This window comes from Xyrauchen texanus, chromosome 43 (genome assembly GCF_025860055.1).
Source record: "Xyrauchen texanus isolate HMW12.3.18 chromosome 43, RBS_HiC_50CHRs, whole genome shotgun sequence".
In the NCBI taxonomy this organism is placed as follows: domain Eukaryota; kingdom Metazoa; phylum Chordata; class Actinopteri; order Cypriniformes; family Catostomidae; genus Xyrauchen; species Xyrauchen texanus.
In genome coordinates, this window is record NC_068318.1 from 27,731,894 (window position 1) to 27,876,072 (window position 144,179).

Consider the following 144,179-nt stretch of genomic DNA (forward strand, 5'->3'; position numbering starts at 1 on the left):
AATCGTTCTTAATCAACTGATGGTCCAGGTTAATCGAAGAATGATGGCTGTACTGAAGAGGATGGCAGGAAGGGTAGCTGTCACCCCATGCATATGGATCTAAAAGGTAAAATGTGGTCTCTTTGGTTACCATTAAAGTTGTCATTGAAATACTATGACAAAAATGGTTGGTGTTGTCATTATGAATAAATACTAAAAAACTTGCTAAAACCCCCATAAAAGAAAGATAGCACAAGCATATTTAAGCAAAATGATACATGAAAATACATTTGTTCGATATTATAAAACAACCTATATATTATTTTTTCTACTTTAAAGTAACAGATAACAATTTTTAAGCTTAACCTAAGAGTCCAAATACTTTTTGGGTCACTTTATATAAGAACGTAATTCTTCCAAAACAATATACATTATCTCATCACAACTGTGACAAGTGAAACAATAAATCCTTTATTATGTCACAAACACAGAGGCACTGGTGCCTAATCGCTCAGGGAGAGAGAATTCCCAGGAGGCTTGAGCGATGACTTTTCCATTGGGGAACTGAGTGCTTCCTTCCATTTGGGATTCCCCCGTTGGCCCAAATGACATTTCAGAGAGATTGATCATCAGAATTGACAGGAAAATCTGTGAGTGAGAAGGCACTGAAAAGTTTGAGAGAGTATTCAAAAGAGCCACTCCGGATCAGCATCCTGACACATAATGGAATCAAATAACTCCCAAATCAGCATTAAGACTTCATGCAAATGCATCTTGGCTTCACATAAGGAATCCAAACATATTCGTCCTTCATGGTACAATTTATTTGGCATTTGATTAGATGTACATCTACTTAAGAGTGAAACCAAAAATCCCTGACAAAAAAGCAGTATATGACATAAAAAAAAAGTCAAGAAATTTGACAATAAAATCCATCAACCGTTGCATTCTAAATAAAATATAATGCTTTTTTTCCCTTGTTCCACCAAAGTCTATCTAGAAGAAATTATCTACTTCAAAAACAATTATGCAAATGTAGCAATTGCAAGGAATAGGATGTGTACCGTCCTCATTTTGTAGACAAGCAAAGCAGAAATGAAGAGTCCAACAGCAGAGGAGTACAACTCTCTCTGCATGCTCAAAAAGAGTAAAACATGCAACCACAGGTCTGCAAACCTTCAACCAATCCACACACTTACATTTCACACACACACACTAGAAAATAAAAACTTATGTTCACAGGACTGTCTGTGCTGATGAGACTTAAAGGGATATTTTCACCCCCAGATTTAAAAAGTCTATCATCACATACTCATGTGATGTTTCAAACATGTATGAATTTCTTCAGTGAACATAAAAGGAGTGTTTAGGCAGAATGTTATCCTCAGTCACCATTCAATTTCACTCTATGGGAAAAAGGCAACGAAAGTACATGGTGACTGAGCCTGTTAGTGCTTAAAGGGACAGTTCACCCACAAATTAAAATTCTCTCATGATTTTCTCACCCCATGCCATCCCACATGTGTATGGCTTTCTTCTGCTGAACACAAAAAGAGGTATTTAGAAGAATATCTCAGCTTTGTAGGTCCATAAAATGCAAGTAAATGGAGACCAAAACTTTAAAGCTCCAAAAAGCACATTATGGCAGCATAAAAGTAACCCATAATTCTCCAGTGGTTACATCTACATCTTCTGAAGTCATATGTTAGATGTGGGTGAAATACAGATCAATATTTATGTCCTTTAACATTCTGCCAAACATCTCCTTTGTGTTCTGCAGATGAAAGTCATACAGGTTTGGAACAGCATGAGGGTGAGTAAATGACAGAATTAACTTATTGGGTGAACTAAATGCTAGATAAAATAATAATAAAGACTGTACAGTGAAATGTACATGATCCTAGCTGCTCGGAATTATCTCTAGTGTCAGATCCTCAATAATGTTGGTGCTGGACACAGTGTCAAATGGCTAATAAATCTTTAGCAAAGTAAAAGGGATCTATCAGGAAAATTCACATTAATTTGTCTTTGTACTTTGAGCCCAATAGAGTTGAATTGTGTGCCTTTTAATGTGCCACAACGACTTCAGCTTTATCAGAAACACCTGATTGTCTTTAGTATGGGCTTTTTGTATAAAATTTGGCATGTTCCAGAAACGATGCACATAGGTACATATTTTTAAAACAAACTATCCCGCAGGTTCATACATAGCTTATGCATTTCATTAATAACATGTTTCATTAACTGGAAAATTTTAGGAAATGAACAGTCTGTTTTGAAAATTATTTAAAGATGAAAACGGAACAGTTTTGCTCTTACATAGTATGCATTTCTAAGTTCATATGTGCAAATATACCCTCACATTTACTTAGTGTCAAGTAACAATTGGTGAACGTGTTTGTAACTTGCATCGGAACAATATTCAGATCAGAGTACTTGACTTAAGGTTACTGAAAATTAAAAAGGGAACCATACGCACACAACAGTCACACCAACAGACCAACCATGAATGCAAACCTCATAATTAATCTTAGCAAAATCTAGACACTTAAATACTATAAACTCAGGAACAAGATGAAATTGATATTTCAAACACCGTATTTGCTTCAACATACCTTTTAGATCGGATTAAGAGGCAAAAATGTGTGGAGAATATTACAAAATCATCATCAGATTTCTAACTGAGCGGATACATTCTGAATTCAAAAATGTAAATAAATGTAACTAGTGCCTCACTTTTTGGGTAAATCTCATAGAGGAGCTATCAGGTCATATTTCATTACAAAATTCTTCCTTGAAGAAAATGAAGCCTGTTTTTAGGACAATTAACATTTTTGCATTGTGACATTATGACAATATCATAAGTATTTCCCCCAAATTTCTTATTACAGTACGGTAATACAAAATTAAATGTCGTACTCATTTTTGTTATACAGTAATTAAAATCATCCCATCAGGAATTTGGACACTATTTATTATTAAAATTATTAGATTAAGGACAACATGTACTACAATTACACATTTAGCAGATGCTTTATTCCGAAACGACTGAAGTGGCGTTCACACCAAACACATTTTTGCGTCCGTCTGTGCTGATTTTCAATAGTTTTTCTGTTAACGTCCACACATTTTACAGTTCTCAGCACACTTTTTTTAAGACGCCATGTCAAGTTAAAAATTACTTCAACTTTTAAAAACACGACTCGAGACACCAGTGTTCTAATTGTTGTGCTGTCTTGCTTTTATCTATTTTCATGTAAGAATGCATTTGGTCTGAACAGCCCTTGTAGTGCATTTAAGGTATATATTTAATCGGAATGCATGTTCCCTGGGAATCAAACCTGTGATCTTGACATTACTAGCACTTTGCTCTTCATTGTTTGCTTAATTGCCATCAGGGCTGGACTGGGAAGAGAAATCCGCTCGGGATTTTACATGGCATCTGGCCCAAAACTTGTGGGGTTCTGCATATCGCGGCGCCCTTTTGTGGTCTGTTCTGCATAAAGCAGCGGCTCATATTAGCTTATCACGGCCCATTCCACGGTCGACCCAAAGGCCCGCTCGGTTCTCCCAATGGCCAGTCCACCCCTGATCAGCCCCAAAGCGTGCCAGCCCACCAGGAAAATGCCCGGTATGCCAGATTACCAGTCCAGCCCTGATTGCCACAGAAATAATGTCACAATTCAATAAATCTTAATGGTTCTAAAAATCAGCTTCAATTACTTTATGCAAAATATAATTTCTCACTTTTTTCCTTTTTATTTTGGGCAAAATTATGACCCGTGGGATTCATGAGATTCACCCCTTTTTTGAGGTGAGCAAATATAACATCAATCACTGTGACAATACAACAAAGTCTGTTTTAAAGAAGCACGCCTCCCAAAAGAATAGCAAATGCTTCAAGGTTAATGGTGACATTCCAAAAATTTCCGCAATGGATTTGCATTGCCACGTCACAGCAGGATATTTAAAAGTCGTAGCAGAATGCTGACCGAAAAAAATTTGTACCGCAAAGTTTCTTCATTTTTCAAGTTTGAGCTACTGATCCAACAGACAAAAATGTAAAAACCAGACATCACAAAATCCAGATAAGGACACAATATTGCTCACATCCAAACGGATCCATCCTTTAAAGGGGCGTTCACATTGACAGTGATTAAAACACTGGATGTCTTTGTGTGGTTGGTTTCTAGTATCGAAATTTATCCGGCGGCAGATCACTGTCTGAACTCCAACTAGTAGTTGGCGCTTTGCGTCGATGCTAATTCGCACAAAGTTGAGTTCCGTTTCAACTTTGCTGCTTTGCCATGGTCTCTGTTGCTCATCGCGCTGGAAATTGCTCACTGGAAATTGCTGTTCATGTATACGCCCCTTTACACTTCTCAGAGACATATGGACAGGGCAGGTGTTAGGAATACAGGAGGGCAGGCGAAAACCACCCAAAATAGCCTGAGAAAGGGTTTGGTGGGGTCAGTTTGGACAGAGCAGATTAAGTCAAGGAAAAATAGCTTCTTCGTGCCAGGAAAACAGACACTCTGTGTGCAATTTCTGTGAGAATGTTAGGTCTGTGTCACTACATCACTAAGGCCTAAATGTCTTTTCATCAAGCAGTTCATTCTCTCAAAGTGAGGTGATTGACACATGCCAGTGTAAACCTCAGAGAGAGAGAGAGAGACAGAAAGAGTGAGAGAGTCGAATGTGTATCAGAGTAAGCTTATATCAAGTTCAAGGAATAGCTCACCCAACAACACATTTTGTCATAATTTATGTTGTTATGAACATGTATGACTTTTGAACACAAAAGATATTTAGCAGAATGTTAATGGTGCTCTTTTCCATACAATGAAAGTGGGTGGTAACCAGGAGATGTCAAGCTCTTAAAAGGGCAAAAAGCACCATAAAAATTTCATAAAAATAGTCCATACAACTTGTGAATTGTACTGTATTCCCAGTCTTCTTAAGATATAAGAGCATTCACTTTGTGTCAGGAACAGACTGAAATTTAAGTCTTTATTCACTTGAAACCATTCCTAACCTCAGTCTCAGTCACCATTCACTTTAGTGTTTGGAAAAGAGCAGCGTGGACATTTTGCTATTAATAACTTATTTTGTGTTCCATGGAAGTTATATGGGTTTCCAAAGACATGAGATTGAGTAAATGATGACCGCATTTTCTTTTTAGGTGAACTATCCTTTTAAGTGACGAAATGGAGAACTCAATCAAGGGCCGAAGGAAGTATTTACACAATGTGATGCTCACACTGAAAAAACAGAGGGTTACCCGATGAAAACAAACTTGAATAGTCTTTCTTTAGAGTTTAAAGTCTCCACTCTGAACCTCCAAAGTGTTATTGAGTCCTATAGCCTCCAATGCCTTAATTCCTAGTGAAGTGACCAGTCTCGGCATGTGCGGCTTTCTGATCTCTGTATTTCTCCTTCTCTATACCACGGTGCTCAGTGACGGGCCACTGGTGCAGTCTGCGGTGGAGCTCTGTGTGATACTGTTCTCTGATTCGCTTGGAGAGTCTGGAGACACCAGTAGGGTGCTGCTGTCGATGGAGTCCTCGCGCTCTTCCAGGAGCTGTGGTGGGGCGGGCGTCTGCTCGGAAAAATCCCTCTGGAGACAGTCGGCCGCGGTGCTCATATGCCCGGTCGCTAGAGGAACTCTGGTCCGCCCTGCAGAGAAAAGGAATGAATGAAAACATTCACAAATTGGAGCTGCCTTGCTGTCTACAATAATTTCTTGCATTCTAAATAGCTATCTGCGCAATTGAATGCATGTGCTTTTTTTCTTCTTCGATTTTCTCCCCAATTTGGAATGCCCACTTCCCAATGCACCCCAAGTCCTCATGGTGGAGTAGTGACTCGCCTCAATCCAAGTGGCAGAGGATGAATCTCAGTTGCCTCCGCGTCTGAAACCGTCAATCTGCGCATCTTATCACGTGGCTTGTTGAGCGCGTTACCGCGGAGACATAGTGTGTGTGGAGGCTTCACGCTATTCTCTGCAGCATCCACGCACAACTCACCACACGCCCCACCGAGAGTGTAGCACATCATAGCGACCACAAGGTTACCCCATGTGACTATAAAATATGTGTATAAACAATATTTACATTAAATAAAGTAGGGCTGTCAATCGATCATTAAAAACAAAAAAAAAATCTAATTAATTCCATGATTATGGAATGGCGATTAATTAAATTACTCGCATATAAAAATACTTGCTAAAGAAAGCCCCTCAAATATTTATTAAATATATAATAATCAAATTATCTTGAATAGTTATATTGAAATAATAAAAAATATAATATATATTATAATAATTCAGATAATTAAAATGCATTACCATTAAATGGTAAATGGTCTGCATTTATATAGCGCCTTTTTAACCTTAACGGTATTCAAACCGCTTTACACTGTGAAACATTCACCCATTCATACACATTCATACACCAATGGCGGCAGAGATGCCATGTAAGGTGCTAGCCTGCCATTGGGAGTAACTTGGGGTTCAGTGTCTTGCCCAAGGACACTTCGGCATGAGGAGTCATGTGGGCCGGGATTCGAACCACCAACCCTGTGTTTAGTGGCCGACCCGCTCTACCAACAGAGCCACAGCCGCCCCGTTACCATTAATGTGGTATGTCACATGCTGTCATGGGTGTCAACCAAGCCCAAGTGCGTTTTGTTCTTTGTACAGCTGCATGTTGCCTATGGAGCTGGAGTTTTGCTTACTGCCCCCTACTGAAAACAGGTGGTACTTCAAGCTTGAATATTAGGAATATTCACGATCTGGGGACATAATTGCGTTAATTTGTTTAACGCGTTATTTTTTTATACAATTAATCAGACCGAATTAACACGTTAAACGGACAGCCCTAAAATAAAGATCAAGGTGGTACTTCAAGCTTGATTTGTTCAGATGGTAAGAGAATACCTTATTCTTTTATTATTTGCATATTTTTATGCATTATTTTACATATGATTAATCACACTAAATAAGCATGTTAAATTGACAGCCCTAATTTTTGCAATACATTCTAATATTATTAAAATCCATCTTTGGCCATTCTTAAAAATCATCTTTGGGTAAAATTGGTAATTTGTAAACGCATACCGAGGTCCATATAGAGGATGCTGTCTGGGTTGATGGAGGCCTCATACGAAGGTGGAGGATCATCAGGGTGGTGAATATCTGGGTATTTGTAAGCAGCATAAGGGGGTGGTGGCTCCTGGAAGTGAAATGCACCCCCCTCACCATCATCGGAGAGGTGTAGAGGCGTCAGGCCTGTTCCAAAGGCATCCGGCCCGTAGTCAAATCCAGGAACCCTCCGACCCAGATTAAAATGATGCACTGTGAAAAATTACAAAAATTAATTCAGAATTTTTTTTTGCATGCAACTGTACAAAGAGGAGGTCATGTCTGAAGTTTGATGAATTCTATCACACTTGCATAACTTACGGTTGCCTCCGATTAGGGTTTCGATGCGTTCTCGCCGCCGCTGCCTCAGTCTGTGCACCATGAAGAGCAACAGAGAGAGGATGAGGAAAGACGAGATGCAGCTCACGATGAGACGCATGCCACTGGCCATAGAGTCAAACAAACTGCTGCCATCTGAAAACAAAAAACACCACAACTGAGATTTGTCTGTTTCTATCAGAGCATCAGAGATATTACAATTCCTCCATTTTCAGATTCCTAACATCATCGCTTTCCAAAGTATGCAGTCCTGAAAAGCATTTTTGAAAGTCTCAGTTTTAGGTGGAGGAAAACGCTGTTCTAGCATGGATAAGAGGCATGAACATAGCAAAATATATGCATTTTCAAACAAAAACTCTGTTGTGACTATTTTGGAATGGAATACCAGCATCCTACACAGTATATACTGCATTCTGCCTACTATTTACTGTATTTTCTTTATCCCCTTTTCTCCCAATTTGGAATGCCCAATTCCCATTACTTAGTAGGTCCTCATTGTGGTGCGGTTACTCGCCTCAATCCGGGTGGCGGAGGACAAGTCTCAGTTGCCTCTGCTTCTGAGACAGTCAATCCGCGCATCTCATCACGTGGCTCACTGTGCATGACACCGCAGCGACTCGCAGCATGTGGAGGGTCATGCTACTCTCTGCAATCCACGCACAACTCCCCACACACCCCATTGAGAGAAAAACGAATTGCGACCACAAGGAGGTTACCCCATGTGACTCTACCCTTCCTAGCAACTGGGCAAATTTGGTAGATAAGGAGACCTGGCTGGAGTCACTCAGCATGCCCTGGATTCAAACTCACGACTCCAGAGGTGGTAATCAGCGTCAATACTCGCTGAGCTACCCAGGTCCCCCTGCCTACTATTTACTGTTAAAAAAAAGTATCTTAAATAAGCAGTATGTGCAACAATATATGCTTTAAATATTATGCTTCATTTTCATCATATGACCAGTCAACACTGCATGTTTAATTCAGTGAGTGGAGTTCAATTACTGTAGTTAATCCAATTTTCCATGAAATGTCTTAAAGAGATGAAAGTTCCCCAAAATGAAAGTTATGTCACTATTATTCACCCGTATGTCATTCCAAATTTGTATTGCTTCCTTTCTTATGTTCGAGAAAAGATATTGGGCAGAATGTTAATGAATGACGACTTTGAAACAACATGGGTGAGTTTTGGGTGAACTATATATCCTTTGCAAATCCAATCAAATATTCTGTAAAGAAGTTGATGTTTGGTTAATAAAGCTTCTGGTTTATTCATCACAATGGAAATGGTCAAGTCAAGCTCATTGTCTTCTGGGATACATTATCCTATGCATTGTGATCTGCTACTGAACATTTAAGGCAAATGTAGTAGGTCAACTGTGTATTCCGGGCATATAGGAACTTTGCATACTGTGCACAGAATCCACACTGAAACAAAAAGTAGCATGTCTTTTCAAAGATACCCCGCCATTCTACATCTACAATGTGAGCGTGAGCAGCTCCACCTAGTGTTGAGGTCTGAACACTTGTGGGTAAAAACTGTACCAGGATCCAAGCAGGTGAACTTGCAACACTCTTTGGGGTCCTTGCGGAAATGCTGACAGCCCTGTGGGCGTTCACACAGGGCAGCCACACACATCTCTGGCTCGCCGTCGTGGCAAGTGCAGCTCAGACAGGGGTCGTCCCCTTTAGGTGTGAAATAATAGCCTTCATTCACTACATTGTCTTTGATGTCTACACATGTTTGCCCTGTTAAAGAAACAGAGGGATTGGAGATTAGTACTTAGAACAAATATCACCTGTCTGCATTTATATACCAAGTGTACACACCAAGTATACTATATAGTCAGTTAATTGTAGCATGTTGCTAATACTGTCTTATAGTCTTTTACTTTCGAACTGTAATTTTCTGAAAATATTAAACATCCTGTGCACAAATGTGTTAAATGTCTGCACTGTAGATTTCTGAAGTCTTTCATATTTTATCCATGGCCCTGCAATGTGTAAAAAAACAACAATAAACCTGACTTTAACTATTAGTACTAGAGGCTAATTGTGGAATCGACACCTCTAATACAAATATGAATCAATATTGTCGATAATGAAAGATTTAGATACAGCATAGTCCCATGTAATTGTTTTTTTCCACCACTAGAGGCCACTGTTACAATGTGTTAGAACCAAACCGTTCTCCCTCGCAAGCCAACAGTTTTTGCAGATAACGTATAGTTCTATAAAAGCAACTATCAGCACCGATTAATTGTAAAACTGATATATCGGACTCTCTCTAATTTGCAGTAGCATAATTAAGTCTGCCTGATTTAAACTGGGCTATCAGCAGCTATACAATCACAAATACAGCATTAAAAACATGAATGCATTTTAAGTTTTTATTCTATCAAACAATGTTTTTATGTTGACATGGCACAGAACGTACTTCTTTTGCAGAGGAAAGGGAATTTTTTGTAGCAGTTTTCAGCATGCCAGCTGTGCAAGCCTCGCTCGTTCATGCTCTTGATCTGAAAGCGTTGCAACTGAGCACAGAACACGTTGTCCTGGGTGGGATTTGCCTCACCGAAGTTAGCCAGCCCCTCCGGAGGCAAAAACACCTGCATGGATCCTAAAAGGAACAGTCAGATAAAAGAGCTACAGTTTTAGGTTCTATGTCATAAAATCCACATGACAGCTGGAGATTACAATTCCTAAGTAAATACAGTATATGAATGCAAATGGAGCTTAAAACCCTTCAAAAATCAAAATGAAAGTTGTGTGTCTTTTAGACCATTTCTGTTAGCTATGAAGCCATCTAGAGTATATGCTAGTGCGCTGCTAATTTACAGTCAATTTACGAACCAAAAATTATTGGAAATTATTGGAAAAACTTCCCATTTCAATATAAAACACATCAACACAGGAAAGAACACTGCACTCTTCATTTAATGGGTCTTAAACTAAATAGTTATTTGTAAGAACATGCATCTGTGACAAAACCAACCTTTGTACGCCACTTCCCAACGGCCTTCCAGAGAATGATTCTGGCTAGTAATCACATACTGATATCCCACCCAGAACCTGCAATGACAATGTACATCCACAGTGTGAGAATACAAAACATTCAACTGCAAAGTACAATCTTTTCCTCAGAAGACAGACTCACTTGCACTGGTCCTTTCGTTCGCACACTTTCTCGTCAAAATCCACCTCGATTTTGAGGATGAACTGCAACTCCTCGTTGGTGCCGAACGTAGCGAGGGAGCCGTTGACTTTCTGGCAGGTTTCCACCGCCTGCCAGTAGTTTTCGCTCCTCAGGTACACTTTATAACAGCTTGCTGTTTTTTCATAATGGTGCCAGCCGCTCGGACACTTCACTGTGTGTGGAAGGGGGAATTTTATTAAATACAAAAATAAGATTTAGAGTGAGCAAGATGTTTTCATAGAATTATTTTTCCTCCCAGGGATTTGGGAAAGAGTTTGAATCAGCATTGCCTTAGTACAAACTGCAACAATAACAGCACACTTTTTCAGTGGCGTTGGGCTTTCCAAAAAATATTTTTTTTTCAATTATGCATGCAAAACTGTTGATATTAGGTGAACGTTGGCTTGCTTATTGTTGGAGCCAAATAGACATTTCTATTGATTTAAGGAATTATGTATTATTTGCTGAGTGATGATGCTGATTATAATTTAATGCGACAATGGTTGAACTGTAATATGTATACTGATTTATATTGTTTATTTAAAACTTTAATTTAAATTGTATTGTTATTGAAAGGAACATGGTGGTTATTTTGGACATATCTCCTTTTGTTGTCAGGTGAGCAGGTAGCCACCTCCTACCTTGCACGGTAACCAGCCAGGTGTGCAGCCATACGGTTTTTGACCGCATTTCATTTGAATTTAAATAAAATATGTTTCCTTTGGATCGTATCATATTACCACATGTCTACAGGAACGCTGATAAGATAAACAGAACTTAATTTGATTTTGTTGCTTGAAGAATTAAATAAACTACAAAGAATGGAATAAATTTGGATTGTTGGAGTGTTGGAGTGGACGTGGAAATGAAAGAGTCAACCATAGAACACCTCAAACCTACACGAGTGAATTGTTGGTTGCTCTTACACTAATTAAATGTGAATGTATAACACTTATAAAATGGGAAATTCAAAACTTAACTTTATACAGTATACGCTATATGTTTTAGGCCATGTCCACATTAAAGTTGCGTTCACACTGCCGGCGAAACGCAGCGACAAAACAACCTCATCTCATTCATTTTCAATGAGAGCTGGCGAAATACGGCGACATGAGCGATGGCGACCAGATGTGGGCGTGTCCAGTGACGCAACAAAGTTGAGAAATACGAGAGAAGATGGTGGAGTTCACATGATCCTTCTCTCTCTCAGCTCCTACAGTGACGGAATGATGGAGGAAAGGCTACTTTTCATACACACCACTAGCGACCTAACCGCCAGCCACTAGCGACAAGCAGCTACAAAATTGCTGGCTGTGTGAACGCAGCTTAATACTTTTTCGCTTAAAAAGCATTGATTTTGGTATGTTTGCACCTCTCATCCTCACTGGTATGGTGTTTCCCTCCACTGAAAACAAAAAAAAATGTAAACGCTCTCTAGTGCCACATAATTTGAACACTTTGGATGGCATTAAAAAATTAAAACAGAGTTTTCAATCTCTACTTAAAGTGAAATAATGTGGATGCAGCCTTAAGTGGATATTTATACTTGGTCCATTTTTTTTTCCACTCTTTTACTAGGGCTGTCAATTGATTACATTTATTATTTTAATTAATTACATGACATGCCGATTAATTAATCGAGTTAATCGCATAGAGTATTTGCTAAGAAAGGTATTAAGGCCTAAGGTAATTCATATAAATAATGCATAATAATTCAAATATTTATAAATATAATATGTCGGGCCTTTAATAAATACGTTTTAAATAAATTGCATTATTGTGGCAGATGAATAAAGAATTGATTAGACCATACAAAAAGTGGCTTAAGAACTCAAAATATTTTTATAGTTTTATTCTCATATCAGCTGACAGTCACATGTTTTGCAATGAGTTCATCATTGTGTCCTGAGGCCTGTACCATGAAGCCGGTTTTAGTGGCTAGCCAGGTAAGTTTTCGATTAGTTTGCCTCAACCCAAGATTTTAGGTACCACGAAAGTTGACCGGCTTTTAGTGGTGTTCATCTCCATAGCAATTTACGCTGCACGGCTAACCTGCTACGTAGCAGGTTTTGTTCTGGATTACAGATCGCTAACAGATGCTGAACCAATCAGCTGTGAGTAAAAAGACATCTCTGACGCAATCATGTCACGCCCATGTGTCTCTTAAAGCACACTTTACAAATAAAATCGACTCTTCATGATAAACTATTTAAGAATCTAAATGTAGATTTTCAGCAGATAGTGTGTTGTATTTTATTTAAAATTGAACTGCTTTTCTTTTACCCTCTTTAGCCATAGCCTAATATATTGTTTATATTTAAAAATATATTTTTTGCTATCTATAAAACAGCCAGTCAGATGGATTAATATGATGCCTGCAAAAAAAATTCAATTTTAAAATATTAAAAGCTCAAGATTGCTATGAAATGGGGTGAATGCCACCCAAACCCCTTCTTTCCTTCATGGGCTTGAGATGAACATACAGTATTTTACTTGAAGTTATAATAATATACACAATAAGCAATATAACAGTACAAAAAATAAGTATTTTATAAAAAGAACAAATATGTCTTATTATTGCACACCAATTTTTGGCATACAGTATTCCAGGTGCTCACTTTTTAATTAATAAATAGTAGCCTTTTCTATTTTTGCTATTTATTTTGTATTTTTTTTAACTAAAGACAATGTACAAATTTTACATCAAGAAAGTGAAATAAAGAACAAAAAAAAAAAAAAAAAACACATTATTTTGAATAACCATTCACAACATATTCTATAAATAACATTTACATGTTATATTTTATTTCAAATAAAGTGGAAAGTTAAGGCATCACCTCTTCTTTTTTTTTATATATATATATTAAATGAGATATGGCATCATACTTCGTATTTTAACAATTTTGCTATTCTCGTGATATACTAACCTGGCCCCTTATCAGGCTAATCAAGACTCCGAGAGGGATAAAGGCCGACTGCGGACGGTGGTGTGACAGAGAGAGAACATTTACGGGCAGCTGTCCGCCCTATGTGTGTGTTTGTGTCTTTTTTCTTCATTGAACTATTATTTACATTGTCAAGCCGGTTCTTGCCGCCTCCTTTCCCTTGGTCCCTTTACAAGTACCTAATCTATTTGGCATGAAATCAGGATCTTTAGCAATTTCTTGTAAATTAACTTTTAATTAATTAATCTTTATTTTTTTCAAACTAACTTCTAAAAATCCTATTAATACAAATATTGAGTTAAATTTGTTGCTTGGTTTGGGTAGGAACAGGGATATACTAGTAGGTTCCCCCATTTGATAAATGTCCATCTTCCTCCATTTCACTTTATATTCTTCATTCATCCAAATCAATATAGGTTTATAATAATTTGTTAAATTTGGGAATTCAGGAGGGAGTTTGAGGCACATTCCAGATGAAACTCGGTCAAGCGTAATTGTAAATTTACTCCACCCAAACAGCGCTACGTTAGCACAGGGAAAATGCGAAACATAACAGCAGATTTGCATAGGCCTTGCGCCGTGCAATAAATAGTATCACATTAAGAAATGCAAGCACGTTGTAGGACAGACAGAACTTTTTGCTTCATTTATTTGATGCAGATTGCAACTAAACACTGACAATAAGTGAAGCTCACGCACCTACGACAAGCACAGAGGGGAAAAATGCACAAAGGTGCACTGGGCAAAGTCACTTGGAATCAAATAATAAATAGCCTTGAAATTCACTGCCCGGCATTAGCATTATCACACAAGAAAACGAACTATTTTTTAGCATATAATGCGGGAATTGAAGATTGATTTATTTCTGTTTGGTGGAGACACTTTTATATGGCCAAGTGTGAATGGAATCTCTTTTTTCAATCAAATAGCAATCCGATCAGTAAAAATGCATAAAGTGACAAAGTATAAATACCCCCAAAGAGATATATATGGAACTTACTGTTGAAGCGCACTGGCTGAGCGACACCCATAACATCCTCCACCGGCTCAAACCCATTACTGAAACGATACCTCTCCTCTTTAATTGCTGCAAGAGAGCAAAAAAATAAAAATAAAATAAAAATAATAATACTTGCACAATGCCCATCAACAAGATACTACAGTGCAGGCTGTGTAAGTTAGACAATGTGATTCCAAGGAAATCCTTTATTTTTATAGGACAGTTAAGAGGGACATATGGTTAAATGAAAGAGGGGTTTGATTGGGACATGTCCCAGACTGGACTCGAACCTGGGTCCCTGTGAGCCAATGGCTCTTACACATGTCATCACTACATACTGAGTTTTGAAAAGTGTTAATTAAGTGTTTAAGTTTATCTTCTATTAAAAGAGACATATGAAGCTCATTTATCTGATAAAAACAAAGAAATTCACACAGGTTAAATAAAGGCCGAAATATCCCAGTCTAACAAATTCAGAACAACAGCCTCTATCTTTATCTTTCAAAAAACATGATTTAGAACAAGTTATTTTCTATGCGGTTCATGGGCTTTGTGTGAGGCAGATCACACTGTGCTTATAGGTGCAAGACAGAGGTCACATGCTCAGTAAATCCGCTCTGTAATTCCAGTTATCCTGTCCAGGATTCAGAGTCAGACACTGAGCACTTCGTCTCATTACGGGTTAAGACATGGAATTAACAGCACACCCTCCACAGGCAAAACAAACAAAAATCTTGAAAGCCAAGTAGGACTGAGCGGTATGATGGTCGAAATATGTCAAGCGGTAGACAGTTTATAATGTGGTTGGAATATCTGCAGATATAAGAACAATTTTTAAATAGGGCTGGTACTGATATAGACTTCCTGATTCGATTCTGATTCACAAGCTCTCAATATGATTCTGAATCAGATTTAGATTCAATATCGATTCATATGGGTATATTTCAGTTAGAATATCCCATTTGCTTATATATGAAATATATACATATTTTTTTTTTTATTTCAGATAATAATGATAATAAAATATGAATTTTACCAATTTTCATAATTTCGGTCAAATTTTAGCTTTATAAATATGAACAAATCCATGCATTCAATCAATAAATCAATCCATCCATCTTCAACTGCTTATCCGAAGTCGGGTCGCGGGGGCAGCAGCTCCAGCAGGGGGCCCCAAACTTCCCTATCCCGAGCCACATTAACCAGCTCTGATTGGGGGACCCTGAGGCGTTCCCAGGCCAGTGTGGAGATGTAATCTCTCCACCTAGTACTGGGTCTTCCCCGAGGCCTCCTCCCAGCTGGACGTGCCTGAAACACCTCCCTAGGGACGCTCCCAGGGGACATCCTTACCAGATGCCCAAACCACCTCAACTGTCAATCAATAAATACCATATGATATTTCATATATTACTTTTTGTTAAATTTGTATTGTTTCATTGCATAATTGGTACTATTTACAAGTATCTATATTGATTTGTTGAACACATGCTAAAACAGGTACTGTGTCTTCAACAAAACATGCATTTCTGTAAAGAGCGCCTTTAAATGAGTGTATGTTAACAAGAGAGACTTGAACGGCTTATTATCACCTGTGCTATGCATGATTAGAATTAAATGTTTATTTTTTTTGTTTTCGATCAACAATTGACTGTAGAGAACAGAGTGTATTAAAAGAGACATAATTCAATGACAAATGGGTTATGTGGATCTTGTCTTTGGACACACGGAACAACTTTTACTCTCAACAGGCAGTGATGGGATCCCACTGCGGAATACTCCACCACTATACTACACAATTACTGGTGAGTGAAATCTAAACATTTACCAGCCAGCTGCCAAATATTTACATTTTAGTCGTGTAGTGCGAAATTTGGTTGCAAAAGCGAGTGATTTCCTCACATTGTAGTGGAGCGTTGCGCATAGATTTATAGATCGATCTTGGAATTTAAGAATAGAGATCATTCAAATGAAGACTGCGATGCATTGGAAAATCGATGTTTTTACTAACCCCTATTTGTAACATTAAAAAAAAAAATCCACAAGTCAGCTTTAAAGGGGTCATGACATGAGAAACCAAATTTGCCTTGATCTTTTGGTATATAAGACTTCTTTGTATCATTAAAACGTCCTGCAAGTTTAATATTTTAAGACGTCCTCCCCATTCTAAACGAATCATTTATTTAATCAAGCTCAAAATACAGCTCGTTCTGAATTCATGGTTAGAAGTGACGTGTCGGTTAGAAGTGACGTAACAGCGTTTGCATATGACCGCCTCCAGCGCAAGACAACTACGCTCATTTCGTATCGCCGTGCGCCTCACAAGTGTTCAGTCGATGGACAGCGAGCTCTGACAGAGACTACTTGTGCACAGGAAAATTACGATGCCACACAGATGTGCTGTTCCTGGCTGTGGTCAAACAAAACCTCTGAATAAGCTGCCGAAAGATCCAGACGTCAGGGAAAAATGGATGCAGTTTATTTTTTGCGGATCGACCCAGTCACGGCAGTGTTAACTTAAGCGTTTGTTCTGTACATTTTAAGGATGACTGTTTTGAGAACAAATCTCAATATGATGCTGGCTTTGCCAGAAAACTGTTGCTCAAAGATAAGTCCCTGCCGACTATTCTGGGAACAACGACGACGCAAACTGTAAGTAATCTATTTTAAACTTTAAACTACTTTTTAAAGCGCAATTTCATTCATTATGAATAATCACAGTGTTTTTACTTAGTTTACTTGCATATTGTTCTGGCTGGGGCGTCAATAATTGATACATAGGCACTGACGGTAGCCAATCATAACACTGGGCGTTAACACTGAAGTCTTAAATGGAAAACGCCCCCAAAACAGACTGTTTGAATCAGAGGATGAGAAACAGGGTGGGAAAAGGTCATAAATCACTAGATTTTAAAAGTTTTTCTTAAAAAAAAATATATTAATACTATAATTGCACCTAAGGGAACATAATAATACAATAAAAAAAACCCATGTCATGACCCCTTTAATGTATGAAACCATTTTTTTTTATTGTAGCAAAAATAACTATTATCTTTATATATACTCTTACCATGTTATATATTTATTTTATTCATTGCACCTACCCTAGAGCCAGGATTGAACATGCTTGTCGAGCACATTTGCAATATGACAAAACAAAACTGAGGCTGAAAGTCAAACTGTTCCCCTTGTGGATAGAAGCATAAGTGTGCTGATTTAAAATGGCTATTGCACTAGAATGTTGTGGAAACAAGCCAGGAAGAGGGCTCTCTCGGTGTGTGTGTACTTACTAGGGCAATCTATCTCATCGCTTTTGTCCTCACAGGCCGTCCAACCATCACACTGCCAGGACAGAGGGATGCACTGCATTTTTCCACTCCGGCAAGCAAACTGGCTTGGACTGCAGCGCAGCTCTAATATACAACATTAAAAACAAAATGTATCTAAGAGACAACCTGCTTCGTCAGAACCCCCATTAGCCTATGTGTGATTACAAGTAAACATTATTTATTATGCAACAGGAAAAGTGTCTTTAGTGCAGTTTGCAAGAGGCAATGACAAATTTAAATGGAACACCAAGTTCCAAAGATGTGTCAAAAACTGGGCAGGTGCAAAGTCTCAAACCAAAACTGTACAAAACAATCTCTATGGCCTTAAAGGTGATGTGTGTAATTTTTTCTCCACTAGCGCCCCAAAACAAAAACGCTCAAATAATGATTTTCAAAAACAATTCCCAAAAACTACTGCCATTAGTCATAAAACAGATAGTCCTGCCCCAATTTGGTTGAGCCAGTATTGCTCGGGCCAGTTGGGAAACGTTGCTCAGACAGAGAAATTATGTGCTATTGCCACAAGAACATATTGTATCATAAAAAACAACATTTCTCCTTTGAGATAGTGACAATTCTAATGCAGGAATGCCGCTTACCTGACAACAGTCTGGCCAGAGCAAGCCGTGGACCTGCGGGGGGCAAGACAACTTTAGTGATTTGAATGGGCTGATTTCAGCAATATCAAGCAAAACACAACCTAGTAGAGAAACTTCTGCAATAACAAACCAAGACCAGCAAGATCTTAAGCATTTATATATATTTTTTTCCAATCTATTAAAGCTTTCTTAAAAAAACAATGCATATTAACAATTGTACATCAACAATGTAGTTTAACATTTTTCTATTTTAGAAGGCTCCAAAGAATTCATGATATATGCATGGTTAAAAAAAAAGGTTCTCTTAACAACAACTGTGAGACAACCATCTAATTTGATCTCATAAATAAAAATTATTTATGTTTTCTGTTAGCAAACACCCTCGTTGCAACACAACCTAATCCCTAAAGCCAATAAACATTATCTTGAGAATAAGCATCTTACAAAGTGATTACATTTTTTTCAAAGGCCTTTTTGGGAGGTGCAGACATTCAGATCAATTACTTACAATTATCAGCCAGGACCTCTCTGACCCATGAGTCTAAAGTTATACCTACACACAAACACCTGAACAATTCAAATGTTTTGAGAAGAGCAGTTTGTTCTCTTCTGTGGATTACCAAGGCCAGATGAGCAGCACATTAACTGCTAAAGCCAGTAAGACCCTTTTGACATGTGAACACCTGTTCAGATGGTAAAACCCCTCTTGTCCATGAGTCTGTGTTCCACTTATCACCTATGACCAAACAGTGGCCATATACACCGATCAGCCACAACATTAAAACCACCTACCTAATATTGTGTAGGTCCCTCTCGTGCTGAAAAAACAGCGCCAACCCGCATCTCAGAATAGCATGATATTCTTCTCACCAGAACTGTACAGAGCGGTTATCTGAGTTACAGTAGACTTTGTCAGTTTGAACCAGTCTGGCCATTCTCTGTTGACCTCTCTCATCAACAACACATTTCTGTCCACAGAACTGCCGCTCACTAGATGTTTTTTGGCACCATTCTGAGTAAATTCTAGAGATTGTTGTGTGTGAAAATTCCAGAAGATCAGCAGTTATAGAAATATTCAAACCAGCCCATCTGGCACCAACAATCATGCCACGGTCCAAATCACGGAGATCAAATTTTCCCACATTCTGATGGTTGATGTGAACATTAACTGAAGCTCCTGATCCATATCTGCAGGATTTTATGTACTACACTGCTGCCACACGATTGGCTGATTAGATAAATCGCATGGATGATTGTTGGTGCCAGACAGGCTGGTTTGAGTATTTCTGTAACTGCTATTCTCCTGGGATTTTTACACTGAATGGTGCCAAAAAACATTCAGTGAGCGGCAGTTCTGGAAATGCCTTGTTGATGAGAGAGGTCGACAGAGAATGGCCAGACTGGTTCAAAATAAATTGCTAATTTGGTACTAGAAAATAATTTGCCATTATATCAAACACAGTTGAAAGTTAAGTTGAAGCATAACATTGTCTTTGTGTTTGTTTTTGAGTTGCCACAGTATGCAATAGACTGGCACGTCTTAAGGTCATTATTACATTTACATTTATGCATTTGGCAGGCGCTTTTATCAAAAGTGATTTACAGAGCCCTTATTACAGGGACAATCCCCCCGGAATAACCTGGAGTTAAGTGCCTTGCTCAAGGACACAATGGTGGTGGTTGTGGGGATCGAACTAGCAACCTTCTGATTACCAGATTACCAGTTATGTGCTTTAGACCACTACACCACCACCACTCCTATAAGGTAAATCATAGGTAATTATTAGGTAAAAAATTGCAAAAAAGAAACAGCTTTCTCTAGGAACTCATCAGTCAATCATTGTTTTGAGAAATTAAGGCTATGCAATGTTTGAAATTGCCAAAAAAAGTGCTACAGGAAGTGTGGGGTGAAATGTCACATGAGTATCTAGACACACTGACAGCTAGAATGCTGTCAGTACACTTTAGTTTAAAAAGTTCTAAAAAAATTTTTTTCAAATTATAATAGTACATTTTCACGTTATTAGTGTCCTGACTACATTCTTGAATGCCAATTTGGTGAATATAAATACCAATTTCTATCAATAAGATCAAAATCTGTACATTATTCCAAACTTTTGGCCAACAGTGTGCATATATAGACACACACAAAACCCTTAATCTGGTGAATATATAGGCTGTAAAAAGTGTAATTTGGTAAATACTTAACTTGAGTGTATTTCAAAATAAGAGTCAATTGTGTGTTTTGGACTAGTTTTTATTTAGAAGTCACACATTATGCACAAAATCTTCTTTATTATTCATATTATTTTTTTAAAAGAAGCTTTTTCAAATGGGTTATTGGCCATTTCCACCAACTTAGTTATCGGTATCGGCACAATCTGCTATCGGTCGACCTATAATTCAAATTCAATTTTAAAAATGCCATTTAAATCGGGGGTCTGCGTAGCTCAGGTTGTAAAGACGCCGAGTCTCAAGTTAGAATCCAGGGCGTGCTAAGTGACTCCAGTCAGGCTTCCTAAGCAACCAATTGGCCTGGTTGCTAGGGTGGGTAGTCACATTGGGTTAACCTCCTCATGGTCACTATAATGGGGTTCGCTCTTGGTGGGGCACATGGTGAGTTGTGCATGGATGCCACAGAGAATAGCGTGAGCCTCCACATGTGCTAGGTCTCCACAGTAACACGCTCAACAAGCCACATGTGCGGATTGACTGTCTCAGACACAGAGGCAACTGAGATTAATCCTCCACCACCCCAACTGAGGCAAGTCACTACGCCACCACAAGGTTTTAGAGCACATTGTGAAATAAAGCCATTTAAAACAAGGAGTTTGACATGTCAGACTGCAATATTCTGCTGCCACACTGACAGATACTTAAAGGTATTACTATTATGACAGGTTATTTCCAACAATTAGACTGTCATGTGCTCAAAAATATATATAAAAAACATTTTGGCAAATTTAATTTATGCATATTAATCCTGAAAAATCTCTCTTTCTGTCAGTCATAATGGATACTGTGTTGCATTCTATGCAAATGCAACGTGGAGACCACCAGAACGGGCCCCCAAACCACATCAGCAAATACAGCACATAACCCAAGCTTGCACTGTAAAATTAAAGACAGAAAGAACATAGGGCCAGCCGCTAATTTAAATAATGTGATCCACTTGGTCGCCTTATATCAATGTGATTAATAAACCTCTCATCAAACCAAACGGAGAGACGTCAGAGCAGACAACAACAGACAATCCCCTCGTCACCTAGATGAGATTTCCCATTCGTATCATTTAGATTCGATCTGTTTGCTCCAGTATCGAGCTGTGGCTTACGAAAAACACTCACGGTGCAATGCAATATCTCATGGAAACGTGTGGCATGCCATTAAAATGCATAAAAGCTTAAAAATGTAATGCACAGTTCAACTGGAGGATAAATCATAACATCGAAGTGGTTATTATAGGCCCAAACGGCCTGCGCGAGCTCCGCAGTTCGTGCATCGCGTGCCATTTCTCTAAGTCAAGCGATAAAAAATGATACAATTGTATCAATCATCCGCCCAGATCAAAGACATTCGCCGCAGGATCAGACAGAAATGCCGCCTGATTATTCTACCTTTATAACCCCATTTGCAAGCCTTAAACCATTCCAGTAAACCATACTTTCTACATAGAAAATCGATGTATTAATGCAATACCCTTTTACCTGTTAATGTCAGAAAAAAGAGGAGAAGCACAAAACCACCGCTGTCAGCTTTCGGCAACATTTATCCTCCATTCATGTTAGCTTACACCGGAGAAAATGTACACAGAGAAAACGCATTTATGGCACCAGCCACAATGTTACAAAAATAAATCCAACCGCGCACTGTTTTGGGTGGCGTGTATATTCCGTCGATGATAAATATGTTTTAATATTCAGATGTGTTTATTTCAGGTTGATAGGGTGTACATATAGTGTCATCTGTGGTTGTTTCCTCTGGCTCGGTCAACGGGTTTAGGACGGATAAAAAAAACAAGATGGCTGCTCCGCCGTCCCATCAAAACAATCCCATGTTCAGATGAGGGGAGGGAGGAGACAGGAGGCGCTTCAATAAACTCCCCCGTTCTAATCTACATAGTTACAACATCCCAACTAAAAATGTGGGTTCCCAAAACGTTCTAGGAACGTTAGTCTTTGGTTCACAAGACTTTGCCTGAACAGAGCTTTAAAGGACTGTTCCGGGTTATAAATGAAAAGCTCGATTGTCAGAAATTGTGGCATAATGCTGATCACCACAAAAAAAAATGTTTGCTCGTTAAAAAAAAAAGAGCATACCGTACATTTTGGTTAATGAGTCACTTATAATGTAAGTGAATGGGGCCATTATCGCTAAAATACACGGTTTCAAAAGTAGGCTAGCTATAGCCACAGGTCAGGGTTGCCACCCGTCCCATATCGAATCAATACGGGACGCGATGGTCAGATGGCGTCACGGTGAACTCGTTCCAGATCGCTAATTTAACAATGATATAAGTTGGTATAAATGATATAAATGTTCAATAAGATCAAACAATGTATGAATACAATCACTGAGTCATAAAGACAAATACAGGTGAAGGAAGAAAAAAAAAACGTATAAACCAACCAAAATATATGCATAAGATAAAGGAGATAATCTAAAAGATAAAAATATATTTAATATAAAAAAAAAATGTATAAGTCAGGGGCCAGGAAAGTTCTAATTTCAGCATTTAAGAAAGGGTATAACATTTTTATTAATAACGCATATTAACTCTTATTGCTAAAACTGCCAAGGATGTGGTTAGTGTTTACAGACTGGCCCCATTCACTTAAAGTTAATTACTCAAACTGTAATTTTTTTTTTTTACCAACATAATGCAACAAATGCTGTCGATTCAGTTCACTTGTACTGAACCTGCACTGTAAAAACCATTTTGTTGTTTCAACTTAAAAGTAAGTATTCATGCTGCCTTAAAATTTAAAGTTGTGTCAATTTAAGAGGGAAAGTTGTTTAAACAGAACAGAAAGTTGTCTTAAATCAATAGGATATATGTTGTTGAATGAGCTTAATGTCTTTATGAGTAAACTTGACTTTCTTAGTTCACATAACTTAATTCTAATTCAATTCTAAAATGAATTTAGAAGATCAACAACTAATCTAATCATTTGGAATTAGTGTTAACCATAGAAGCTGAAATGGCTATCCCATTGTCAGAAGTAAAATAAACTGATCTATATATATAAACTGCCAATTCATGATCAGAGACTAACATCTGATCCTTCCATCTTTTTCAAACATTATAAAGATACATGCATGTGTCACAATGGTGACAAACATTGAGTAAAAAGAACAGTTGAAATATTGCTACATGACAAATAACTGAAAGCAACAACAACCAACAGCATAAATAAAAGCCGCAAACAGTAAATAAAATTAGAAGACAGTAATACTGCAATTTGCATAATCTATTCATGCCCCAGTGCATGCTGGGAATCCATATACATGAGCATGATGTGCGTAGGTCTCTTGAATTAAGTTAAGCTGAAATCAAAAATGTATCACAATTTCAGGCAATAAAATCTTGGATAATTGAGGTAATTTCAACAAGATCAATCCATGGCAGTTATTCATATATAAGTCTACATTTTAAGTTATGATAACTAAAACGATATATATATATATATATATTTCTTTCTTTTTTTTTTTTTACAGTGTGGAAGGTTCTTTTTGGGTTATCCAGAATTTTTTATTTGTTTCATGTTTTACAGAAATATAGCGTTTGTTTAAGTTTTGCATAGTGGTTCCTGTATTTTTCTCCTTAGATTCCCATAACCTTGAAATTCCAAGAACCTCACTGAAGCCTTACTGCAACATTAAATCATAACATCAGTTCAATGCTATGAATTCATGTTCCATTTTTGAGAATTACCTGGTAAAAGCGCTTTATGGTCATGAACCTTGTAAGTCAGGGTAACCTGCTAGAAAATATATCAGTGCTCTGCCTCAAGACTTTAGCAAGACACACATTTGTCAGCTGTTCCAAACCATAAAATCCATGCATGACCAGAACACTGCCTAGAGAAACATAACAAAATATGACAACTTGCTTCTGGACTTTAGATGATTTAAGATTTATAAGTTGCATTATTAAAATGTTCAGGATTCAGAAAGAGCAAAGAATCACTAATTAATCAACAATATAATTAATAAATATCTGTGACATTCTGGGGTACTCTTGGCTGCGATTAAAATTTGAATCACCTGATGGGGTAGAAAGGAACACGATAGACCATTTAAGTTCAGAATGTGATTCACATACGGAGGTCAAATGGAGGTTGCTTTTAAGATCATTGACTGGATAGACACACCCAGGTCTGATTACTGCCAGCCCTGTTCAATCAAATCAACCCCCAAATATGACTTTTTCAGTATCATGAAGTTGACTAAGAGGTCTCACCCTGTACACTAAGCCAAGGTCGAAAGAAATTCCAGAAATGATGAGCAAAAAGGTGATTGAAATACATCAGTCTGGGAAGAGTTACAAAGCTATTTCAAAGGCTGTGGGACTCCAAAGAACCACAGGGAGCGCCATTATCTCCAAATGGAGAACACTTGGAACAGTAACGAACCTTCCCAGAAGTGTCCGACCTTCCAAAATTCCTCCAAGAGCACAGTGACGACTCCAGGAAAACACAAAAAAGGCAAGGACAACATCCAAGGAACTGCAGGCCTCTCTCGCATCAATAAAGGTCACTGTTCATGACTCCACTATCAGAAAGACTCTGACCAAAAATGGCATCCATGAAAAAGTAGCGAGGCGAAAACCACTGCTAACCCAGAAGAACATTAAGGCTCGTCTGAATTTCGCCAAAACACACCTTGATTATCCTCAAACCTTTTGGGAGAATGTTTTGTAATGGACAGAGTCGAAAGTGGAACTGCCGTGAATCAAACACAGAATTCCACAAAAAGAACATCATACCTACGGTCAATCATGGTGGTGGTTGTGTGATGGTGTAGGGATACTTTGCTGCTTCAGCACCAGCACAAATTGCAATAATTGAGGGAAACATGAATTCTGCCCTTTACCAGAAAATCCTAAAGGAGAACATCCGGTCAGGTTGCCTTTGTTTTACGTTCTATCTTGTTTGAAGATCTAAAATTATTTAGTATGGAAAATACACACAAATGGAAGAAATCAGAAAGTGGGCAAATACTTCTTCACATCACTGTAGTTTTTTTTGTTTGTTTGTTTAAAGGATTGTACCAGCCTTGATTACCCTCCATTTGTGATTGGTCCATCTATACTAACCGCTGCTGTCAGTACAATTGAGTTGGTGTTAAGATTGGTCCAATGAGACAATTAATCATCAAAGAAGAGGGATCATTTGCTAAGATTATGTCTTTTAACTCAGAGCGCTTCCAAATTCATTTTAAATCCACCACCTGATTCTTCTGTTTTTGCCAAATTGAAATAGCTAGGTAACTGAATTGTGAAAAAATTGGAAGTTTTTGAAACTTGGAGAGAAAAACATTCAAGAGGCATGCAATTCCAGGTCACCTGCTAGAATCTATCAATGTACACTTGAAAAGTTCTCCAAAAAAACTCTTACCAGCTGCCCTAGGCCATAAAATTCTTCCATTGCAAGAACTCTGCCTTCGTCTTTCTAAGCGAAGACTTCCACCCAAAAGCTACATACTTTCGTATCTGCCAACAAAGCATGTAAAATAAGGATGGAAAACAGCATTCTGTAGTAGAACATCTCTTTAATGTGCTCCTAAGATCTTGTAATGTGTCCCTTATGATGACTTCAGTAATAAGATGCTCAAATTTCAGGAGGAGCACAGAATCAACCTCTCTCTAAAATGGTTCCTGATCTTCAGATTTCTCATTCTCAATATGTTTAAACAAAGTATGACAGGTGAAATACTGGAGCACTCTTGGCTGCAAGTATAATTCACCTTATCAAATCACCGATGTGGAACATCCACATCAAATGAATACTTTGCAAATAATAAAATAAATAAAAACAGAAGATTGTGTTTGTGGTGCTTCAGAAGTAATCTGAGGCTTTCCTCCTTTTTGGGAGTGGTAAAAGGTTGTCTGTGATGGAGGCTGGGTCCTGAGTTGCTGGTGTTAGGGCTTTCCCAGGTGTTGGTGTGCTGGAGGAGGGAGTGGACAGGCCTCCGAGTGGAGTCTTGCAGCCGGTACTTCTGTGTGCAGGAGATGGAGTATAGCTGGCCCTCAAGGATTTATCTGTGAATTTGCTGGACGATCTGTTTACTAGACACTGAAGGGTGGCAGACAGTGCTGCAGGGCTCAGTCCCTTTGGAGTGAGGCTGTAAACAAGTAATATAGTCACATTTTTATTTATTAAATAACACTGCAGTAAGACTTTGCATATGACTCTTACCATGGTTTGTAGATGTAAAAACAAATTCAGAATTTTCAACTAGAGCTTCAAAGTTTTGGTCACGATTCACATGCATTGTATGGACCTACAGAGCTGAGATATTCTTCTAAAAATCTTAATTTGTGTTCTGCAGAAGATAGAAAGTCATACACATCAGGGATGAAGAAGAATTTCCATTTTTGGGTGAACTATTCATTAGGTTACGCAGATCTGTTTGAAACGGCTTTTACAAATTAAAGCAAATAAAAACGTCAACACTTTTTTTTTGCTTCCCTTGCAAGATTTTCTGTGACTTTGTGCAGTGCCTCCTGTTTCTTTGCTCTGTTTTTTGCTGCAGCTTAATTTGCCATTTTTAGTCCCAGCCTCTCTCTTCTCCCAGGCTCTGGAATCTGGAAATGAATAATGTATTTAAACATCAATAAATATGTATCCATATTTTACTGAATAATCTGAAAAAAGATTATATGCAAAGAACACTGCCATCTAATGAACATTCACAGGGTTGTCCGATTTTATAAAATTGGATTTCAATAAAACACTCAAATATCACACACACACACACACGCACGCACACGCACGCACATGCACACACACACACACGTCATTTATTTATTTTGTAAATACACACTCATATCAACAACTTTGCTAAAAGTGAAAAACAATTAAAATCAGAACATTTATGAACACTAAAAGTGATCATGACCTTGAATATTGGGCCGTGACTACTTTCCACAAGCGGCGTTTCTCAACCATCCAGATGAAAGTAGGTGCTTTCAATCTCACCGCAGATCATCAAGGGAGACTCTGTAACACCTTAATGACAAAAACAGATCACTCAATTTAACAAGAATCATTGTTTTTTTTTTCCTTCAAAACTTTAACAATATATTTGACTTTGAGCCACGTTTATGTAGATTACACAAGGATATTTAAAATACAATGTCACTACAGTACAACATGCCCCTTGTTGAGATAGTTCAGTATAGTTCAGTATAGCCCGAATAAAGTCTAAATGAAATGAACAAGAAATGAATATTTAAAAAAATACGTTTATTCCATTCTAATTGACCTGGAGCTGGAGAGGGTGCTCCTTCAAATCCATATCCGTTAACATTGGGAGATTCGTGAGGTAGGAGCTCTTTCCCATCTGGACCAACCTTTCCTTTTTTGAACTAGACAGAGGGCAGAAAGGAGAAATAGGCAATTAGTTTAATCATATTTTATACAAGTGGGATATGATCAAAGGCTGATTGTTGTGATTATTGAGTATTCAGTGTTACCTGTGCATTGAGTGCAGCAGCTTGTTGGATTTGAGATTTATTCAGGGCTTTACAGAAGGGGTCAACATCAAACTGTGTGTAGTTGTACAGTACTTCCTGCGACTTCTTGAACAGTGTGTCATCTTTTACACCTTTTTGGGGACAACAGAAATGCATGCAGTATGGCCCTTTGCCATCATAAATAAGGCAGCATGATATAGCTTAAAAATGAACATCTACATAAATTATCAGCCTATTGCTGTTTTTCAATATATATGATAATTGATTTCATTTATGATCACCTTTATAACAATGCATAGTAATAAACAGCAATGTTTACCTACATACAGTTAAACTAAAACATTGAAATATATAAAAAAATGCCAGGAGATTTACATTAATACTTTTTAGTGATGACACAAATGAATCACTAAATTCAGAGTTTTGATTCAGTTAATTAAAACAGTTTACAGAAGTGGTTTGTTTAACTGATGCGCAGAAAAGAATCATACTGACAAACCCGAATGCCATTTTTGCTGCTGAAGATTATATCAGAGAAACTACTAAAACAAGTTCTAAAACAAGAAATAAAGAAGGATCACAAGACTAATCTAAAGACTTTGAAGCTCCAAAATCACATACAGGCAGCATAAAAGTAATCCATATGACTCCAGTGGTTATACTGTATCCATGTCTTTAGAAGTGATATGATAGGTGTGTGAGAAACAGATCAATATTTAAATAGGGATTGAAAAATGTTATTTTCTTCTCCCCAATTTGGAATGCCCAATAAGCAGTACTCATGGTGGTGTAGTGACTTGCCTCAATCCAGGTGGCAGAGGACGAATCTCAATTGCCTCCGCGTCTGAGACCGTCAATACACAAATTTTATCACATGGTCTGTTGAGCCAGTTACCAAGGAAGACATAGCATGTGTGGAGGCTTCACGCCATCCACCGTGGCATCCACGCAAAACTCACCATGCGCCCCACCAAGAGAGAACCACATTATAGCAATGACAAAGAGGATACCCCATGTGACTCTACCCTCCCTAGCAACCAGGCCAATCTGGTTGCTTAGGAGACCTGGCTGGAGTCACTCAGCATGCCCTGGATTCGAACTTGTGAACTCCAGGGGTGGTAGTCAGCGTCTTTACTCGCTGATCTCCCAAGGTATACATTTTTGTGGCAATTCTCATTATTTGTTCATATCGCCACCTACTGAGCAGGGAGGATCATTTTGTTCAATAAAAAGGATGTATATATTTATCTGTTTCTCATCCACACCTCTCATGTCACTTCTGAAGATATGGATTTAACCACTGTAGTCGTAGGGATTACATTTATGATGCCTTAATGTACTTTTTGAAGCTTTTGTTGGTACCCATTCACTTGCATTGGGAGAACCTACAGAGCTGAGATATTCTCCTAAAAATCATTGTTTGTATTCAGCAAAAGAAAAGAAAGTCATACATCTGGAACAGCATGAGGGAAATGATCATTTTTGGGTGAATTAGCCCTTTACATTACATTCACAAGCCTTAGAAAGCATCATATGCTGATACACTGACGGATATCCTTGTAGAGGACCTTTATCTTCAGGGTAATAAATGAGTGCATTTTTGGCTTTATACTGCCCCCGTTTCCAATCCCACCTTTGTGCATTCAAGTGCCTGCTTCTCTGTGGATGGCAAAGCCAAATTCTGCTCATGCCTCTTTAAACACCACAACAATACATATTGGTCATTAGGCAAAATACCCAAGATTACTCATTGGCATTGCCAATAATCAGGGTGCATTTTTGCATTTGTTTTCTACCCCTTTGTATTCATTTTCCACCTCATACAGCCATGCATGCCTCAATTTGTCCTTGTCATCTGCAAGCTCCATTATCTGCTCAAAGGATGCATTGTCCTCACTTGTGTTTTTAGCAAGAAAGCAGTCCAGGGATGGAAGATCCTTTTCCACGTCTTTTTCCTCAACTTTTCCTGAAACATCAGACGAGACTCAAACTCACGTAAAACGCCTCATTTTGCTTTAAAGTCAATATGGAACACCATTTGCGACCCAATTTACTTCTGTAATTTATACATTAAAAGAAAAGTGGTCTTTATGTGACAGCTGGTTGGCGAGAAGGGGTTGAAAAATAATGGTCTTGGTGATATCAGCCAAGAAGTAGTTTCCTGATTTAAAGACTTTATAAACATATTTTCAGTTGCAGTCACTCACCATCCTCTTTTGCTGCTCTGTGAACATGAAGGTGATTCACTCCGACCATCTGGGGTCTCAAATGTCAAAGGGGTAGCATCTGGGTGGGAACAAATTGATTTACAACATACCAAAAAGTGGCCATCGTTAATTAAACAGAATATTACTACCACTTACATAAATAAAAATGGTCACTTACAGGGCAAATAGGTGCGCGGGGTGTATTTAGCTTTCGCAGACCCGTACTTGATGGCTATCTCCCTCATCTGTTCCAGATCTCCATTCCCCCCTGCTTCCAGATAATCCTTCTGGGCATGTAGTTTGGAGACATCTGGGGAAAAGTCTCTCTGGATGATCTTCTCCAAACTCTTTAGAAGAAATGGTGACAGATGTTATTACAATCATGTGCTGTTAGCAGGTGAAGAGAGCAGAAATCAAATCAGATATCAGGTGTGTTTATAGAAGACACATAGAACCTAAACTGCTGAGAACCACATTTGTACTATGTGTTATTTTGATAGGACATTAGTATTTTGTGTAAACTGTAGTGTTTTGATGATCAGGGTAGTGAAGGGCAACTTTTTTCTATAAAAACAGCTGTCAAGCTAAATCAATTTTATTTATGGAGCACATTTTAAAACACTGACATTGAAATAGGGTAGCTGAAATGAAAACCATATCAGAAAGCGGTCATCATGTGGTGTGGCATGCTATACTCAATCTAAAACTATTTTAATTTAAGATTTAATTATCTTTTTTTTAATTATCATGCATGCAACTTTTGATACTTAATATGATTTTATACATGGTATATTTGTACTATGTCACGGAGCAGAACCATTTAAAATGAACCAGTGAAGACAAATAGGGGATTGAATTTATTTTATGGAAATGATGACCAGCTACAGGACCTATCTCCCTTTAATTAATATACATTTTAAGTTAAAAGGACATTTCTCAACGGCCAACCCATTATACAATGACTGTAACACAATAAATACAATGAAACACTATAATCCAATGAGCTCTGTAAGGAAAACTAGTAATAATATACTGTATAAGATCTACAATTGTCTTTTCCTTTTTAGTTTCTTAGGCTCTTCAACAGACTGCCTAACAGCGACTGTACTGGCTTCAGACACAAAGCTTTCCCTTTGTCCGTCATATTTGACAAAGTTTAATTGAAAGATCAGTTACAAAATATGTTGTTTACGTTAGCCACTCAGCTAAGTGTTCGATCCCTTATTAAATCCCATTTAAAACAACATTACTTATTTAACCACCTATTTTAACAAAAGTTATTCGTTTCATACAGATAAATGTTAATGTTAACGCTTAGTCGAGAATAATTAACGAAATATACATTTTAATCAATAACAACAGCTAATTCTGAACATCCGCTTCTTCATCGTCTCTTTTCCGCTGAACAATAGATCAGAACGACTCCGCCACCTACTATTTACCAAAGTTGCAAGTTGTTTTTCTTCAACTATAAAATGGACAAATTGCCCTGTACATGAACTCTACGATCCTATCATACACGGGCGTATAATCAAAGCAAGAAAGCTCAATGGGGTTAAGATACATAACACTCTTTTCCAATTATTTGTTGTCCAAATGACTGTTTATCTTTGCCCACTCTAACCTTTTCTTTTTGTTTCAAAAGTGGCTTTTTCTTTGCAATTCCTCCCAAAAGACCTGCACCCGAGTCTTCTCTTTACTGTTGTACATGAAACTGGTGTTGAGCAGGTAGAATTCAATGAAGCTGTCAGCGGAGGACATGTGAGGCGTCTATTTCTCAAACTAGAGACTGATGTACTTATTCTCTTGTTTAGTTGTACATCTTGGCCTTCCACATCTCTTTCTTTCCTTGTTAGAGCCAGTTATCCTTCATCTTTGAAGACTTCAGTGTACACCTTTGTATGAAATCTTCAGTTTTTTGGGCAATTATAAGCACTGTGTAGCCTTCAATCCTCAAAACAATGATTGACTGATGAGTTAGAGAAGGCTTTTTCATTTTTCTTTACCAGATATTGACCTTAAGACATGCTAGTCTATTGCATACTGCGGCTTCTCAAAACATACAAACACAAAGACAATGTTAAGCTTAATTTAATGAAACAAATAGCTTTCAGCTGTGTTTGATTTAATGACAAGCGATTTTCTAGTACCAAATTGGCAATTTAGCACGATTAATCAAGGATATGGTGTTGGATTGATGGCTGCTGGAAATGGGGTCTGTCTAGATCTGATCAAAAATTACTATTTTCAAATAGTAATGGTGCTGTTTTTTACATCAGTAATGTCCTGACTGTACTTTGTGATCAGTTGAATGCCACTTTGGTGAATTCAAGTACCAATTTCCTTCAGAAACAGCAAAATCTGTACATTATTCCAAACTTCTGGCTGCCAGTGTAAGCGCCAAAAATTTAGTTTTCAAAGCCATTAATACAGTTTAACAGATAACATATCAAGATGTGAAGATATGTTTGCATTCAACTTTGTACATTTATGACTTTAATAATGAAAACAGAAGAATGAAAACCTTGTGACTACAGAAACGTAATAATAATATAAGTTAACGTCTAACAAAACATTCAATGTTATGAATATACCCTGAAAGAGCAAAAGAGAAAAGTTTGGCTGAAAAAGAAATGTACTTAAATATGTTCTGTCACTTTAAAGCAGTCTTGGCTGTTTATTAAATACAGTATATCAGTGAAATATAACAGTCTACGAGAGCTACTTTTTCAAGAGATAGATGTGTGCGCCCTGTGCATTTGAAATACAATGCTAATTAAAATGTTGTTACATGAAACACAAAATGTAACCATAAATTGTGAAGTGACCTAAACTGTTAATAATTACGGCCTGGTATATAATAATAAAAGTGCAAAGCAACTAAAGCAAAATATAATCATAGTGATTGATGAAATTATAAGATGCAATAAGAGTTTCATTGTTATTTGTTAAGCTAAGCACAGAAGCAAGTTGCATTGGCATAAAAAAGCATTTCCATTACAGAGAGATGCAGAACTAAACACAACTGCATTTACAATACCATAAAATATTGGGTGGCTTACATGATCCTGCACATGAGACATTTTATTACTATGGAATGGCAAAAAAAAAAAAGGTCAAGCGTCTGCAACACCAAACTGCAACTCATTCTTAACAAATGCTAGCTGTAATTTTTCTCTTCTGTTTGATGCCTCTAGTGTCACAAAAATGTACTTCACCTTTAAGCGTTTATTTGTCACATTCAGATATATAATGTATGTTTTTCTGAATTAAACCAAATAAATGTGTGCATAGTGCTACGAAGACGTGATAATAGAGGCCAATTGTCTGCATAGCACTGTTCAGCGCAGTGATTTTTTGGCCCATTGGGAGCTTCTTGGCAACTTTGTGTTACAGTGAGGTCAGAAGCAAAGGCACGTGTTTTGAAGCATCAACGATGACATCACCGTAAATCCAGCACTGTCGTACTTCCGTCAGTGATAGTGACATGTCTGCTAGCCTGAGAGACAAGAGCACAAGACACTGATATTTACATGTACATAGAACCAGATTTTATATCAAACATAATGTAAACAGACACAAGATACATTACGGCATATTGGAAACACATTTCAATGTTTTAAATAAGATTTTTGTGAATAACAACATAAATTTCAGTCTAATTTAGATTTTTTTGTTTTTGTTAAAGTAGAAAATCTCTTCTATTGTGTTCCATGAAAGAAAGAGAAGTCATACGCATAAATTATGACTAAATTGTCATTTTTGTGTGGACCATTCCTTCAAAAAACTACCACTTACAGAGAAGAGGGGTGGCTCCTTTGGATGCGGGTGGAATCCTCTTTGTTTGCAGGAACAGATCTCGTCCATCCCGTTGTCAGTCAACCGGAAGTAGCCCGTCCTGGAACATGTGTTGTCACATTCAAAAATGTTCTGGCTAATTATCACCCAAAAGCCATAATGAATATAATGACTTAATCATGTACAGCTGATAACTTACTCCTTAAATTTAGGTGAGCACACAATGGCTATGGACTCAGGAAGCATCATTTGATAAGAACAGTGTGTGTGCAGGTCCACACTGGACAAAAAGGCCGTCTGGGTGGGATGGGTCTAATGGAAAATAATAAGGAATTAAATACTGTATATTGTCAGCAAATCTGTCAGACTTTATACTGGGTTTTCACACTTTTTGACCAATTAATCTTCCAGTCGTTTATGAATACTGGATATAGATTTTATTTTTAAATAATTCAAAATCAGACCAATTCGCTAAAGAATCATTCAAAATGCTTTTTGAATTGACTGGGCAATTTAATAAAAATAACTGACACAAAAGAATAATTAGCTCACAAACCACACAATTCTATGGCTTGTGAGCAAGTTTTCCTCTGTGCAAGAGCAATGTTAAGCTGATTATATATTTTAGAGAAGTATATACTATAACTAAGTATATACTTAACTATAAAAATTTACATTTACTATAGAAATGTCCAAGACTTCAATATTGTATTAATTTGCATGTCTTTGCACGTTTGTGGATGGAAACGCTTTGTTGATGAGAGAGGTCAACAGAAAATGGCCAGACTGGTTTGAACTGACAAAGTCTTCGGTAACACAGATAACCAGTCTGTACAATTGTGGTGAAAAGAATAGCACTTCAAAATGCTATTCTGAGAGGTGGGTTGGCGCTGTTTTGGCGGCAGGAGGGGGACCTACACAATATTTGGCAGGTTTTTTTTTTCTCCCCAATTTGGAATGCCCAATTAGTGCGTGTGGAGGCTTCGCGCTATTCTCCGTGGTATCCACGCACAACTCATCAAGTGCCCCATTGAGGAGATTACCCCATGTGACTCTACCCACCCTAGCAACTGGGACAATTTGGTTGCTTAGGAGATCTGTCTGAAATCACTCAGCATGCAATGGATTCGAACTCGTGACTCCAGGGGTGGTAGTCTGCGTCTTTACTCGCTGAGATACCCAGGCCCCCAGGCAGGTGGTTTTAATGTTGTGGCTGATCGGTGTATAAAAAAATGTATTGTGATCGAAGGGACATGGAAATCATCATACATGTATCCAGCCCAGTGTAATGAGGTCATTCTGATCTTGAATCAGGAAAAGTTCTTCCTCGTTTTCTGTGTTGCAGTAGTCCGGTCCTCCAGACTGCTTGGGTACAATCACATGCGTCACCGTGAAGGCGTTCTTCATCTGTAAAGACAAACTCACAGTACTAATCATACGCTCTCTTTACAGGAAACATTTCAAAAGATAAAGCAGTGAGATTTTGTTCTTCCTGGGAAAGCTACAAGTCATCGGAAATTCATGTGGCCCATCTATAGACATTTTCCACTACATTAATGATAATGGGAAATAGATTTACAGATCTATGGCAAATCCAAGTCATTGCTTTGTTAATTCGTTACTTTGGTATCCAAGTTTAAAATGGGCCATTACACTGTGTATGACTTTATTTTTCAGAACACAAACAACAATTTTTAGAAGAATATTTAAACTCTGTAGGTTCATACAATGCAAGTGAATGTTGACCAAAACTTTGAAGCTCCAAAAAGCACATAAGGGCAGCATGAAAGTAATCCATAAAACTCCAGTGGCTTAATCCATGTATTCTAAAGTGATGCAGTTGGTTTTGGGTGAGAACAGACCAAAATATAACTCTTAACTATAAATCATCAGCAGTCTCCTTTGCGACCATGATTTCAAGCTCAATTACACTTCCTAATGCCATCTAGCGCTCTGCGCATGCGTGAAACACTAGGAAGTTTAATGCCTAGATATGGGCATTAAATGAATGCCTACATATTGCATTGGCAATATGTACACTGAAAAATGAGTTCCATTTTGGTCTGTTCTCATCCAAAACTGATTGGATCACTTCAGAATACATGGATTAAACCATGGAGTTTTATGGATTACTTTTATGCTGCCTTTATGTGCTTTTTAGAGTTCTGGGCACCATTTACTTGCATTGTATGGACTTACAGAACTGAGATATTCTTCTAAAAGAATCTTCACTTGTGTTCTGCAGAAGACAGTCATACACATCTGGGATGTCATGAGGGTAAATGTTGAGATAATTTTAATTTTTTAAGTGAAGGATTCCTTTAATCACAAAAACAAAAGAAAGAAATAATGTAGGGGAAATGTGAATAATTGTTATTAAAATAATACCACAATGCCAAAAAAAAAGTCCCAAAAGTGGCCTTTATTTTCTTTTCGCTAAACATAATTTCATATTTTTTTCTTTAGATTTTGGGGTGAAATATGACCATTTTATCTTGTAAAATCTGCCTTTGAAAGCAAATCTGCTTGTGTGTGGAAATGGTTTGGACATACCAGCTTGCCACAAAGAATCCCACAGGTCTCCACTGCCCGCGCTGTGTTGGCATCTGCAAGTTTTAAGAATTTCTGGCACAGCTCAGCGGGTACAAACAGCTGCCGCAAGCCATTTACCAAAGCACCTACAAAAGACACACAATATGATCTTAAAAACCCCATAACACAAAAAAAAGACACTATATTAATTCCTCATAGCCAGTCCTGGCTTCAAACGGCTACTTCTAAACATCAATGTTGAACATAGTGTCCTGCACATAGCTCACTGTGTCCTGCACTGACTGGAACGCTTGGCTTCAGAGAGCGGTCGAACGCTGGGAGGCCTGAAGTTGGAGAAATATAGTTTGGAGTTCCTCCAGGAGGTGTCGGTATTGTAAACGAGGCCTGAGGAGGTCCTATATCAGGCACGGGCAGATCTGGGGGAGCTGTCGGTGATGTTGGGACGCTGAACTCCTGTGCAATTCGCTGCCTCTCCTTCTCCAACTCCTGCCTGCGAATCATCTCCTCAAAGGCGCTGAAATGCTCCAGCTCGCGCTGACGCTGTTGCAGGTCGGCTTGTCTCTGCCGTTCAGCTTCTAACTCCAGCTGCCTGGCCATCTCTCGAGCCTGGGCCTCCTCCTCCGCCCTCTGTCATATATAAAAATTGCCAATCCTGAACACTTCAAACTATTGAGAAAACTGAAACTACAAGATCCATGACAACTGGGGAGGTGGTAGTAGCTTAAATTTAACATGAAATGGCATTCACAGTAAGGGATGCACCAATGTATCAGCGGCCAGTATTTATAGGCCAATTACTGACCAAATTAAAACCATCGGCATATTGGTTATGTGCATGAAAACGCAGATATCAAACACCAATGTTTTCTTATAATTAATTAGTAACACACTTTGTAAAAACTTTGTAACACACTTTGTAACACACTTACTTCTGTAAATCCAGAAATAATAGACACAATATGTAGAAGGTGTGGTGCTCCTAAGAACATTACAATAACCAGCGTTACAGAAGTGACCATTGTGAAAGCGGCACTTGAGGGGAACCCTTGAAACCAGCAGACTTTGACTTCTGAGACATCTGTATATTTTCCATTAATGATTAATTGAATTAAGATTGAAATCGCAACATGGCATTTACTAAACTAAAGCAGGAATTACATATTACCCATTCTACTTTTACTACATCAGTCATATGTGTTATGGGAGAAATGGCATTAGTGTGATATAGTAGAAATAGTAGTATGGCAGTATGAGATCAACCATAGTCTGCATTCAGTGCTGTGTGAGCAAGCGGCACCCTCTAACGATTTGGAAAGTATTATCCATTATACCAATATAATACAGAATTTAAAAGGGAGTTTGTTTATTTGGTTAAAAATTTTAATTTTCTATGATGTGGTTGTCATTTCAGTGGAATTGCCCAACATAAGCATAGTATGAGTTTGTAATGTTCTATCATATACAGTACATACGTGTAAAATGTGAGATGTTTTGAACAGCAAAAACAGATGTGCAAAAAATATTTTAGATGTACAAAATAAACGTTTTTTTTTATCTCGTTATTATTTTTAGTATTTTATTTAATATTTTTAATCTGTTAATCTTCTATGTATAAATATATTAATATATAATGTATTCATTGTGTCTTACTTTAATATTTTGGCCTGCCATGTGTTTTGGATTGTGATCCAATCTGTTTCATAGAAATTATTTACTGTTAGAACAGTAAAAAAGCTTTTTTACCTCTTTGTAAATTTTTAAAGCATAAGTCTTAAGTGATGATAAAAAAGGTGTGGCAATTTTTTTTTTTTTTAAATGCCAAATGTTCATATCCATGCAGCCCTACTCGCAATGCATTTTACTTCCGTAATACAATGTACAGTGTTTCCAAAATAAACAGAATATTCAATGGACTTGATTTTATTTATCGAGAATTGATTGGATCGTTAAAAGTGGGTTACAAACAGAACAGAGTCAGGTGATTGGAGGGGAGGGGCTGAAAAATATAGTCGTTTCAGAGGTGGAGCTAATTATTAAAATTTGATAAGTTTGATGTAAGTAAATTTGTTGTTTTTTTACTTTGGAATAATGTGCACTGACATATTAAGTAGGGCTGGGCGATAGGAAGATGTAATTGGATATTGACGATATCTGACAAAAACCTGAAAAAAACCTGATGCAGATCGTGGCAACCATTGACAGATGACGATCGACAATATAGGGAAATGACAAAATCATAGAGCAGGGAAGACGGCAAATATATTAAATAGTAGCCCAATTGTTTTCATGCACTTGCGTTTTTAGATGCTAATACATTTTTAAATGTAAAAAAAAAAAAACTTCTATTCATTATCCGACCACCCCATAAAGAAAAGGAATTAGACTTAAGTTTTCTTTCGGAAATAAAATTATGTCGAGCGAAGGCCCTATTAAACAACCTTTATGATTTGCTTACGGAAAGTGCAGTTTAAGAAACAAATACGAAATGGTTTAAAACATAAAATAATGCAAAAACAATTTCAACCTGTCGATTTCTATTTGTTTAACCATAAACTAAGCGAAGAAACAAACTGTTGTAGCTGTTTAAGGAAGTAGAAATTATGTGGGTTGCATTTAACTTTCCAGAGGGATGGTTAATTTATATTTCAATTATTATTATTATTGTTCTTCTTCTTCTTCTTCTTCTTCTTATTATTATTGTTTAAATGTTTTTATTGTCCTTAGATCTTAATTTGTATTGTAATTTTCCACCTGATGTCATAGACCGATATTTGCTTGACAGCAAATGGGGCCAGGTGGAGGAAGTTGGAGATGGTAAAGGTATACATTTTGGGAGGATATATACAATTTTTTTACCACTTTGTTATTTTAATTGCTTTTTCGTTTCATTTGAAGTGCAATTTGAATTTAGATATATCTTTGGCTTATGTTTTTTGTGTTTGAATAAATACAATTGTTAAAGCAAAATCAATAAAGCAAAAATACTCACTGATCCCTTGGCAGTGGGTTGACGATGTAATCGCAATATATATATATATATATTTTTTTTTATTATCGTGAAAATATTTCTTGCATATCGCCCAGCCCTATAAGAAAGTAAACTAAATCGGGTCAATTTTGACATTATGTAGACTTTAGTTGGCTACTAACACAATAGGTACATCTTAAATCTCTGATGAAACTTTAAAATGACTGCATGGATGGATTGGTGCTGTATGTATCAACCCACCTTTTGGATAAGATATTCTGCATGATCTTTTTCATACTGCTTGAGAAGCAACTTTTTCAGCTCCTCTGCTTTTGGGAAGGCGATTTCCTTTAATTTCTGCACACAAAAAAAGGAGAGGGAATTTTAGTTGGCTTGATAAATGTTATCATACTGATCATGCTCCATCGAGCTTCAAAGATGTCAAATTTCCCCAGAAAGAGGGAAATTATTTCCTACCCTTATAGTTTCTTTCTTTTCAGGAATGTTGGCGGTTTTATAATCCCGATGCCTAGGAAGTTTTTCAATAAACAACCTACAGGGAAGTAAACCACATTTGAATATTATTTGCGTATCACCTATAGCACCATTTGTCAGTACTGACCTACAAATGCAAAACACAGTAATGACACATACACATTAAAACTGAAAGTAAATAATTCTGTGGATTTTGTTACTGCAATACTCCTACTCCATTTTTGCAGAACGTGAGTATATTAAATATAGTTCACAATCAAACCTGTCTGATACAAAATAGAACATATTCTAAGGGACACGATTTTGGTCAAAAATCATTTTGATAAAATGTGTAGAAAATCATGCCTTTGCACAGCAGAATATGCAATTACTTTACACTCAAACTAAAAATGTAGAATGACAGCTTTTTTGTCTCCCAAAGTCTGCAGTTTGGAAGCAGAAAAAGACTCATAAATGCTTCCCTGACAGCGAGGAAATAACTTTTATTATATTACCGTAGATTAGAAGAATGAACTTGAGCATAAGCCACTGAATCTTATATTGTATGTTGAATCAACCACCAAACCAGTGCAAAGCATTACTGCGTTACTGACGTGATGTACTTGTTGTACAGAATGAATGCATGCTCTACATTCCCCTCCTCGGCATAGATGTTGGCCATTCGGATGATCTCCATGCCTGAACGGAAGTATCGTCGGGGCGGCACATCCTCGCTAACGTCGACGGAGCTTCCCAGTTTGGTGAGTGCACGGACCCTCTCCTCAGAGGACAGACTGAAGTCATTTAGCTCAGACATACTGTCTCCTGCCTGGAGAATCAAAAAGTCACTTTAGAATATACAGAGTTATTTCCATTATAAACAATGGCTTTTAATACGGCAGTGTTCATATTTTGAAACTAATAAAGCTCTAGCTTTAAATCAGGTTTTGTGCACATTTATACATATATACTGTATAATAGCCCCAGAAAGTATGGGCACTTGAGTCAAACTTAAAAATCTATCATTTATTTGCAATAGTTAATGAAATATCAAGCCAATCAGCAAACAAATGATGTTAGAACTTTTCTAAAAAATTAAATCAAATCTAACTCCAATATTTTTAGCCATTATTGAAGTTACTTCTTACTGGTCCGAAGATTATTTTTTAGTAAAGTTTAGTCAAGTTTACACAGGTATAGTTTAATACATTACATATGGACATATTACACAAACATTTGACAATCAGAAAGTTTCTAGAAGCCTTTTGTCGAAATCCGCATAGAACATTATCTATTTACATCTATTTTATAACTTCAAACTTAATTTTTTTTTGTGTGAAATGTTTTTCTTGAAAAGCTTGTTTGCACTATTTGTCTTCCATTTTGTTTCTAATGCAATGAAATTCATAATTTTTTAAGCGTGTTGGCCACTGTACATGATACAAATATACAGATTTTTGCATATTTTGCATCATATAGTGACGAAACATCTCTGTGATATACATGGAATGCGCGAGACTTCATAACGATCGATTCAACTTTCACTTTGATTTAAATAAACCTGGTGCCACCCATGACTGACAGGCCAAGCAGCTAAAGACAATGACAGCATGATTAGACAAAATAAATAACTTTTTTACCTGATTTCAGCGCTCTCCGTCAAGTTTTCAAAGACGCTTTGATTTGATTTTACCTCAAATACCTTCGTCATATTTAGACACGATAAAAGACATGTTCGCTATGTCTACATTAGCTGTAATATAGCGCAACACTTCCTGAATCGTATGCTCAGACTCCGCCCACCTAGGTCACCTGACTGTGACGTAATACCTAAGACGGACCAATCGCGATGCGCTTCTATCCTTACTTTTAATCAAATGTACTTATTATTATTTTTTTACATATATGATAAATTATTCATCTGCATTTTTCTCATACTTTTGCCTTTTTCTGCCTTTTTCAGTCTTTCTTTAATGCTGCTCTTATTTATTTTATGCAGTGGCATAGCCATAAACAAGACTTTGGGTGTGCCAAGAGAAAACAGAAAACTTAACTAAGCACAGTTAACTGAAATATAATAAAATGACCATTAGCAACCATTGTAGTAGAATATTTTTTTTTTAAACCAGTGAAGAGGCTCTGCTAATCTATACAATTATGAGGCTTAATAATTAGTCCAAAAAATATTTTGAATGATTCATCGTTAGTTTTACATTATAAATCATGGTACAATTTGCACAATACAGAAAAAAAAAAACATTTTTAAAAACCTTTTGCCATTTATTAATTGAAAAATAAAATTAATTAATTTATTGAAAATAAATAAATCAGTAATGCATTGTGTTGAACAGAGGAATGCACAACTGCATGAAGATTCAAAACCTTTTTAGAACATTCTTTGTATTTATGGAGTACATGGATGTTTGGTTCATAATAAAAGATAAATAAAATTAGTACTGTTGTTATGTTAAATATTAAGCCACTATAAATAAAGGATTATACCATGTCTGACATGATGCAAACAGTAAAGCATTCAAAAACTGTCATTTCATTTACATGTGCAAGCATATATATTGTGTGGCAGTTGCACACCTTGGCACACCCGTGGCTACGCCATTGATTTTGAGTAGCACCTTATTTGATTTTGACCAGAATGAAAACGAGGCTGGGTACAACATCCATACTGACGTGATCATCTCTATGCCCTATTCCCTTCGATGACTCTACTATCCACTGCTTCGAGCTTTAGAGGGCTGAAAGGTCTGGGTTGAAATTCTTTATTAATTCTCACTTTTTAAGTAATGTTTTATTGGAAATTACTTTAATCAATCTTATGGGTATCTCATGATTGTTCTCTCTTCGAAATGCCATTTTGAAGTCTAATTTATTCCAACTGGAATGCAGGAAAAAAAAAAATTCTAAAGAAATTTCAGCAGACAAAAACAGCACATAGTGGTAAAAAATGGAACAAGGGCCTTATCTCCCTTTCAAAAATCAAATATGGTGATACTCTGAATAATGTCATTCAAAAAGCACTTCTACTGTATAGCGTTTCAGTTAATAGACAAAATCAAAAGTAACAGTCCGTATCTGGTGTGGCCACCAGCTGCATTAAATACTGCAGTGCATCTTCTCCTCATGGACTGTACCAGATTTGCCAGTTCTTGCTTGCTCTTCCACCAAGGCACTTGGAAGTTCCCGGACATTTCTGGGGGGAATGGCCCTAGCCCTCTCCTCCGATCCAACAGGTCCCAGATGTGCTCAATGGGATTGAGATCCGGGCTCTTCGCTGGCCATGGCAGATCACTGACATTCCTGTCTTGCATTAAATCATGCACAGAACGATCAGTATGGCTGGTGGCATTGTCATGCTGGAGTTTCATCTCAGGATGAGCCTGTAGGAAGTGTAGCACGTGAGGGAGGAGGATGTCTTCCCTGTAACGCACAGCATTGAGATTGCCTCCAATGACAACAAGCTCAGTCCGATGATGCCGTGACACACTGCCCCAGACCATGACGAACCCTCCACCTCCAAATCGATCCCTCTCTAGAGTACAGGCCTCGGTGTAACGCTCATTCCTTCAACGATAAAAGCGAATCCAACCATCACCCCTGATGAGACAATACCGTGACTCGTCAGTGAAGAGCTCTTTTTGCCAGTCCTGTCTGGTCCAGCGAAGGTGGGTTTGTGCCCACAGGCGACGTTGTTGCCGGTGATGTCTGGTAAGCACCTGCCTTACAACAGGCCTACAAGCCCTCAGTCCAGCATCTCTGAGCCTATTGCAAACAGTCGGAGCACTGATGGAGGGATTGTGCATTCCTGGTGTAATTTGGGCAGTTGTTGTTGCCATCCCGTACTTGTTCCGCAGGTGTGATATTCTGATGTACCGATCCTGTGCAGGCGTTGTTACACGTGGTCTACCACTACGAGGATGATCAGCTGTCCTCCCTGTCTCCCTGTAGTGCTGTCTTAGGCGTCTCGTAATACGGACATTGCAATTTATTGCCCTGGCCACATCTGCAGTCCTCATGCCTCCATGCAGCATGCCTAAGGCACTTTCATGCAGATGAGCAGGGACCCTGGGCATCTGTCTTTTAGTGTTTTTCAGAGTCAGTAGAAAGGTCTCTTTAGTGTCCTAAGTTTTTATAACTGTGACCTTAATTGTCTACCATCTGTAAGCTGTTAGTGTCTTAACAACCGTTCCACAGGTGCATGTTCATTAATTGTTTATGGTTCATTGAACAAGCATGGAAAACATGGTTTAAACCCTTAACAATAAAGATCTGTAAAGTTATTTACATTTTTACAAAATTATCTTTAAAAGACGTTTCTTTTTTTGCCGAGTTTATATATATATATATATATATATATATATATATATATACTGTATATACACTGGCGGCCTAAATTTTGGAATAATGTACAAATTTAGCGGTTTCAAGTGGCATTCAACTGATCAAAGTATAGTCAGTACATTACTGGTGTAAAAAAACAGCACCATCACTATTTGAAAAAGTAATTTTTGATCAAATCTAGACAGGACCCATTTCCAGCAGCCATCACTACAACACCTTATACTCAATTAATCATGATAAATTGCTAATTTGGTACTAGAAAAATCACTTGCCTTTATATCAAACACAGTTGAAAACTATTTGGTTGAATATATATATATATACCAAGGGGTTAAATATAGTGCCATATCAGGCAGGCTCTCTTAGGATACTGGAGTTAGTCAGTTGTAGCATAAAGGCTCATACTTGCAGGTGTCAAAATACATTATACAAACCTTGAAAAAAGCAACAATTTATTGCACTTAGAGATATTAATTTGATTTGAAAAAACATGGTATGCATGTCCACAGGGGTCAAGCACACAATCTGTCTGGTCACAAAATGCCTTGAATACACAATTAAACATATTAAAACTGCCCTCAAATATTAAGAAGTATCTTTAATACTAAAAACAAAGTTTTTTTTTTTTTTTTTTTTTTTTGTGGGTATGTGACAGGTGTGAAAGGCAGGTGACAACAGGAATTCAAGGAAGCATGTGTTATAGATTGCATATTAAATTGAATGATAAAATGACAAACTAACAACTGAAAATAAAATCTCACTGATCAACACATCTCATAGTGCTGTTAACTAGCAGAGGCCAGTAAAATGGTCAACTTGGAGAGACCACATCAATTTACCAAGAATAACCATAATTTCTCCACAGAAAGTATGAATAAACAAGAGTCATTTTGTATTAGCTTAGGTTACACTGGAGAGTCTGATTACTGAAAGTCTCCATTTCCATATTAAGTCTTATTTTTCCATCCTGTCTTACGGTCCTTGAGGTCCTTTAGAAACCTCTGGAGTGGGAAGTCTGCACGGCTCGCCAAACCTGTCGGCAGGCAGTGGAGGTGGATCGGGGGCTGTAGAGCCAAAGTTTTGGCTGGGACGAGAGGGTCTCATTGGACTCTGGCTGGGACGAGGGGGTCTCATGTCCATGGATGAAGGATAAGGCACTCGATCAGATGTGGCTCAGGTGGTAGAGCGGGTTGGCTGCTAATCGCAGGGTTGGTGGTTTGAATCCCAGCCCACACGACTCCACATGCCGAAGTGTCCTTGGGCAAGACACTGAACCTCAAGTTGCTCCCAATGGCAGGTTAGCACCTTGCATGGCATCTCTGCCGCCATTGGTGTATGAATGTGTGTGTGAATGGGTGATTGGGACACAGTGTAAAGCGCTTTGGTAACCTCTGAGGTTAGAAAAAAGCGCTATATAAGTGCAGACCATTTACCATTCTTCTGGTGGAATGGACTGAGAAGGAAGAAAACAGATGAGATTGCGAGAATGTGTAAGGAACAACGTTATTCAAACAAAATTTTTAACTCAATGTTAAGCCATTAAACGTCTGTAATATGTCTGTATGGGTGGTACTTTCATTATCTTTTGGGAATCAATTGGGTCGTAAAAAATGGGCGTTCAATACCAGAATGGAGTCAGACCTAAATGCGAGTTTGTAGTTACTTGACTGGAATGTGAATATTGAATGTTGTTCATCCTCAAGAGCATCTAAACATGTCCCAATGGTTTAAAATTATTTAAATTTGGAATGCCCAATTCCCAATGTGCTCTTAAGTCCTCGTGTGGCGTAGTGACTTGCCTCAATCCGGTTTACGGAGGACGAATCTCAGAGTCTGAGACCATCAATCTGCGCATCTTATCACGTTGCTTGTTGAGCGCATTACCGCGGAGATGTTGCTTGCGTGGAGGCTTCATGCTATTCTCCGCGGCAACCACGCACAACTCGCCACATGCCCCACAGAGCGCACGAACCACATTAAAGTGACAACGAGGAGGTTACCCATGTTGACTCTACCCTCCCTAGCAACCAGGCCAATTTGGTTGCTTAGGAGACCTGACTGGAGTCAATCAGCACGCCCTGGATTCGAACTCACTAGGGGTGGTAGTCAGCATCAATACTTGTTGAGATAAGTAGGCCCCTTCACTATTTGCTATTATTGATGTAACCTTAATTCAATTAACAACAACTGGCAACTGACAAAAAGTTATTATTATTTTTTTTCAAAGATGGAACAAGTTATAACATTTTGATAAAAGATTACAAAGCTAAAAAAAAGTTTTCTTTGAAATAACATGCATGGATGATTCATGCACAATAAGATCAGCAATGTGTATTAAAGGAATAGTTCAACCAGAAATGAAAAGAACAGCATAAAAGTAGTCCATAAATCACCATTTCTTCAGAAGTGGTATAATAGGTGTGGATGAGAATTACTTTTAATTCTCCTCCCTGCCCAGTAGGTGGCGATATGCACAAAGAATGCAAATTGCTGAAAAAAAATTAAAAAAAGAGCTCTTGGAAGAGAAGAGCGCTGAGAAGGGCTGTTTTGTACCCGGTTGACTTTGTTGACATTATACAGACCTACAGAGCTAAAATATTCATTTGTTTTCAGCAGCATAAAGAAAGTCATACACATCTAGAATGGCATGAGGGTGAGTAAATGAGAGAACTTTCTTTTTTGGGTGAACTATCCCTTTAGGTAAATAGAGTCTACTTTGATAACATATTGACATAAAAGAAAATCCATTTTAACAAAGATTGACATCAACATTCAGAAAACACCCTTAAAAATCTTAATGGTATAGAAGCCTACACATACTTGTCCAGGGCTTTTCTGTGTCCTGGATGAGGCTGCCATTCTTTATAAGTAGGGTCATGGTAATGTTGCTCTCTTGGATGAGGAAATACATTGTGTTGTGTCCTATTTGCCCATCCCTGAGCAGGGTCTTGGTCTGGTTCCTCGATTCCCACATTACTACATGCAAGATAAATATAAAATAAATTAAAATGATAAACTACTCTAAATGAGAGCAGTAATGTTGTGTATATCACCTCACCTTCTCCTGGGCCCCATTCTCAGATCATCAGTATAGTTCTGCCTCTCTATTGAGTGTCCCCTGGAAGAATTGAACACTGGACAAATTGCCAGAGCATTTAATACCAATAACATGTCTATAATTAATAACATGTACACACAAAACCAACAAAGAGTAAAACATAAAAATATGGTAATAATGTTGAATACATTAACCTCTCTTACCGCAATGGTTAAAATGAACTTAAAATTAACAATGTTTTCACAACATGTATTAATCTTGGTTAATGTTCATTTCTACATATACAGATACATTTGTATATTAAAAGATGTATATATTAACATAACAAGTTATGAATTAACTATGAATAATAGTATCTATAAATTAATATTAATATTGAGAAATATTAATTAGTATTCATTGTTAGCTCATGATATCTAGTGCATTAACTAATGTTTATGTATAGAACCTGTGAATAGTTACCAAATATATTTCATAATAACTTTACTAAAATTGTGCATACTTACATTTCCTAGGCTTTCCTAGGCTCCATTCCATTAACATCAATGAGGTATCTGTGATCAAATATTTCACATTGACAATTGCTGGGTGTATTATCTAAATACAATTAATTGATCACAACTTGATATGCTTGTAAACCATCAACAAGAAAATGAACTGACATACCGACATACAAGATAGCCAGTGCGATTCAAACCATGCTTGCAATGAACACCAATCAGCTTATCTGCAAGAAAAAATGTCAAATCCTTTTTTTGTGTGTGATTTTCTCCCTAATTTGGAATGCCCAATTCCCAATGCGCTCCAAGTCCTCATGGTGGCATAGTGACTCGTCTCAATCTGGTTGGCGGAGGACGAATCTCAGTTGCCTTCTGACTGAGACCATCAATCCACGCATCTTTACACGTGGGGAGCGTTACCGTGGAGATGTAGCGCATGTGGAGGCTTCACGCTATTCTCCGCGGCAGCCAAGCACAACTCACCACATGTCCCACCGAAAGTGAGAACCACACATTATAGCGACTACAAGGAGGTTACATGTGACTCTACCCTCCCTAGCAACCGGGCCAATTTGGTTGCTTAGGAAACCTGGCTGGAGTCACTCAGCATGCCCTGGATTCGAACTTGTGACTCCAGGGGTGGTAGTCAGCATCAATACTCGCTGAGCTACCCACATTCCCAGTGGGTCAGGAGTTTACATACACTTTGTTAGTATTTAGTAGCATTGCCTTTAAATGGTTTAACTTGGGTCAAACGTTTTGGGTAGCTTTCTACAAGCTTCTTATAATAAGTTGCAGGAATTTTGGCCCATTCCTCCAGACAGAACTGGTGTAACTGAGTGAGGTTTGCAGGCCTCCTTGCTCACACACACTTTTAGTTCTGCCCACAAATTTTCTATTGGATTGAGGTCAGGGCTTTGTGATGGCCACTCTAATACCCTGACTTTGTTGTCTTTAAGCCATTTTGCCACAACTTTGGAGGTATGCTTGTGGTCATTGTCCATTTGGAAGACCCAAATGCGACTGAGCTTTAACTTCCTGGCTGATGTCTTGAGATGTTGCTCCAAAAAAATCCACATAAATTTTCCTTCCTCATGACAACTCATGCCTTCTTATGCCTTCTATTTTGTGAAGTGCACCAGTCCCTCCTGCAGTAAAGCACCCCCACAACATGATGCTGCCATCCCCACGTTTCACGGTTAGGATGGTGTTCATAAGCTTTCAAGCCTCACCCATTTTCCTCCAAACATATTGATGGTCATTATGGCCAAACAGTTAAATTATTGTTTCATTAGACCAGAGGACAGAGGATATTTGTCCCCATGTTCACTTGCAAACTGTAGTCTAGGTTTTATATGGTGGTTTTGGAACATTGGCTTCTTCCTTGCTGAGCAGCCTTTCAGGTTATGTCGATATAGGACTCGTTTTTACTGTGGATATAGATACTTGTCTACATTTTTCTTCCAGCCTCTTCACAAGGTCCTTTGCCATTGTTCTGGGATTAATTTGCACTTTTCGCACCAAACTACGTTCACCTCTAGGAGACAGAATGCATCTCCTTCTTGAGTGGTATGATGGCTGCTTGGTCCATGGGGTTTATACTTGTGTACTATTGTTTGTACAGATGAACGTGGTACCTTCAGGTTTTTGGAAATTGCTCCCAAGGATGAGCCAGACTTGTGGAAGTCTACAATTTTTTTTCTAAGGTCTTGGCTGATTTCTTTTGATTTTCCCATGATGTCAAGCAAAGAGGCACTGAGTTTGAAGGTTGGCCTTAAAATACATCCACAGGTACACCTGCAATTCAGCACATCTCGTATCATAAGCTAATTGGCTAATAGTCTAAATGCTTGACATAATTTTCTGGAATTTTCCAAGATGCTTAAAGGCACAGTTAACTTAGTGTATGTAAACTTCTAACCCACTGGAATTGTGATATAGTCAATTAAAAGTGAAACAATCAGTCTGTAACAATTGTTGGAAAGATGACTTGTGTCACGCACAAAGTAGATGTCCTAAACGACTTGCCAAAACTAAAAAAATGTTTTTAATTAAAAATTTTCATTTGTGTTCTGCAGAAGAATGTCATACACATTTGGGATGGAAAATGAGAGAATTAAAAATTTTCAGTAAACGATCCCTTAAAGTAAACATGACATAGAATTCGCAATATTCGGACCGATATTACTGACTGATATTTACTCTTTTACACAAAATCGGTTTCTTAAAAATATTGGGTTTACTGCTAAGACTTTACATTTTAAAAATGTATTAAGTAGGAGGCTTATAACAAGTGTATATTACAACTAAATCTAGTAAAATCATTTGTAGACTATGTGCAAAAAAATATCTTTTGGAAACCAGTTAACCAGAGGTTAGTGATAAAAGATTAAGTTGTTAATCTGCTTAAAAGCAAAAGTAAAACCAGTATTAAAATTCTGATATGCATATCAGTTATTGGTCACTTAAACACAAAACTAATCAGTGTCATATCGGTCATTAAAAAAACTATATAGGACAATCTCTAATTGCAAACCATTTTACTTCCATAATGTGAAGTTTTTCTACGTGAAAAAAAATTGATAATGCAAGAAAATAAAATGTAGGACAAGACTTGATTGTATTTATAGGGAATGGGTTGGATCATGAAAAGGGGTCTCTAAATGCCATGTGGTTGAAAAAAGAGGGCATGATTACACTTATTTATTTTGATGAAAGATAACGAAGACGACTTTGTTCTTTGGAACAACTTGCATTGATTAATTGTTCACATATAAAGCAGTAATATGAATATGGTCTTTTATTAATGCAAGTTTCCTTTATATAAAAAAAACAATGTAACTCACCATTGTTTTCATTCTCATGCAGAAACCGCCTGACGGCTTTCTTGAAACTGAGAATCGTGGCATTATTCGGCACTACATGCCCGGGTGTGGAAATTTTCAAATGGTGCAGCGTGTCTGGCAAATCCTTACACAAACACAACCACACATTTACAGTTGAAGACAAAATGATTAGCCCCCTATGAAATTTCAATTCTTTTTCAAATATTTGATGTTTTTCCAAATAAGTGATGTTTAACAGAGCAAGGAGATTTTATTTTTCCACTGGAGAAAGCCTTATTTCAATTTGCCTTGAATAAAATTAAAAAACTGCTATGGTCAATATTATTAGCCCCCTTAAGAAATTATCTGTTTGATTGGCTACAGAACCATGTATGGTTGATTAATGCACAATAAGATCAGCAATGTGTATTAAATTAATAGTTCACCCAGAAATGAAAGGAGCAGCGTAGAAGTAATCAACAAATCTCCGGTGGTTAAATCAGTTTCTTCAGAAGTGATATAATAGGTGTGGATGAGAAACCGATAATTTTGGTCCTTTTTTACTATTAAGTCTCCTCCCTGCTCAGTGGAGGGTGACATGTGAATCACCAAAAACCCAAGAAGAAGAATGTGAAAGTGATCTGTTTCTGACCCACAAATCAGAAGACATTGATTGAACCACCTGAGTCTGGAGTTTTGGAGCTTCTAATTTTGGCACCCATTCACTGCATTGTCTGGATCAAAAGAGCTGAGAAATTCTTCTAAAAATCTTAATTTTATTTCAGCAGAAGAAAGTCATACACATCTGGGATGGCATAAGGGTGAGTAAACGATGAGATAATTGTCATTTTTGGGTGAACTATTCCTTTAACTAATGGTAACGATATTTCTTTAAAACAGTTTTGAACTGGGTGTTTGAAACACGCTTGCATAACTTCTAGAAAACAAGCATTAGTGCAATTTTACTGCCTTTTGACTACTAAGATTAGACAGCTGCAATCTGACCCTGGCCATGCTATATTAGAATATAATCCCTGTTAGAAGAACTTGCATTGCACTCTAATTAAATTGTAATCATGTATCATTTTAAGAATAAGGTTATATCCCCAAATATTTCCATTGTCTAGTTGAATACATTGGATCAGATGCTTTCACAATTTATAATAAATAAATAATGAACAAAGATAGGGGCCTGGGTAGCTCAGCGAGTATTGACGATGACTACCACCCCTGTGAGTCGTGAGTTCGAATCCAGGGTGTGCTGAGTGACACCAGCCAGATCTCCTAAGAAACCAAATTGGCCCTGTTGCTTGGGAGGGTAGAGTCACATGTGGTAACCTTCTTGTGGTCATGATTGGTGGATCTCACTCTTAATGGGGCGCATGGTGAGTTGTGTGTGGATCGCGGAGTGTAGCATGAGCCTCCACATGCTGTGAGTCTCCGCGTTGTCATGCACAGCGAGCCACATGATAAAATCCGCGGATTGACTGTCTCAGGAGCGGAGGCAACTGAGACTTGTCCTCCGCCATCCAGGTTGATTTAGTGAGAAACTGCACCACCATGAGGACCTACTAAGTAGTAGGAATTGGGCATTCCAAATTGGGGAGAAAAGGGGATAAAAAAGTAAATACAAATAAAATAAATAATAATGACCATAGATAGAAATACCGTGGAAATACTTTTCAACAATTTTGACATTGAATCTCGGTTTTTAGTTAAAATATTTTCTTGAACGTAGTTTAAGAGGTTTCAGATAGTGAACAATGAAGGAGTAAATTGTTCCAAAAATTTATTTTAAAATCTCATATGAACACTGAAGAAAATGGAAATTAAATTCTGAGATTGAAGGAAACACTGAAATGCTCGGTAGACAGAGAGTGATAAGACAGTCTGACATACCAGGGAAAACTGCTATGTGAAACGTCATGAAATGAATTTTTCTCTGGAGCTTTATCCACAAATGCTTTGTCCCCTGCAGTGTTTTTATATGTTGAGTTTGAATTAGAATAATACTTTTTTTGTCCTTCAACTTAAAATCTAATATCATTATATTTTTGTAATAGGTCTGGGGTAAACACCAAAACCACACTAGCATACAGTGCATCCGGAAAGTATTCACAGCGCTTCACTTTTTCCACATTTTATTATGTTACAACCTTATTTGAAAATGGATTAAATTCATTATTTTCCTCAAAATTCTACAAACAATATTTTTGAACTGCTTAAGAGGTACTGCAACACAGATATTGATAATTTTGCATTAACTTTATTTCATAGCATTCAATCAACATAAATTTGGAAGTTTACTTAATCCATTTATGTTAGGACAACATAAATAATTTTGGTTGGCCAAACTAGACATACATTTGAGATCAGATCCATTCAAACCAATAATATTTGTTAAAATAATGTAATTTAATTGCATGGAAAAGTTTTCCTAACTTTAAGTTCATTCAACGTTTTATTTTTTGTGAGTGTATTTGGGAATGTTATTATAATAGTTTAATGTGTGTTCAATGAACTGTATATTTTTTCTTGTGCAATAACAGTGGAAATTTTCAATTGCGTGATGACACAAGGTGTTGCTAAAGAAGGAAATATTCCATATATGGCCAGTGAGGGCGGCTCCTACTGTAAACATGACGGTGAGACAGGCTCATAATGTAGACTTTTCAGTCAGTTGAACTTATTCTCAGTTCCCATTCTCAGATTACACTTCAGTGTTTTTAAAAATAGAGTGAATGATGTCTATTTGTAAATTGCCTTTCACAGCAAGCAAGAGCCTGAAGAACAGAGCATTAATTGTGTCTGTGGAAAACTTCTATCCGGGTGTGGATCTAATGAAGCGGTGGGGTGTAAAGAGAGACACACAGAGACTTCACAAAATTCTTACTAAACTCGGCTTCTCTGTGGTCATCAAACAAGACATGGAGGCAGAAGAGATCTATGAAGTGTTCAAAGCCGGTAATGTATGCTCATCATGATATATACGTAGATGTTAGCAGAATTTGATGTTTCATATTTGCAATGCATTTTTTTTATTTTGCCATGCAAGCTCCTCCATAAAAGATGTTATATAAAGAAATATACAAAGGACAAAGTCCACATTTGTTCACATTGTTCATAACACTGGCCTCAATTATCAGCAAACACAGATAAAACTGCAATTTACCTTTCATATGACCTCATTTTAAACAATGATCTGTATAGCTGTAGTTGACTAAGGTTGGAAAAACCATTAGTAATATATTGTGTACTGTATATGGGACAGGTATTATATTTTGGGGCATCACGACTATATTGAAATAAGTGTTAAGCTACAATGTGAGCAACATTAGTCAACCAATGACTAAAAGTCATGTAGGCAGAAATGTATGCGATTAGTGTCAGTGGCTTTGAATGGAAGAGTGTAAATCAATCCACAATTGTGTAAAAACTATATAATGACAGATTGTTCTCAGTTTTGAGGGACAGCTGAGCTAAAAAAGAAAACTTGCATTATCCATTCCATTTCGGCAGGATATACAATATTTTTATGAATACATTTCAATGACATATGAATATATATATATATATATATATATATATATATATATATATATATATATATATCATCCATCCATCGTCAACCGCTTATCCTGTGTACAGGGTCGCTGGGGCTGGAGCCTATCCCAGCTAACATTGGGCTAGGCGGGGACACCCTGGACAGGTCGCCAGTCCATCGCAGATATATATATTGTTCTTCATCATATATATATATATATATATATATATATATATATATATCTGCGATGGACTGGCTACCTGTCCAGGGTGTCCCCCCTTCAGCCCAATGTTAGCTGGGATAGGCTCCAGCCCCCGCGACCCTGTACACAGGATAAGCGGTTGACGATGGATGGATGGATATATATATATATATATATATAACCTTTATTTAGCCAGGAAATAAAAACACTTGAGATTTAAAATCTCATTTACAAGAGGGCCCTGGCGAAGACTATTAACGCATTGACTATTTGTGATGTGTCTCCAATCCTCAGAGAGCAATAAGACAGTTAAAGACTGTTTTATGGGCGTCATATCCAGTCATGGTGAGGAGGGTGTTGTGTTTGGGGCTGATGGATGTCCTGTGAGACTGGCCAAGATCTACAGCTACTTTGGAGGTCCGTCAATGACGAGCAAGAACAAACTGTTCCTTATACAGGTACAATTTTCTCCCACGGCTGTTAAACTGTCTCAAAGTTAAACTCTCATGACCTAACCTATTCCTAAGCGTGAGCTTCATCACATTTTCTTCGCTGTGCTATAATTAACATTACAATCCAGTTTAGAAGTCCTTGGTGCCAATTTCCATTGAATGCATGCGATGTGTGATTTTCTGCAGGCTTGTCGAGGAAATGAGTTGGATGAAGGTGTGGAGACAGACTCTTCATGCTCAGAGGAAGAGAAGGGCATGTCTGAGCTTTTTTCCATTCCCATTGACACCGCAGTCATGTACGCCACAGCCCCAGGTCAGCATCTCTTTAACGATTTGCAGTGTGCTGAATCTCCACTACATAGTTTCCTTAAATAAAATGTTCCTCACTGACATGCATGTATTGCATTTGTTCTGTAGGTTACGGTGCATTCATGCATCCTTTGGGCTCAGCGTTCATTCAGACTCTTTGTGAATTGCTGGAACAGGAAGGAGGTCCAAATCTGGAGCTCACACGACTCATGACTCGTTTGAAATACCAGGTTGCCTACAACTTCCAAGCAAAAGGCAAAACGTTTTGTGGCAAAACGCAGATGCCGTGCTTTGTGACCCGCTTTACCAGAGAGGTGTTTCCATTCATGGACAGCAGGACAGCAGAAGACTTGAACTTCAGCTTTGCAGCCACAAAGCGCATTGATGAACCCAAAAGATCACGGAGGAGATCCATCAGCTAAAATTATGAAGAATCTGATGCAGGAACTGTACAGAGAGCCATCTCTGAGACATCTCTCATAATATCTCATTTGAAACTGATAAAAAAACAGGTAGAGTGACGTAAAGTTACATCTACAGCAGGAAGTGGACGAAAAGAGAAGGATGTTTTTTTATTGAACTCTCTGGGAATTTAATTGTGTTTGTTACTTCCTTTTATTTATTGTCCTAAAGTATTTTCAAAGTATAATTTTTTTATGTAAAATAAGATAATATCTAAATTATAAGAACAGAAAATGTTTTTATAAAATGCTTGCTACCGTTCATCAGTTACATGTGTGGTCTTTCAATAAAAACTTCTGTTGGCAATTATTGAAGTTCAATGATTGAATGAATTACATTTGGTAGACACTTATTCAAAGCAACTTAGAATGCAGTCATGGCTTGGTGTTATCAAGGGTGTGCTCTACAACATGTAAATGAGTGACTGTAGACACAGCTGAACACATATACGAGACAATGTCCATTTATGTCTTTGACAGATGCTTTTATCCGAAGAGATAATGCATTCAAGGTATACAAAACATTTTACTAATATATATGTGTTCCCTGGGAATCAAACCTATGACTGTGGCATTACTAGAGGCATATTCTTCAAGTTAAAATGAACTATTACAACAGTTTTATTACATTAAGTCATTTAACTACTCATTCTGGAAAGTAGTAAGGTTGTAATAATCCTGAATGTTTGTAAATGGATTCAAAATAAAACTGAAACAAAGGTAGAGTCAAGCTGTCTGTGAAACAGATTATGTCATTTATATACTTCAACTTTAATATATTTACTTTAAGGTGTGTACAGGATATTATTGCACAGTCTGTACTTTTTGCAAGTGCTCATGTGATGTGATGGTTAATAACAGTTGACCTCAAGTCTAGATATGCTGGATTTCATCAGTGCACTTCACAGAATGTTAGTCACAAACAATAAACTGTCAAGTTCCATCTGTTTAAAATGATGACAGGTTCTCTTTGAGTCATTTGGTATGTTAATAACAGGAGTTAAAGTATAGTTCTAATTCTTCTAGTATAGTTCTTTTTCATATATAAAAGGAATTTTGAACATTTTGGCACTAATGCCTTAGAGAAAGACAGAAATTGTTCAAATAAATTACAGTAAGATTAATTAATTGCTGTTTTTGTCCTGTTCTCAAGGAGGACACAGCAGAATTCACAGTTTTACTGTCATACAGGATAAGATGGATGTGTACTGATAAATACCTAAAATGTCTTGCAGTTCAGATATTTAAAACAGGTTTTGGTCTGTCATGAAATTCTCATTTTGTACTGATATACCAGATAATGTCGCAAGGAAAAAAAGCAGTCTATCAAACTGTTGAAACTTGATATAGTGACATTATCCGTACATTTTGCCAGATCAGTGAATGTATACAGTATATAGAGTAGACAGAGAATCAAATGTTGCATTTCAATAGACCTTACTCATTTATTCCTCTTACGGGAATAAAAACAGGCTGGGAGTTCTTCAATTGGTTGTACTGTTGTTTAAATTGGTGTTGATCGATCAACTGATGAAAAATTGAAAAAATATGCCTTTCCAAAAAAATCAATAGATAAAAAAAAACTCCAGAAAGCATGATTTGGGAAAATTAGATGAACAAACTGTAAGTTTCTCCCTCACAGCCAAACAAAAAAACAAAAAACTTTGCGACTGTCCATAAGGAAATGTATTACACAGATGTTACAAGTAAAAGTAGCAAACAATCATTCTAAATTTATTTACGGCAAAATCGATCATTTTTAACTTGCTTCGTAAGTGATTTGAGACCAGCTGTCAAAAGAACCGGCTCATAAAGAGTCATTCGTTCGGGAATCAAAATACACTGGTAATGCTGAGTTTTGTGCTGTAGATCCAGTAGGTGGCAGCACTGCTGCTGAATTGCGAGGCTGGAAACACGAGTATTTTAGTTCAGTGTTCTATTTTCATCGGTGGAAAAATGCACGATGGGAAACCGTTAACAGAACCGATTCTGGTATTTTTTAAAGAATGGAACCGGTTCTGAACAAGAACCAGTTCTCTGTTCCCAACCCTATTCCTGACTGATCATAAAAGGACATTTTTCTTGTTGTAATTCTGGATTTTTTTTATGGAAGGAAGAAGAAGGAAGAAAGTTAGTGCATTAGTAGAATTGGGTCAAGTGCTTATGAAAGAAATGTGTCTTTAGATGTTTCTTGAAAGAAGTTACAGAATCTGCCATGGTCCTGTCACTCTGTCAGTCTGGGTTTTTGTCTGACAGGACTGTGGCATCATCGTCCCAAGTCTGTCATGTTTTTTGTTGTCTGTCTTTGTGTGAGGCATTGGTTTCGGTTGTATTCCCTGCCGTGCGCTCTTCGGACTGTTTTGTTTCATGTCCAGAGCATGGTGTCTAGATCCTGACTTCCGCTCTGGTTTGGTTTCAGCACGAGCGTATATTGCCATAAGCTGGGGAAGGCTCGTGGCTAGGGAAGGCTCCTCCTCAAACCCCTGCTGAGTTTGTTTTCCTTTGGTCTAGCCTTTCTGTATTGATACGCAGACTGTGAAGCTGGAGATGAACCCAAGTGTGGGAGTTTATTGAAAAGGATACTGAAAAAGTTAGGCAAGCAAGCAAGATAAGTGTTCAGGTTTGGTACGCTATGTTTGGAGACAGTCTAGGATCAAACAGGGAACCAAGGCATAAGGCACCAATCTACAAGAGTAGATCACTAAACTAACAAGTAACCAAACAGGTAAATACAACAGCAAACAGGATCACAGGTAAGTCACATCATGTGCTCAAACTGGTAACATCAACATCAAACAGGATCACAGGGGAGTCATGTGCATCAATAGTGGAGCAGGTAGGTAAATCCTACACAAGGAATTCACGTTCCTGGAGCATACAGAAGTGCTCGTAGTTGAACAGGTGAGTTTCAAATGTGATAATCTAGAATATCACAAAGTCACTTATCTTCAGGGGTGGAAAGATTACTGAAAAATCACACTCAAGTAGAAGTACTGTTACTTCCCAAAAAATGTAGTGTGTGAAAGTAGCTGTCCTAAAAACTACTCAAGTAAGAGTAAAAGAGAAGCTCATTTAAAAGTATTCATGAGTAGTGAGTATTGAGTACTGAGTTGCAAAACCTATGCCCCATTATAATGAACACAGTATGCCAACTTTTAAAATACATCACTTATCTATGATAAACACTACATGAATATGATTCCAGAAAATAAAAGGGAGACATAGAATTTCAATAAAATCAATTTATGTGTATGGCCTAAATTTTCCTTAATGCCAACATGTTCAAACAATGCAAGGACTGCAATTTTCATGCACAACCATTTCTAGGGTTTACAAAGAATGGTGTGAAAAAGGGAAAAACATCCAGTATGCGGCAGTCCTGTGGGCGAAAATGCCTTGTTGATGCTAGAGGTCAGAGGAGAATGGGCCGACTGATTCAAGCTGATAGAAGAGCAACTTTGCCTGAAATAACCACTCGTTACAACCGAGGTATGCAACAAAGCATTTGTGAAGCCACAACACGCACAACCTTGAGGCGGATGGGCTACAACAGCAGAAGACCCCACCGGGTACCACTCATCTCCACTACAAAGAGGAAAAAGAGGCTACAATTTGCAAGAGCTCACCAAAATTGGACAGTTGAAGACTGGAAAAATGTTGCCTGGTCTGATGAGTCTCGATTTCTGTTGAGACATTCAGATGGTCGAGTCAGAATTTGGCATAAACAGAATGAGAACATGGATCCATCATGCCTTGTTACCGCTGTGCAGGCTGGTGGTGGTGGTGTAATGGTGTGGGGGATGTTTTATTGGCACACTTTAGGCCCCTTAGTGCCAATTGGGCATCGTTTAAATGCCACGGCCTACCTGAGCATTGTTTCTGACCATGGCCATCCCTTTATGGCCACCATGTACCCATCCTCTGATGGCTACTTCCAGCAGGATAATGCACCATGTCACAAAGCTCGAATCATTTCAAATCTTGAACATGACAATGAGTTCACTGTACTAAAATGGCCCCCACAGTCACCAGATCTCAACCCAATAGAGCGTCTTTGGGATGTGGTGGAACGGGAGCTTCATGCCCTGGATGTGCATCCCACAAATCTCCATCAACTGCAAGATGCTATCCTATCAATATGGGCCAACATTTCTAAAGAATGCTTTCAGCACCTTGTTGAATCAGTGCCACGTAGAATTAAGGCAGTTCTGAAGGTGAAAGGGGGTCAAACACAGTATTAGTATGGTGTTCCTAATAATCCTTTAGGTGAGTGTAGATGAGGTAGAGGAGGCATGGGGAAAGTTGTTTGGTACAGGGTCTACATCACGCTTAAAAAGGAACAATTCACCCAAAAATAAACATTCTCTCTTCATTTACTCACCCTCATGCCATCCGACTTTCTTTCTTCTGCAGAACAAAAAATTAAGATTTTTAGAAGAATATCTCAGCTCTTTTGGTCCATTCAATGAAAGTGAATCGGTGCTAAAATATTGAAGCTCCACAAATCACATAAATCAGCATAAAAGTAGTCTAATCCATGTGCCTCCAGTTGTTTAATCCATGTCTTCAGAAGCGATATGATAGATGTGGTGAGAAATAGATCAATATTTAATTCCTTTTTTACTAATTCTCCTCCCTGCTCAGAAAATCTCCACTTTAAATTTCACTTTCTTCTTGTGTTTTTGGTGATTCACATTCTTCATGCATATCGCCACCTACTGGGCAGAGAGAATTTCTAGCAAAAATTAACTTAAATATGGATCTAATTCTCACCCACACCTGTCATATCAATTCTGAAGTCATGGATTAAACCACTGGAGTTGTATGTATTACTTTTATGTGCTTTTTAGAGCATCAACATTTTGGCACCCTTTCACTTACATTGAATGGACCTACAGAGCTGAAATTTTCTTCTAAAAATCTTAATTTCTGAAGAAAGAAAGTCATAGACAGATGGCATGAGGGTGAGTAAATTATAAGAATTTTCATTTTTGTGTGAATTATTTCTTTAAGTAGCACATGGGGCGCCACATTGTCCTCCTTTGAGATACAATGTTCCACATTGATTTAGTTCTTGTATCTTTTAAGCCCAGAAATAGTTATGTTCTCATTCTCATGCATGATGCCGAATTTCCTGAAGTATTGGTGGAAAGTTCTACTGAAGTATTGCTCTGCAAATGTTGATACTTTTCAATCTTTATAAAGGTAAAGCATAATTATAAATAATTTTATCATCTCTACTTTCCTGGTAATTTATAGAATAAATTTGTAGAATAAATCCTCTAGTAATTTCCAGAACCGAACGTAGCAAAGTCAGTAGCACAGTGAAATCGAAATAACTGCAGCTGAACGAGAGGCTCAACATTATTTATTTATTTACTTATATTTTATATAATTTTTATGTGTACCAGAAAAGTATATTTTATTTTTCATGAAAACCATTCTTCTTATTTTCTTTCTTTCTTTCTTTCTTTCTTTCTTTCTTTCTTTCTTTCTTTCTTTCTTTCTTTCTTTCTTTCTTTCCAATAAGAATAAATAAATAAATAAATAATATTTTTTAGCTAAATAATTAGGGATATTTTAATCAGCAGAATTTACAACTACATTACATTACAACTACAATGTATTTCAGTTAGCGCTGTCAATTTAACGTGTTAATTCAGTGCGATTAATTTTATTAAAAATAATGTGTTAAAATTTTTTACACAATTAATCGCATGCCCCCGGCCTGGAAGGTTTAAGGAAAATTCCTGAGAAATGCAAGCTTGTAGTACCACCTGTTTTCTCCAGAGGGCAGTAAGTGAAACTTCAGCAGTATGGGCAACACGCAGTTTATACAATGAACAAAACCACCCTTCAGCAGACACACAACACAAACACACAAATTCGATCTAAGGGATCTCAAGATGTGTTCTAAGTATTAAACTATATTTAACTTAACACAGTAACCTAAAAATGTTCTATTTATAATGCAATGCACCCGAGACGCTACACAAGCATGTCTGATGCTTGTTGAAATTGACGGGTCCTTAAACAAGCCCTCATAATAAATCTTGAACTGATTGACAAATTCACTTGTGAAATGGATTACTGTGAACTGTGTGCCAATGATTGTCTTATGATCAATAATATGGAAGTAAACAATACAATGTATTCTAAAGCCGCTATTTGTATTGTCTTATCAATGATTAAGAATGTAATGCATTTTAATTATCTGAATATTTTTTATTATATATATAATTTTTTAACATTTAAAGATAACTATGTATAATTATTTCATCATTATATATTGAATTATTGTTATATGAGGGGCTTTCTCAGCCAATATTTGTATATGCGATTAAATGCGATTAATCGTGATTAATTAATCGGAACACCATGTAATTAATTTGATTAAAAATGTTAATTGATTGACAGCCCTAATTTCAATACATTGCAGAAAACCAAATATTTGTTCTGAAACGTACTCACACTGGCCCTGGACCAGAAAGCATTTCATATGTATTTGGCTTTAACTTATTCTATATGATGTGTCTTTAATCCTCAGAGAGCTAGAAGGCTTTATATCTAATCATGGAGAGGAGGGTGTTGTGTTTGATGCTAATGGACATCCTGTGAAACTGGCCAAGATCTAGAGCTACTTTGTAGGTCCGTCAATGATGGGCAAGAACAAACTGTTCCTTATACAGGTACAATTTTCTCCCACAGCTGTTAAAGAACCTCAAAGACAAACTCTTGTGACCTTTCTTCTATCTGAGCCTTTACTAAGCGTACACAGACATAGTTAACATTACAATCAGGTTTAGAATTCCTGAAACACACGAAAGATGGGGCTGGTTGCAATTTCCGTTGAATGTATGTGATTATTGTGACTTTCTGCTATGCAGGTTTGATGAGGAAACGATTTGGATGGAGGTGAAGAGAAGGAGGAAGAGGAGAGCATGTCTGAGCTTTTTCCTTTCCATTGACACCGCAGTCATGTACGCCACAGCCCCAGATCAGCATCTCTTTAACAATTTACAGATAAAAAATATGCCCATGTGACCAGAACTTGTGTGGTGCTCCTTTTAAGTCTCTGAGAATATTCTTATTGTGGGACTTCTTTTTTCTTAAAGAGTTTACATATTGACAGAAGTTTGGGTAATGTGAAACATGATCATCATCAGATTCTCGGGAAGGATTATTTTCTGTATTAAAGTTTGAAACTGTCTGTTGCATATACTGTATATACACTCACCTAAAGGATTATTAGGAACACCTGTTCAATTTCTCATTAATGCAATTATCTAATCAACCAATCACATGGCAGTTGCTTCAATGCATTTAGGGGTGTGGTCCTGGTCAAGACAATCTCCTGAACTCCAAACTGAATGTCAGAATGGGAAAGAAAGGTGATTTAAGCAATTTTGAGCGTGGCATGGTTGTTGGTGCCAGACAGGCCGGTCTGAGTATTTCACAATCTGCTCAGTTACTGGGATTTTCACGCACAACCATTTCTAGGGTTTACAAAGAATGGTGTGAAAAGGAAAAACATCCAGTATGCGGCAGTCCTGTGGGCTTAAAATGCCTTGTTGATGCTAGAGGTCAGAGGAGAATGGGCCGACTGATTCAAGCTGATAGAAGAGCAACTTTGCCTGAAATAACCACTCGTTACAACCGAGGTATGCAGCAAAGCATTTGTGAAGCCACAACACGCACAACCTTGAGGCGGATGGCTACAACAGCAGAAGACCCCACCGGGTACCACTCATCTCCACTACAAATAGGAAAAAGAGGCTACAATTTGCAAGAGTTCACCAAAATTGGACAGTTGAAGACTGGAAAAATGTTGCCTGGTCTGATGAGTCTCGATTTCTGTTGAGACATTCAGATGGTCGAGTCAGAATTTGGCATAAACAGAATGAGAACATGGATCCATCATGCCTTGTTACCACTCTGCAGGCTGCTGGTGGTGGTGTAATGGTGTGGGGGATGTTTTCTTGGCACACTTTAGGCCCCTTAGTGCCAATTGGGCATCGTTTAAATGCCACGGCCTACCTGAGCATTGTTTCTGACCATGTCCATCCCTTTATGGCCACCATGTACCCATCCTCTGATGGCTACTTCCAGCAGGATAATGCACCATGTCACAAAACTTGAAAAATTTCAAACTGGTTTCTTGAACATGACAATGAGTTCACTGTACTAAAATGGCCCCCACAGTCACCAGATCTCAACCCAATAGAGCGTCTTTGGGATGTGGTGGAACGGGAGCTTCGTGCCCTGGATGTGCATCCCACAAATCTCCATCAACTGCAAGATGCTATCCTATCAATATGGGCCAACATTTCTAAAGAATGCTTTCAGCACCTTGTTGAATCAATGCCACGTAGAATTAAGGCAGTTCTGAAGGTGAAAGGGGGTCAAACACAGTATTAGTATGGTGTTCCTAATAATCCTTTAGGTGAGTGTATACTCACTCATAAAAATTGAAGCATTTCAAAATTCCATCAAACTGAATTAAATATGGTAAATGGTCTGCACTTATATAACGCCTTTTTAACCTTAGTGGTATTCAAAGCGCTTTACACTGTGACACATTCACCGCACACACTCACACACCAATGACGGCAGAGCTGCCATGCAAGGTGCTACCTTACCATTGGGAGCAACTTGGGATTCAGTGTCTTGCCCAAGGACACTTCAGCATGGGGAGTCGTGTGGGCCGGGAATCAAACCACCAACACTGCGATTAGTGGCCGACCCGCTCTACCAACTGAACCACAGCCACCACCAAATAATCTTTAATAAAATTGAAAACAAATTATTTTTTTGTTTCATTCATGTAATTTTGTTCAATATTACCAGAGATTATTTAGCAAAGATGGGTCACTTCTATTAAAAACAATGGGAGAAATTGGAACACTCAACCAAGGAGTGCTGAGTGCCCAACAGTCAACGGATGTAGAAATGAAGTCCCACCTTACAGATAAAAGACCCAATCACCTTTCAGATACAGACATCGCCTGTCAATCAACTTTAGAACGCATATGCACATTTGCTATACAAGCTGGGAAAATTTAGTTTTTTTGTATAATGAGGTAAAGAATCACAATTATTGATTGCAGTATTGTCCGATTTTACTGCTGATTTGAATGTTCTTTGATCTTAATATTGACCAAAATAAGTATTCTGGGAAACACTACCATTTCAAAAATCCTGAATGTTTCAGGTGTCTGTGACTCAGATTGAGTCATTTTTATACTTTGCCCCTGCTATACTTACTTGAAGGCGTGAACAGGACATTGCACAGTCTGTAGATTGGCAAGTGCACAAGCGATGTGAAACAAGGCGTGTTGTAAGCAGAGCTGACAGGACATCTAGATACACGGGATTTCAACAGTGCACACGGCCTGTTAATCACAAATTCTGATGCCAGGATTAATATGAAAAGATTTCACTCAATGTTTCACACACTGATAGGGTTTCCCCCCCTAATTTTGTGTTGGCAGATGCTATTTGCACCCTGGTGAAAATAATAGTATATGCTGTTTACACCCCAGTGCAAATAGTGGCAGATATTATTTGCACCCCATATAATGCTGATGCTAGTGCTGGTGCTAATAATGGTAGAAACTAACATTCAGTAGGGGCATCACTGCAGTGTGTTTATTTAGAGTTACACAGACAAACTACATTAACCTCTACCCCTAAACCTAACCTTAACTTTGCCTTGGAAAAAATAACCTTAATTTTACTACAATAACCACGTGGGAACGAATACAATCGACAGACCCCCTCCAGATCAAACCCTTCTCTGTACTCCTCGACATTCACCACGACCAAATCACTGCAATAAAATAAACATTTACATTCAGGGTAACCTAAGTATTAAAGGAAATATTAAGAGTGTAAATAGGAAATCAGATGGGAAAAAGTGGGACAAAATGCAGATTAGAACTGCGGTCACGGGAATACAGTTTACAATCTCAAACCATCTTTACACTCCACACCACTGCAGCGATATCTACTGGTTAGTGTGTCATATATTTCTGTGCTTCCAACAGACTATTGGGGGGCAAACAGCTGCACTGTGTGGCAGATGCTATTTGCATCCGGGTGCAATTTCACAAGATGACCTGTTTTTATGCATCAGGAATTGTTTTGTTGATTGTTGACTCCTAATTGTTGTTATTTTGCATTTTGTTGCTATTTGTTCAATCATGATAATTAAAACAAAAAATAATTATAAAGCGGTTATATGGCTCCATGTAAAATAAAACTTGTTTTATAGTTTATTATGTAAGCCTACTATTTATATCTTATGCATACAACTTTTTTATTGAGAAAAATATTACTGAGTGCACCAAGAATGGGCTACATCGAATGTTTAACAAAAAAACACGCACGCTGCACAAGCGCCTTACAACATCGCCATCTACTGGTGAAAGGCCGTTAACGCAGGACTTTTACTTGTCACCACTAGAGGGCAGTCGCGAAGCGCAACCACATAAATGCCTCTCTCATTACGAGAAAAAAATGGAACGCTTCTCTTCTCACTCGTATAATTACTTTTATGGGAATTTGTGACAAATTTTCCATTTTAATTGACTAGTGTTTTCCTGCATGCACAACCCTGCCTAAATTCTACATCTACCGACGAAACACCATTAGGACTTACCAAAATATATGAATTCATGTATTACCACTAGAGGGCAGTGTCGTATTTACCGTAAGTATTATTCATTAACTACATCTGGAAACATACCAACAGTTCTAAGTCTAATTTGTTGGCAATACATAATTTGACTGCATAAAACAACACACATCTTTTCAAAACAGTGCTTTTTGAATACTGCTTAAAGCCATTCTTATTACCTTGATTGTTGCCTGGTCAACTGCCACTTTAGTCTGAAATGTGTTATTTTTGTGAACCACAACACCACAAATGGACTGGTCATCTCATAATTATGGGTCTACTGCCTTTACAGTGTCCTTAAGAGCTGAGAAAACCCAAATTAGCAATTCTAGAGAGACAACAAAGCAATGTCAATTTTTGACTGCAAAAGTAAAACGTTTTTCTCTCTAACTTTTGATTACCATTCATGATAGCCTATTTGTCAAGCTGAGGATGATCTAAACAGTTGCATCATCAAAGATCCCCCCCGTTTTATCTCTGAGACCAGTCGAGTGGGAGCCGCTCACCAGTGGAGCTCATCTCACAGTCTCTCTGTTGCCTTATCTTCAAATGCCACAGAAATTAAATTTTCAGTTTCATCACTTGGTAGGGATTGCGGTAACATAGTTAACTCGGATTTACATGGTCAAGTCAACTTATATGACATACTTTTTATGATTATAATAATCCTCATATGGTTTCACAGCTGTCCCTACTTTTTTTTGACAAGCAGAGGTGCACCAAATCCCTCTAAAACCAGCAAATCAGACCAAGAGTCTACCTAACCACCTTAGGCTCGTTTAAGCTGTTTTTTTGTATTGTTTTTGTTTTTAGCAGGGATCTGGATCTCTGTAAGTGGAAAGTGAAGTTTGTGTCTACAGAACACAAACTTAACATAGCTAATAGGGATGTGCAAAACTACCCATTTTCATAATCGACTAGTCTTTGGTTGTTTGCGTCAGTTTTAAGGATAATAATGTGTAATTAGGCTCTGTTATGTTCACATGACACCGATCAGACATTTTTCAGAGGGATATACGGTCGCTAAGTGCAGCACTTCAACATAACTAATGGATGTTCAACAAAACATATAGGTGAAATAACTACAACATTTATTACACAAAACTAATAAAGTAAGAGAAGTAAGAAATAACAAAGACTCTTATATAGAGTGGTACAAAACCGCTTATGCACATCCTAAACGCACAATGATGTGGGTCAGTTAACTCAAAGTGCTTCAGGACGATCTTCGCTGCACATTCAAAAGTGCAGAACTTCAAGGGTAGGCCTACATCTAAATCACGACATCAAGCTGTTTTTATGAAAACAAACTTAGTATTAGCAAAATACTTTGGTGGCTGAAACAGTGCAGTGCATAAACGGACTAAACTTAAAGCATTTAAGAGACTAAACTTCTTGCAAAAGGTTTTATTGTGCTGCTGACTATAATAACACAAAACCATTCTTCAAGAAGTTGCATCTCAATTAATTTGAGGAATGTGTCTCCCATTAAATCCACCACCACTACAAATATGAATGTTAGTAGTCCACGTACCCCACTAATTGACCTGTCACTAGTCGATTAGTCAACCACCGTTGCACATCCTTAATAGACATTAAGCTCTCCATCTTTAATGGCTACCCCTGAAATGCTCATATGTGTGTGTAGTTTTGTTACTGGCGCAATCCATCTCCTCCGTAAGACATAGTCACTAATTTTTTGGCAGCCATTGGCATCCCAGGGGCCACAGACTTTCATAACCCGCCTTCCATGCCTTTTGCTAATCGAAATAGCTAATGAGATCTCAGAGGACTGACTTTCCAAGGCTCTTCATTAAAAAGAATAATGGCAGTATGTCAAAACACATGATTGTGATGTAAAGTTGTGGAAATATTTTATTTGCAATTTGTGTTCGGGCGAAAGCAGACTTGTTTATTTATGGATGTAAAATACTTTTCGCCGTTTTTAAGACGCTGTGCCAAGTTCAAAATAACTTATAAAAACGCGTCTTGAGACACCTGCGTGTCATTTTCGTAGCGCTGAACTATTTTTATTTATTTATTTAGCGAAATACGTGCTCGGTCTGAACGGCCCCTTAACGGTGCTTTAAGCTAAAAAATGAATGAAAATGCCCCTATTATCTGAAAGGGGTTATTGTTATTAAATTAGGCGCCATTAAATAGTATCACACATGTCACTGACAGCGGACGCCTCTGTAAAGCGCGGGAAAACATTTACCGCGTGCCGCGGTCCTTCTGACAGTTATCAGTGTGAGAAAACTTTTTTTATTTATTTTTTTTTATTTCCAAAATTAGGCCTATATGACAAAATACAGTAGATACAAATGTTTAATATATACTGTTCTAAATGATTACAAATCATCATAAGATATGAAGAGCATTAAAGATAACATTCATATCAATGAAATTAAAGAACATTCAATCACACATTAGAAAAAAAATGAAAGAAGAAAAAAAAAAAACAATGTCAAGGAGGTATAAATGTATAATTAAAATAAAGAAGAGGAATTAAATTTTTTGAGGATATCCATCGTTCTGGTTGCTTTGCGGTTTGAGAGTCCTTTCAGTGTTTCAAAATAAATCTTCATATCAGCTTTGGTAGATGGTAGATGTTAGGTATCCTTTCAGGCCATTTACATTTATGTATGTAAAACTTACCAAGTAATAAGATCAAATTTAACATAAAATTGTGACTCTTGTCTATATCTTTTTTTTTATTAAAAAATAAATAAAAAACATCTCTTTTCTCTATACTAATCTTAATTCCACTCAACATATTAAATAAATATTCCACATCAATCCAAAAAAACTTCACATACATACATTCAAAGAAAAGATGTAATACAGTTTCAGTATCCTTTTTACAGAATGTACAGGATTCAGAAAGGTCATTTTTATATCTTTTTATGAACTCATTTGTTGGATAAATTTTATGTATAATTTTAAAGTATATTTCGTACACTCTGTTATTAATACAATATTTATTAGTATAGGTCCAAGTCGATCTCCAATTGATATTTCCACAATGTTCATTCCAAAAATATTTATTTCGAGGTGTAGCAGGACAGTGAATCAAGCATCTGAAGAATGTATTATTACATTTATTATCTTTTATATCAACACCGTTTAACAAAACCTGTTTTTTATCCATTGATTGCTTATGAGGTTCACTACTGCCTCTCAATAGTCTCAAAAAACCTACTGGTATTGCATCAAAAACAGTACTATATTCTCGTGGAGATATTGGAATCCCAAATATGTTTAAAAATTCAGTATATGTAAGTAAGAAACCCTTGTTATTTATCAATTGTGAGACCATTAGAATGTCATTTTTAACCCAATTGTCGTAAAAGATTGATTTATTCTTATATTTAACCATTTTATTGTTCCATATTAACTGTTTGTGGAGAGAAAAGTTATGTTTGTATATAAGAAGCCAACATAAAAGAGCCTGTCTATGAAAATTGGATAACTGAATGGGGAGCTTATTAACCCCAAAGTCATATTTTAAAAGAAACTCTATACCACCAACTTTTTCAAAAATAAGATTTGGAATGAGAAATCTATTTCGCTACGGTTGCTTTTTACAACTAACGTCACAGTAGGCATTTGCAGTAGTACTGTACAATTTCCATCAAAGATCAAGAATGTAATATTACTTCAGAGCGAAACACCAGGTAATAGGTTTACATATATGTAAGGTTAGTAAAGAGTTATTTAAAATTATTTCAGAATTGCATTGACTTGCTAGCATGGTTTCTGATTCTGTAAATCAATATTTGTTTGGTTATCTTTTCATGCTATTTTTTATTTTAGTATTTATGTGTAATCCAAATGCATCACTGAACCCGTCTTGAAGCCCCTAATTTTATTTTCTTTCCTTAAAATGAAACTGAATTTGTTAAAAGATTAGACTAGCAACCAAATGTTTGAATCAATCAATAAATAAAGTGCACAGATGAAAGATGTCGAGTTAGATTGATGTACAAATAAAAATAAAACACGTTAAATCCAACCTGACTGTTCACACTAAATCACATTGGGAAAAAAAATCAGATACGTATCCAATTTGTTTCCACATATGAAAGTGGCCCAGTTTGGATCTGAAAATGTCAGATTCAAAGCAATTGTCGCAGTTTACGCTGTCATACATCTAGCAGATCCGTGTCACATGTGGGTGTAAAAACATATCACATTGGTGCCACATTGAATGCAAGTGTGAATGTAACCCAAGTGTCTCTGAATTTATGCACATCTTTTTTTGGAAAGACAGGGCCTGTCCTATTCAGTGGATAAGTCTGGCCGAAGATCTAGAACTGCTTACAACACCTTTAAGCTGCTCTCCAGGAGTATTTTCGCCACATGAGAAATGTAAAAATTTAAATAAGAGTGTCTGACTTTTATGAAACAATAGATTATGTAATTTCGATTCTGCAAATCACGAGTGCTCGCATTTTACAGATACCACATCATGAGTCCCAATTAGATAATGAACGTTGTCAGAATGTCTGATACTGCGTCTATTCAGAGGATCCATGTTGCATTATTTATTCGGTCATCACATGCAAGTCTCAAACCACCAAAAAGACAATGCAGCCTTTAGAAATAACTTGAGGTTTATTAGCTATGGAGTCTTAGGAGAGTCACACACAGGGTTAGGAAAAGGGTGAGATGGTACCAAAAGCAAGAAGAAAAAAAAGAAAAGAAAATCAAACTGTTTTGAAAATTAAACTCCTAACTACCATTAGACTGAATTAAACTAAAACTACAATTTGCATTTGATCAAGTTTGTCTTAAAAAAATGAAACCTTTATACATTTGTCCTTTATACAAGTAGCAACATAGGAGAATCACGTTGGAAAAGGTCACCATTAGGCAATTTACAAAAAAATACACTTTTGTTTCAGAGAAAAGCAAAATAGAGAGGTGGTCAAATATTGACCAATAATTATTCCTTTTCATTCTATCTTAAAAACTTAGTCTAGTATCTATAAAAAGTTTAAAAAAACAAAAACAAAACAATATATAGTTGTAAAAAAGTTTATTTTGTCATTTTATTCCATTCACTCCACTGATTTGGTGACCAGGGAGAGTGGTTGTGTCTGAAGTAAGGCATGACGGGAATGTAGGGCTGCCTGGTGGAAAGACGAAGATGGGGACAGCAGAGAGGGGGGCAGGGTGGTGAAGGGAATGGGGCGGGAGAGGAGGGCTGCTGATTGGCTGTGGAGAGAGATGTTCGGATGGGTGGAAATAGAGGTGGTGGAAGTGGGCGAGGAATTGGAAGTGGATCTAGAAACACAGGATTTCCCTGTCTGAGGGAAGTGGGGGTGGTGTGCTCGCCCCTCTGGTTTGGTGGTCAGGGACAGCGGCTGTGCCTGTTCTGAGTGAGTGGCCGCAGGGGCCGCTGGAGACGCCAGGGCAGCAGAGGGTGTGGCGGGTGAGTCCAGCATGCTGCCATGAGAGGAGGTAGGGCTGTCACACATTTTCTCGGACGGCAGATACGGGATGCACTGCTTCATGGGTTGGGGTGAGAAATGACCTGCAAATAAGAAAAAAAAAAGCTTAAACTCCAAAAGTAATAATTATCGGCATAAAATTATTTTATAATATTGAGTGTGAAACAGGATTATAAAGGATGGTCAATAAACTACCAGGAATTTTTCAGTTTCAATACAAGTTTAGCTCAACTGACAGCATTTGTAGTAAAATGTTGATTACCACAGAAAATAATAATTGACGGAAGTGAATGGGGCCATAAACATTCAAATACAGACTGCTTCAAAAGTATAGCTATGAGACAAAAACATTACAAGCTAACCTGATTTAAATGTGATGACAATTGCAAACAGGGTTTACTGCTGTCCTCAAGGCAAAAAAGTTGTAATATTGGATATAACTTACACTGATAAAATTTGTAAGCAATTTTATCATACTAAAATCATGTTAACACGTTCAATGTTTTGAAACAGTGCATATTTTAACGTTTATTCACTTTCTTTGTAAAGGCCTTAACATAACAGACATTTTTTCTTCTTTTTTGTGGTAAATCAACATTATGCCAAAGATTATTGAACCAAGATCATATCTTTAAAGGAATAGTTGAATGGCGGCCAGAATTTTAAAGGTCCATAAAGCACAAAAAGGCAGCATAAAAGTAATCCATACATTCCAGTGGTTAAATCCATGTCTTCTGAAGTAATATAATAGGTGTACTTTTTACAAAATATGTCCACTTTCACTTCCAAATTCTTGTTCTTCTGTTTTTTGCAATTTGCTTTCTTTGTGCATACCACCACCTACTGGGCAGGTAGGACATTTATGGTAAAAAGGACTTAAATATTGATTTAACCACTGGAGTCTCATGGATTACTTTTATGCTACCTTTATGTGCTTTTTGGAGCTTCAAAGTTCTGAACACCATTCACTTGTACTGAATGGACAAACAGAGCTCAGATACTCTTTTTTTTTAATCTTCTTTGGTGTTTAGCAGAATAAAGTAAGTCACACATATAGGATGGCATAAGGGTGAGTAAATGAGAGAATTTTCCTTTCAAATGAAATGAAAATCCCATAATTTACTTGCTGTCATTTTATTCCAAACCTGTATGTCTGTCTTCTGTGGAACAAAAAAAACAGATGTTTGGAAGAATGTCACTCTTTTCTATACAGTACCATAAAACTAGTTCATACAGCTTGCATGCTATTTTCCTTATAAAGTCTTCTAAAGACATACGTTAGCTTTGTGTGAAGAACCAATTAAAATCTTAATCTCACTTGAGCTTGCACATATTCAAACTTCCCACAACTCGATCGGATATGTGACACGTGAGAATCACTGATGTCAAACCTGGTGTAATACAGTGTCTTGTCTTGTGCAATGTCTTCATGTGCCAAGTGCAAAAAATATTTTTAGAGCTACTGTGGAGTGCAAGACTTTCTATGAATAACTACTTAAATAAATAAACGATTTGTCTTTTTTTTGGTGTGCTTTTATCGTAATGAAAAGAGCAGCATTAACTTTCCTCAAAACATCATAAATAAAAATAGAGTAAATGATGACAGAATATTAATTAAAATTTTTGGGTGAACTATTCTTTTAAGAAATTTCAGGTTACTTTCCCAAAACTTTCCTCATCTAGCTCCTGCTGACAAAATCATATAAACAAATATGATCTGTGAGTGGAGTGATCAGACCGCACGCAGTATTGTGGTTGATAAAACCTCCTGCGAAAGGTGACACATACAGAGAGAGAAACAGATAAATACAGATGGCCATTGACACCTACTCTCTTGTGGGGAGTCAGGTTTATTGTCTCTCTTCCGTTTCTTCCTCTTTCCCTGTAGGGAGACATGATTTGGACCAAATTAGAAAAACTCCTCACACAGCCAAAAACAATGGAGCCGAACAAGCCATGATTTTTTGTGCAACCCTGTGCTCACTTACGTAGTTATCTCTCGCGGACCAGCCTGGATAAAGCTGAGAATGCAGCTGCCGTTCTTTCCTGGCAAGTTCATAGTATTTGGCCTGTTCCTCGCGTGAAAGAGAGTGCCACTGCGGAACAAGAGCACATTTGGTCAAATTTGACTCCTTTGATCATCCCTTAAAGAAATAGTTCATCCAAAATTACATTTGCCATTATTTACTCACCTTCATGTTGTTTCAAACCCATAAACTCTTGCCATACAGTGCAAGTTTAAAGTGACCAGGGCTGTCAAACTATGAATTTCCATTAAAATATTCCATATGACGTGTAAGCTATATTCCAAGTCTTCTGAAGTCATATGATAGTTTGTGTAAGGAAGCGACTGAAATTCATTAGCCACTATAATCATCACCTCCTCCAAAGCATATGACTAGGTCTAACGTCTGTGTCCCAATTAATAAAATGTCATGTCAATTTCTCATATGTGCAGTAAATCGAACGCAATGCGCCATTTTTGAATTCTGAATGCGAATGTGTGCTAAACTCAATTTATGGGAGAGACCCATATTATCACTGAAAAATGACTTAAATATCTGTCTTTTCCTTACGCAACCGCATCGTATCGATTCAGAAGACTTAGAATACAGCGCCCAAATTAACTAGTTTTGATGATACTTTTATGGTGCTTTGGCATCCTTTTTGCAGCTTGAAAGCTCTAGTGCCCATTTATTGTAATTACACAGAATAAAAACGAGCAGTATATTCTTCAAAAATGTCCTTTTTGTGTTTCACAGGGGAAAAAAACAACAGCATATGGGTTTGGAACAACATTAAGGGGGGAGTAAATAATGATAGAACTTTCATTTTTGGGTGAACTATCCTTTAAGACGATGATGAATAGAAACACACTAATGCATCTCAGCATAATGGAGTTGCAAGCCCTCACCCTTCTGCCTAGGATCTGGTTAATGGCTGCGCTCTCTTTCAGGGTGCATTCTGCCACTACTTTGGCCCTCATTTCTTTCATGTAGAGCATGAAGGCGTTCAGAGGTTTCTTAATGTGAGGTTTCTTATCATCCTCTTTTTTCACAGGCACCGAGGGCTTTCTGTATGGGGTGACAGATGAATACAAAGACAGTCAGAGAAGAGCAGAGAAATGATAGACAGAGTAATGGAGGTGTAAAAAGTAATGTGTAAATAGCAATGGAGATGAGAGACTCACCCGTGAGCTGAGTTGTTGGCGTTGTCGCCACTGGGCTCCTGTTTAATGGCAGGAGACACAATGGCGGGGTGAGGGATGCCAGTCTGGTGCAGGCTGTGAGAAGGATGAGGCACCATGTGAGAAGAGAAATGACTGGATACCAGACTAGAGAGAGAAAGAGAGATTTATAGTCAGTGATACTCAAAATTAAGGCCAATCAACAGGCAGATAGAATGGCAGATAGACAGACGATAATCGATACCGTGATACTGAACAATAATCAAACTCATAATATGTTAATTATGGTACTCCAAAGTATTTCCAAAAATACTATTTTGGAATGGAACTCCAAAATACTTTTAATAAATTCCATGGAATTCCTTTGGTACATGTCCAAAAGTCACTGTTGACATTACATTATATGAGGCTTTTAATTCGTCTCTGTTCAACCTAGCAGCCTTATCTGGAAAATTCTGCAGTCAGGGCTTCCAGATTCACAACAGCTTATACAATAGCAGCATTGTCATTTTAACAGATGAGAAAAAACACTGCAGTCCGATCTGCGATTTGCACACTCTTGTTATATGCAATTTATCCACTGGACTTCAGCATTTCACAGCACCACAAAATAAACTCAAGCAGAAACCGTTCTTTTTCTGGTTACAGAAACAAAAAATGCAGTCATAAAATATCTGAAAGCACTAGTCGCATTAATAAAACTCCACGTGTTGAACCATGTGACTTTTGCATATCATGATTATTTCCACATCACATTCAAGTCATCATTTACTGACCCTCATGCCATCCCAGATGTGTTTGACTTTCTTTCTTCTGCAGAATACAAATTATGATTTTTAGATTTACATTTACAGGTGAAACTTGAAAAATTAGAATATCGTGCAAAAGTTCATTAATTTCAGTAATTCAACTTAAAAGGTGAAACTAATATATTATATAGACTCATTACAAGCAAAGTAAGATATTTCAAGCCTTTATTTGATATAATTTTGATGATTATGGCTTACAGCTTATGAAAACCCCAAATTCAGAATCTCAGAAAATTAGAATATTGTGAAAAGGTTCAGTATTGTAGGCTCAAAGTGTCACACTCTAATCAGCTAAACACCTGCAAAGGGTTCCTGAGCCTTTAAATGGTCTCTCAGTCTGGTTCAGTTGAATTCACAATCATGGGGAAGACTGCTGACCTGACAGTTGTGCAGAAAACCATCATTGACACCCTCCACAAGGAGGGAAAGCCTCAAAAGGTAATTGCAAAAGAAGTTGGATGTTCTCAAAGTGCTGTATCAAAGCACATTAATAGAAAGTTAAGTGGAAGGGAAAAGTGTGGAAGAAAAAGGTGCACAAGCAGCAGGGATGACCGTAGCCTGGAGAGGATTGTCAGGAAAAGGCCATTCAAATGTGTGGGGAGCTTCACAAGGAGTGGACTGAGGCTGGAGTTACTGCATCAAGAGCCACCACACACAGACGGGTCCTGGACATGGGCTTCAAATGTCAATCGTCTTACCTGGGCTAAAGAAAAAAAGAACTGGTCTGTTGCTCAGTGGTCCAAAGTCCTCTTTTCTGATGAGAGCAAATTTTGCATCTCATTTGGAAACCAAGGTCCCAGAGTCTGGAGGAAGAATGAAGAGGCACACAATCCAAGATGCTTGAAGTCCAGTGTGAAGTTTCCACAGTCTGTGTTGGTTTGGGGAGCCATGTCATCGGCTGGTGTTGGTCCACTGTGCTTTATTAAGTCCAGAGTCAACGCAGCCGTCTACCGGGACATTTTAGAGCACTTCATGCTTCCTTCAGCAGACAAGCTTTATGGAGATGCTGACTTCATTTTCCAGCAGGACTTGGCACCTGCCCACACTGCCAAAAGTACCAAAACCTGGTTCAATGACCATGGTATTACTGTGCTTGATTGGCCAGCAAACTCGCCTGACCTGAACCCCATAGAGAATCTATGGGGCATTGCCAAGAGAAAGATGAGAGACATGAGACCAAACAATGCAGAAGAGCTGAAGGCATCTTGGTCTTCCATAACACCTCAGCAGTGCCACAGGCTGATAGCATCCATGCCACGCCGCATTGAGGCAGTAATTAATGCAAAAGGGGCCCAAACCAAGTACTGAGTACATATGCATGATTATACTTTTCAGAGGTCCGACATTTCTGTATTTAAAATCCTTTTTTTATTGATTTCATGTAATATTCTAATTTTCTGAGATTCTGAATTTGGGGTTTTCATAAGCTGTAAGCCATAATCATCAAAATTATATCAAATAAAGGCTTGAAATATGTTACTTTGCTTGTAATGAGTCTATATAATATATTAGTTTCACCTTTTAAGTTGAATTACTGAAATTAATGAACTTTTGCACGATATTTTAATTTTTTGAGTTTCACCTGTATGCATTTGGCAGACGCTTTTATCCAAAGTGACTTACAGATGCACTTATTACAGGGACAATCCCCCCAGAGCAACCTGGAGTTAAGTGCCTTGCTCAAGGACACAATGGTGGTGGCTGTGGGGATGGAACCAGCGACTTTCTGATTACCAGTTTACCAGTTATGTGCATTAGACCACTACACCACCACTAGAAGAATATTTCTGCTCTGTAAAAAGCACATACAGGCGTCAAAAAATTAATCCATATGACCCGTGTTTGTTTGTTTTTTCTTTCCCCTTTTTCTCCCCAATTTGGAATGCCCAATTCCCAATGCGCTATTAGTCCTTGTGGTGGCGTAGTGACTCGCCTCAATCCGGGTTGCAGAGGACGAATCTCAGTTGCCTCCGCGTCTGAGACTGTCAATCCACGCATTTTATCACGTGGCTTGTTTTCATCATCATGCCTTGTACCCAGTGTTTACTAATGCCAGTTCTGAATCAGAACTAAAGATGTCCGATGTTGCTCATTTGAGTCTGTTCTTTAGAATGAATTGGTCACACGTGATAGGAAAGCGGTCAGAATCGATTCGCGATTCAATCGGTTATGACACTTGGCGGATGCTCTCACTTGTCAACAAGCTCAAGGATTATTTTATAGCACGGCAAATAAAGATGACGCTGGTTGCAGTGGATCTACAATCAATCGATGGAAACCAAACCTGCAAATACATCCTATCGTTTGCCAGTGATGAAGAAAGTCTTTATTAAGCTCAATACGTGTGCAGCTTGTGAACGACTTCTGCAAGTAAAGAAATTTGTTCCAACCAAAAGAGTATCAAAACACTTATTAGCCTACATGAAAACACTTAAAAAAGTACCATGACATTACCATGTTTTTTGAACATGTACCATTACCTGGGAGCACAGTGTTAATAAAATGTTATATGAATGTGGTAATATAGCGAAGTACCATGGTATTATTTTAATTAATTTGAAGCATCATGTGAATACAGTAGGATATGAATACGGTAATCATATAAAATGTGATTCAAAAATATGAAGTAGCTTAAATGAGGCAAGCTACTATTGCCATGTAGCTTGTAGTGTAACTTGCTACTTTTTCTGAAGCGTAGCTTTTAGCTTAGCTTGACATATTTTTCTGTTGAGTAGTTGGTAGCTTAGCTAGCTACATTTTTTGAGTAGCTTGCCCAACACTGACTATAGGGGTGCATATAGCAGCACTGTGTGTCAGTTGCCATTTACACCGGGTTGCAAATAGACACTAAATAATAAATGCAGGTTTAACTTAAATTCACCATATTTGTGCAGAAAACAAGATCCTCATTGCTGTTACATACCTAGACATGGAAGCGTTCATGGCGAGTGCAGGGTAGGGGTGTCTGAAGCCTCCGGGAGGGATGGAGTACATATGCTGTCCTTGCCTGAAGATAAAAATATGAACAACTCAGCTTATCAAAGAACTTGCTACAGCAAAATCAGGGAACTGTGCTGGAAAAACAGCTGCTATTTTGTGAGAAGTACTTGTAGTACTTGGAGAAGTACTACAAATAGCTACAACGTTGATTACATCATCTGCAGGGTAAAAGAAAGGTTGCCATTATGCATTTGAAGACCACAGGGTTCAGACTAGAGGCAGACTTACTGAGGAACCAGCCATCCTAGAGGATGAGGAATCTGTCCAACTGCCCCAGGAGAGAGAGGGTAATATGGGGACAGCTCTGACGGGTGAGGGGTCATTGGTATGCCTGATGAAATAAATACCGATTAGGTTAACCAAAGCCTTCTTATTAACAAGGAAGATAATTGAAAGGCGAATGGCATAATATTGATATAGAAATTGCAAACAGAATTCTGAGAAAATGAAATGACGTTTAAATAGGTATGGGTTTGTAGAGGTAGTAGTATAAATAAAAAAATTTAAAATATAAATGTAAAAATAGTGATTTTAAAAATTGTGAGATGTATAGGTAGCATGTCTAAATATTAATTTACTTTTTTTTTTATTCTACACAAACAGAATAGCAAAAAAATTGGACTTTTGAAGTTTCACTCGCTTCCCCATCTTCCATTGCTCGGACAAACAGGTAGTCCTGCTCCAAACTCAGAGGCGCAGAAATGCCACACTTCACCTACTTGCATGCACACATTATTGCAGTGAAACCCATCTAAACAAGTTGTGACTCAGCTTTTTTGGCTTTCACCTCATGCTCCTTCATAAAAAACAAAACACTGATAACGGAAGAGTTATGGTGCCTCAGGCGGTGGAGCTTACCTGTCTTGGGGTCAAGAATCTCTGGCGAAAGGTGAGATGTGGGCGTCCCGGGGGAGAAGTGGTCATTGCTGTATGTGATCAGGGGTGTAAGGGGGTGAACATGATGGGGGTGTTGTACCACAGGCACCTTGTTGGACTGAGAATCAGAACAAGAGAAAGAGGTGGAGGAGGGAGAAAAGGGATAAGTATGCGTGTTGTAACAGCCAAAAAGCAGCCGAAAGGGGGAAAAAAGCCATTAGACCTGAATACTTGAGTGGTGCCAGAGTGTTTTATACAACAATAGGTCTCGGATACAGTGTTTACTTTGCCCTACTTCTACCAAAGGAAATTAAACACCAGTTGGGCATTTGAGTGTCTGCATGGCGAGTAGGAGAAATCACACCTAACGCCCCAAGAAAGCATCGTTTCTCTCACTCAGCACACTTGCAACCCTTCTGCATGAACTGGGGACACGTTCTGCAGCCTTGTTACATGATGCCAGCTGCCACTTGCCATAAATGATGCTAGGGTGAGCAGGCAGGCATTTGAAGAGAAGTGCCAGTGACGCAGTCTTTACACATCCAGGGATTAGCAGGCGGCCAAATGCAGCACATGTTGTAGCAATCCCTTCAATACTCAACAGATTAGGCCTACATATTTAGAGCATTAAAAAAGTGAAAGGGTGCCATGGCTGTGTCTAGAAGGTAACAGTCCAGCTGGGAAAGTGTTGTGAGAGTCTCATTTGCTGTAAGGGTTAAATTTAGGAGTAGGTTTAAGGGTAGAAGAAGGTGTAGGGTTTCTGTGGTACTCCAAATAAACACAAAAACACAGCGTTTAAATGTTGCATGCAGCTCTTGCAAGACTTTCCCCAGCCAGACTGTTACCTTCTAGACACGACTAGCTGACGTCTTCTCCAGTAAGCTAGTTACCTAAATAACAATACATCCGATTTAACAGCACAGACATTTGAAGGTAATTCAATTGCTCCTTTGAGTACTGAGGGATGTTACCACCACAGTAACAGCAGAATACATATTAAACATGTGCAAAGGAATTAGGCACTTGCAATAATTTGGCAAAGCATTTGTGTCTGCATACTAACTACATAAATACAGCAGCAGCACTATAATAATACTGCTGTGATGTGTACATAAGCCAATGTAAGGTGGTGAGCCACAGATTGAATAGGCTACTTGTTGGCTCAGCGCATCACAAGGGAGCGAGAGTAGAGAATGCAGTCTTGTATCCTCTGTGCTAACCTTCCCCCACCTCTATGTAGGCAGTGGGTTTGACCTCTGATCCAACCGGCACTCCGTGAACATGAACAAGGCCTGCATTGAGACGAGACTGGCTCCCGTTTCCCACAGTCCAAACACAACCAGATCTTTCGCTCGCATATTTGCCCATTGCCTCTTAGTGTGCTCTATTCCCGTTTATCTGTCTGACTGTCTGTGTCCTGACTGTTAATCATTTTATAAATAATAAAATAATAGAATACTACAAATAATTTTGCATTTAATTTGCAGTGGCAAAGTGAGCCTTTGACTTCTGTAAACCCACAATCTTTCTTGGCAAGATTGTGAAAGGAAGAGGAAAACTTGCACATCCTCTACAATGCTCCTTGTCCACTATGATTCTAGCCATGTCTGAATCTCTATGCAAACAGTGCTCGAACTTCCCCGTCTCACTTGCTCTCCTACTGCCAAGAATCCCTGCTGTGTAAACACTGCAGACGTTTCCATCCGACACATACACCCCAAGCACAGACTGCTGCCAGTCTTGGCCCCCCGCCCTCCTCTGCCCCCAATGGGACCTGCTGACTCAAAGCATCCCAAGGATCTATATCAACACTTGGGACGAGTCCTGTTTGTTGCCACATCTCTCAGAATGAGTAGACTCTTTACAGCCAGAGTGATGGAAGTGTCCACCAGATTAACACTTACGAAATGGTGTCTAGAGGGCTTAAGTCCATAAATCAAGACTTTCATTAAGGACTGCAGGGGAACAACGCAAGGCCATAGCATGGTGAATGTTGGCAGCATATGCATCATCAGCTGAGTCATTGGGTTCAGCAGCATTAGGATTGAAGAAAAACAACGATACGGCAACAACAGCACAATCTCAGTGAGCGGTTCTGGTTGAAGTATGTCAGAGTCCACCTTTAGATGGCAGAGCTTGGCTCTGCTTCATGTTGTATGTCTGTCAACATGCACCATTTAAAGAGAGATTTTTCTTTTGTTGAAACAAGTCCTGCGGTTCGTCAAGGGCGAAACTTGATAAATCTCTTAAATCCACTTTTGTAAGTTGCTTCGTCGAAGACGCCTGACCAGCATGACAGTAAAAAAAAAGTATCAGCTTATAAAATACCTCTCCAAACAGAAAAAGTGAGTCACTGTGTAAACATTGTTCCACCTTTTGTCACAATTAAACTACATTGCCTCGAGAGTTCTCAAAAACATATTTACCAATGGTGCTAGGTCAATCTTTTATTCAATGGTGACCTTAATAAGGACGCTCAAGACATTCAACTTAATTTGAAACAAAGTTCGTCAAAGGTCTTAACGTAAACCTCTAAGAGTTCCTATGCATGATGATCCTTGGATCGCCACAACACAAGGAGGTTTTGCAGACATTTAAAAACTACAAATGTCGCAACAGTAAACAAGCTGGCAAAAAGTGCAGAGTAAATTCTCTACTCCTGCTGATTAATCTCTTGCTCTACTCCACTTGCTCGGCTGGGGAACACTCCACCCGCCAAAGATGACTTCTGGTGCCACCACATGGAGCTGTTAAAACTGGAGCTCTGCTAAAATAAGCACATCATGGAGTAAGAACCAAATGTGGCCTGCTGTTTCTTTTTTTTGGCTTCATATGTGACTTGAGTTTCTGAGCAAACAGGCTTTTGAGTAGGAGGGGATCAAGACACAATGAGCGCCTTAGCACTGGAATAATCAGAGGCTAAAAACAAATTCAAATGCAGGATAATAAAATAGTTCAGAGTATGGACAAACCAAAACAAGCAGTGAGATTCGTGCGTCACTAACAATGGGCACAATTTACAACAATCAACATCTACAGGGGTATGCTAATCTCCAGGAAAGTACATGGCTTTGAATTCGATTCAAGCATCTTCGTTAGGAACCACAATTTCTTGTTACTTAAAGGCAATTTTGAAATTACTATAAGTGATTTAAGCATTCTATTGTCATCTTGTTATGCATAGGTTTTGTAATTTACCAGATATAGTAAATGGAGGCCATAACTAGGGATGCACTGATCTGATTCCTGGATCGGTATCGGCTCCGATACTGACGTTTTTAAATGGATCGGGTATCAGTCCGACGAGCATGATCCAAATCCGTTACTGTGTGTTAGTCATGTTCGTTACTGTCAAGCTCAAAAAATGACATAAAAGAACCATAAAAACACAATTAAAGTAGTTTATATGACTCGTGCTTTTTATTCAAAGCCACTTGAAGAAATGCATTAGCTCTGTGAATCACAAAAGGCTGTGTTTAATAAGTAAATATATAAAATGCACGCGCAGCTCCAGCGCTCATTTACACACGCGGCTGTTCTGAGCCTTCAACGCAGTGCATAATATTTGAGCGCTACTCATGAACAACATCTCAGATGTAGATGCTCAAAAGTTCGGTTCACTTATAATATGCATTTAGAATGGCTGCTTTTTTTTATTTATTTTTTACAGAATTTGAATGAGATGTGAATTAAACTACTGTGAACTTGCCTACAAACAGACTATTACAGGACTTCCTGGAGAGTTCAGAATGTCAAAATAAAAGCGTGAGGGTTTAAAAGTTAAAGGTACACAATTGAGATATATTACTATATATTACAATTATAATATATTATATTTTGAATGTGTTCCCAAATATATAAAAGTGAGCTGATATCTTACAACTAAATTGAACAAAAAAGCGATCTGAATCCTTTAAATTCCAGATACAAGTTGAAACAATTTTGCTAATTCTTTTCTACTGAAGAAAGGGCTGGGCGATATGGCCAAAATTGTTATCGATACAATTGAATAATCTTTTTTCAATATTGAATTCTATGAAGTACTTTATCCACTGTCATATACATTTATCATAACATTGCACATTTCTTTTTTTTTTATTTCAAAGTTGACGGAAGAAAAAAATACAATTCTAAACAGTCAAAATAGTCTCTAAAAAACTGCACAGGGGGTCTAGAGACGGCAAAAGCAGTGGGGTCTGAGGGATCTTTTACCAATTTTACTGTCTTTTAAGCATAGTGACAGCTATTTTTATTCAGATACACAAGTATGGGGCATAGAAGCCCTTGTGACTGTGGAATGATGCTGAATGTGGGTTCAGGGGTGTCCTGAGAGAACATTTAAAAAAAAAATAATATTTTAATTAAAGTGAGAGACTAGTCTACCAACTAGTAATTTTAGTCTTTCCTTATCCATTCCAGACATCTAATTAATTTTCACAAAATTAGAAGAGTAATCGATTTGTTTATTTGAGTTGTATATTATTAAAGGCTCGTAACATGCTGATTAATAAAGATACATTTAGTAGGGAAAAACTTTATGGTCAAAAAGGTGCTTTGAAACCACGTTAACTCATGCGGCGCATCATGTCTACACACATGCAGGGAAAAGAGGCAACGTGTTCGGAGTGTGACAGGGTAGAAATTATGCATGTTTGTTGCAAGAGAACAATATTCAAGATTACAGCGCAGAAAGATCAGAGCTGTTGTCCACATCACTGTTGTTTTGTTGCGCTCTTCATTAGAGACGATGAGAGGATGCGCAACCGTTGTCATGAAGTCTTGCGGTGTGGATGGAATCAATCTGGTGTCCGACGTAAACTAATTGTTAGCAAGGCTGCTAGCATTAGCAAGTTCATCCAGTCTGACCTTACGTTGCGAGCAAAGATGAGAGCGTTTTCAATTCATTCCTATGAAAGCCGAGCGTCATGCTCGCAAGGTGGATCGTAGGATCGGCAGCGGTGCAAGCTCTCTCCTAGCGCTGCCGAACTGCTTGTGTTTTAGCGACACGCAGTAAATATCGAAAATTCCTCAAAAGATTATCGTGGATTTTCTTTATCGTGATGTATATCGATAGCGTTTTATCACCCAGCCCTAACTGAAGACTTGAAGACTGGAATTAATGTTTGCTGCTGCTTTATTCAGTATACTAGTTAACAAAAGTTTTTCTAAATAAGTTATACATTTTTATTGAAATAATGTGTAGCTAGAGGTTTGTTTCTTACATATTAAAGAACACCCCCAATTAGTTCCAAAACATAAAGGTAAAGATATTCTAAACTGATTATGCAAAAAAACACTGGTATCAGATCGGGATCGGCTGATACTGTGATTTCCGATATCGGAAGAGAAAAAGTGGTATCGGGGTATCCCTAGCAATTACAGTTCTAATGGTAAAAACTAAAAATCACATGATGAGCACATCTTGTTGTTGCATGAAAATGCATTAATTTTCCATTAGCAGAAACATCAGCCTTGACAAAGAACCATCAATTGTCAATGTTATTAGTACGCAATTTAAACGGAATTGCCATTTGTAATCAGATTTTTTAAAATTTGAAAATGGCTGGTAGACACATTATTGCCTGTTAAAGAATACACTGACAGAATGGGTGGAATCAATGGGCATCCATTTACAACTGCATTCCTCAGAAGAACAACATAAGTGTAATCAGTTTATAATATTTTTTTTAAACAATCAGCTATCGACTACTTTGTGTACATGCCATTGAGATATGACAACAGCCAAGGTGGTGGCTAGCCAAGTGCGATTGCTGAATCTACTGTTGCTAAAGTAAGTTACTGTAAATTTGGTGGGTTTTGGACTCATTTTATTTCTAGTTGACTTTAGATAAGATACTCTGCATGCACTTACAAACTCCAGCTAATGCATTTTACATCAAGTTGATGATTTGCATACAAGCGGCATTTAAAGTAGCAACAGGACACTGCTAAACTACTTCTGGAAAAAGGTGATCTATGAAGAGTATGAACTCAAGATGAAATTTATTTTAGGAGTGTAGGGGACTACATTCTGCTTTCAGTACCATGGTATACTGTATATATGAATGTGGCAATCATACTTTCCCATAGTACATCTCAAAGTTCCATGGTTTTACCAAAAATACAGAAAAACTATTCCAATACCATGGTTCTCTCCTTATGGTAACACGGTATGAATACGATGAGCATACTGTACCATGTTATTAAAATTTGATACATGAACCATGGTAGTGCCACTGGAAGAGGGGTGCACAAATTTGGACCTAGACACATGCACAGAGAACACAGTGGAGTTGACAAGGCTGAAGTTCCCACAATGCCTCACTCATCACCTGCCTCTCTGTTCTGGTTTGAAGTATTATTCATGGGGCCTGGGTCCAGATGCATTGTATAGAAGGCAGTGTGAAGAGATGGGCCCAATACTGCCATATCACACAAACATGCACTCAGAGGGAAGCCAACGGAATGCTAAACAAACCCGGTTCCTGAATAATTGAGCCTTTCGGACCACGCTGGCTCAACCTATTAGCATGTGTGCCTTCTGGACCCAATCTGTGCAGCCACAGAAATGGCATCCACAGGTCACTCACACCCTCCCGGCAGTCTGGCGTGCTCTCAGCAGCACCAGCTATTCATTAAGAACACAATGAACCCTCGAGAATGTCCCCTAAATTATTTTCCGACAACTAATCCTTCAATCACAATAGATTCGTCGAATCTGCATGCCAGAAATGTATCCCTGAAGCCAACGTCTAATGAGGAAGCAAAGTTTGTTTTCCTGAACAGTAGCATTCAGTGTTTTGGCTTTCTGTGAGGACAACACAACTCAACAGGCTTCAATTGTCAACTCATCTCTGTATAATTGGATTGAAATTGCCCCGTTGCATATTTTCAGTCTGTCTGGAGTCCCACACCATGATAATAGGTGCTTTATGAAACACATGCCAAGTAAGACAAAATGCCAGAGCTTGGTGGAAGTTTGCAATATATTTTATCTCAATCAATTTAATATCATAACACAAAGGCTTGCTGACTCCCACTCCCCAGAGGGTCAATTGTACTGGCTTGTGGTCACTGTGTACTGAGTCGCAATGTCAGGTCATCATAATCTTAGTCTGAGAACTTTACATTTGATTCTCGTTTAGGTTAAACTGACCCAAAGGTTTGTTTGGGAATCTCTTGGGAAGACGCTCTAATCTTCCAGCCCATACCACAGTCAGTGATCACATTGTCGTCATGGCATGGACTAAATCGTTTTGAGCTGGCAACCTCCATGTTTGGAGGGGGGTTAAAAAACGTGTCTCCGGAATGGATTAGATGACATTTGGAGCGAGCATTCCTGAGGTTCTCCGCCATGGTGTCTGTTTAGGGTGAAGCAGGTCAAAAGTTGGGTCACATGAGTGGCCGGAGGGGGTGGAGAGGTGTGAAAATAAGTCTGTTGCTTGTTGACACTTAGAACAACAAGCTTAAGCCCTCATTCTAAACTGGGCATCAACTAAAAGCTAGTCATGCTTGTGTGGGAAAAAATCAAACACAAACTCACCGTGTGAGCTTTGCTTTCTGTTGGCAACCTCAAAAGAATTTATACATGCAATTTCATATTTGAATGTTAATCTAATGTTTAAAATCTTTGCCTTCAAAACATTTGTTTCACCAAGGGGGAGACAACAAAGCTAGATCACAGTTGATAGACCTTTTTAATACACTGAACTATACTGAATATTAATTTGCTTGTGGACTTACTAAGTGCCCTTGTGTGGGTGATCTGGAGTCTTTAATGGCCGCTGCCCCAGGAACATCAAGAAAAGGCCATTTCATCTGTAGATACTGCAGAGAAAATAGAGAAGAATATCAAAAACAATCCACATTCTGTAGGTGGTCTACAAGCTTTTGTATATTCAAGAACACACTCAAATTCTTCTCTTAAGAGCTCTGTTCTGGATCTAGTGATGCTATCTGTAGAAGTATTTCTCAATCAGTGAAAACAAAAACAAAAAACAACTGTGATGAGGTGCCAAGGCCGGGCCGTATCAATGGACTTCCGGTGCTGAATCAGCCGGGAGACGGATAAAGAGGAGCCGGGGACGCCAGTTAGAGAGAGAGAGAGAGAGAGAAGCACACAGCGCGGTCTGTGTGTTTAATGTTATGTTTAAGTTCCTTGGTGTTATTAAAAGTTAATTTGAATGCTTAGCCGGTTAAGCCTCCCTTAAGTAGAGACCTTGTTGTTACATTCCCTGGCTCCTCTTTATCCCTCTCCCAGCTGATAGGGCAGAATCAGCACCGGGCGTACATCATTACAGCCTGGCCACGCCCTCCTCCTCATCACAATAACATAACTAAACCAAACAAACCCAAACAAAACCTAAACCCAAACCAAAAAAACTAAACAAAAACAGTCCAGACCAGTCTAGTCCAGTCCAGACTTTGTTTGCACTGTATTAAAAATTGAATTTGCCTAGTCAATGGAAGACACTTCAAGTACTAAACTACAAATCAAATAAATGGGCCTATGCATCATCCATTTCCTCGACACGGATTCCACCAGTCCAGCTGTTCTTTGTCTTCATTCATTTGAAATCTGTAAGATGCACTCCGAGCACTGTTTAGCACCTGGGAGCATTAGCTGGGACAGTTTTTGAGTCAGAGACAGGAGGAGGGCCCAGGGGAGGGGGTGCGATGGGAAAGTTAAATATGATTTGTACTGCAGGTCCCTACACAGTAAAAGCCCAGCTGGATGGATCGTATGTATGCATGTTAGTATGAAGAACAGCTGGGAGGAAGTTCCATAAGACAGGAGGGGGAGAGGGGCCATGCAGAATTCATGGAACATAGAGCAGGGTTATTACCGTTAACGAAAACTAAAAACTAATACTAAATGAAAACATTTTCGTTGCTTGAAATAAAATGTAATACAATTAGAAGAACATAAACTAAATGTTTGAGACTCACAACTAAATAAAATAAAAATGACCATGAATTGACTTTAGTTTTAAAAACACAGTATATTCTAAAATTTGACATCTTTACAACACGCCTTTCATGAAAAAAAATTGAGAATGCTACTAGATGGCGATAACACTAGACGGCAATGACAAATATGACTATTTTAAACATTTAATAACACATTAACTTTAGCAGTTGTAAAATACTAAAAATACTACAATACTAAATCCTTAATACTAAAAAGTTGAGTTGAAGAGTGAAAAAAGAAGAAAAAAATGGGGAAATAAGAACAACAAAAAAATTCTAAACTATAATAACCCGATCATCAGGTGTTCAGTCTCAAATTTTCCCCTCTATAAATCAATGAGAGAGAATGAAGAGCATAGAGCGAGGCTGTTAGAGTAAGTGTGGTATGGAATAAGAGAAGGGAGGAGACACACAGTGATGAATGAATAGACTTCCTATATGGAGGGTGCCGTTTATTGTGAAAGCCCACATAGCTCTGTGTGCGCGTGTCAAAGTTTGATGCCTCTCAGCTTCTCTGGGCCTCTCATGTCTAGCACTTATACGATTTTCAGCAGCAATTTATAAAATTTAGTTTTTCATGACTTCCCTGCCTGGTTCAGTCATCTGGTTTGTGTAGAAGTCAGACCGTATCAGATATTCCTGTGGGTCTGTCCCTAGTGATTTGAGCTCTTGCGTTTCGGGGCTGAAGAAGGCATATGTCTGTAGAGGATGTAAATACCACAGGAACTCTTCACAAACAAAATGTATCATGCTTCTTGAGGGATAACACAAATATAGATCAAATATATATAAGAAAAATCTTCATATATCATAGGGGTGGGCGGTATGATCACAATTTTATTTTATAGTATAAGTAACTTTATATCTCGGAAAAAGGAACACAGCAAGATATTAGTTATTTTTGCTGGACATTCCATGTAAAAATCGATTATGTTTATAAGGGATAGTTCACCCAAAAATGAAAATTCTCTTATCATTTACCCTCATGCCATAAAAGTGTATGACTTTCTTTTGCAAAATAAGGATTTTTAGAAGAATATCTCAGATTTGTAGGTCCATACAATGCAAGTGAATGGTGACCAGAACTTTGAAGGTCCTAAAGGAACATAAAGGCAGTATAAAATGAATCCATATGACTCCAGTGGTTGAATACATGCCTTCAGAAGTGATATAATAGGTGTGGGTGAGAAACAGATCAATATTTAAGTCATTCTTTACTGAAAATCTACACATTCACTTCCACATTCAGCCACCTACTGCTTGGGGCTAGTCAAAGGTGGAGAGTGATAATAAAAAAAAGAATTCAATATTGATCTTTAATTGATGTTTCTCACCCACACCTATCATATCACATCAGAAGACATGTATTTAACCACTGGAGTCATATGGATTACTTTTATCCAACATTTTAGGACCTTCTGAGTTCTGGTAACCATTCACTTGTATTGTATGGACCTACAGAGCTGAGATATTCTTCTAAAAAAATTGTTTGTGTTCTTCAGGAGAAAGAAAGTCATACACATATGGGATGGCATGAGGGTGAGTAAATGATGTGAGAATTTATATTTTTGGTTGAAATATGTGTTAATGCCTATTGATGGATAATCCAGTGAATTAAATTTTGTATATACAAAATTTACTTTTTCTAAATTTCTTTCCTCTTTATTTGGAACTTAAAGAATGCAAACCAAAATATATGATTATTCTTAACAAATAATTGAAAAGTCTGGCATCAGCGCACAAACAGCTGCTTCACATTATATAAAACTTGCGTTAAAACCAAAGACTGAAATAAATCTAACATTATGAAATGGATATTTCCGACTTCTGATTGGATGAGCCACGTTTTACAGTCTTGCCTGCATATAGCCATGTGGATATACTGTACCTATCGCGGTATAAACAATTATAGCAAAATCTGTACCAGCTGACACAGTCTTGACAAGCCCATCAACACAGTATCTAAACATGTTTTTACCATTGAACAAAAGGTTAGAGCACATAAGGGGTCAATAATACATTGTTTCCCCCTTAAAACTTCATTCATCACTGGCGGAATTGTTGTGAGGAAGTTTGGATTGGACCGTGGGCTAAAAAAGGAAAAGACATTATGGTCCATTAGGGGGAGGGAGGGGGGCAGGTTTGCTGGTGCGGAAAACAAAAGCAGTTGAAAAGCAGTGACTGGTACAGTTTCCTTCCAGCTGGCAGGATGAACCTTGTGCCCTATGCACTATTTATTGAAGATCTGCATGTAGAACTCACTTTCACCAGTAAAAGCTACCTCTATTGTCCAAACTAGAGTTGATAAAAGGGATCATTCACCCAAAAATTAAAATTCTTGAAAATGTTACACATGACGTTAGGGAATTTAAAATCACAAATCACTGCACCTTTTTTCCATGCAACAAAAACGTTAATGGTGACTGAGGCCAACATTAGGCCTAACATTAGGACTAACGTCTCCTTAGTTCTGGATTTTCATTATTTCGCTAAACTATTCCTTGAAAAGCTACATCCATTTCGTCCAGGCAATCAAGGAGAACATCTTTATATTTGAGGATGGCTTTCAGGAAGGCATCTGTGACTTGTTCTTAAGAGGAATCGTTCTGAGGAACATCTAGTTTTCTATGGAGGCCTTGCAGTGTTTCTGGTATAGCAGCTGCAGTTAAAGTGGAAGGGTGACAGATAAAGTACAATCTACCTTCCTCATCATAACCACCATCATGCCACCTGACTGAAAACTTAACATACTATCTTGAAATACAATCTCGGTTTTGCCTTCCCACACAAACTGTACACAGTATCGGGCAGCAGGGACTGGTGCCCTGCTTTTCTGCAGACACAAAGAGAGAGACTGGCCAAAATAAACAGTCCTGGGGTCTGGGGATTTGTTTTTGAAAGCCATAATTCCATGACCAGATGCTTAGCTATATGCAACATTGACTTCTTGTTGAGAAGAAAAAAGAAATGGTGCACAGATTTGAACCATTAAAAACATAGGTTAAATTATAGGGGAGACTCGCAAAGTGACACAATCTCTGTGAAAAAAAAAAAAACTGCATAAATAAGAAATAAAAAATAATTAAGAAAAAAACTGTTTCAACCAATAAGGGATTTAAATGGCCAATATAATTATTTAAAAAGCAAAGTGGGTGGGTTATATGATTTAATTTTAGTTATTTGAGTAATTACAGAGATAAAATGAAACTAACACTTATTTGTATAATACACACACACACACACACACACACACACACACACACACACACACACACACACACACACACACACACACACACACACACACACACACCATTAAAACCACCTGCCTAATATTGTGTAGGTCCCCCTCTTGCCGCCAAAACAGCGCCAACCCGCATTCAGAATAGCATTCAGAGATGATATTCTTCTCACCACAATTGTACAGAGCGTATCAAAGTTACCATAGACTTCGTCAGTTCAAACCAGTCTGGCCATTCTCTGTTGACCTCTCTCATCAACAAGGCACTTCCATCCACAGAACTGTTGCTCACAGGATGTTTTTTGTTTTTGGCACCATTCGGAGTAAATTGTATTTCACGACTGTTGTGCGTGATAAAAGCTTTTTTCTCTCTACTATTATTGACATTTCACTTACTTAAAAAAGTAGTGGTCCTAACTGACATAAGACAGGGAATGTTTTCTACAATTAAACTTAAAATGTAAAATTCTGACTTCAGCTGTTTATATATTTATGAAGCATATTACAAATTTCCAATTTAAAATCAGGCAGTGCTTATCCATTTGGGCAAGCAGACACAGTACAGAACAACAATCTCAAAATGATCTAATGTCAGCCAATTAATCAGCCTGGCTAACCTATTAGTCTATAACTATTTAAAATGCAGTATATCATATATTGATATTCACAGCTAAATTTACAGAGAAAAGAATATTTACAAGAGCATCTGGTGCTTGCTCTTTCAATAATTATTAAATATGAGTTTAACTCATGCTCTTAAATTTCACAAATGTGCCTTAAGGGTGTTTGTTGCCGTCTAGTTGGATAGATGTTGTTTTGCTCTTTGTTCATAGGTCACATAGAAAGAATGAAGTGATGTTTAAATACTTTCCATGCTGCCGAGCGAAGATGATGGGTATCTTTAACAGGATTATGACAACGTAAAACTTCACAAATACACTCAATAATGACAGTCAAATGGTAGAAATGAAGCCTTTTGTCAAAACATACAGTGGATATAAAACGTCTACACACCCCTGTTAAAATGCCATTTTTTGTGATGTAAAAGAATGAGACAAAGATAAATCATGTCAGAACCATTATGTGACCTATAATGTGAACAATTCAATTGAAAAACAAACTGAAATCTTCATGGGGGGAAAATGAAAATTAAAAACCTTACAATAACCTAGTTGCATAAGTGTGCACACCCTCTTATAACTGGGGATGTGGCTGTGTTCAGAATTAACCAATCACATTCAAACTCATGTTAAATAGAAGTCATTACACACCTGCCATCATTAAAAATGACTCTGATTAATCACAAATAAAGTTCAGCTGTTCTAGTAGGATTTTCCTGACATTTTCTTAGTTGCATCTCAGAGCAAAAGCCATGGTCCGCAGAGAGCTTCCAAAGCATCAGAGGGATCTCACTGTTGAAAGATATCAGTCAGGAGAAGGGTACAAAAGAATTTCCAAAGCATTAGATATACCATCGAATACAGTGAAGACAGTCATCATAAAGTGGAGAAAATATGGCACAACAGAGACATTACCAAGAACTGGACGTCCCACCAAAATTTCTGAAAAGACGAGAAGAAAACTGGTCAGGGAGGCTTCCAAGAGGCCTACAGCAACATTAAAGGAACTGCAGGGATTTCTGGCAAGTACTGGCTGTGTGCTACATGTGACAACAATCTCCCGTATTCTTCATATGAATGGGCTATTGGGTAGGGTGGCAAGACAGAAGCCTTTTCTTACAAAGAAAAACATCCAAGCCCGGCTGAATTTGCTAATACAAATATAAAGTCTCCCAAAAGCACGTGGGAAAATGTGTTATGGTCTGATGAAACCAAGGTTGAACTTTTTGGCCATAATTCCAAAAGGTATGTTTGGTGCAAAAACAACACTGCACATCACCCAAAGAACACCATACCCACAGTGAAGCATGGTGGTGGCAGCATCATGCTTTGGGGCTGTTTTTCTTCAGCTGGAACTGGGGCCTTAGTCAGGGTGGAGGGAATTGTGAACAGTTCCAAATACCAGGCAATTTTGGCACAAAACCTTCAGGTGTCCGTTAGAAAGCTGAAGATGAAGTTCACCTTTCAGCACGACAACGACCCAAAGCACACATCCAAATCCACAAATGCATGGCTTCACCAGAAGAAGATTGACATTTTAGAATGGCCCAGCCAGAGCCCAGACCTGCATCCAATTGAACATCTGTGGGGTGATCTGAAGAGTGCTGTGCACAGGAGATGTCCTCGCAATCTGACAGATTTGGAGCGCTTTTGCAAAGAAGAGATAGTGCTATAATAAAATCAAAAGGTGCTTCTACAAAGTATTAGTTTAAGGGTATGCACACTTATGCAACCAGGTTATTGTGAATTGTTTTATTTTTCCCCCTCAAAGATTTCAGTTTGTTTTTCAATTGAATTGTTCACGTTATAGGTCACATTAAAAGGGGGAAAAGTTCTGACATGATTTATCTTTGTCTCATTCTTTTACATCACAAGAACCTGGCATTTTAACTGGGGTGTGTGGACTTTTTATATCCACTGTACATAACTCTTATCTCTTTTTTAAGAGATATATGAAAGTGGCAACATGTTTTACCACAACCGCAGGCTTTCTTACGATTCAAGAAATGTTTTGGATTCAGAAATGTCGTACAACAGGAGTCTCTGCAAAACAACAGAACTTTCATTTGAAGTAGAAGAAAAAAAGTCATCTGGAGTGGGGCGGAGCCAAGTAGGTCACATCAATCATTCAGAGCATGGCCTACATTTCTCCCCAATGATTACTCCCATTCCTTACACTCACCCTCTGCTAGAATGGAGCAAAACACTCGTGGAGCACAAAAGAGTCTATTACCATCTCAGCTTAGGAACAGTAAAACCAGACAAAGGCTGTGGATTACATCCATGTATGCCTATATGGCAGTGCCCTGATGTGGCCAGAGAGGTTTGACATCACCTGGCTCATTTATGCAAGTGACACCTCTTGCTGGTCTTTTTACAGTCGCTAGTGGGAAAGACAATAGAAGAGGTGGTTTCAAGCCCTCCTCACCGCAGGTTAGCATTCAAGCCTATTGTTTTTTTGTTTTTTTTAAAGTTGCTAGAGTTTCAAATTATTAAGTAAACACTTTATAGACAAAAGACACTGCTATCGGTTCTAATAGGAAATACATTTTCGGGGAAAATAAATTCAAATCTAAATAAGAGATTTGAGATCTTCCCTGCAAATTGGCTAAATCCTGCAGTCTGGGGGAAAAAATACAACTTTGGAAAAGAAAAACAAACAATGTTAACAAGCAAAAAATGTCCAGTTTCCAAAAAAAGTTCAGAGATTAAACTATGAGGACTTGAAGCTCATTAAAGGAGGCTTATCTTATTATAGAAACAATAAGCAGTGATTTAGCCAACAAATCACCTATTCATCCACTAATCACATTAAGAAGCAATTTGGCATATTTCTGATAAGTTTCGGAGAACTTTAAACTCCATAGGGTCAACAGATGGAGAGGCCCGGGATTTTACATAGCAACTGGCCCAGAAGTGGAGTGTGTGTGTATGTGTGTGTGTGTGGGGTGTTCGCTGTCCTTTTCTGAATATCGTGGTGCCGTTTTGAGGTCCTTTGTGCAAAACCCGGTTTGCCAGATTACCAGTCCAGCTAGTCCACTGCGTCTTCAGTGGCTCTGATGCCGGGAGTACATGAAGACTCTTATGTTCAATTTTAAAGCCAACAAAAGAACACTTACGATGCTTACGAAGCTGAGACATTATTCTTCTTACTGTATCTGCTCCAGTGCGGAAAGAAATGGCACACTGTGTGTAGATCACTCAGGGGTGGAGAGTGGAGTCCGTCACCAGACGAAACCGTTCATTTTGACACAGGTTTTGATTAACAGAAATATAAGAAAGAGGAGTGGGAGGACTTTTAACATTGTACACACACTGCCCACTCACATTCATGTACAAACACCACGTAAAAGTGAATTTTGCATAACAGGTCCCCTTTAAGTCCTTTTTGCAAGAAATTATTTTCCCTGCCCAGTAGGGGGCAATATGCAAGAAGAATGTGAATCACCAAAAACACAAGAAGAATGGGAAAGTGAAAATTAAAGTGGAGACTGACTGAGCAAGGAGGAGAATGGTAAAAAAAATTACTCACATACACCTATCATATCGTTTCTGAAGACACTGGTTTAACCACTGGAGTCTTATAGAATACTTGAATGTAGTGCTGGGTGATATGGCAAAAAATATTTAATCTCGATTTTTATCAAACATATGGATGATTCACAATTCGATTTTTCAACTTTTAAATGTACCCCAACATTATTCAAATTGCATGTTCTTTATTAGTATGCAAGGCAACCTGGTTAGGTAAATGCAAGTTCTTTTAAATTATAGGAAACAAAGGTGTACAAGACAAATATACAAATGCACCAAGTGAACCACAGGGGGAAGTTGTCAACTTAAAATAGAGTGAAGAGTGTCAATGTAAAATAAATTAAAATCTAATAAACCCAGATGTTCAGAAATAATAGAATAATAAAAAAAAAAAACTGCAAAATAATTCTTAGCCAGTGAAGGTATTAATTTGATCTTAACCAAGTCTATCTAGAACAGGGGTTCTCAACGGGGGCGTTACCACCCCCCAGGGGTGTTTTAAGGGATGCCAGGGGGTGCTGAGAGCAAATTAGTAGAGAGGGGGCATTAGGTTACAAATGTGTGTGTGTGTGTGTGTGTGTGTGTGTGTGGGGGTGCATATATCAGTCATAATCAAATCAATTGTCAAGTTCCAATTTGTATTAAAATGTTTATTAAGACTTTAAGTATCAGTATTTGTACTGTGGTACATCTGATTTTGAAGTCTTGCGACGCACCTGAAGTATCTGTAGATGGATACGGCTCAATGGACAGAGCAGTGCGAGCGCAAAGCTCTTAAAACTTAAGCTCTTAATCTCGCAGCTTTGTGAGAATCAGTGAGAAGCAAGGGGCGAGAAGTGGAAACCATTTGAATTCGGCACAGAATTCTACATCACCACCCTTAAATTTACTAAAGTAACACTAACTGTACTTTAGCCAGAAACAGAAAGATAATAAATATTATAAATATCATGACTTCAGCTCTATTAAATTTGTCATAGGCTACATTAGGGGAGTGAGGGAATATCAATGATTTTTGTTATAACTTATAAATATTTATATTTTGTATTTATTGTTTTTACATGCGTTTAGAGTAGGTCTACTGTTTATAATTACAAAAATGCCATAGTTTTTGAAGATTGGTAGTGGTAGAGAAGATTCATACTTCCATGTGTTTACTATGTCTTGTTAAAAACACCACTGTTAAAGATATCAAAATAAATAATGAATAAATACAAATTTCAAAAAGGCAAATGTAAAATATCTTAACAAAATCACTGTTATTATTAGTTTCCGTCTCCGCATTTTCATTTTATAGGCCCCAGATATAGCCCTCCATCTGCTTGAATTCAAGAAACGCAAGGTTTGGCCTCACATTCTTGATGCATAAGCCTGCTGAATTTATTAGGCAGTTCTGTGGATCGAAGCTCAATGCATCGAAGTTGCATTGAGCAAATTAAGTAAATAATACAAATATTGAACTTTGTGTTTTATGGGTGGGGGGAGGGGGTGTCATCCAAAAAGGTTGAGAACCACTGTTATAAACTTTACAGGTATAATAAATAAAAACAATATACTTTCTATGCAAAGTTTCTAAGTTAGAAAGTCACTGAAATACAGATTTACATTGACACAGATAGCTGGCAATTATTTAAATAACGGCCGATACCCTGTATGTTGACTGACATTATAAATCTAAATTGTTATGTTGTTTTAAAAAGACCGTTGTCACAATGAAAACTCCAATCTAGAATGTTTATGCTTAATTTTAAATGTACATTAGAAAAGAACAGTTAAAGGGATAATTCATCCAAAAATTAAGATTCTCTCATCATTTACTCACACTTATGCCATCCCAGATGCGCATGTTAATGAACGGCCTCTTTTCTTTTCACCCATAATAAAGCTTAAGTTACATGACCGTTATTGGTGCTTCATTTTAAATCATGGAGAGGCTATATATGGGAGAATCAAACATCCGCTGCTAATTGCTAAGATTGCTAATTATTGCTTTGTTGTAACTTGTTTCAAGTGTACTGCATCTATAGCCAACATTTGGCAAGCAATAATTTTGACAAACTTTGCTAGTTGAATTTTAATGAAAAGTATTTCATATTGCTGCGCTGCTCAGCATGAACCACTAGAGGGTGCGTCTCTCTCTCTGGAGGGGTTTATGAATATACACACAAATTGTTTGATATACAATGAGTACTTTTTTAGATAAACATGATAATTTATAGATAACTTTCTAGATCAGTGGTTCTAAACCTTTTTTTGATGAACGCCACCTACTTCCTCCCCATTTCAGATGAACCACGTATAATTGTGAACCAAATTATATATAGTCCAAGTCTAGATAAACATTTTAATTTAAAGAGGAACTTGATGATAGATTATATTATGACTGATAAACGCCCCCATTTGTAACCTAACAGCATCCCTCTCTAATAATTTTCTCTCAGCACACCCTGGCATCCTTTGAACACCCCAGTTGAGAACCCCTGGTTTATAATATCAGTAGTCATATCAGTTATCTGCCACAAAATAAATGAATTAATGAATTTAAATGATCAACTATCAGTATCTGCCAAAATATCAGTGCATCACTTTTATTTGATAAATCGAATTATTCCAAATCATCCAAATGCAATGGAGAACTTGTTAGAGCCCAAGCACTGAAAGTGCAGAGGCCCTATTTTTCTTCTAAGGATTATTAGGGCCCAAGCACTGAAAGCGCTCCCTTTAAAATGGGTGTGTAAAACAGCCTCTATAGCACCCACATTTTCACCAACAGTCACCAAAATTGGTACACACATATATATATTATATATTAGTTCTCAGCAAACAGGTCAACTTCCATAAATATAGTGATTAGGTCATGAGACTGTCACCACATTTAGACAACATTATGCCAAGACATTAAATGGCAAAAAATGGGAAACAGGAAGTGTTGCATATCTTCTGTGTGCAATGTGTGATTTAGATCAAAATTGAGATGCATGTTTAATCTTGGGGGCTAATCACATCGATTTGACTATTTTGGGTCACTGTCATAGCGCCACCACCTGGCAGCAGGAAGTGTGGATCTTAAAACAGTCTTTAAAATAGTCCTCTTATATTTACCCAAATTGCTTAAAAATTGTTTAGAAAAATGTCAAATGCCAAATGCATTTGTCCACCTTGCATTGTTTTCCAAAAGCCACCAGGTGGAAATGGACCAGTTACACTTGGGCCCGAAATCGCTGCTTGCAGCTATATTTTGTGGTTTGTTCCTGTATTTTAGTGGCGCTCACTGACTTGCCAACATTAGCTGCATTTAAAGTGGCTCTTTTCATCAAGCCGTTGGTTTCCACACAGAACCGGGCTTCAGCTTCAACAGGAAAAGCTCATGACTGACAGTTGCTCTCCGAGTTCCCATGGATACTATTGTGACCTCACTGATAACACTACTCCCTCCATTCACTGCCTACTTAAAGAACTGGTTCATAGGTCAGCCATACAGAGACCAGGGGTTCCCATGGCAATGTGGCCCATTTGGGGACAGAAACAGAGACAGAGTTTTGCATTGACAACCAACAAGTACAGAGAAAGGTTGCAGAAGATCAAGAACTACCTTTGGGAAACACCTTCAGATTCTAATAAAAAATGCAAGGTGTGCAAAATAAAATAAACTTTGTATGAATATAAAAAGGAATATATAAAAGAAAATTTGAAATATACTTTAAAATATGCATTGGAATTAAAGTTTTTTACTATTTCAACAGAAATGCACAGACAAATCCTTGACAACAGAAGGAATAAGAGCGTTATTGTGGTGCAAGACAAAAGAGTAGGTCAAAATAAAACCAAATGTGTAATTACGACCACGAAAAAGTAATAAGCTGTCTGATAGGAGTACTGTTTTTCTGCAAAGGAGAAACACAGCCACCCTCCTTAAAGTCAATTACAAGTCAGTTATGCGGTTGCCAGTATTTCGGTATCTGGTTACACTGAAAACTGAAGTCTAAACTATACCCAGTTTTATGACGAACAGCCTGGGCTTGTTAAGCCACGAGGGGTAACAAAGACTTGCTTTAACCCAAAAAGTGCCTACTCTACCTGAAATACATTTGAAAATATTGAACAAATCAAACTTTTGATCATTACTGAAATTTGCATTAGTATAATCTGTTTCACATTTTGCATTAGTGGTCATATGACACATGAAATGCTGAAAGGAAACATTTATTTCAATGAAAATTTGAGGCCCAATAACAACAGTCTTAAAGACAGACGAAGATAAAAAGAGAAACAGTCCGAACCTCCTTTTCTCAAATGCTGAGTGTATAATGAAGACAAAGAGCTTATTGTGTTCACCCAATAGACTACCCCCCCCACACACACACAAAATCAGACTTCACCCCCTCCCCACCGAAAAACAAGTTTTAAACTGCCATCAATGGAGCAAATAAAAAAATAATTTTTTTGACAAGCCTCCCTCCATCTGGTGTCCTAACGTAAGACACAACAAATAAACAGGCTTTTTTTTTTATAACCTTTAAGCTGCAAAAGTTAAACTTGAGTCAAAGCAGAGAGGCCTAGCTTGCATTTGGCAGCTGAGGAAATCGCATAAAAAAATTCAGCAACAATTAAATAGAGCAGCCTTTAGCGAAATTGCACTAAATTACTATGTTATCTGATTTAGGTTTTCATCAATCTTTCGACTATTTACAAATGTTCCTTATTGTCCAATGACAGTCTAGGGGTGGGGTGGGGGTCATGTCTGAGACGTGACTAAACGTACCTGCGACATTTAGGTCACAATGGCGAGCGATAGCCCTCTGCACTACCTAATTTCAAAAACTTTCTGCCTTGTCAAACCAGTTCCCTCCTGCAAACAATTAGTCCCGGACCACGTACCGCTGGAGTGTGTGCACATACGTGCATGTGTGTGTGTGCGTCTGGAAGTGCAGGAGGTAAAGGAGTGAAAGCTGGAGAGGGAAAGAAAGGGGGAGCGGGAAAGAGTGCAGAAAGTGGAAGGGGGCTTGGAGTGCAATTATACTGGGAATTTATGGACTGAGAAACAATTTATAAATCACAGTGCATGGGCTAATACAATCCAGATTTCACTGCTCGCAGCTGTAACTGGCTCTAAATACACAGCATGTTTGTGCGGTTTTCACGAGGTTGGGTCTAGGAGCCGGGCGACTGGGGTTGGGGGGGAAAGCACAATCGACACTGGCCACGACCAACTGTGGGAGTCTCTCAGAGAGCAAGATGCAATGCTAGGAATTGTTTACAATTGCAGACGAAAGTATAAAACCTAAACAACGTAATAACGACGTCTCCGTCCCCGGGCGGATGGCCGCAGCTGCTCCTGGGTTGGCTGATAGTGGCGAGGACTCCACAACATCCCTCACATCCCTCCCCCTTCCCTGACTTCGGCACCAGTGTAACAATGGAAAGGAGGAGGTGGGAACCGGACAAACAATCAAAATAATGTTTAATGAGAAATGAAAACACAAACAGACAAACCGCAGCTGCATGTGGCTCTCTCTCTCCTGAACTGCCGCTTCTTGCCGCATTTATCCCACTAATCGGCTGATTAGCCTGATTGGGGGCAGGGCATGCGTAGTCACAGCCCTGCCCTACTGCACATCACACAAATATATATAAAAAAAAATATGCGTTCACCTAAGCAGCAGCATATAAAATATTTAGACTTGCTTTTAGAGAATAGATCTCGAGTATAATTACAATTCGTCTTTACTGCGCTAGCAAAAGTGTAAACAAGTGAAAATATACACTTATATACAAATTACACTTATATTTAAGATACATTCTCTTAAAGCAATTCTAAATATTTTATATGTGAATGTCAACGTGGTTCATCTGAAATGGGGATGAAGTAGGGGGGCGTTCATCAAAAAAAGGTTTAGAACCACTGATCTAGAAAGTTATCTAGAAATCAATATCTAAATGGTAAACAAGACAAAAACACTTGATAACAATAGGATTTCTTTGCAGTGAATTTCTTTAATGAATTAAACTTTTTCTTGAGTTCTTTTGACAAATTTACAGTATAGGAAATCCAATATGGGGTACAAGTTTTGGTTGATGACACTTTCAGAAAAGTTAGAGGATGTAACCTATAGAAAGGTGATAACTTTCAATACATTTATAGAAAACGAAAAAAGTAGTACAAGGTTTGGTTGAAAACTAACATCAATAAAGGTAGGAGACATAACCGCTGGAAAATTGACAACTTTTAACGAGTACATAAGAAACCCCAAAAGGAGTCTTTTTATAGACAACAATGTCACCAAAAGTAGGGAACGTAACTGTCAGGAAACTGACTATTTCTGATGAGACACCGCCAGCACAGTTGGGAAGGTAGCCAATAGAAAGATGATAACTTTCGACAAATTTAAAGGAATCGCAAAATGTAGTACATGTTTGGTTATCAACAAAGGTAAAACAAAACGGTAGGAGACATAACCATTGTGAAACACAAATTTATAAGAAATCCAAGATGGAGTACGAGATTTGGTTGACGACAACAGCAGCAAAGTTAGGGGACGAGTTTATAAGAAACCCAAATAGAGAACAACATCAACGAAAGTAAGGGATGTGACTTTCGATGAAACAATATCAGCACAGTTTGGGGATGTAACCTTCAGAAAGGCGAGTAGTTTTGATACGTTTTTAGGAATCGCAAAACAGAGTACAAATTTTGGTTGACAACAACTTAAGCAATGTTAGCAAATGTAACCACTAGACCACTATTTTGGGATGTGCAAATCTATGCCTTGTATATTAGGCTGGTTTCAGGACCACCTGACCCGATCGGACAAGTTTCTTGTGGGCATTAATATTAGATGTGTTCTTGCATAAAACACAGCTACAAAAATTGCAACAGAATGTAACAGAATAGGTGCCTCAAAAACAGTTTTTTAAAGTTGCATTATTTTTACTTGAAAAGGGATTTTAAAAAATGCAGTGTTTGTCAAGAAAGCTCACAAATCATCACTAGTCAACAATCGTGACCCATCCCTACTGGCAATGTGACAACTTTCTGCATGTTTTTAAGATACCCCAAAAGTATTTAGTCCAGAAAAGAGGGGAGAAACAAATTGGAAAAACCCTTTCCTGTTCAGTCCATCACAATGAGGTTCTCATCTGGAGAAATGAGGAAAGCTATGGGGGTTTTCATCAGCCTTGAACTGTGCCTCTGGGTCCAAACTGCATCTGTGTGTGGGGAGGGGCAGCTCATGCCCTGACCGACAAGACCAAGCTGGATAAGACATACGCTCTCACGTAAAACAGAGGTATGCACAAAACAGAAGTGTGCACACAAAAGCTTGTGGCCCAATGCGAGCACGTCGTGTGACAATGGAATTACTCTCAAACTTGCGGTCAGGGCTGTAGAGTCGTAGTACTGCTGCGTCTGTGGCGGACCCCCTAACGCCACACAATGTGCATTCCCCTCCAATCACTCAGCTGCTCTTTTGTGTCAGCGGTTATGTCACTTCCACTCCAAGCAATCTGAATGTGCTAGACTGTGGCGGCCAGTAATTGTCTGCAGCCAAAGAACTGGAGCTGGGTTCTTTTTGTTTCATTCTTTTTTTAATTAATCATTACGCCATGTAGTGTCGATTTTTCAGAGAAAGTGAGTGGCAGGGTGTGTAAGACAGGTGAGACTGGCATCCACCGTTTATAGGTTGCATGATGTCTGACAGATCCTAATGGAGAGTTTAGAAAGCCGATAGAGAGGGAGAGCGGCCAGTTCTGTAGCGCGACGACGACCCCCCTGCTGGAATCTGGGAACTTTGGTGCCCACTCAACTGTGAGTCACGTCAACAGGCTGTGAACCTTGTCCTCTGACCCCTTACTGAAACAATGTTAGGATGTATCTCACTGTCAAACACATGGAAAAAATGCCAAAAAGGACATATTTTCATTTAGTGGCCTATATAAATGTACAATTCCTACAATCAAGGCAATAACCCCCAAAGACATTGAAGGGGACAGGTTTGACCAAATATTCAGATTGGTGGTCGATCAATTTTGAGAAGGGTTTTTAAGTTACGATTCTTAAACTTTTACTTAGTCCTCCCCTCCTGAATATATTCAGTTAACCATATCCATTTATCCTTGCCCACAATTCCCCAATGCCATAATGCAAAGCAGTGTGAATAAGATTCCCAGACGAACAACAAATCCAGCATTTTGACAACCATAAGCCTGGTTTAATGAATGCCAATTCTGGCTTTAAACATTTGTCAACCGTCTACTTTGTTTGCAAGAAATTTCTTGAATTCGCCATTGAATACGTGCATTTGGAATTGCTGATGTCTTAGGGATTAGGACTGTGCTGCTGCAAAGTGAAGTGTTTTGTGGATCTACCGTGTAGTTCTCAGTCGCCACCCTCTAGGTCTTTGTTCAGCTTTTCAGAGCCATCCTGAACAAGAGAAAGGCCTCTATTCATAAAAGCTCCCATACACTCCCTGCCGCCACGGCCAAGAGTCACTATAGAACATCCCTCATTTCACATGAGATTCTGGGCCTGCCTGCCCACCCCCAAGCCCCTGCCCACAAAGAGCTTCTCCACCAATGACTCCTCAAGCGAGAGAAAGGCAAATATACTGAAGCAGGGTGAGACCTTGATTGTCATTTTAAAAATATTGAATTTTGGTCAATGAAGTGACACTCATTATTTTGTCCTGATCTATTATGTTATTTAAAAATTGCAATTCACACAAAACAATTACTTGAATAAACCTCTTCTATGATGAACACGATTCAAAGTCAGTTCAAAGTAATTTTTATATTTTTTTTCTTTCTGGTGCTTAAAAATAAATAATGTCATATGGTGTAACCATCCAGAGAGATCTGTCTCAATAAAAGCTAAAATTCTGGAAAAAAGAAATGTTGGCATGAGTAGTAGGATCATATTTTATTATTATTTCTTAAACAAGCAGTGAAACTATTTGTTTTAAAATATTAATATTTGAAAAAAACTAAAATCAGTTGGTGTAACCAACATGTTGGTTGCCATTTTGTCAAATAAAAATAAATAAATAAATAAAAAGACTCCTTTAGACACTCAAGACTGTAAAATAAAACAATTATACATTTTACCTTGAAAAATATTTTAAATTAATGCTTAAATTCATTTGCATGTCATATATATATATACAGTAAATGTTTTTCAAAAATGTATTTAACTAAATTAGACAAAGATTACATTTCGATGAACTTGACACTTGTGTTTTTGCACTGGATCTTTAAAACATTTCTCATTTGTATAATTTTGAACAACCTTATTTGTCAATGACCCATTTAAAACGTTTTTGGAGGTTGCAGGTAGTTACTGTCATTTATCAGGTTTTAAAAGTGAGGTACCTAATTTCTGCACCACTAACAGCAAAATGTTAGTTTTACCATTGCAAAACTAACAAAACATTTTCCCTAAATTTGCCCACCTCCTATTGTTGGATCAAAGCGGTAGTCCCGCCCCAAACTTAGGCCATTGGTTGAGTCAATATTGCTGTGTCTGGACACTCCAAAATTAGAAAAACCCTGAAAGCTCCACAGTGTTTACACTTTTCATGGAAATCAACTCACAAAGGTCATATAGATAATCATCTCTGCACATTAGTCTGGGATATAATATAACAAAAAAACATTACCTTTAAGTTTTAAAATATGCATCCCATGAGTTAAAACAGATGTGAATGGAAAAGGACAGCAGTAATTAAAAGCAAACCACAATAACAATCCACAACTAAAGGCGACTTCTCAAAAATAACCAATCAACATGAAGAATTAGCTAAAAGCACATCTCACCCTACAAGAAAATCCTGTTGATGTCAAATCTCTGCATGGCATGAAGCTGGGCTCGGGCTCAACAGAGCCATGGGAGACTGTGAAGGGTTGCGATGAGTAAACGCGTTAATCGCAGCGCTCACGTGTTCCAATAAACCCAACAGGACATGTACTTATGGTTGCATGCCTACTTTCTCACCCACCTGGCACCCTCATCCCCCCACAGCTTCCTTTATATTTTCCAATAATGCTATGCCCCTAACTGCCCCCGTCTGCACCCGCACCAGCCCTTCCTCCCCCTCCGAGGCCCCAGGAAGCTCTGACTGCGAGGTAATAACTGAAAACAGCTGTTAAAAATACCTTAAACTTTATCCCTGGCACAATCAAGTTTTATTAGCATGGAGTGATGCATGAAGTCAGTACACAGCTCCGAGTAAGAGCTCGCTGTTACTTATGAAGGGAAAGAGGGTGGAACCACATTCACTGCAGGACATGCAACCGAACATGAAGTGTGTATTGATGAAGACTGCCAGCACAATCTTATCAATGGAGAATGAGGTCAGCGGCTTACACTCACTAAACCAACATAGAAACACAAGCAAGGCTCCAGTAGGTTCTGTCTAGAGTCAGGCTGCACAAATAATCGAATAAATAATTGCGATTACAATTACAGTTGCCAAAATTAACTAATCGTGAAGTGTCAATTATGGGAATTCATGTACAGTACTGTAGGTCTACTCATGTTGTGTAAATTTTCCATTTCATTTTTGATTTAATGTGTTTTTGCAGTGGTTAAGCATCGTAAGCAATGACAGACAAGTCTGTTTTAGCTTCTGTATATAATTTATCCCAAATTTGAATACTAGCTTTGCTTTTTATGCTTCTAAGACCAGTGTTTTTTCAGATAAAATGGCTATAAAGTAATTCAAAGACAGTTCTTGGCTTGTTTTGGAAGTGTAAACAAAATTAATATGGCATGCAGCTTATCCACACCAAGAAAAAAAAAAAAATAGTTGGCTCAACCATAATGTAAAAAAACTTCTACTCAGAAATGTACATAACATTTTTACCGTGAATTAATTTTCATTAATACATACAACACAAAATATAAATTTTACATAAAATAAATGAATAATCATGAGTTCCTTGAACTTCTATAGCCTACAATCCCATAAAATTAAGATTTTAAGTACTACTAACTCAAACAATAAAGTACAGAACTGAGGTTATGGGGAATACCCCATAAACCCTTGTGCTTGAAAAATGTGAGCATGTTTTGCTGGGTTAAAACGGAGCTTAATGGAGCATTTTATTAGTCGTAATTAAGAAATCATAGCGATTTTAGCCATTAGTTTAGTATTATTGGTATTTGACTGTAAATAGCCATTTCTTGTAAAGTCACCATTATGGTGCTAAGTGTTCCATAAGTGGTCAGCATTATGTGTGCAAAAAAATATACATATAGGCTATATTTTAAGTAAATCCAACACATTTTATTTTCAGTGCACCAAAAATAAGTATTTTAAATGTAAAATAATCGCAATTACAATATTGTGGAAACTACTCAATTATGCTTTAGAACTTGTGGTTGACCAATAAGGATTTTTCAATGGCCAATGCCGATACCAATATCTAGAGATCAAGCTGGCCAACATAATACAAATTTTGTTAATAAATTTAGCCTATATATATATATATATATATAACATACAATTAAAGATGAGGTGTACACAAAATTGTGAATGGCCAAATTGTCTAATTGGTCTAATTTATTGGCCTATCTCTACTTAGGAATCTTGAAACCTGATTCACAGCTTGGAGATTAACAAACATTTTGATGACATGCAAAACTCGAGTTATTGGCAAAGTGTTTCCACTGCAGCCATTGACTGTCTGTCTGCATAAAAACAACTGGAGAATCTCTTATCCCTGAAGATCTGCTTCATTATTACTTCTACAACAACATAAAGCACAGATGATTTACGAAACACAGCTATGATTCCGTTACACAAAATCACAAACTGATTATAACCACAGTGCAGTGACTTGCTATCTACACAATACTGTAAACACCAGGCCATACAAAGATAATTGGCCAAAGAGATAAAGCAACCATTGCAAAATACTGCAAATTTTAATTGATTCCATGCAACCAGCACAGGACATGATAGGATCAACAGGAAAGAGATTTGTGCCATGAATCTGGCCTTGGAAATAGCTCCCTACATTCTTTTATCAACTTCCTGTAGCGATTCTTCAGTCATTGCAGTTCACCCTCAAATACAACTGAATAAAAACTCTGAAAATTAGGTATTTTTAGAAGGGATGTGCAAAACTACATACTTACTAAATTACTAATTCAAATTTGACTAGTCAGTGAGTTGCCTGAAAGAACTGAAATGGAAAACATTAAAAGCACAACTTTTCCTGAAAGGGTTTTAACCATGCAAACTGTCTACCAGCTAAAGCACAGCATGCTGTTAGCATGCTAATTAAAGTACCATTTAAAAATATAAAAACTACAAAATGTGTTTGGAAAAAATGTAGGTAAACTGGTCTACATTTCAAATCGAATAATTCAAGGCTATTCAACTCCAGTGCAGATTTGAATTCCAACCATAATCAATCAAACTTGCAGATATTTTTCAAGTAAAATGCAATTATATTTATTAGCTTGATCAGGTGTATTTGATTAGGGTTGCAGCTAAACTCTGCAGGACATTAACCCTCCAGAACCGGAGCTGAATACCCCTGGACTAGTCTGTTGTTGGACGGCTAGTCGACCAGTCAACGACGTCTTGTCTGAAAAATCTCCTGTTACAAGGAACATTTTGGAGGAATAAATACAGAAGCCAAGTTCATGTGGGAATCCAGAAGGGAAATAATGGTTGGGAAGCTTTAAGGAACTTTCTGGTTTCAATCTAACTGAATAATTTGGTTACCAGGGAGGGTCTATGGTGGAACGGCTCCAATGTTATAAGCGTTTTTAAAGACTGTGCGCATCATTACCTCATGAAGCATTAGTAACATTAAAAGGGCAAAATACGAGTAATTCCTGGCCCACTAACAAGACACTGCATTCATAGCACAAACATCTTCACCACAGATAAAGAGAAGGGCAGAGGAAGACAATTTCTACATGAATTTGAATCGGTTTAGACTGCTCTTACAGAAAAAAATAAATCATCCTTCCATTTAACTTAACAAATAACTTGGGATAAAATTGTAAAGCTGTGTTTATTCTGTCATTTGAGCAAACATTCGTACACCGGTTTTCAGGTTTCCTGGACAGTATTGCACTACAGGAATGTTGCCTTAACTTCAAGACCTGGACAATGTCCCCTCTGTAGCTCAAGACAGGGAGGTGGTATGGGGGTGCCTGGTTTCTCTCCATCTATCCCCCACCCCATCTCTGAGTGCTGAGTGTGTGGAAAAGGATTGGTCTGTTGACAGGGCCGCTCTACTGAGCACTGTTTGTTTATGTAAAATGAGGCCCTCTCGTACGCAGGACAATTCCTCTGTTTACTTTATATTGTCTCGTTGGTCTTAAAATACCATCATAGAGGAGAGAGTTTAAAGACTGGAAAGACAAAGAGGAAGAAAATGCCAGTCAAATAAGGGTGGACGTGCTCTGACAGCACAGCTACGCAATCGAGGGCTTGCCACTTACTCGCTAGAGTGACTTTGTCCAATAAGAGTCCTTAAGTTTAATTAATATTGCGGCACCCATCAAAGTGGTTTCACAAGCAAGGAGTTTTATCACTACAAAGCTTTTAGTTTAATAGTTGAAATGTTCGTTGTTTGTGGTATTTGCGTTTCCCTGGTTAGAGGCTAGTTTATGCTAGATGAGCACAACATGCTACTGCGCTAGGCTAGGAGAAGTGTTATAAAAATATATATATTTAAAAGGCGAAAGTGTATTTCTTATGTTCAAATATTTTCTGCTAACACAGCTTAATATGGAGAGGCAATTAAAAGTAAGCCATTTGTAGGTTTTTTTTGTCAGAAAAGTAAAAACACTACAGCTATGTGGCACTACCAAACATTGCATCCCAACTAGCTTGACACAGCGACATTGTCACATCCAATGGCGAGGGTTTAGGGAAGGAACTATCTGTTTTTAGACCAATGGAAGACAGGAAAGTGTTCAGGAAACCTGTTTGAAAAAATGTATCATTGCAATTCCGCTAATCATGGTATTTTTGCTTGTGCTGCTAGTGGTGAACAAATTACACACTCCACCCTTAACATCTAACAAAAAAGTAGCACACATCTGCATAACTATATATCACTATCACATCAAGGGAACTGAGCAAGTAAATCAAACTAAATTGGTTTTACCAGGCTAACAACAATGCATTGACAAATTGACAAAAAACACAATGGACTTTTACCCTGACTAAAGGGTGTTTACACTCACTAATTAAATCAATTAAGATCACATTATTGAATTAGGAAGTGAGAATCACCAAACAAAGAGCAATCTTGATTAAATCAAACAATTGGGGAGGTTCCAAACAACAAAAGTGCTGAATTAGCATTAGCTAAACGAGGACACTGTGGAGAATTTAGCAACTCTCAACTACAAATTAAAGGATTATTTCAACCAAAAAAGAAAATTTGCTGATAATTTACTTGCCATCCAAGATGTATCGGAGTTACTTTCTTAATTAAAATAGAATTTAAGACTTTTAGGATTTAATTTCAGGCCTCCTCCTTTAAACAATGCAAGCGAATGTACTCCATTTTTTGATGGTCCAAAATGCATATTTAGGGTGCATCAAAATTATTCACAAGAGAAGTAAAGTTCTACTGAACACAAACCATTGAATATTTTGAGAAACAAAACAATACTTACATACTTTTTAACTACAAATATTTGTTTACGTACATGTCTGTTTGAGTAGTCAGGAATCGCCTGACAATTGTTTACATTGTTTTTTTCATTACTTGGAAATAATTTATTTTATATTGTTTTGAAATTGTTTTGGAATGTTTTGGTTTGTGAACAGGGATTGGTCTGTGCTCTGTGCAAGTTTCTATTGTAAACAATGACGCGCCTCCTCCTCCACGTGACGCGTGACCTTACCAACAAGCTTACGTCATCCCTCTCTTGAGCTCACGTCACAGAGATGAAACAAACATTTGTAGTTAAAAAGTATGTAAGTATTGTTTTTTTTCTCAAAATTATCAATCGTTTGCGTACAGAAGAACTTTATTTGTCAGCTGGAGTTGCGTGGAATATGCTCTCTAATCACCCTCATGCCATCCCAGATGAAGAACATCTCAGAAGACTATCTCAGCTCTGGAGGTCATCACAATGCAAGTGAATGGTGATCAATACGTTGAGGCTCCAAAAAGCACAAAATGGCAGCATAAAAGTAATCCATACAATTGTGTGGTTTAATCGATGTCTTCTGAAGCAATCCAATTGGTTTTGGATGAGAACAGACCAAAATACAACTCCTATTTCATTGTACATCTTGCCATTGAAGTCTCTAGGAGCGATCTTGATGTCAAGCTCGATTACACTTCCTAGAGCTTCATGCATGCACAGAGCTAGGATGTGTAATCAAGATTGATGTAATGAAGGAGACTACTGATGTCAAGACTTATAGTGAAAAAGGAGTTATATTTTCATCTGTTCTAATCCAAAACTGACTGGATTGTTTCAGAAGGCATGGAGTAAACCACTGGAGTCGTATGGATTACTTTTATGCTAACTTTGTGCTTTTTGGAGTTTCAAAGTTTTGGTCACTGTTCACTTAAATAGTATGGACCTACAGAGCCAAGATATTCTTCTACAAATCTTCATTTTATTTTCTTCTTTCATTTTTGGGTGAACTATTCTTTTTAACAAGTCAAACCATGTTGAAGCCTAGTAACTTGGTTATGTGCTCGCTAAAAACAACAACAAAACTATAAAGTTCTTTTAAATGCTTGTTAGAGAGTAGCTAACACAAACTTCTCTACAAGAGCTGCCTTTTGTGTTTTTCCATCAAACAAACTGAAGCTGTGCGAAAATAAACTCCTTCGAAAATCTCTGCATAGCAGGTTGTGTTTATGTTCTTTATTCAGTGCCAACAGTTACTGTAAACAGTTTTCTGCTTTGGTTCAGTATCATTGTATGTATTTTTCCTCATAGACAGAGTAGCACATCACAAACATTTGTGCAACTATACACTGAGGACAACTTGGTTTTATCTGTTGCCTTCAGGCTTACACACACACACACACACACACACACACACACACACACACACACACACACACACACACAGCCAGAAGTCAGATGCTGTTATCCACCTTATCTATTAGAATCACAGTTGCTCTTTGTTACATCTGTTAAAGGTAACCTGTTTAATTCTCTGTGTATAATGCTATTTGACGAGTTGACAAAGCCATTGTGGTGCAAACAAGCAAACCTAATACCACATCTAATATCCATGTGTATGACCTACAGATTCATGCATTCTCACAAGTTAGCAGCACAATGGACACAATGAAGAAATGTTTATCGCCACAGGCTCGCTAAAATTTTTCCACAATGACATGCTGGCCTGTGATCGCACGCCTCATCACTTACACATTGTCACAGTGGCTTTACTGAGCAACAGGCAAACAAGGCAAAAAACGCATGGCTCCTTCCCTAGATATCCTTCGATGGAGCTAAATGAAGTAAAGCAAACATATGCAGCAATTTGGCTGTGATTCACACACAACTCTGTGGGGGCTTGCTGCTCAGGTAGCCAAACTGCCCCCCCCCCCAGGTGAAGATGTTTTTAAGATAATGGGCATCCAGTGGAGACTCTAGACAAGGCCGTCACGCACATACTAATGATAACAATAGTTGCCTAACAGCTCTCTAATTGTTTCGCTGATGGGGAAGAACTTGCATTTTGAGAACAGAATAATTCTAAAGTGGTTTCCACAACCTACAAAACAAATCACAAAGTCTGTTATGACATAAGCCCAATAAAACATTGCACATAAAACACACAACCTAAACCCTCCTGCTTTCGATATCAGTGATTCATATGCACACACAGTCGTAAATTCAATAGACTAACTCAGCAACATTGTATCACACAACAAAGGGGTAAAGGAACATTCCTGACACCATAAGCTGGATGAATCCTATCTGCCTGGGCTTGCCTCCAGTTATGATAATACAAAATTAATAGTGCAGACATCTCTCAAGGGTTGCTCTGTGAAAAGTCCTTTGCCATGCCATTGGGGGTGGCATACAAATAAAGACTCCTTTTGTGCATGGGTGGTGAGCCAGAGTAAATGACTTATTGTGCAATGCATTAGAATAGCCTCCTAATACATGCATGTTCAAGAGTCATGTGGGAACAGGGGAAACCATGGTAAATTTTTGTAAGGCACAGCAACAGAGTAAACGTGAACAAAGCACTTGCAGTGCTCAAGGAAAAGACCAATATTAGAAGTAAAATGTAATTACGAGAAAACAAAGAAACCGCTTGGCCTTGAGAGGCCATTTGAAGGGAATATGGCGCACTGGATTGCAACTTTTTAGCGCGTGGCCTGATACAATGTGACAGTGGCATAAGTGTAGAGCGCATTGTGACGTCATAAAGGCGATAAGTGGCGCATGAAGTGAAATGTCACGTACCGTTCGTGTGCTGGGAGATAGAGACCCGTTCGAGAGGTATGGATTTGTGAGATCTGGGATCATTAGAAACGGATAACCAGCATAAGGGTGTCCCTTGAAAAAGCCTCCATCTTGCTGTCGCCTCAGAGCTTTGGGGACAATAAGACGACAGTGATTAATACATGATTACTGTACATTCACAAATGACTCATAATATGCATTGGAATAAGTCTAGAACCCAAAATATAAGTGGATTGTACCTTCCGCAAAGTACTCCCGCTGTTTCTCGTAACTTTCTAGGTCGAGTCTGGGATGGGGACGCCTGTCTGTTGTCTTGCATTGATAAATGAAGGTTCACAGTTTAGTTTTAGGACTTCAAATACACTTAAATGCATGCATTAGAAGCCAAATTCACTAAAATCCAAGCAAAACACAGAATGGTCCCCTAATGTGTATGGTTCCCATTTCGTTAGTTGTTTGGAAACCAAATCCTAACGTTTCAGGGACATAGTTTAAAGTAATATATATATATATATATATATCTTACACACACACTCACACTCACAAGCTTAAACTAACGTTCCCCGAACGTTATGTTAACCAATACACAACCCTTAAGCTTACTTCGGAGTCCGATGAACTGCTGTTGTTCTCCGATTCGTTCACTAGTGAAGACTTCACATCGTCCAGATCTCTCTCCGACGACACGTTCTCCGATATTTTCTCCTCTTGATCGCCTTCATCTTTGAAGGAAATCAGTTCATCATTCGCTCCAAGGTCATCACCACCTCCTCCATTTAACTGAGGCATTTTGGCACGCAAATAGCACCACAAAAGTCTGTTTTAAAAACGAAATGGAGGAAACTTTCTTCCGTCAAAGACCGATGTAATCCGCACTCCCCCCCAAATCTTACAAACGTGATTGCTGATGTTAGAAAAAACGAGGCATTCCCAGTTGTCCCATGATCAGATCAGAAAGCTTGTGGGGTTGATCAGATTGCGGTTTTTCGGCGCAGCACTTTTGCGCTTCGTCTGCGCATACACTGCGCTGTTCCTACAAAACCACACTGAAATAACCCATCTAAAACAGTCCACGGGCATCATTTAATATCCACCCGTGTGCTGGGAATCGCCTGTTACTCCTGCAACCATCCAAAGTTTGGCGATACTAAGTTTCAGTCTGTCCAGTTACTTCAGAGTCCCTCTCTACCAAACATTCAAATCTCTCCGCGTCAAGCGCTGCAGTGAGTCAGTCCCATGGTTTTATACGTTTACTACTGTAGTTCTACGTTATCATTTATAATTCGGCTCCAATGATGGACTGCGAATGTGGATAAAAAAACCATTTGTATCCCCAGATGATAGAAGTGGACTGCGGTAGGAGGAAGGAACCATCAGAATGGAGGAGGAGTTTGAGATGTAAACCGACACTCCTTTTACCACTACAAGCCCCTTAAAGGAACAGTCCAACACTTTTGAAAGAATATGGAAAAAGATCTATCAAATAAATCTTATTTCTAATACAGCATTTTAAAGACACTTGACAGCAATTATCTAAATGTAGATTCTAATATGTATCTAGGGTTGGGAGGGTTACTTTTGAAATGTATTCCACTACAGATTGCAAGAATACATGCAGTAAAATGTAATTTGTAACGTATTCTATTAGATTACTCAAAGTCAGTAACTTATATTAAATCCTTTGATTACTTCTTCAAAATACACATGTTAAAAATACATTCTCTGAAAAACCTAAATATCTTATGCAGTGTTGTTTCTAAAACAAGATAAATTAAATTGATCTTGTTTTAATGATTTTTAGATATTTTTACAGGAAAACAATAAAAAATAATAATATAAAGAATATGATTTTTGCCCTAATATCAAGGTCTTACTAGAAAAAATGCAAAAGATCAAACTAGAAAGTATGATCCAATGTGAATTTTCTTGATAAAAAAATATGATCGTGCCTGGTAACAAATTGGAATACAGTTACATATATTTTGTATTTTAAATACATAATCACGTTACATGTATTTCGTTACTGCCCAACCCTGTATATATCAGTTCATAAACATCAGCTGCTCAGATGTTGTAGTAACTCAAACTCTTAAGCCCACGTTTTGTTTTGTACAGGTATGCTACAAAACGGGAAATTTTCCATGTTGATGGATTAATAGGTGGTTGTTGAAAATACAAAAAGGAAATCTTTCAGATTTTTTTAAATGTTGATTTGATATCTAATTTGTTCTCTATATACTGCTGTGTGAATAATATGATTCCTTTTTAATCATTTTATTTTAAGAACACAATGCAGGCTTTGAAGAGAAATAAAGTTTTGAGGCCAACCATGCACAATACTTTGCACATTCACAACTGCTACATTTGCATTGCGTGGGGATGTTTCATTGTATGAAAATATCAAGAGTACATGTCTGCAAATTCTAGGCAAAGTGTGACTACTTTGAAGATGCTAAAATATAACACAGGTTTGATTTAGTTTTAGATTTTGTTTATTCACAACATAATTCCCATAGTTCCATTTATGTTATTCCAAAGTTCTGATGACTTTACTGTTATCCTAAAATGTGAAAAAACTTTTGACAGGTAGTGTGTGTATATATATATATATATACACACACACCGATCAGCCACAACATTAAAACCACCTGCCTAATATTGTGTAGGTCCCCCTCGTGCCACCAAAACAGCCACATCCTGCATCTCAGAATAGCATTTTGAGATGATAATCTTTTCAGCACAAGTGTACAGAGCAGTTATCTGAGTTACAGTAGACTTTGTCAGTTCGAACCAGTCTGGCCACTCTCTGTTAACATCTCTCATCAAAAAGGCATTTCCAACTGCAGAACTGCCCCTCACTGGATGTTTTTTGTTTTTGGCACCATTTGGAGTAAATTCTAGAGACTGTTGTCTGTGAAAATCCCATGAGATCAACAGTTACAGAAATTCTCAAACCAGCCCATCTGGCACCAACAATCATGCCACGGTCCAAATCACTCAGATCCATTTTTCCCCATATATATATATATATATATATATATACACACACATAAACAGTTATCAGTCATATTGGCTCCAGATTTAGGACACTTGTTCATCCTTCTCCTGTAACAATGTGTTTCAACCCACCTGTGGATTTGTGCCTCTCACAGGTGGCTTTGAGAAAATAGTTTGAGCTAAACCTCTCTTTATCCGACCATGGAACCCAATCTACAACCTTTGCGTGTTTTTCTTCGGTTGAACTTTATTAAGTCAGATTTTTTACTCTTATAAAATTTTTACTCTCTTGTGTTTTCCGTCCTCCTGTGGAGCCATAATGTTCTTTGGCCCCAGCGCTCATCTCTAGGGGCTACCGGTGCAGAGCTGCTCAAATAATCAGCACTGTGTCCATGTTTGTTATTTCCATCAACACGGATAGCCTTTTACATGTAGTGCATGGCCAAGTCGGCTGCCCATAAATCATTCATCTTCAGTCCAATTGAAATGAATATGAAAGTTCTAGGAGAGAGAGAAAGAGAGAGAGAGGGTGAGTCAGATGTAGAGAGAGAGCAATAGGCAGAATTAATAATTCAAATGCTGATATTAAATCATATGAGCAATGAATTATTGACAAGTTGACTTTGTGGTTATCAGTGACATGGGAATTTCACTCTCCGTTTCTTCTCTGTTAGCCATGGATAAATAACACATCTCGCCACCATCACAGCTCTCTGCACCTAGCCAAAAAATTTGAATAGATTTGAAACCAAATATACAAAAAGACAGGGGTTAATAAAAATGAGCACGGTGAACAGGTGCATGTTAAAACGGTTTCACTTCATACAGCCGCACGAAGGAAGATTCTTGAAAAAACTGGCAGAACACCAGAATATAATATGCCAGCTCCCAAATACCTTCAGGCAACATGAGCGCTGATAAGCTGAACAAAAAAATAGACATAAATTATTTTGCAGGGCTCACATGCATTTGTCATCAAAATTTGGTCTATTCTATGAAGAGCTGTAAGGTATGAATTATAGCTACAGTACCAGTCAAGTTAGGACACACCTGCTCATACTTTATTTATTATTAATATTTTCCACATTTTAGAAAAAAATTGAATGATAGTCTTCAAAAGTCTTTGTTCTGTCCAACTCATCCATTACTATTTTTCTTTTATTTGTAAACAAATTCTTAGTACAATTTATCTTTGTTTACAATTCTTTATGCATTAAAAGATTAAAAATTTAAATTATGCATCATTTACTCACCATCGTGTTGTTCCAAACCTGTTTGACTTTCTTTCCTCTGTGAGGAAAACACCAAAAGTGAACGTTAGCCTCAGTCACCATTCACTTTTATTGTAAATTTTTTTCCATGCAATGAAACTGAATGGTGACTGAGGCTGCCTGACATCTAATTTAGAGTTCCAACAGATTAAAGAAATTAATGTGGGTATGGAAAAACATGAAAGTGCATAAATGATACAGAATTTGTATTTTTGTGTGAACTATCCCTTTCAGTATTAAAGCAGAAGCCTTAACATCAAAAAGTTTTTAAGATCATGAGATACATAAATGGACTCAAGTTGTCTAAATTGTTGACTTGGTATATAGTGTAGGTGCTGAGCTCATCTAGAAATGAAGGAAACAGACTACACAATGAGCATCCTTCAAACAATATTCTCCAGACAATATGCTTTTGTGCCATACAATGAACTTCAAAGACAGCTGGCAAAAGGTGCAATGAGGTAACATCAATAACTTTTGATGTTCAAGGATAAGTGCATTAGTGCAAAGCATGGAAGCACTTCATTTCAAGATCAAATATCCAGAGATCCAGGACACCCCCTGATGCAGAAGCACCACCTCGACTTCACTTTCATCATGCTGCGTTTTAAGAGGAATACACAACTGCTGCACACTCAGGAACAACCGTGGACGTCTTTTCACAACATCAAAGACCAGAGAAAGGAGAAGTGCATCCCCCTTGATTAAGCCACATCTTCTCTCTCCTCTGAATGTACACAAAAATATATAATTACAACTTTCCATTAATGGAGCTCTTTCCCTAAACACTTAGAAGAAGACAGGATGGCAAAGATCTCCCCTCTAATCATGAGAGCTAAAGGGATATCTTCCAAATCCACATGAATATTGCATTTCCTGCTATCTTTGTCAGGAAGGAAGAGAGACTAAAGATCCAAGTGCGGAGACAAATATCTGATATTTATTTAACAAACACAGCAATGCTGGTAAAGCTTCAATGAGGGAACCCCGGCACAGACTGCAGCGTGGAGAAGGATGGTGTGCTCATAGGCTTGTGTGCGTAGTGGTCGTGTGGTGTAGATCCTTGAGGAAGCCAGAGAGAACACTATGTTCGTAGGCTTGTGTGCATAGTGATTGTGTGCAGAGCAGTTCAGATGCAGTGAAGTATCGCTGTGGAAAAACTCGATAGTGAGGCAATAGGCAGGATGGTAAATCCCACCGCACACAGTGCAGACTGGTAACCAATAAATAGAACATGATACTAGGGCAGAGGGAGTGAGTGGTAAACAACAGGACTCAAACATTACAATAGAGCGACGAACAGTGAGGTAGATGTAGCCAAGGAAATAATGGTGATCAGGTGCCACTCGCCCACAGCAAGCTGGAATGATCAGTGTTACCATGGAATCAATCAAGGCGAGCCAGCAACACCTGAACCAATCAGAGTGAATATGTAATAACAAACTAGAACTAACCAGCAGACTCACCGAGGCTGTGACAGGACCCCCCCTCCCCCAGGGACACTTCTTGGCATTCCCAGAAGAGTTACCATGATGGAGATGGAACTGATCGATGAGTGCGTGGTCCAGAATGTCCTGAGGGGCCTAGCATCTCTCCTTAGGGCCATAACCCTCCCAGTCTATCAGGTACTGAACCCCTCTGATTTTGCATCTGACGTCGAGTAACAATTTGATGGAATTGACCATTAGACAGCCCTTCAACGGGATAATGACCTTAGTAATGGGAAAAGGCCCAATGAATCTGGGCCCCAGCTTATAAGAGGGGAGTCAGAGAGGAATGTCTTTAGTAGAAAACCAGACTCTCTGCCTGCACACATAAACTGGAGATTTAGACTGGTGGCGATCTGCCGACCTTTTAATATGGGCGCCAGTCCGGAGGATGGCTTCTCTGGCTATTCACCAGCTAGGACATCACCATTGGATAATGGCATGTGCGGACGGGACCTGAGCATCGTGTTCTTGGGCAGGGAACAGAGGGGGCTGGTAAGCTAAGCAAAATACTGGAAAGGCAATAGCCCTGTAGATGATGATGGAGAGGAATTGTGGGCATACTAGACCCAGGCCAAATGAGAGAGGATTACAGGAAATGACACAACACAGGATCTTTTCAAGTAGTATAATGTAAAATCAAAATGAGTAAAGAAAAGCGCCCAATGAGCCTGTCTGGAGTCAAGACGTTTAGCTCTGCGGATATACTTCAAGTTCTTGTGTTCAGTCCAGACCACAAAAGGTACCCCAAAACCCTCAAACCAGTCTGACAGCCAACTCCCTATTACCGACATCTTAATTCTGTTGGACTGGGGCAGACAGGGCGAAAAAAGGTGGACCTTTCGTGGTCTGGACTGAGAAAGACGCTGAGACTGGACAGCACCGACCCCGACCCCTGATGCATCCACCTCCACCATGAACTGACGTGAAGGGTCAGGAGTATTAAGAATGGGAGCGGTAGTAAACCTTTCTTTCAATATAGAAAATGTGGCTTCTGCCCGTGAGGAACAACAGAACCTAGTATGGGTGGAGGCGAGATCCGTCAGAGGCGTGGCGAGCTGACTAAAGTTTCTAACGAAATGTTGGTAAAAATGAGTGAACCCAAGAAAACTTTGCAAAGACTTGTGGGAGTCTTGGGTTGGCCAATCAGAAACTGCTTTAACTTTACCAGGGTCCATGAGCACTCTCTGGAACGAGATGATGAAACCCAGGAACGGAACAGATTGCGTATGAAACACACTTCTCCACCTTAAGGAACTGTCGGTTCTCTAGCAGTCGCTGAAGCACCTGCTTGATGTGCTGGACATGGTCCTCGATATTCTGGGAGAAGTTCAGAATATCATCTAAATAAACAAAAACTAATTGATCTACCATATCCCGAAGCACGTCATTCACAAACCCCTGGAAGACAGCGGGGGCACTGACCAATCTGAACAGCATGACTGAATATTCAAAGTGCCCCCTATGGGTGTTAATTTCTGTTTTCCACTCATCCCCCTTCCTGATCCAAATCAGGTGATAAGAATTGCGTAAGTCCAACTTCGTAAATATGGATGCCCCCTGCAAGAGTTCAAAAACTGGCATCAATGGTAAAGAATAGTGATTTTCACTGTGATACCATTCAGCCCCTGATAATCAATACTGGGTCTAAGCAAGCCGTTCTTCTTCTCCATGAAGAAGAACATTACCCCTGCAGGGGAAGAGGAATGGTGGATGAGACCGGCTGCCAGAGAATCAGTAATATATTTATTCATGGCCTCCCTCTCGGGAGCAGAGAGCAAATACAACCAACCTCGTGGAGGAGAAGTCCCAGGGTGTAGATAGATTGCGCAATAGTACAGGAGATGAGGAGGAAGGGTCTGAACACCACCCCCAGATCATGGGTTGCAATGGGTACACCGGATAAATCTGCTGACACACTGGACAGGAGAGACAGCAGAGTTAAGACAATGGGAGAGACAATAAGGACTCCAGGCTAGAACAGAATTGGTTGACCAGTCAAAATGTGGATTGTGTGTTACCAACAAGGGATGCCCTCGTACCACCAGAGCAGAGGGAGAGTGGACCAGCAGAAAGGAGAGTTGCTCAGTGTGGTTACCCATGATGAGGGTGAGCGGCTCCGTAGAATGGGTGACCATAGTCAGGGGTGAGCCGCTAAGGGAATATACCGTAATGGGTTCAGCCAACTTTACCACCAGAATAGGCCACTTGGAAGCTGTGGCAGCATCAATGAAGTTTCCCTCTGCTCTGGAGTTCACCAGGAGGGAAACAGAGTGAATAGTCGATCTGTGCAGCAGGGAGAACAGGTTGTTGTGTAGGGTTTTTGCTCAGAGGAGTTACGCTCACCAGTAACCCCTTGTCTACAGACAAGCAGGGACAGTTGGCGACGACATGACCAGGACCAGCACAGTAGAGACAAAGCCCCTTGGACATCCGGGACTGCCTCTCTCTCCATGATAAGCATGTCCTTACATACGATAAGCATGTCCTTACATGTCCTACCAAATCCAGAGGAGTGCAGTATGTTCGTAGGCTTGTGTGCGTAGAGGTCGTGTGCAGAATAGTTCCGGTGCAGTGAGGTATCGCTGAGGAGAAACTCAGGTGAAGCATGAAAGGAGGCGAGGGAACAGGCAGAATGGTAACCACAATCCCAGTGCACTCAGCGCTGACTGGTAACCAATAAACAGAACATGATACTAGGGCAGAGGGAGAATCGTAAGCAACAGGACTCAGGTGCCGCTCGCCCGAAGCAAGCAGGAATGATCGCCGTTACCATGGAAATAATCAAAACATTCTTGTTTATTTTTCTGCTAAGTGTTGCCATTTAAAATCATTGATCACCACTATCCAAAGTACAGGTAAGTCAATAGTTAAACAAAGATCTCTTGTAGCCACAAGCCAGCCATCAATACTAGGGGACTGCTAAATACAAGACATGTTGTGTCATACCCAGGCCATAATAGTTAGACATTGGAAAGATTATGCAAAGACTCTAGGCATATACTTAGAAAGGGTGGTCATCATTGGCGCACATGTGTTTGAGCAGCCATGAACCTCCCTATTGACATAATTACCTTCACTTCTTAAGGAGAGTGAGGCCTCCAGACTTCAGGCCTAATATATAATTAACACAATAAAACTTTCAACAGCACGTGGGAACAGGCACATTTTTATTCGAGCCACAAATAATAAAGTTTCACCTGGACAGAATGTAAAAAGCCAAAGCTGTAAAACACAAAAACAGCCAGGATGCAAAGGGGAATTATATTCATACCATCTGTGTATGTTGAGCATTATATTTAGTGGTTAGGAGACTTTCTTGTTTTGTTGGGAAGATGTGGGTGTTTGGCTGATGATAGAGCAAAAGCGTTTTCAGAAGACTATTTTGAGACGTTCAGAGGCAATGACTGTCCAGTCTTGTCAGTTTAAAGACAAGTTTGCCAACAACTAGATTAGACTTTCCCACTTTTAACCTTTAAGTTTTACACCGTATACTAACTAGACGCAGTACGACAAGTTTTCAGCGATTTTGTCAAAAGCAACGTCAAATTGCCCAGTTCACAATTCACCCACACATATAATTTCATGTCTTAACACATTGATTTAACCTCTGAAATCATATGGATTACTTTTATTCTCTCTTTATATGGTTTTTTGAGCTTCAAAAGTTTGGCACCCATTCACTTGAATTGTGAGGACCTACAGAGCTGAAATATTCTTCTGAAAATCTTTGTTTTGTGTTCTGCAGAAGAAAGAAAGTCATACACATCTGGGATACCAGGAGGGCGAGTAAATGATTAGAGAATTTAACTTTTGGGTGAACTATACCTTTGACATGGAAAATATTGCTTTATTGAACTGTCAGGTTAGGACACGATCTTACAGACAATCATGTTTTAAAAAGAAAACCCTTGGATTTAATAGACTTTTTCTGAGAACATGGATTAAAGCACAAAAGTTCAAAAGCACCATTGATTGGAAATATCCAGAATTTTACAGTCGTTTACATCTCATGTGCTCTACTTTGCATTGGATTAAAATGTTTAAGGAATGCTAAGCCTTATTACAACAATTAGTCATGATATCAGATTATTTTACACTTGAGCGCTTTTTGCTGATCCCATGTACCATGTTGTACCTTTATAATCACCTTTGGTGTCAGCCAAGTGAGGACAACACACTAAATATCCACAAAAACTACTACTAAAATTCACTCATAGGAAGCATGAATTTTCATGCTGTGCCAGGCTATCTTGTTGCTCATCATAGCCATGCAATTTGCTAGCAAAACTAGAAACCAGTATGGTCTTTCTGGTAAAGTTGGTTGACCAAAGAACTGTCTTGCATCTAAACCATCAAACCAGCATCCAAACACACAATATACACTGGAATTTGCAGTAGGGGAATTACAGTAAATAATCCTGCATGCATATTAGTCAGCATATACTGCAATAAACTTGAAGTGCACTTCAGTGGCATTGCCTTAATTGACTTGATCGTGGGTGGGCAAAGTCCATTATGCTTACTGAAAGTAGATTAAAACCGTTCCTTTCAGAGGAACTAGGTTATCTGTGAAGAACAATCCAGAATGTAGGGTAGTTGTTGCTATAGAGTTGTTTTATGAGGTTATTGTGACTTTATGCATGTACGAGAGTGTGGCTATGTTCAGAACGCAATACCGGCTTTCTGTATAATTCGCAGTATACACAGAATCATTCCTAATATTAAAAACAATATGTGAAACAGAATGCAACAATAAGCATTTCAATTAGTAATATGCTACATTGTTTTTACATGACAAGAACGATTTAAATTCCCTGCACATTAGGAAAACAAAAATTAAAAAGTTATATTTGACAAGACTCGATCATTTGACCGATATTTACGATTTTCTCACTTTTATGACTTGAAAGCTCTTTGCAATAAAGAAATATGTGATCAGCTCCATCATTTTGAGTCACTTTGACCTAGAAACATATTTTGAGTTTTATGCATTGCATTTTTATTTAAAAAATGCAACATGTGTTTCTTATATATTCAGATAATATCACTATTTGGTTCACAAACTCCACTCTCAATTACACACACAAACACATGGTCAGTTCCCAAATGTGAATCCTGTGCACAGCAAAAGTATGTGCCACCAGCTGGTGGAAATTCAAACCCACACTCTGTTATCTTCACTGGCATCTGCAGTACTTCCTCTAGCCGTGCTCTGCTGGGGAAGAATTCCCCCTTTGTCCCCACTGATGATGTGGGCCTCACATGAATCCAGCGTCTCCTGCAGTAGACATCCTCATTAAAGATCCTGAGATGGATGTCATGTTGTGGCTTGGACAATTTCCTCATCTGGGCCTTAGACACAAATATTTTTCAGCAAAGAAGGAAGTGTTGTAGGTACACTGATTCAACAGATGTCTTTGCATTACATTTTCATTACAATGATCAGTTCTCTGATATGGCTTTTTTTTTTTTTAAAGATATCCATGGTGGTCTGTTTAGTGTAACTGTGATTTTTGGAATTGAAATGATGACATTTTGCAGTTCTTTAGGTTTTTTAGGTAAAATGTTAAATTTGTTTAACGTTAAAATAATTTATCGTATGTAAGCTTGATTTGCAGAGACTTTGCAGATGGGGGAATTCTGGAAATTTTGAAAACAATGATTATTTTTGCAAACAGAGAAATGACACTTTTCACTTTAAAGTTAAAGTCTTAAGTTACCACAGAAAGGAATTTTGTATTGTGTGAACATAAAATGCACTTATAATAGAACTACAGCATATGGGGCAATCATTGTACTCTTGCCCCATAGGCTTCCATTGTAAGTGCGTAGTAGTCGACACAATTTTGCATTTCCAAACTTGCATTGTGTCGCAATTAATGTCTCAAAAATGTATCTTATAATCCAAGTTATTTCTTATCCTGATAAATTTTACTATGTTGGCACAGTTGGCACAAGTCTCTGAGACAAACAGTATTGTCAACACAAGGTTGAGGTATGATTCGAAATTAATGTATCTCAAAAAGTTTTTTCATTCTGTACTCATTTCATGTGTTGCATCAATGTGTATAGGAAATGCATTGAGAATGTTGAGAATCATTATCCAGGTTATTTTTATCCTGTATTATTCTCATAAAAGGCAAGATACATATCATTTCAACAAAATCTACATCAAGCTTCTCTGAAAAGCACATCACAGCACATTTCTGGGTGTAAACGAAACATGAACATTATTTCAGCTTTTCTGCACCAGCACCAGTAAAAACACTAATGAGACGGAAAACAAACAGTCTGCACAATACGACTCTATTCTTCTGTTTTATATTTAGCTGTTGAACATTAGGGCGTTGCACATATAAAAATGTGACATACATTTTGAAACATTCTTCTCTGGTTGAAATTGAAAGGGCCAATTGTATACGTGAACCAGAAAATTAGACATTCTCTAAGATGTTAAGTAAATTTGCATGCTATTAATTTCATAAAAATACACATAGGTCTATAAAATGTACTGTATATATACAGTATATACTGTAAATATACAGTATAATATTTTTTTTTAAAGCAATCACTTTCTAATACAATTGTTGTCTGGCAGATGTATACAACCATGCATCATGTATATAGACAAAGTATATTGTAACATGTTCTATTGTGGTACAGACTTGTCTGAAATGCTTGCCATTTGCAATCCCAACATAGCACAAATGTATAAGCACTGAATGGTACAAATATGGAATGCTAAAGCATAGTGGACAGCGTTTAGATTGTTTGGTGGCCATAGTATGTGCCCTACTTGAATAAAAACAGTATATTCCCTAGCAAGAGACACATCTGTTGTAGACGGATTGGCAGCACACAACCGCCACTTGACATTCAAGTAATGCTCTTCATGCATCTACAAGTTTCCACAACATTGTGCAAATATTGCATCAGCGCTCTATATGGAGTCCTTATGTCGGACAAATACAGGGAATTGATTGTAATAAAAGATCAAGCCTGGGCCGAGAATCATTAACTACTATAACATTAACCTGATCAAATGTGTTTGCCAATACAAACAAGCTTTTCCTGTTCAGCAGACAACAGTGGTGGTTGTATGATGTTGCTGATTGCTTATCACACACTTCAGCTGAGCATTAAAAGTCCAGTTATATCGTATCAAATGTATGGATCTGTGTGTTTTAGCCATTAAAGTATGCAAGCCAAACCTCTGTGCAGGGTCAGCCATGATACGGCGCCCCTGGAGCAGATAGGTTCAAGGGCCTTGCTCAAGGGCCCAACAGTGGTGTCTTGGTGGTGTTGGGGCTTGAACCCACGACCTTCTGATCAGTAACCCAGAGCCTTAACCGCTGAGCCACCACTGCCAGCCACCAAGTTAATTTGATTGCAGACTTTGGCATCTTGGCAAATCTGACCACAATTTGAAACATTGTTGTACTGTAATCTCTTCCGAAACTCTAGAGGAGACACATGTGAGATTATTGGAGTTAGTCTCTTTTTCAGGAGAAACATATGAGAAAGAGACTTCAAGGAGTCTCAATTGCCCTCATTTTAAAGAAACTGCTATGCGTATGGGCTACTTCCTTATAAACTGTGCAATTTCTTTTCTTGGACTATAGATTTTTCTGGTCTAATATATAGGATCCATGTGCAGTACTTTACAGTGCAGCTGCAGTTCTGCAGCTGCTTAAGAACACTGTGAGAAGAGAATGTTAATCCTACAGGGTATTTTCCTCCACGCAATCTCTCTGCACCCTATGAGAGAAGATGGAAAAACATGTGGCCTTTAATTCATACAGTATCCTGATGTCCATTTTCCTGGACATGAGATTTTCATATTTTGTTGTGTTTTCCGTTGAATCTGAAACAGGAACATCTTGCATGAAATCTGTGACAATGTGCTGGTTTTGACAAAACTGGATCAGACTTTATTTTTTGCATTTTCTCAACTAATTTTGGGAGAACATCTGAATGAATTTAAAGACACAATGAAATGCAGTTTTATTTCCTGTGTTGATGTATTTCCTACTGAAACCAGAAATTGGAATGGAACATGTCATAAAAAAAAAGCCAAAGCCAATAGAGCGCAACAGTACCTGTCCACTTGTTCAGGCATCTTGGTTCCAGAACCATTGCTTGGTTTCCAGAAATCAGCATTGAAGCATACCAGCTCTGAGGGGAATCACAATCTTACAAAATTTGATTTGAAGCAAAAAAGTATTTGAAAATCAGTTACTAAGGTACTGTGTGCTTAACATCTTTCATGTGGGAATGAACTATGCTCCCATTAAGCATTGCAAATGGCATAACTGAATAAAAATCTAACTATTTATTTAAAGGGTTAGTTCACCAAAAAGTGAAATTCTCTCATCATTTACTCACCCTCATGCCATCCCAGATGTGCATGAATTTATTTCTTCAGTAGAACATAAACAAAGATATTTAGAAAAATATCTCAGCTCTGTAGGTCCATACAGTGCAAGAGACTGGTCATAAGACATTTGTGGCTCCAACTATCACATAAAGGAATCATAGAAGTAATACATATGACTCCAGTGTTTAAATCTATATCTTCAGAAACAATATAATACGTGTGGGTGAAAAACAGAACAATAACTCTCCAATTTAACTTTCACTTTCAGATGTAAAAGTGAAAGTGTAGATTTAAAGTTAAAAAAAAGGACTTAAATTTGTGTCTGTTTCTCACCCACACTTATAATATTGCATCTGAAGATATGGATTTAAAAACTGGAGTTGTATGGATTACTTCTATGTTTCCTTAATATGATTTGTGGAGCTGCAAAGGTCTAAACACCATTCACTTGCATTGTATGGACCTACAGAGCTGAGCTACTCTTCAAAAATCTTTGTTTGTGTTCTGCTGAAGAAATAAAGTCATACACATCTGGAATGGCATGACGGTGGGTAAATGATGAGAGAATATACATTTTTGGGTGAACTATCCCTTTAAAGTTTTTGATCACAAAACATATAGAAATACTTTTAATAATATTGCAAAATATTCAGATACATTCAAATATACAGACAGTTTGAGAGAGTGTAGGGAGGCCAACTCGATTATTTCATTCGCAGTGAGTCATGGAAGTGCACTGTCACTGCAGCTCACTGCCGCACTAGGTTTTTTTTGCCACACTCATTTGCCAAGATTCTCTGATTGGTGAATCTTTTCTCTTCAGTAACATGGGAAGTGTAGTTCTTCACCAGGAATTCCACTATTAAACAAGATTTGTAAAAAATATAGTTGAAATATCATGGGCTGATGGCTTCATCAGCATATATAAGCATATATGATCGATTAACAACCTCAGAGCTCACAGTAGGTCTGTATTTAAAGTTTTATAAGTTGAGAAAAGAAATAGGATTTCTTAAAATAGAATAGTCTTAAAATAGGATTAAGACTGTTGCATTCTGCTGATTTTAAGTCATTGCAATGAACCATGCTATTTGCTATTGCTGGTCAGAGGCAGGTAGTATTTGGAGAAGGGGCAATTTTATTCCTGCAAGACACTCTATGGAGGCTGTCTGTGGAGAGTGAGGCCAGGAAAGCTGATCGTTAAGGATTTACACCTGTGCTAACAGCTTTTTATGTTTTCAGTGAGCTGTGGCAGAGATAAAAGGTGAGGAGACAGTGGCAGAAGGTTGAGAGAGGCACACTTCAACTGCCTGTTGAAGCGTGCCTCTTCGAAGGGATATTGGCAGATCCCCTTGACTGCCATGTCCCAAGAAAAAACAGGCTTTTCCATTCTGTTTGGGTTACAACAATTTGTTTACTTTTCAGCGACTCATGGACAAAATTCTTTGTCCGCACGCCGCATATGCTGCTGCCTATCTGGACAATATTATTATTTATACTAATTATTGGCAGCGGTATATCCAGCATCTGAGGGCCGTCCTGAGATCACAGGACTCACAACGTATCTGAGGAAGTGTGCAATTGGATAGGTGGAAATACAGTATCTCTGTTTCCACTTGGGTTATGGACAAGTACGTCCCCAAATTGATAAGACAGCAGCCATTGTGGCTTGTCTGAGATCCAAGACCAAAAAGGAGGTGAGACAGTTCCTGGGGCTGGCGGACCAGTATCGCATGGTTTACCTAACTATTCTGATGTCACCAGTCCGGTGACTGATCTCACTAAAAAGGGAACATGGATGGAGCTGTGCCAACAGTCATTTACACAACTGAAAGCTGCACTCTGTGGAGGGCCACTCTTGCATTCTCCTGATGTCTCTCTCCCTTTTGTGTTACAGACAGACGCATCGGACAGCAGGTTGGGGGCCGTATTATCCCAGGTGTTGGAGGAGGAGTGCCTCATACTGTTTATTAGTTGGAAGCTCTCGGTGCGAGCATGATAGAGAAGAAGTGTCCGGCCATCAAATGGGCAGTCCTCACCCTCCGGTACTACCTACTTGGGTGGGCCTTCACGCTCTGTTCGGACCACGCCCCACTCCAATGGCTCCACCGCATGAAGGATAACAACACGTGATTCACTCATTGGTATCTGGCACAAGTTTAAGGTGGTCCACAGGCCGGGGGCACAGATGGCTGTGAGTGATTTCCTCTCTCGGAATGGGGGGAGTTGGTTGCAGGCCGGACAGCTCCCCGGCCTGAGTCGGGTGGTGGGGGTAAGTGGAGGCAGGGGCATAATCAAGCGCCGATCTGTGGAGAGTGAGGCCTGGAAAGCTGAGTGTTTAAGGATTTACACCTGTGCTAACAGCTGTTTGTGTTTTCAGTGAGCTGTGGTGGAGATAAATGGGGAGGAGATGGCGGTAGAAGGTAGAGAGGGTCGCGCTACATCTGCCGGTGTGTGTGTGTGTGTGTGTGTGTGTGTGCTTTTTTAGTGTTTCCCTGAAAAGCGTATATTCTTTGTCCCGTTTGAAAGGAGAATGCCATCTCATTCCCTGGAACAAAGGGATTTGCTACACATTCTTAAATTAAAATGTGTATATCTGCCAAAAGTACATTTTGCCAACTTTTAGGGGTATACTAGCCAAGAGATTCCCTCAGAGCCAACACAAATGACCCGAAAAGCTACAAAATTCCATTTCATGAGGTCTTAAAACATAGGAAAATATTTAAGAAATGAAAAGGGGCTGAGAGCGTGTACAACTATGAGAATTATGATAATTTCATTACCTTTTTGCATAGTTCTGCAGGCGCAGTTTACATGTTGGAAAAAGTAGAGCCTATTTTACAATATATATTTTACGCACAGAGTCATGTTATATTAATTTTCAATGGCTGGGGGTAAGTAGTTACAGGTCAGATTAAGGGTGCAAAACTAAATCTGAAGGCAACAACACAGAAATCTCAGAACCATTTCAGAATCACTCAATGTTCATACTAAAATTTTTCTTTTTTGCTATTCAATTTTTTTAAAGGCATCATGCAGTTTGGCAGAGATGATTAATTGTTTTCTACTGTGTCTGTTGTGCTAACTTCTCTGCGGTCGTACATCTTAAGAGCCAAGTGTCACATTTTTGTGAGTTTATGAACTGAGGGCATACAGGCAGATGGGGATTTTGACAAAACTCACATCTGGAATGTTACATTGAGTAATTTGCTCGCTGTTGCAAAAAGTGCACCCAAATAAGTAGGATAACCACATACCAAACAGGCTGTGAATGTAACCCCGACTCTAAGCCAACCACTATATACAAAGATAGATGGAATATTTTTAAGCAATTAAATAGTTGTGGTTTCTCTCCTTGATGACTAAAAACAGAAGGAAGAGCACATTTGGGCAAAAGAATTTGGGTTCCTTAAAGTGAATATAAGACAAAGACTTTATCTTGCCTAGTCTCATAAGCTACCCCATGTTCATTATCTACAAATAGGAAGGTGGTGATTATGGCATGCACTGATAGCTATCTTTAAATTTGAGTGGGCAAGGGTGTAGTGCAAAGACAGACTTATTTGTTGACATGACATTGCTGCAATTACCGTAGGTTGAATAATTAGCTCGGCACAGCCCAGTTTTCAATGGATTTAATATATTTGACCATTACGTCCAATGAATCTAAAATAAGCTGTTTTATATAGCCTGTACATAGCTGATCTTGACTAATGACTGTTCGTTGAATAATAAAATCAGAATGAACAACTCTTATTTTAAGATCAGCCTACGCATTGACGCCATTACAACTCAGCCTAATCAAAGCAGAACTTATTTTGCAGGTTATTTAATGCAGAAGCTTTCAGGATTTCAGGAAATTAAATTTTAATTGGTATCATGCTGAGAACACATAATGGTAAATACATAACTTCTTGCCTTAGGCATATACTTAATCCAAAATGTACACATGGAGTTGTAGCTGGAGTATGTCCATTTACAAGTCAAGTCAAGTGGTTTTTATTGTCGTTTCAACCATATACAGTTAGTACAGTACACAGCAAAACGAGACAACGTTCCTCCAGGACCATGGTGCTACATAAAAAAACAACAAAGGACCAACATAGGACCACATAAGACAACACAACGAAATAAAATACCTATATAAACTACCTATATATACCTATATAAAGTGCACGTGCAAACATGTGCAAAAAGTACAGGACAGTACAACAAATTACTGACAATGAACAGGACAATAGACACAGCTATTACATTTAGCATAGCTGTGATCAAATGATACACCTGCTGGGATGTTTCAACATTCAAGGATGTTTAAAGTCAACATGAAATGGTGTTCACAACCCTTTTTACTTCTGTAATGTGACTTATTTCCTAGTGAAACAGTATATTCAACAAGAAAAAAAAATTCAGGGTGCAAATGGCTTTTTATCAGAAATTGATAAAACCAATTTTGGTTTCAAATTGAAAGTGGACGTTTCATACCAGAATGGAGCTCAATACGAGTTAGCAGTTAGCATTATGGAGGACCGCTCCTCTCCAGAAAGACCGCAGGCACATGGTAATTGAAATTTAAATGTATTTGTGATGTCTGCCAAAAAGGAAAATCCTTTTAGATGTGGAGCGAGTTGTTTTTGGTGAAAGATGACAAAAAAAAAAATCATACAAATCCTGAAATTGCATGCACTGATGCATTATGAAATAAAAAGATGATGAATATGAAATAAAGTAAATAGTGTCCATTTAAATTTCATGTTGACTTAATGTCTTCACATATTGGGCAGATCAATGTAAAACACAGTGTCTGAATTGACAACTTGCTTTAAAACGCAGGTACATTAATCCACAGGTTACTCTTTTCAATGTGAAAAAAACAAGGATTTTAAGAAAGAGGCCAAGAGTTTAGCGATACTTTGGGCCTGTTTGTCTACATCTCCCTATTGTGACCTCTCACCCCTGCTCTATACATGTAACTCCAAGAGGCTATTAACCTTTCACCTTGCTTCATGGTGAAAGCTCTGGGTCCCAGTGTGCAAAGGCTGCTGAGTGCCCATTGTATATAAATACAAACCCTCTGTTTCCAGTTTATCCCAGTGGAGTTCATAGTCATATCACTTCCTCTCCATTTGCTGACCTTACGTTCCAGTGAACTAAGTTTGTGCCACGAGCCGAGAGATGACACAAAAAAAAAAAAAAAAACAGCCAATGTTAGATTTTTAATCTTGGTCCATAACATGGGATTCTGGTGTTACAGAAAGGCCCTTTGACTAGCATAATCAGCATGAGATCCTTGGTTAACCAGCATTACCAGAAAAAACAGTACTGATTGACCAGCTTCACCAGCAAAGCTTTGCTGGTGAACAGCATAGCTAATATGTTCGTCTACCAGCATTTACCAGCCCTGACCAGCACCAAACCAGCATTTTCCAGCCTAGACCAGCAGCAAACTAGCATCAAGCAGCATAGCCTAGCACTAACAAGCATCAATCATCCTAGAATGACACCAAACCTGCACTTATCAACCCTGACCAGCACCAAACCAGCATTTACCAGCCTAGACCAGCACCAAATCAGCCTAGATCAGTATCAAACAAGCATTAACCAGCATCAACCAGCCTAGACCTGCACTAAACCTGCACTAACCAGCATATACCAGCACCAAACCAGCATTACCAAGCATAGACTAGCACTAACCAGCATCAACCATCCTAGAATTGCACCAAAACAGCACTAACCGGCCTTGACCAGCACCAATCCAGCATATACCAGCCTAGACCAGCACCAAACCAGTCTATATCAGCATTAAACCAGCATCACCCAGCCTAGACTTGCACTAAACCAGCATTAACCAGAATGGAACAGTACCAAACCAGCATTTACCAGTCTAGACCAGAACCAAACCAGCCCAGACAGCACCAAGCCAGCATTTACCAGCCTAGACCCACATAAAACCAGCATTAACCAGCACAAACCAGCATCAGCTAGCATTAACCAGCCCAGACCAGCACTAAACCTGGATTTACCAGCCTAGACAGCACCAATCCAGCCTAGACCAGCACTAAACCAGCACTAACCAGCCTATAACAGCATTTACCAGCCTAGGCCAGCAGCAAACCAGGAAACCACCATGACTAGTACCAGAACAGCACTAACCAGCCTAAACCAGCAATAACCAACATCAACCAGCCTTGACCAACACCAAACCAGCACTAACCAGGCTAGACCAGCACCAAACCAGCATTAACCAGCATCAAGCTGCCTAGACTGACACCAAACCAGTACTAACCAGCCTAGACCAGCAGCAGTAAAAAACGGTAAAAAACAGAAACGTACGGTTTGCCACTCACGGTTCGGGAAGCATTGGCACCACGGTCGGTTCACCTCGCATCATCTGGAGCACAAGTTTTGGTCAAGAAAACAAAGCGTCAAACAGCCAACCTCTGCTGATGCACCTGAATGGATCTGTAGATGGATACACTCCACCTGACATCACTGTTCAGCAAGTGTTGTGTGTAGTTGAAAATGGCAAATATAGAAAACGAGCCGCTGATAGAGAAGCCCTGTGCGTTTCTACTTTCTGGGAAAATTGTCTTTTTACATCAATTACAACAGCGATGGTCAAAAGACATTTTCAAAACAGGCACTGTATGCAGACATCGCTCGGCGCAAAAGCTGTATACTGGTAATACATGTCAATAATGCGCGTGAGGGTTTATTTAAAACACGCACTCAAGTACTTCCTATTTTCTCGCATGGCTGTAATCTATCACGAGAGTCAATAATGTGCTTTAATTAATGGCATTAAGATGCCGTTATAGTAATACACAGATACACAATAAATCTTTTACGCCGACATCACCCAGGGAAAGAGCCACAGGTGAGCCAAAACTGCACACACACCTTTCCTGTGCTAATTCGGACAGACATGAAACAATAACTAAGGGTGGTTTCACACTTGGTTCGATTGATTGGACCAAACCCGAGTTTGTTTCCTCCCCCCTCCCCCAGCCCCCACTGGTCTCAGTTCACATCATATTTTCTGGGTCCGAACAGTGGTCCGATAATTGCGATCGAGAGCCTGCAAAGATGAAATTATACGTCATCAATAAGGGTTCACTTCCGCAATTTGGTATGATTGCATTCTTATGAGCAGCGATCTGCCCAGGAGTTCACATGAACCATACCTCAGACCACCTTTTCAAGTGGACTCGGGTGTGGTTTGCAGGTGCGGACACGAGTTCAGAAAACAGCATTCACATCACCCAAATGAACCGAACTCGGGTGCGCACCAAATGTGCTAGAGTGAAAGCACCCTAAGGGTGTGCTCACACTTGTATTTTGGTTCTCTTGGTTCTCTTGGTCTGGACCAAAAAAGAAAATGATACATTTAGTCCTGGTTTGCTTAATGTTCATACTGGCATTTTTAACACCAAACCTAAAGATAGAAAACAAAAGGCATCAGGATAAGATCACAAACTGTCTGGACAGCTTTTATGACGTATATTTTGCGGCGTAACTTGCCGAACATCCAAAACAATTCTGGCTGCTTGGACTAAATGCATTCGTTGGATATATATATGTATATATGGTGGTATTTTTAGCTATGCTGCAAGGACGGCTGATGGCAGTTCCAACTTCTGTACCAAACTGTAATGGGCAACATAGATCCTACGATGAGAAGAACCAGGTATGCTTGAGGTCAGTATTAGGCTAATTACTTCCGGTTATAGACGTCTTTGGTCCATGCTGCATTCATATATCAATCGAACCACAACCAAATTTGTTTGGAAGCGGACCGAGACCCACTATTCAGACGGGTTCGGTCTGCTTGTTTGGTGCACACCAAGGTTCGGGTGGCAGCGTTCACACTTGTTCAAATGAACCGCACTAACAGAGCAATCACTCCAGAGTTCATTTTAATCAAACCAAACCTGCCAAGTGTGAACACAGCCTAAAAGCACTTGGGGTGTTCATGTGGGTTTTCCACGTATGATTAAAATATTTGAGCATCATTATCACAACATCCCTTCTCGTATGCATTTTAATAGCAAGGCTATTCCTTCTATAGTGATGTACAGTTTCTGAATATTAAATATATGTTGAGATGAGTTTGAAGTGCGCTTTATGTTAATGCATGTAGCATATCAGTGCAGGTATTAAGTTAGAATGTTGATTTAGTAATTAGAGAAAACGTTTTTCATTTTTTAGTTAAGGACCCTGAAGAAAATGAATCATGGTTTTACTTAAGTAATACTTTTGTAACCATAACTGCTGTCCCCATGGTTTTCTGAACAGAAATCATGGTTTTGATACAAATTTTCCAAAAGGATTTTTTGGAAACCTTTGGATTTTTCACTGCTGATGAACTTTTCTGGATTAACATTTTGGAATCTTTACTGAGATGTCATTTGGATTATTAAGGCTTATTTTATTTTTATCCCTGACTCCCTGTGTTCTTTGCACCTGGGTCCATATTCCCCATTTTCCCTGTGCTCAATTCCCTCGAACTTGCATCACCCCTGGGTTTCTGACAATTCTTTGGATTTGGCAGTAATATTTTTTTTTTCCTGAAAAAAGCAAATACCATACCGAAACCTTGACCCTAAAACAGTGATACAAACCGAACCGTGAGAAATTCAAACTGATGCACCCTTAATCTACACTATCATGCATGTTGTCTTATCAAAGTGGTCTAAATCTGTTTTAAAAGCAAAAATATTCATCATACATTTAGTCTGCCATTTGTTACACATCTATACATGAAAAAAACCTATTCAAATTCTGAAACTATAAACTTTACTGTAATTTATATATTATAAGTTGCATTGCCAGGGCCGCCACTCACAACACAAAGTCATTGTGGCAACAAGTTTTGCACAATTCATATTTTCTTCAGGAAATTAAAAAATCTAGTTGTATTCTATTAGTGCCTTTCAGTTCACTGCAAACTGACATAAAAATGGCATTTGTCCTAAAAGAGGTAGAATATTAATACCAAAAAGTTCCCTGGTCCATGTTTAAGAGCCTTTTAGAGAAAGTGTCTGAGCAATGACAACCCTCCCCTCACCTACAGGAAGTGAGAACCGGAATGGAATTACATGGACTGTAGGCTCAGTTTGCTTGTGTAATGACTGGGAGCAGTTGTAATGGATGGACGACTAGGTGCTGGGGGAGGATGGAACCGTGAGGCCCCATACTCTGTTTCATGGCCTCTTTGTCCGTGTAATAATTTTTTCTATTGGGCTTTCAGACCTGCGCTTCACAAGGCACGAGTAAATCAATCACAAAGCCATTAATTCGTCTAGGCTTTGAGGATATGAGATTGAATCATGTCAATTAGATTACGAACTGGATAATCTTATCTTATTAGGATGGAGATAGGTAAATGGGGATAAAATTTTAAGCAAATCTCCATTTCAACTTGGCAATAACCTTTTAAATCAGTCACATTTGAGGCTTCATCTAGCTTACAATACTGCAGGCAGGCAGCTATCTATGTAAACAGTAGACAACAAGGCAGCTTACTAGGGTTTGGCACAGAGCCCTTTTTCCCGTTTTTCTCCATCAGTAGTCAGTACGAAAATGTGATGAGACAGGCGCACAGGGGTGCAGACAATCTATCTCTAGTAACATTAGTTGCTTCAACTCCTGCTGTTTTACTCCTACTCGTCCAGCCACGCCATATATCAGTCAAAAAGGAAATCCCTCTTTTGTTCCTCAAGGAAACCCAGAGAACAGTTGAGGTGGAAGGATGTGTCACAGTATTTCAAACAGCTGGAAAGTGCCTGCCAAAGCCACTGTTTGATAATCCTGTTTGGATAGTGCTGACCACTTGTTGTGTCAGATCTTCTGAATAAACCAACAAATCAAGTGCAGGTTCCTCATGATGTCACAAAATAAACAAATGCACTCCACAAAGACTAAAGCAATGTTCGAAAAGCCAATTTGAAACTGTAGCTTGCCAAGCATCAAGTTACTTATAAAATAATATAGTTAAATTACAGTCAAGCAACCCTTGTGAAAAAGACGTTAGCTAAACTGCTAACTAAAAGTTGCTAACTACTTTGAAGCTACTTAATTGGTCAATTTATTTTAAAAATAGAAAATATATAATCAGATTATGTGATTTATAATTAAATCCAAACATTATTTACGAGTCTTAAAAACAATGAGGTTTTTAATTTATCATAAAAATCTAACATTTGACAATACATTTAAGGTTTTCACTTATATAAAAAGTCTCATACTTAAGTATGTGCAATGTATATTTCAAAATACTAAATTACCATTTTCATATATGTAACATTTATTTTCCCAAATAGGCTACTAGTGGAATTTGTGTACATACAGTATGGGAAGGGTAGAGTCACATGGGGTAACATCCTCATGGTCGCTATAATGTGGTTTGCTCTCGGTGGAGTTCGCAGTGAGTTATGCGTGGATGCCACAAGCACTATGTCTACGCGGTAGCACGCTCAACAAGCCACATGATAAGATGCGCGGATTGATTAAGATTCAACTTTATTGTCATTGTGCAGAGTACAGGTTCAGAGCCAATGAAATGCAGTTGTTTTTGCATATCCCAACTAATCTGGGGTCAGAGCGCAGGGAAAACAAGGGTCAGCCATGAAACAGCACCCCTGGAGCAGATAGGGTCAAGGGCCTTGCTCAAGGGCCCAACAGTGGTATCTTGACAGTGCTGGGGCTTGAACCCCCGACCTTTCAGTCAGTAACCCAGAGCCTTAACTGCTGAGCCACCACTGGCCACTATGTGATGCGGAGGCAACCTGCTATATCAGATTTATTATATCTGATACAGCAGGTTTTCAAAAATCTCAGATCAATATATTTATATGGATAAGCCATGCCTATTGTGAGATCTTTTTTTGTTTTTGACAGACAGTTGCATTACCTTCTAATGTGACATCTAACATGGCTAGCTTTGATTATTATTATTATTATTTTCATCTTTCATCAGGTCCATCCTCTGCAGGCGAGGAGCACTTCCCAGCACGTGCATCCACCGATCCTACTGTTCCTTCCATGTCTGTTTCAACCTCAGCGGATGTGGCAAGTTAATAGCACAGCAGCCTTTGTATTTGCTCAGTTACTGTAGAATATCCTGAAATTAATATTTCTAATTATAATTATTAATGTAATTTCCTTATAGGTCCTTCTACTTCTGTGGTCATTGGGATCGATGTCACATCTACTCACTTCCAGCCTCCACATTCCCTGAAAAACCTGATGGCCGAAGCTTCCACTACCACTAAACCTACAGAAAATGAATTAATGGGCGAAAAAATCAAGCAGAGCTTGCTCCCTTATTCAAAAAGAAATAATGCAGTCTACTGCTTCTGCTGAAAATTGTTCTCTAGGAAGTCCAAAAAACTGGTAACAGAGGGACAACAGTATTGGGTAAATATAGGTGTGCTACTGTTACAATTAAAAACCGTAGAAGGGTAAAATCATGCCAGGCATACTATATTGGTATGATGTAAGCAACACAGTTAAAACTAATAAAATTGATAAGAGGTGTGTTAGATGTATAGTTTGCGAATAATCAAGTATTGACAATAGTCAATCATATTGGTGGCACCGAGCTGCCCCCAAATCAAATTCTGCTTAGAGCTCCATAAAGGCTTGGGCCGGCCCTGGTTGTAGTGTTCTAGTGTTCATTTCAGCAGAAAACAGTGGCGAAATGCAGTATGTGGCACGTAAACTCAGTTTGCAAAAATGTAGTTATAGTTACAATCATTCTATGAGACTAGATTGGTTTTTAGTATTGTAGGCTAATATTGTAATGACCATGACTGTAGTACCCATGTTTTATTTTTTAAAGTTTTGGCAATTTTATTATAGTAATATTTTAGAAAATATGGTTAATTTTGTGATATGGTTTTACCATATACTAAAACTATGGTTTTACTGCAAATAACATGGTGAACTATGGTTACGGCAGTAAAACCATGGTTCATTTTCGTTAGGGTAAAAAAATAGAAGTCTAAAAATTTTCCATTTAGGCTTATAAAAATGTTGCTTTAATTAACAATATTTAAAACAACCCATTTTATCTCAAATTGGTATTTGTATTGGCTTCGATAGTACCTGGTATCGGATAAAAAAAAACAAGTGGTAGGTCTATCGGCCATCCCTAACCTGCCTTCACTAAAATGAATTTGACTCTCTGATGCTACAAATGAGAGAAAGGGACAATCTAAGAGAGCGCACTCTGATTATTGCCTTATCTCGTAGCTATAAATCTGCATGCACAATACAAAGTGACAGAAACACACATTGAATAAAAACATTTAGTCACGCTACGCCGCTACTTATTGTGAAAAGTAGCTTGTTGGGCTACTTGAAAAACTACACTATTTTAAATACAGCTACAGAAAAGATGTATTTAGATGAAGAAACACTTCTCAGTTTGTTTTTATTACAACGCTGTCCAATGAAAGTGTAAGATCAGGTCTTTGATTTCTTTTGAAACAGGCTAACAATTAAGAGTACAGAATGAGCCCTGTTGTGCTGGCCGGTGTTTGTACTGACTAATGGATGGGAGTGGAAGGTTTAAGACTAATTGCCACCATGTTGAGCTCCCCAGGGAATCAATGGGTCAGTCCAACAATGGACAAGAGGTCTGACCAACACACTTCAGGCTTGATTTGATTTATCCCACATTTTAATTTTCACAAGTATGCTTAAGTATATGAATGATCATTGTATATATACAGCATTTTCAAACAGTATATTACCATATCAGTTTTCTGTATGGGATGTTTAAGTTTTCTTTAAGCATTTTTCCAGCATTACATTGCATTACATACTTTTGTTACATTAACAATCATCTAATGCAATGAGTTTCGTGTGGACAGCAGAGGTGTTATCTGAGGGGTTTGTGTTCACCGTGTCATCAGTTTGCTTCTGTTTTAGTCAGTGTTGTGTGGAGAGAAAATGGGGCACTATAAATACACAAACTCATACCGTAAAAACCGCCATTCCATCAAAAAAGCCTCTTCTCAGCACACCAAATAGACCATTAAACGCTGTGGGGACTGCACTAACCACAGTTAAAGCAAACAATGTCGTTTAGGCCACCACAACCCATAGGTTGTAAAAGTCCCCTGTGAAATGTGTCAGACCAACTGAGATACAGTTACGCCCCAGGAGTGCATGAAGACTGTGCAATTCAGTCACAGTTAATGGCCTTCCCAAATGACCTCACACAGTCAGTCTTGCTATAAAAAAGTTAATGCATGTTGCAGTGCAAGAAAATGTCAGATGTAATACAATTTTAAGGGTTTATGCTTAAAAAAATTTACAAAATTAACAGGACAAATTACATTCTCAGACAACAAGTCTATTTCTAATGAATATCATATGCAATTTAACTTATTTTAAAGACATTTAGATATTTTTACTGGAAAACAAGACAAAGATAGTGATTAAGAATATGGCTTCTTGCAGTGTATGAAATTATTATTATACAGTGTTAATAATTATATTAATTCAATTATATTAAGTATGCACAAAAGGATAGGAAAAAATCTATTTGATTATAACATTCATGTCAGAGTCACCTCAAACTCAAACAAAAGAAAATTAAAGGAAATTTCTGGGTTCAAGTTAAGCTCAAGCGACATAATTTATGACACTTTTGATTACTAGAAAAATGTATTTCAACTCATTATTTTCTTAAAAAACAAAACAGAATGGAGGTTACAGTGAGGCACTTACAATAAAAGGGAATGTGGCCAATTTTTTAATGGGGTCAATAGAAATTTGAATCTAAAAATTGTATAAAAGCACTTAGATTCATTCTTCTGTTAAAACACCTATATTATTTTAGCTGTAGAGGTGTTTAAATGGTAATTTTTACAGTCATTTTAGTGTTTGATGACATTACATTGTCATGGGAATGAAGGTGTAAAATTGGCCATAACTTTACACAGAAAAGTGTAGTATGCGATTTTATCACACTAAAATTATTTTAACATGCATATCATTTATGTCTTGTGGCTAAACTTTTGAAACAGTGAGTATTTTAACATTCAGCAATTGGCCCCATTCACTTCCATTATAAGTGCCTCATTTTAACCTTGCTTTTATATTTATTTATTTTTTTTTTTAAAGAAAAGGAGGAACGAGTATATATATATATATATATAAATATTTGTGATAATCAATATTATGCCACAAATGCTGTCGATAGACCTTTTTCACACTCTGGGTTTTGGAACGCAGAAGTAAACATTGCAGGGTAAACTCCGACAGCGGTGAATGGGAGTGAATGGGACACCACAGCAGATGTTATTTTCACTTACCCATTTCCTCCAAGAGCAAAAGAAAAATCCAATATTACATTTGAATGACTTTCCAGAAGATTTAAAAATAGAGAACGGTGGATTAAAACAGTCAGATGTGAGAAGATGCCAAATTTACTGCACTCTCTCAGCAGCTGTATTTGAAACCCCTTGTCAGCGGTGGTAATTCATTTTTTCAAATGAATTATAGGGTAATATAACACAAAGCATAATGTAATAAACTTACACTCAATATAAAAAAATTAAATTAGCATATAAAAAAGTTTGCTAGTTAGACTGCTAAATCAGGCGGAAACGTGTCATTACAGTCTGTGAAAAAGGTCTGCTGAGTTTAACTTGTATTGAACATGGAATACTCCTTAAAGCATCACAACATTTTTGCAAATCAAAATTTACATGCTGTATAACATTACTGGCTGCAGTTCTCCATTGAAATGTCCAGCTGGGGGCGCCAAAAGCAATTCAGAAGCGGTTTCAAGGAGAATTTTAGATAATGTTTTTATAACATACCTCCTTAACCTAAAACTTTTGCCTGAACCTTACTAAAAGAAACTAAACTTAACATTTAGTGCTTAACATATACATGAAACCTAAAAAAGACATGCTTACCTTATCAATACCTAAATCTAAGCATTAGTGTTTTTAAATGCAGAAGCGAAATGAAAAAGCACATTTTCTGAAGCTACTACCTCATTTCGTGGTGCATTTATTCTGCATTGTTATGTGTCAGCTTGAGTTCATTGCTGAGACAAACAACGTAGCAGATGAGCTACGGCATAAACTATTCATGTTGCAATAAGTGTATATATGTGAGTCTGTAATACAAGCTTTAAAATGTATTGTTTTTCAAAAGATGTGTTTGAGTAAATGTGTGTCGATATCATAAAATAGCAGGGTCTATAGTTTAATTTATAAAGTCATAATCAGCCATTAAAGTCACGATATGAGTGAAAGTGAATAAAACGCAGTTGTTGTTGTAGTGCCTTTAGTGTTCATTTCACCTGGAAACTACAGGGAATTTTACCTGGAGTCACGCATAACATATAGTCACGTTTTCACAATGAGACCAGTTTGATATTTTTGTACTATTGACTGGGGTTTTGTACTCAAAGTTGGTGGTCTGTAAAGCTGTTTTGTAACTGTTATTTGTGAAAACACTACAAATAAATCAGAATAGAAAGAAAAAAGTGTTTCTCTTCGGGTACATCTAACAGAGCTCAAATGTTGGGCAGAGAAAAGTTACATTGTCAACTTCTAACAATAATTATTGAAATATTTTTTTCTTGATAATATTTTAATAATTTATTTTGGGTTTATTATAGTGACAATTTAAAAGCCAATTATATAATTCTGCAAACAACATGTCTATAATATCATGCTTACTATTTTTTCTCACACTGTGTTAATGGTGCTTTTTACATAACAATATATATATAAAATGTGAAGGGGTTTTCTGGCAAGGTGATCATCATATTTGGGGGTCCTTGGCATCAAAAAGTTTGAAATGTATATATTGGTATTTTTTCATGTTAAAGTAATGAGAATTACAGTATAAAATGTGCTAAACTGTCATGAAAATTTTTTGTGGTCCAAAGGCTATAATTTTTTTTTTGCCTCAAACATTGTCTGTCTTGCCATTCATAACAATAATAATTATAGTAACGATTTTAAGGCTATGCTATATGGTCAATGCAATCGTATCATTTGCACTTGAGTGCAGATGTACATCCATGACATTCTGTGTATGTACACCAGATGATGTGTTACATGCCACATTATCAATAACTCTCTCTCAACCCTGTTTCAATGTTTTCTTCTGAATGGTTAACATTTTTCTCAGATGACCAAGACTAAAAGCTCATGCACGTCCGGGGTAATTAGTGCTGTCCAGCTGTATTGTGCTGCTGAGCACTGCTAACAGCTGTACCCGAGCAATGGCCACAGACACATTATTGGGGCTTTCTCTGCCTCTCTTTCAGTTCTTCATCTGTCCAA

General features: G+C 38.1%; 4 protein-coding genes and 1 pseudogene across 5 annotated transcripts; 1 reads left to right on the forward strand and 4 right to left on the reverse strand.

Annotated features, from left to right (window-relative positions):
• Positions 1-781: 781 nt before the first annotated feature.
• On the reverse strand, positions 782-22,549 carry LOC127635861 (integral membrane protein DGCR2/IDD-like). The gene is made up of 11 exons (XM_052116109.1): positions 22,230-22,549; positions 18,523-18,555; positions 17,885-18,007; positions 14,598-14,684; positions 10,614-10,824; positions 10,452-10,528; positions 9,894-10,076; positions 9,002-9,205; positions 7,442-7,594; positions 7,097-7,333; positions 782-5,655 (listed from the first exon to the last, which is right to left on the reverse strand). The coding sequence occupies exons 1-11, from the start codon at positions 22,288-22,290 to the stop codon at positions 5,420-5,422; spliced, it is 1,605 nt and encodes a 534-aa protein (XP_051972069.1). The 5' UTR covers positions 22,291-22,549; the 3' UTR covers positions 782-5,419.
• Positions 22,550-26,320: 3,771 nt separating this feature from the next.
• LOC127635764 (splicing factor ESS-2 homolog) lies at positions 26,321-32,425 on the reverse strand (annotated as a pseudogene).
• Positions 32,426-32,602: 177 nt separating this feature from the next.
• LOC127635805 (STAM-binding protein-like A) lies at positions 32,603-42,009 on the reverse strand. The gene is made up of 10 exons (XM_052116036.1): positions 41,863-42,009; positions 40,837-41,051; positions 40,226-40,301; positions 40,010-40,105; positions 37,047-37,407; positions 36,781-36,905; positions 35,497-35,634; positions 34,427-34,539; positions 34,228-34,327; positions 32,603-33,928 (listed from the first exon to the last, which is right to left on the reverse strand). Exons 2-10 carry the CDS (start codon positions 41,037-41,039, stop codon positions 33,872-33,874), a joined length of 1,269 nt encoding a protein of 422 aa, XP_051971996.1. The 5' UTR covers positions 41,040-41,051; positions 41,863-42,009; the 3' UTR covers positions 32,603-33,871.
• An 11,623-nt stretch (positions 42,010-53,632) lies between these two features.
• LOC127636165 (caspase-3-like) lies at positions 53,633-56,215 on the forward strand. The gene is made up of 4 exons (XM_052116589.1): positions 53,633-53,925; positions 55,002-55,165; positions 55,346-55,472; positions 55,577-56,215. The coding sequence occupies exons 1-4, from the start codon at positions 53,703-53,705 to the stop codon at positions 55,888-55,890; spliced, it is 828 nt and encodes a 275-aa protein (XP_051972549.1). The 5' UTR covers positions 53,633-53,702; the 3' UTR covers positions 55,891-56,215.
• A 12,777-nt stretch (positions 56,216-68,992) lies between these two features.
• On the reverse strand, positions 68,993-115,076 carry LOC127635867 (transcription factor 7-like 1-A). 2 transcript variants are annotated; one of them, XM_052116125.1, is made up of 12 exons: positions 114,326-115,076; positions 113,962-114,034; positions 113,723-113,850; positions 87,679-87,762; positions 79,918-80,053; positions 79,288-79,390; positions 78,983-79,066; positions 75,254-75,397; positions 74,978-75,137; positions 74,052-74,159; positions 73,894-73,945; positions 68,993-72,146 (listed from the first exon to the last, which is right to left on the reverse strand). In XM_052116125.1, the coding sequence occupies exons 1-12, from the start codon at positions 114,509-114,511 to the stop codon at positions 71,671-71,673; spliced, it is 1,734 nt and encodes a 577-aa protein (XP_051972085.1). In that variant the 5' UTR covers positions 114,512-115,076; the 3' UTR covers positions 68,993-71,670. The 2 variants fall into 2 exon arrangements, with proteins under 2 accessions (XP_051972085.1, XP_051972087.1); XM_052116127.1 differs by lacking the exon at positions 87,679-87,762.
• Positions 115,077-144,179: the final 29,103 nt, after the last annotated feature.

Coding starts and splice junctions, on each gene's coding strand:
- LOC127635861 (XM_052116109.1), bottom strand. CDS start 22,290: ATGTTGCCGAAAGCTGACAGCGGTGGTTTTGTGCTTCTCCTCTTTTTT. Junction 10,825..14,597: donor TCAGCCAGTGCGCTTCAACA/GTAAGTTCCATA, acceptor TTCCACACACAG/TGAAGTGTCCGAGCGGCTGG. Junction 9,206..9,893: donor CCCTTTCCTCTGCAAAAGAA/GTACGTTCTGTG, acceptor TTTCTTTAACAG/GGCAAACATGTGTAGACATC.
- LOC127635805 (XM_052116036.1), bottom strand. CDS start 41,039: ATGTCTGAGCTAAATGACTTCAGTCTGTCCTCTGAGGAGAGGGTCCGT. Junction 40,302..40,836: donor CTGTACAACAAGTACATCAC/GTCAGTAACGCA, acceptor ACTTCCCTGTAG/GTTGTTTATTGAAAAACTTC. Junction 35,635..36,780: donor GGATTCTTTGTGGCAAGCTG/GTATGTCCAAAC, acceptor TTGTCTTTACAG/ATGAAGAACGCCTTCACGGT.
- LOC127636165 (XM_052116589.1), top strand. CDS start 53,703: ATGATGTCTATTTGTAAATTGCCTTTCACAGCAAGCAAGAGCCTGAAG. Junction 53,926..55,001: donor CTATGAAGTGTTCAAAGCCG/GTAATGTATGCT, acceptor TCCAATCCTCAG/AGAGCAATAAGACAGTTAAA. Junction 55,473..55,576: donor CATGTACGCCACAGCCCCAG/GTCAGCATCTCT, acceptor TTTGTTCTGTAG/GTTACGGTGCATTCATGCAT.
- LOC127635867 (XM_052116125.1), bottom strand. CDS start 114,511: ATGCCTCAGTTAAATGGAGGAGGTGGTGATGACCTTGGAGCGAATGAT. Junction 79,391..79,917: donor GATTCTTGACCCCAAGACAG/GTAAGCTCCACC, acceptor TTATTTCATCAG/GCATACCAATGACCCCTCAC. Junction 72,147..73,893: donor ACCTGACTCCCCACAAGAGA/GTAGGTGTCAAT, acceptor TCTTATTTGCAG/GTCATTTCTCACCCCAACCC.